This window comes from Lethenteron reissneri, chromosome 25 (assembly GCF_015708825.2).
Source record: "Lethenteron reissneri isolate LAM-NWPU_2019-01 chromosome 25, ASM1570882v1, whole genome shotgun sequence".
Lineage (NCBI taxonomy): Eukaryota > Metazoa > Chordata > Hyperoartia > Petromyzontiformes > Petromyzontidae > Lethenteron > Lethenteron reissneri.
Window position 1 is genome coordinate 863,473 of NC_083803.1, and position 129,479 is coordinate 992,951.

Sequence of the window (129,479 nt, forward strand, 5' to 3'; positions counted from 1 at the left end):
GGCCTGCAGGTGACGCACGTCGACCCCGATCGCGCTGCAGTGCGCTGCGCTCACGAGCGAGGCCACCGCCCCCGTGTCCAGCAGGATTCGGGTACGCACTCTGTTAACCTCCCCTTCCACCAGCGACGTGGCCCCCGTGATCCCCGCCACCAGCTCCCGTAGCCAGTCGCCAGGAGTCACCGTTTCCGTGGGCGTTGTTGCTGGAACCTGTGTGGAGATCACTCGCTCGCCATTATTCTCAATATCGTCTATTTGTATCGGGACCGCGTCGAATGCACCCCTAGTTGGTCCGCTTTCTAGGGGGCGTTGGCGTTTAACCCCCGCATCTGCCTAGCTCAGGTGATTTCAGGACAGTCTCTCACTAAATGCCCTCGGCGATCGCACATATAACATGCCCGAGGAGGGGGGGCGGCTCCGTAGTGGGCCCCCTGCCCACTCCCTCCCCCCCATTACGCCGCTGTCCACCCTCCGCCTCTAGTCGGGCTACCCTTCCAGATAACCCCCCTACCGTGGCGCGTAGGTCCCCCATTTCGGATCGGATGGTCTCAACGGAGGATTGCAGTTTGGTCATATTTTTATTCGTTTCCTCGCGTACTTGGTGTACCTGGCCAGCAATATCTCCCATGCCGGTCTGTAACCCGGCTACCCACCCCGGGGTAGTCTCGCTGGGTCTCTGGGGCTCCCTTGCCCGTCCCCTTCCTGCGATGGCGAGCTCCTCCTCCTCGTCCTGAGAGTAGGCTCGCTACAGCGCACTCTCGTCCCCTCCCTCGAGGCTGCGCGCGCTCACCAGAGAGCTTCTCGCATTTGCGCGCGCGCTCGACAAGTGCGTTAAAGGAGAGGCGTGCACCGTCTATATTTGGCTGCCACCACGGGGTGCGTGCCAAATATCGCTGGACCTTCCCGGCGGCGAGGCTCTCAATTACTTTCGCCTCGTGCTCCGGGTACGCGAGCTGGGTCAACATGCGTACGTCCTCGGCGTAATCTCGCAGATCCTCGCCGGGCTGACGGCGGCGTGCCTCTAAGGCCCGCCTGCGCCTCCTCCTCGTCATAGGTGCCGAAGCGCCGTTCGAGTTCGTACATTAATTTTTCCCACTGAGTTTGTGCGCTTGCGGGCAAAGCTTCCACAAAGTCAGCTGCTCGCCCATCTAAATGTATCTCTAACTGCTGCAACGCCTCCTCATCCGACCACCCATTAACTTTTTTAGCCCCCCTGATGCTGCGGGCAAACGATTTCCATGATGGAATTCCTTTGCCCGTAAATGTGCATTTGATTTTAACCTGGGTTGGGGGGCCTCTTTCCCTTGGGGGTGCGGGGGATCGTCCCGTTTCTGACACCAATATGTCGGGGTCGCTAGCCCCCGAGATCCCTCCCTCGATAATGCCAACGGCCGGGCTAACATCATCGATCGCCCCCCCGCTGCTAAGCGAACCGCTGCTAGGCTCCTCACCCATGGGGTGGGAGCCGTCGCCCGAGGATTCCCCTCCACCGCGGGTCCGCGTAGTAGGCATGGCTAGATACCGCGCAGTATTATGTCCCCTTTACGCTACCACGATACCTCCCTTTCTTAATCGCGTACCTGCGACCCACACGGAGCGAACGTACGCACACACACACACACCGCTTCGTGCACTCCAACTCCACACTGACTACTCAAGCTGCGATCGCGCACCTGTATCACACACGGAGTGACCACACACGACACCCACTCTCGCACCGCTCTGCGCAGCGCTCCCCCGAGGCGAGCCGCAGCACCACAGAATCACTGCGTACACACGCACACCCACACGCTCACACTGCACGACAAGATCACGCGAGACCACGCTTCGCTACTAATGATTTATTATATGCTACCTGCGAATTGATGTTGAATCAGTGAGTCGACGAGGCTGTACTATTCCACCCAAACCTGTACCTATTCCATATTTATTGGCTTACGCTACCCTACTTCACCTTCCCACTCACTGTTTGGTGCCCGCGGAGGTTCGCTGCTCTCTGCGCTAACAGCGCACCTCGATGCGTCGCACGGACGTCCGGGTCGCTGGCTGGAGCTGCTGCTGGTCCACTGGCCTGGAGAGAAGAGCGCGATTTCCCCTTTGCGCCCCCCTATTTATCCTCCCTACCTCAAAGGGATGCTGCGCTGAACAAGTGGCTCGTGCACCTCGAGCCCGCGCACGGCGGTTCCGGGTGCTTTTGATCTGCTAATCAGTGAGCGGCGTTGGCGGCGTACATCCTAATTAATCCCTTACCCTTCCTAACAATGGGGTCTGCGCGCTCAAGCGTAATGTTCCCAACCCTCCATGACTATCCGCCAGAGTCCATGCGGTCCCGCTGTTCATGCTGTCCCCTCCCTCCTCCGCCTGTCTCGTCGATCCGTGGGGGTGTGTGTGGGGGGAAAATGCGCCTCCACCTCGGTGGCCGAATGCCCCAAGCCGCGACCACACCATATTAAGGCTGGTCGCAGCGCCGCGGCGCAACGTAGCACGGGGGAGGTCGTCCAATTCCCTGATCGCCGGAAACCGTGAGAGTTAACCCCGATAAGGGTTTCTCGGATAAAAACCGGTCGGCCAGGTGACCTCCCCTTCCAGCTCTATGGGTGGGGGAAAATGCGTGCGGGTGTGTTCATGTGAGGTGAGGTGAGGGAGACGCGGGGTTGGCTCCGTTGCTTGGTAGTGGCGAGGTCGGGGATTTGGGCGCCTGCCGAACGGCTTCGTGGCGGCGGCATCACAGAGTCAACCTTTTTTTAGTACAGTATTCATTTTCGGACACCCTGTATATGTTACATATGTTGCGTGGTAGAAAAGGACGCTGAAGCCGGTCGTGTAGGGGCTGTCGCCAAACTGTTTATTTAGGGCTTACGCCTAACTCGGGGGAAGGGGTTAACACAATGGTTATTAACTAATCTCCCCAGGGGAAGGGTACTGGGAGCTCCCTACACCCCACCAGGCTATCGGGCTCTTCCCACAGCACTGACCGAGGGTTCAGCCAACTCGGCCAGCCGGGTAAAGCAGCCCTTTAGCCTGGATCTCTACCCTCTATCCCGGAGCCCCCTACTCCCCTAGCACTCTCTCGATTCCCGGCGAAGACCCCGTCCACGTCACGGGTCTTCCCTCAAATACCCCGGGGGGCATGACGTCACTTTACCCTGACGGCATTCCCCCGAGGCGAGTGTAACCTGACGTCAGCACTCCACTCCTCAACACATATAAACATGTAAACCACTTTGATGTCATGTAGCCAAGATGACTGCGAAGTATAGTCAAAGAAACCTCCATTGACTGAGATAGCCCAGGGAGGGCTTCATCCAGCAGTTGATTGACACAGCGCAATCAATTGCCTTTATTTGTTAACCCACATTCGTGGCACATTTACAGTGTTTTTAAGACCATTAAAGGGACCTTGTTTACAAAGGGAGTGCCCCTTTATACTGTAGATACACAATGAGAACTGCCAACACGAACGATTTAATTATCTTTTTGGCAGTTGCCATTTTTTGGTAAAATGTAAAAGTCTGTCCCTGTGGATGACTCTATGATCTCGCGACTGTGCACTTGAGCCATTTAAATAACTGCAAAGCTGCAACAATCCTGAGCTTTAGGTCTACCAGACAATTTCACTTCTCTCCATGGATTACGTCTAATCCACGTACAGTATTTTTTTATCTATGCGTCCGCCAATAATGCACATAGCCTCTGCCACCGGCTTGTGGAATGCGTCGCGCTGTCGATTCTGATGGACGTCGCCTGGGCTGCTTGTGCCTCTCCTATTATTTCTCATTGCTGGGGGGTGGGTGGGGGAGGGTCACTCATCAGTTTCACTGAGCAACATCCCGAGGTAACATCATATACCAGCTTGTGTTGCCACCTCTCCTGGTATTCCCAGGATCATTGTTTCTTTTGGGTGGCTGTCCTGGGAAATCTGTGAAGTGTTTTCGGAACATAAGCAGTCCCGATTTTTGTAAGTCACGTTTTAATAATAACAAACCACTCAATGCGAAATGTTCTACTTTCCGTGATACATTCCAGATGTTATACTTCAGAGGTGGCAACCGTACTGGCAGCTCTGTTTATTTTCACTGCCATTTTCATGCCTTGTTATTGTTATCTCGTCGGGCCAATGTGGCTTATCTGGGCCTTCGGTTAGAAAAACCAAAGTCTTTTTGACAACAACAAAACATATATTAAGTTACCACATAGGCTTTGGCGGTTGTGCTGTACAGCTCTGATGTGTTGTCGGGTTATGCGGTACCGTGGTGTCGTTCGGCACAATGACTTGGCCGTTATACTCACTATGCTGGAAGCTTATTCAGGAGCTGAATGTCAATTGAATATCAAACACGCAGTACAACCTGAAAACACGCCAGAGAGCTATCAGATCCAACTGTGGCCATTGACATTCTGGTAGAAGCATTTCGGCACATTAATAATAACCTGAAGCGTAATTAATGTGGGGAGTCAGCAAGCACCTGATTGTGCCAATTAAGATGATTGCAATACAAATTTGCCATTTATCCTCGTCACCCTTCAATGGGTTTACATGACATTTTCTGTCCCGTGCGTAGGGTGTATATATGCCCAACACAACTTTTGTTGCTGTAGCATCTTCACCACCACCACCATAATAATTACATCTGAACAGAAACATTCGTAAACTTAGCAGCTCTGAATTGAAGATTTTGTGTTAATTTTCTTTTTTTACAAAATTTGTTAACTGAAGCAGTGACCCATGATCAGCATCGCTGGGATTTTAATACGCCCTATTTGGCGAGGATTATCATCCCAGCGGCGTAGTTTTGTATACTTCGTAAAAGCTTGCAGTGACCTGACGTTATTGTAATACGCGTTCACATTCTTGGCCACTGATCTGCGCGCAATTTAAAACGTGTTTACGTTGTTATTTGAAGCGCGCTTTTGTTTATCTGACGTAATTGCACGGCCCTGCATTCCACGTCACCCCCACCACGTGTGCCCAGGGGGAATATATATAACCACTGCTGAGCAGGTGTTTAACAACAACAACAACCACCACCAAACACTTCATTTTGTTAAGATAATATAAATCAAGTGCTACATTGAACTACATTTGTTGATTTCCCCCATTGTCTGTACGACTAAGGCTGACTGCTCGGTGGCATCTCGAGTCCAAATACTGACAGACACCTGCAGGGCACTTGCCAGCATATTTGCGCAATTGATTCACTCGCCAAAGTAAAAGGCATGCATTGTGTGGTCAGGTTCACCTTGCAATAATGTGAATATAACACGTGGGGCATGCGATTGCCAGTCGATACCGCCACAACCCTCCCAAAGCACCTACGATTAGCGCGGTTGGCTGCGTATGGTGCGAAAGAAGTTCAACATCCATCCTTAGATACAACTCGATGAATTACTGGGTCGTGATTTGATGTCAAGGATCGAGTGTTCTCTTTGTTGCTTTGGCGTCTCGTTTAGCGCCGTCAGTCTCACAACAGGCGCATCATGCGGCACCGTCCGTCTCTACGCGTGGCCTCTTCTCAATTTATTTTCATTTTGTGTAACTGCGTGGCTCGCATCGTTCGTCTTCTCTCTCGCATTTGTATTGCGTCTCGTTAGTACTCTCTTGTAGGTCTCAGTTGTGAGCTACGACTCACTTGTACAATGCCGTGCTGCACTGCCCCTCTCGCTGGTATTGATTGGTTCGGTCTCATATCGTTCGTTTCATTTTGTATCGTCTCGTTTGCTTTGTCCGTCTCGTTTGTCCATGCCGTCAGACAACGCTTGTATGGGTTGACCACCACCATGCCCGACAGGTTAAAGGTGACTGCGGGGCTACACGGTGTCATTAGAATGCAGTGCAACACAATCCATGGATGAACTGGGTGGTGCACCATTGGTTCAAATAACCCCCACTGATCAACACGGCGTGGGGAGGCCCTCATCCAGCAGTGGATTGACAACAATGGGCCGTGTGGCAGGTTTTACCGGACAATATTTTGGCGTCAAATCTTTATAAGGTTCATGTTTTGTCCTCGACTGTTTTTTTATACATTTTAACGCTTTGGTTGCGATACAGGACACGGAAACCGAGCCCTGATGTACATCTTGGCTTGGTTTTGCTGCATCAGAGGTGCTGCTGTCAATGCTTTAATGTAAAAAAAAACTTTTGCAAAATCGCAGCGTATCACGTGTGCGACATGTCACCTTGTTTTGTCATATTGGCCACAGCGGCTTGGAATACGAGTCATGATGTCACAAATATAAATGATTGTTATCACCGACCCAGCTGCAGTCTCCATCCGGGCCACTTGATTTTATCGTTTCTGTGTGCGGTCATTACCGGGGATTTTTTATATTTGCTTTTAAGTATTATCCACGCTTTTACACAACACTAGCACACTGCAGTTAATATTTTGGCTGATACAAATATCAGTTTCATGTAGTTCTACAGCTTGTGGAACTATTGTCTTTCAGGACAATACATTACTGTACACGTTCACATACACAATTACACGAGCATGTTTTGACAGTAATGGCATTGCGTGAGTTGTATACACGTGTAGGGCTTGAGTATAGCGCGCCACGCATCCCCCGCCTCTGTTGCTATGCAAGCAAGCACAGCACAGTGGGGTGATGTGAGGTAATGGTTGTTGTTGTGACTTTAAGCGAAGTGGGTCGTTAAGGGTTGAAACATGTGTCAGGGTAGCCGGGAGGACACAGGCCAGTGATTGGCTGGAAAGGTAATTGGGCATTAGCTGGCGTCGCTCCGGCGGCGAAAACAAGGCCACGTGACACGGGGGGGGGGCCAGGGGGCGAGCGATAAGCGGGGGGGGGGGGGGGGTAGAGATAATTAGGGAGATTAATTGGTGTGGGGATATAAGCCAGAGTGCAACGGAGAGAAGGGAGTCCTGTACGAGTCAGCGTCGTGGATGGTGCTGCAGTAATGGTGCCCGGAGAGTCGCAGAGCAAGTGATAGTAAAGCACGGAGAGACAGTGGTAGCGAGAACGCAGTGAGTAACCAGGGTAGCCATGCATCGGAAGGATGCAGAGTAGGAGAAACCGTAGAGACGACAAGCGTAGCGATAGTGAGGTAGAGGGCACGGAGAGACGCGGAGCGGTGGCGCAGCAGAGAGGCGCGGAGCGGAGCGAGGCCGCGCCGAGATGCGGAGCGGTGGCGCGGCGAAGGTGGACTCTAAGAGGAAAATAAAGAGGAGAGAAAGACAACCCTTGTACGAGTCCTACACACGTGTAAATATGTACAATGTATTACAGAATTTGTGCAATATGTACACACGAGGTATATGGCGGTATAGCAAACGGAATATGGCTTTGCATGTAAGACGCAAAGCCACTGGAATGTTTATGCGTAATGTTTTCGCGTTTGTGCTCCATAGTGTTCGTCGCGTTTTGTTCGGCACGATGTCCGACGCTTCGCTCCACGTGTCAGGAGCTTCGTTGTGCCGAACAACGCACGGTCTAGCTCGAACAAAAACACAACGCATAGCCGAAATGCTTCTTCCAGTCCCTGGTGGACGACTGCGAGTCGGCAGATGTCTTCTTAGTAAGATGCCCTCCACAAGGTGAAGTGCTCGCGTTCCTGTGATTTACTCTCACTCGGCCCATGGCTAGAACGCACAAGACTGTCACAACGTAGAGCGAATGGTCTGCAAAGAGGAATGACTGTTTCACCTTCACAAACTACAGTTCTGGAACGTCCTCCAGAAAGCCAGATATCTTCCATTGTGTACGGGGGTACCCAGAACTTGTTGATGTGCGAGGTGGCCAGAAGCAAAGGGATAATAAAGCAAGTAGATTCCCGAAGTCTTTAGCAGTATCATGTCATGCATACGTTATTAATGCTTATGATAGTTATTTCCCTATGCGAAAAAAAACTAATCTAACTGGAAAAATATGACCAATGTGACACAAATCCTTGCCAGTTTTATCATACAAATTTTGAGGCAAACTGCAAAGTAGTTTAGAAATGCCTAAATACATATCAGTGTTCCTGGCTTGTTTTATTAAAGCACTGTGACGGAGGTGACAGTGGTGAAGGAGGGCTGGCTCTACAAGCGTGCTGCAGGCATATGACTCGGACGATGAGAAATCAGGTGCACAGGCCGACAAGATGGAACTGCAGACCACGCTCCGCTCGCTGTCCTCCAAGCTCGATGATATGAGCACATCCAACGACCTGATCAGCAAGCACGGAGCCGCCCTCCAACACTCGCTCAACAACCTGGAAACCCTTAAGCTGCCGCCCGAGTGCAGCGAGAAGCTAAAGGCCGTCAATGAGCACGCCACCCTCTTCTGCTTCACCTCCAATGCTATGGATCAATAGTGATCTCCTCTTGTTCTGATGACACATGGAGGGCGGTCCTCTTCTCCAAAAACTTAAGCACACGGGCGAGAAGCCGTGCATGTGTGATGAGTGCGGCAAGACGTTTCTCGCGCTCGGTCTACAAGTATTTGTTTCGCGTGTGTGTTAAACTGCGTGTACCTTTGATATATTAAAGATGGCAGTTCTCCTGCTGTGTATCCTACTGTAATGCGAGCAACGACAGGGTCACGTGAGTGTGGGTGGAGTCAGGGTCACGTGCGGAGGAGGAGTCAGGGTCACGTGAGGGTGAGGATATAAAGGGAGAACCGGAAGGGGATCGGGAGTGGAGACAGAATAGAGAAGGGAGAGGCCACGAGGAGTGCTGACGAGGAGTGGCGCGATTGCCACGAGGCAGGAGTCCCGGCACCGTCAGCCAGCGGTGTTCGTGGAGCAGCGGGGATGTCTGCAGAGTGTGCGGGAGCACACGGAGCAGCAGGGTGGCTGCTGGGTGTGCGGAGTCACACGGAGCAGCAAGGGGGCTGCGGAGTGTGCGGAGCACACGAGCAGCGGGGTGGCTGCAGAGAGAGAGCGGGAGCGGAGGACTCAGACGACGTGCGGAGGCACGAGGCGGAGAAGGTGCGGGTCGGAGCGGAGACATCCCAGGGTGCGAGTAAGAACCCAATAACGGACACGGAGAACAACATCGGCTGAGAGTCCTTTATTACACTACTGCTGTCCCTCCCGGCCATATCGAATGCCACACTCAACTCTACCACTGGCAACCCTCGTTATTTCTCGTCCATACTTGTTGCTCAATTTGCCACTACACCTGCTAATGAAACAGCTTATAGACACTTCTACACTCCATCATTGTATCCTTTTAAACCCTATCTCTGTCCCATTACTTCACCAGCACTCCTTCCAAACTTCATTCTATTAAAAATCGCCATCTGCGAGCTGCTGCTATTCATCCAAGGTTCGCCGCTCTTCATCCTTTCACAGAAAATACCTGTGCAAACTATTAATTCTACTTTTATTATTTCTGGGAGGTATTGAGCTTCATCCTGGCCCAAATTTAAAGAATTCATATAATTCTGTAGATGTTTCTGGCAGAAAAGATGTTGGTGTTCTACGTGTCAACATCAGAGGACTTGTGATTAAATTAAGTCAACTAAAACTAGAAGTGGCACATCTGGACCCGGGGACATGTTTTGCCTGACACTAACATTTCTCACTCCTGCCGTAAATGACTTGCAGATTACGATTGACAACTATAACCTGTTTCGGCTTGACCGAGGGTGGAATTGCCATCTATGTTCGTAGTACTATTGTATGTTCACCATATCACTCCTTGTTTAAAAAAATGTTGTTTTGAAGGTCTGGCTCTCAGAATAACTCTTCCAAATAATCAACAGATATTAGTAGTGTGCTGCTGGTAAGGATGTTGAAGCTTGCGTCTGCACTGAGATAGCTTCTTGGGGGCCTCCCTAAAGATGAAATAGTTTTAATGGGTGATCTGAATTGGAATTGGCTAAACACTTCTACATCACGGCCAATTAATAAATGTCCCCACAAGACCCAACCTAAAAAATCCGGGACAGCCATCTCTGCTTGACGTCCCTATTGACTAATGCCCCTCACAATTTCACACTTACAGGTGTTCTGGGTAATAACCTTAGTGATCACTCCTTCATATTTGGGGTGAGATCATCAGCCAGACCCAAAGCCCCCCTAAATTGGTTGATAAGCACTCAATGAGACACTTCAGCATACAGGCATCTACTAATGATGTGCTTCACTCGGATATTGACAAGGTCTGTGATATCCCCAACCTGACTATGACTTGGGGGGAGACCTTCAGGTACACGTTTCTCCAAATTTTTAACAAACATGCTCCGTTAGATTTAAAATTAAAGGCAACTGCCCACAATGGTTTGATCCTTTAATTACTAAGCTCATGAAAACTAGGGACAAGGCTTGGGCATGTGCTCAGAAAAGTAATTTGGTCAATGACTGGCTAGAATACAGGATTTTAAGGAATAGATGCGTCAAAAATACGGCAGGCAAAAAATGCTTACTTTTCCTGGAATCAAATGGCAATGCCTGGATCTTCTGGAAAACAATCAAATGTATCGAAAAGGCATCTAACACAGATAATCTGCCCGTTGCTCTTAACCGAAATGGGGACTATTTTTCAGAGCCCCAAAAAATAGTCGACAATTTTAACCTTCAATTTTATGAAGCTGGTAACCTTTTGATAATGTATTGGGAGTCACCCCTGCTCATACAATTTCTTACACCCCTGTCCAAACATTAAACGAATTTAGTTTCCAGCCTATCCACGAAAGTAATGTTCTGAAACAACTGTCCTACCTCAAAGGGTCCTCCTCTACCGGAGCGGATAGTATTCCTGTCGTTTCTCTGCTAACTGTTGGTCATCTAATATACAAACCTAGCCCATATTTTCAACCTGTCCATCAAAAAAGCATCAGTACCTCCAGAATGGAAACATTCCTATGTTCGTACACTTCACAAAGATGATCCAAATAACTACCCACCTATCTTAATTTTGTCCCCGTTGATGAAAATTTCTGAAAAATTATTGAACTACCAAATTAGCAGTTTCCTGTCCGACAACAATCTTAAACAAATCTGGGTTCTGAAAAAAGAAAAAGCACCACATCTGCTGCAGTATACTCTCTAAATCACATTTACAGTAGCCTTGATAATAAGCAGTACTGCGCCAGTCTTTTGCTTGACTTGTCGAAGGCCTTTGATAAAGTCGACCACAACACCCTGCCTAGTAAACTAAGTTGCCTCTATTTCTCCAAACACACAGTATAATGGTGAAAAAATTACGTCTCTTCTGGCACCCAAACTGTATTCATAGATGGTTGGAGATAACAAAAGGGGTTCCACAGGGTTCCATCCTCAGACCCCTCTTGTTCTCTCTTTATGTCAATGATTTGGGCACTGACCTGGATCGTTCCAGGGTAAATCTTTTTGCAGATGACACGATACTGATTACTGCTGGCCGCTCTCCAGATGACGTGATTGCTAAGCTCCAGGGTGATTTCAACAAACTACAACATCAGCTAGTTGCTCTTGAACTAGTCCTGAATATCTACACTATGGGGACCTCATTTGCCAGTAAAAATATGATAATTGGTTCTTTACCCTTCTATCTGGCAACAAAACTGACACCTTTTTGCAAGGAGTCATGTTTGCATAGACCGCAATACCTGCAGTCATAAATACAAACAAAAGACATAACTCTGATAATGTGCACTGTCCTTGAAGTTGATTGGTCCACACCCGAGACAGCTTTCCTTCGAGCCTAGTCTCATATGGGTTGGACCAGATGACGCCAAAAGGCGCACCTTTTGGCGTCATCACATCTACATTGGGTCAAACTTAACATCTCTCAACGGTCGACGGCTTGTGCATCAGAACTTATTTATCCATGATGTACTTACAAAAAATCAGCAGACTACCTGCTGGATCTCCTCACTGTTTCGAAGAACAAATGTGACCTAAGGTCTTCGCTCATTTACCAGCTTCACATTCCTTATTGCCGTACAAATACTGGAGGAAGGGCCTTTTCTATTGATGCCCCCAGGGTCTGGAATGCTATCGCCAATAAACTGCAACTTGGATCACTACCTGTGAGATCTTCATTCAAAACTGCTCTTGAGGAGTTGTACACCCCTAGCTGCCACTGCTATTCAGAATGACCTGAAATCAAATGTATCGTTCCGGATGACCGCTGCAAAGTATGATCTTGAGTTTTGATTATAGTGTGCTGGTCTTTAAGGGTGCATTGACCATTTTTGATACTGCTGATACTCCTACTGTTACGGAGTGACTCATGCAGCCAGCTATGGCTGCGAAGCTTGGTCGTACATGTTATGTATATCGTTTATTGTTAAATTTGAATCAGAGTTCCTATATCGCTTTATTTTGGTGATTTTGAAAACGTTTTGGTTTAGCCATGTTTGTTTGTTGTAGCAGAGTTAGCCTGATAACTTTAATCTAAATTGTCTTATGGTTGTTATTGTTTGACTTGCATCCCACTCGGATTTTTGCACACAGCGTTGAAATATGGTGTTTTTTCTGGAAGACTTTTGCTGTTTTTTCCTGGATTCTTCTGTTGCGTGTAGTCACTTCAAGATGTTTCTTGTTCATGTTTTTGTTTTGTTGCGGTTGCACATGAGTCAAGAGCCGCATGGCTCAGGGTTATACCTAATAAATGAAACTGAAATGAAACTGAAAACTGTACAATGAAAACGTCAGTAAGTAACACTGAGGTGGTTTGTTAAATGTTTCATGATTATTTCATAAGTACGTGACTCAAACCACCCTTGTTGCATTTCTGCACAACCCCATCTGAATATTCTGCGTTTCATATTTTTATCTAGTGTCAACCTCAGATCTGGGGGTCGATGTCCATGACAGATGCTTTCCATCGTTCTCAATCTTTCGTCTCTCATGCAGTCCCGTTAAACTGTCTCACTGTTCCAACTGCACCGCTTCTTTCCTCACTTCCCTTCACAATCATCCTCGTCACATCTCCAGCTGTGAGCCTCTTAGGATATGTCCAGCATATGCCACCTTCCTTCTCGTTAGACTTCTCAGTAATTATTGCTTGTGGCCATTCTCTCTCGGCACATCTTCGTTCTTCATCTGACTCATTCCATGCTTCTGTCATGCCACATCCCAAAACGCATTTACTCTTTTCATCTCATCCTTCAGCATCATCCATGTTTCACTGACTAATCCTACTACACTCTCTACGTTTCTAATGAACAAACATTAAACCCAGCACTCATCTCTAGATGCATAATTTCTTTCCACGTCGAAAGCTTCTTTAGACAATTCAGTGTACATGAATTGTTTAATTATGCTGAATGCCACGTGTCTTCATAAAAAACACTGTTTTTTTTTAATTTCAAATCAAATTAGGTGTTAATACCAAAATTAGCGTTGCATTATGATTATATTAGAAAAATGATTACTTGGTAGCACACAAGAGCACCAAGTAGGTGATGATGTATATTGATTAATCAATGACAATACTTTCAAGCTCATTATACTACGATCACACCAAATGATGCATGCAGGAATTGATCATTTCCAAAATAGCAAATGGCTCACAAACCCTACAATCATCAGAGCTGCTAAATGCACAACGTAAAGAAATAAAGCCACCCCGAGTCAAATCACGACTCCGAACCTTGTGGGGGGAGGGGAGGAAATCGTGACAAGCCTAATGATGTCCATTCAGTGACCGGACGCTGGCACTCAACGAAAACTACAAATATATCTGCTGGATCTACTTCAGGGCGTGGTGGCTTACCCTGTCCCACTCCCAGTCCACACTGACCCAGCACGTAGCACCCAAGGGCTATGCCTGGCCATAGTTAGGTTCCACTATTTTGTAACTGGGAGAAAGCATCAAAGCATGTGTTGAGTGAGGCTACACGGATTGGCACAGCAATGTTCTAGGGACATCAATGGTGGAGCCACAAGCGTATGGTCTGTTCAACTGCTGCAGTGGTTCTAGAGGTACAACGTATGCAATACATTCCCGATTAATAATCATGGAACGTGCAACAAAGTATGCAGCTTAAGTGCTTTATGAAATGCGTCGAGTACCGGAAACGGCTCTGCACACCACGTGGGTTGCCACGGCACGTGAATTCACTACGGTCGATCATATCACGACATGTACAAACGCCAGTCATTGTCAACCCACCTCACTGCATTTTTAACAACAAATACAGACGCACCGTTACCCAAGACGCACAACAGTCCTGGGAAACGCGATGGCCTGTGCGGACATGGGGGAGAGATGTGACAATGCAACTTGATAATTAAAGCCAACCAGCCAGGGATCCGATGAGCGACAATCTCAACGCACAATCTGCAGGGTGGCAAATTTGCGCTAAGTTGACAACAGTGGTAACGAGGACGCTGCGGCGATACCGTGGTTCCAAACGCGATCGCACAGACGCCTAAATAAAGGTATTGCAACCTGTATCTTTGTTTTCGCATAACAAATTAAACTGCCGATTACTATACGGACATGAATCCGGACATTTTTCAAACGCATCATGCATTTACATTGTAACGCTACATACATTCATAACAAAGGATTTTTGGTTAGATCGCGTAAGTATGTGTCGTAACCCTCCACCTCCCGACAGTCAATTAGTCAGGGATTTGTCACTTCAACAAAGCGCCAATTAGTTATTTCAGCCCACCGGTGTGTTAGAGTAAATCCACAACATTTACAATTTGAGTAGCACGACGTTTCGCTGGTAATTACATCCATCTGGCAAATTGATTCTGGCAAATCGCCCGATGATGCTGGATGCAATTACTAGCGAAACGTCGTGCTACTCAAATTGTAAATGTTGTGGATTTACTCTCCAACACACCGGTAGGCTGAATTAATAATCGGCGTTTTAATTACGTGATAAATCCCTTACTAATTGCCTGTCGGGTAGTGGAGGATTACGACATTTATACTTACGCGATCTAACCCAAAAACCTTTATGAATATTGGTCGCGAAAGCCGACGCGATAAGCTACATAGTTTTGGAAAATGTTAATTATAAACTATTCTCCATATATGTGAAAAGTGAAAATGCAGCGGATCCATCCTGGATTATTAAGTGATCTCGGTGTGTAGTACATGAGCTTGATTACAGTACAGTATAGCCATTGGTATGTGTCTAACGCAGATGATAATTGTGTGTAAGTCAAATTGTCTGCCCCCACACATGCGTGGTGTGCCGCAGTTGTGGTACGCGGTGTGCCGGCAGGGTACATCACCGACGCTTGCGTGTGCAATACTATCCCGTGTGATTGATTGTGCATTTTCAAAGACATTCCTCAAACACGTGACACTATACATTTGTATAACGAATTGTGCTGTGAATATCTCAACATGAAACCCAGACGTCCTAAGCCCTAAGGTTTTATGGGTACAGAGTGTTAGCCAACAGCGTAGGCAAGAAAACACTCGCGCCTCCTTACACACGATCATCCGTCTGATCTGCCACGGCTCCCGAGTCCCACTGGGTTTGTCACGAGTCGTCGTGACGAGCGAACAGCGCCTCTGCATGGGCGAGCGGTGTACATGGCAACTGCATGTCAGCCCCACGCAACATCATGAGAACGCAGTTGGCATCTTTAAACCACCGACACAAACTCGGGCCTCATCGTGGAAACATTGGGTATAAACTAGTGGATTCCTGTAGACTGCACTCCCAGTTCTATACACAATTGTACATGTGCAGAGTTTAAAATGAAAAGAGGTCATCCATAACTGTGCTACAGTACTGTGAAGTTTTATTTCTTAAACATTTGACTACCAATCTGCACACTTGTGGTAGCATTCGATAATAAAACCTTACCGTAGTAATTGTGTATTATGGCTGTGCAGTGTTTTTCCTGTATGGTAAATGTGTTGATGCATTCACATACCAGTCTGTACCAGTACTGTATTGTGCCACATATGCTCTCCGGTTTAAATACGTGCCAGAATTCAAGAGACCCATATACAAACAAAAATAACCACCCAGAAAAGTGAATACCTTCGACATTAGTGTACGATTTCACTGCCATGCAATCTGCACCACCCAGCATACTCCATCAAAGTTTGAGTTACGCAATCCGTATCGCATTCTACTTAACAGCACGAGTTGAGGTTCACATTATCGCAACGAAATTATACAATGGTAAAAGACAGATCAAGAAGGGAGCGGGGCGGCATGCTGCAGTAGAGGCCAAACCAGCATGCATGTCGCGAATCTATTTGACCGAGAAGGGAAAAGTGCGCAGTGGACTCCAATAACGGCCTCAACTTCTCATTTGGGAGTCGTTTTTTGCCAAAGTTCACGGTTCATCGTTCAAAGCGAGGTGGGGGGGGTCCTTTCTCGCCAGACACGTTCCCTTAAGCTCCACAAGTTGATTGTAAATGTAATCCTGAATGGGGGTTCAGACCGAAACTAAATGTAGATGAGGGTACAGTGGATGCTTACCAACGTGAACGTGACGAAATGGGTGGCAAGGTGAAGTAAATGTGTCGAGAAGAACGGTTGGTCCGAGGACAAGCTGGTAATAGTGGACGAATGGCCTGGTGAGTAAATGTGGAGTGAGCAAATAGTGAATGAAAGGGTGAACGGGGGGGGGGGGGGGGAGTAATTATCAGAAGAGTGCTTCGATGGGCCGTGATTGGGGAGCAGAAGTTGAGTGAATGAATAACATGGTGATGTGAGGGAAAACACCATTAAGGGCCACGGTGCAAATGTTGCCGATGTGAAAGTTCCCTCAACGCCACACCGGCCAACAGGTAATGGGGAAGCAGATGAAGTCTCTCACCAGCCCGTGCAATGAGACCACTTGAATGTGGAGGCCATTGCCAATGTGTCTCAATAAGTTGCATCACTTGCATGACAGTGGTGTTTCTTTCCAGCGCCCCCCCCCCCCCCCCCCACTGCTGCCACAAACTGATATTCAGCATTATTGCACAAGGCAATCACAGCTTGTACGTGAGGGCTGCATATTGTGGCGACCACCAATCCAAAGAACACATGGCACTAATTCATACCTTGTGTCGACTAAATTCAGATTTTAAGTATTGCAGCTCACCCCGCGCAATTGGACAATTGCCTCGAGGCAAACTGTGCGAGTGGTTCCAAAACACCGCCAAATGTTACCACCAATTAGAAAGTGTGCCTTATCACCTTGTTTTGGGAATTCAAACTTACATTAGAACCCACATCTCTTCTACAATTGTTTGTCTTCAATGTTTTGGTTACAATGCATTTACATATTTCAAATGAATAACCGTTAACTTATTGAATTGTTTTTACCAAAGGTGTGTATGTTGGTCATGGTATTAGGGCACGTGATGATTTATATTACCATAAACACAATTGAAACATTAATCAAGGCCAACTTGTATTATGCTTTATTGTCTATTAACCAGTGGCATGTAAACATACAACCTTCTATAGTGGTTTTAAGTTTTGCCAAGGAGTGTATATATGGACTAGGGTCTTGGTTACATGATGCACTGATAAATATATACTAGAATGTGTACTGTTGAATCATTTAATAGCGGTAGTTCAAACAAGACTCAAAACTGATTTGGAAGGGTGGGTAGCCAGTACTGATGGCCCATAACTGAAAATAAACACAGCAATCACTTAAGACGTTAACATCTATTCACAAAAATGCATGACAGGAAGTTTAAACCAATATTCTATATAAAGAGTAAACAACGTCGTCCCTGCAACAGTATAAAGGGCTACCGTAACCAGCATAACAGCCAAGCAAAAAACTGCATGCATAACTCTTCCACCAGATAGTATACATTTTGACGGACGTCTTATAATTGCTTCCTTCCCCCAGGAGTTGTCTGCTTGATGAGCTAAAAAGGATTAAGTATGCATGTCATCAGTTACAGTGAACTCCCTGCAGCAGTAGCAGGTTTTATATTGCTTCTGCTGCTCGCCTGTGTAAACATTTGCTGCGATCCCTCACGATGGGAGTGGGGAAGAGTGGGGAGAGAGGGGAGGTCCGATGCCGCGCCCACAATGCGGCATCAGCCGCGTGCCCCGCGTCTACTACGCCCGCTGCATTTCAAGCAGAGCCTCGACACACACGGATTCTCCATACAACATGAGCGCAGAATTTAATCTAAAAAAAGGCACAACACCGACGACTGTTTCATTCAAGGCAATGCAATCAAACCCTCATAGCCAACATAAAAACCAGGCCTCCATCGCAGTCGTGTTTCCCAACACATTAACATCTTTAATTAAAAACCGACAGGTCATATAAGGAGCTTGGGAGAAATAGGAAATTGACATTGCTCAGTGTGCAGACAATGAGTTGTCTGCAATGGGGGAGAACCGAAAGCCCAAAGTTGACCCGAAGAAGCAACCAACCAGCCATTTACTCCACTCCAACCAAAACAAATTTGACAAAGTATGAATTTGGGCCTCGTACTGATAACATCCACAGTTAGCACTGCATATCTAAATTTCAAAACATTTTAAAACCAGGAATGCAATACTCCCACACCGCCACTGTGTACAAATCAGCAACACACACAGAGCAAAGTTAACAGGAGCAACTGAACAGTATACACTTTATTTGTTTCTGAAATGATTTGCACAAGAATGAGCGAGAAAGAGCAACAACAGCATGAAACCTTGCGCAATATGCATTTAAAGGCCAGAATGGTGCAGTGAGAATGGGTGCACGGCTGGCATAGTTTGTCCGTCACACACGTTCATTCCCAGTTAATCACCACCACTACCACCCACCACCTCCAAACAGCTGCACCAGCAGTCGGGTTGCGTAGCCTGTCTAGATGTGTGACTGCAGCGGTGTAGACTCGATTCTCCCATGAGACACGTGTTTGGGCTCGGGAAGGTTGGGGAGGAGGGGCACACACTGCGTTGTGGGGGCACTCATAAGCGTGGCTTGGCCGCAGCAGGCAGTTTTATTTACACTTGATAAACAAACGAAAACACCACTTCCAGTCATTGGCGAGCCCAGACAAAACGAGGCAAGCCAGCAGGGTTACAGACAAGACAGGTGAGTGTCTCCAACAGCAGACAAGCCATGGTTTAACTTCTTCTGGGGGTAATCTATGTTATACAAGGGGAAATGTTCTTTACAGCGCTCTAAACTAATCAAATACAGAATACATTGTGTGCAATACACTAGTATTCAATTACTGGTTTACAACCGCTAACAAATTAGAGCCTTTAGATTTATTAACTTTTTTATTCTTTCCCGCAAAGCAAAACATTCCTAGGGACATTGTTACCTTGAATAAAATCAGCGACCGTACTGAAAAATCACAACCAGATCTAACATGTTTTGGTCTAATTTATTCATTAAATACACAAGACAAAAAAATTCAATCAACAGCCTTCAGGTTAACTTCATTTTCAGGCAGTGCGAGGAGACAAATCTGCATGACAGTAACATCTGGCACCAAAGGGCAGCCGATTTGAAACTAGTGTGTGGCCACGATCGCAGTTTAGAGGCTCGGGTGGGAGGACAGAGAGCAAGTGCAACCTCATAAAAGCTGACTTTTAAGAGAAGAGAAAGCCAGAAAATGAAGTTAATCCAAATCAAGCCATAATCGACACTACAAACCATCCGGGACGAGGTGGAGACGTGAGTGTCCGCGGAGCGACCCGTCCAACGCCCTCCCCAAGAGCCCGTCCACCACTTGCCACTCTCCATGGGGAGGCACGTGCCGGGCCATGTGGTCATCTTGTTGGGTCAGGGCCGGGAGTGGAGAGAGAAGGAGGGGTTTGAGGGGGGGAGTCTCACACCACCTCTAGCAGCAGCCCCCACCTCCTGTCTTGACGGGAGTGCTCTCGATTTTGACGTTGGACTTTCCAGCGCCAGGCCTGTGTGGCCCCGGGCCCCATGCGCTTCTTGATCTCTGCTGCCATGGTCATGAACGCCTGCTCCACGTTGGTGGCATTCTTGGCACTCGTCTCCAGGAAAGGAATCTCCAGCGAATCCGCAAACTCCTGCAGCCACCGGCGGGGAAGGAGGCACGCACAACAGCAACAAGTTACACAAAATACTCCACGCAAAGACGGTTATAAACACGCTGCAGCCACCCTCGCCAGCTTCTACTGCCACACGCGTGCTCGTGTTGGCAAGTAGGAAATCACAAGCCCTCATGAAGTTGAGCTACAAGTAAATGTTTACTCAATATAAAATGGGGAAGTTGACGTACAAAAATTTAATTAACGAACACTTAAACCTGTAGCAACTGAACAAACACTGAAAGACTTCAGGAAACAACTTGAAACACATGTAGACACCACCAAATAAAATAATTCTCCTCGGAAATTTTAAAAGACACCAATATATGCCGTGCATGGGTACAAGTAAAAGTGAGCAGAAACATTTTGGGGACCGACTGAGACATTCTAAATGTCCCAGTTTCAATTAATAAGTGTCCACAGTTGACAGATCAATGACTTGATCATAAAAATACAGCACAGTACTATTTTCACATTCAACTGATAATGCCAGCCAAGTATTTTTAAGCAACTGTGTACACATTTAAAACCCTTTATTTGCACATGTACATGTTAATTAGATAATGAACAAAAAATAATAAATCAAGAGCTTACATAAGTCACAGAGAGAACATCAAGATTTTTTATATCGGTGTTGCCACCCACTGGATACTTCTGGTTATCGGACCTTATAACATTCTTGACTGGACATAAACCCTTGTAATTCAAGATGTGCCATAGAACTCCTGTGGCAAATGATAATACTGGCTTTGAAGAATGCTCATTAATTCACAACACTGCTTGAAGGTGGACCAATGGAGTATATCTTGAATTCACTCAATTGTTTTACTCTATGATGAACTAGACTAATCCATTAAACAATTACTTTAAATAGTGTTATCATTGCTTTCTACCCTCTTTAAACGGTGAGGTATGGCATTTTGACATTCATGTGGTTATCAACCACACCGTTTTCATAGCCGCACCATTCTTGAAAGAGACCAAGGTGTCAATGGGTTCTCTCGCACCTTGTTCTGAGATTCTGTCTGCAATGGCTGGCACAGACACAGTGCGCAAATGATTAAATAAATCTCTGTGCTTTCACTCGGCTAGTATTATAATGGCAGAGAATATCTATTTTACCTAGTTAAACAAGGTTAAATCAAGCTCAATTCCCTCCAGGATTTATTTTTTTAAAGGTACCACTTTGTGGAAAAGTCAAAAAGTGGTAGTTGGTGGACTGGTCCATGCCACAAACTTTTAATTTCAAACACTGGCTCAAGATCACAAATGGAGACGAGTGCTTCCCAATCATCAATTCAGAATTGATTAAAAATAAATGCACAAGATGAAGCACAAACATATCAATACAACGGCAGCAAGTAGCAGTCCAATAACTTTACTTCTCTTGATGTTTCGCAACGGAACAGGTGTGTGCACAGCAAATTTGACTCGAGCAAAGTAAAACACACTTTGCCTCGGGGTAAGCAATTTATGAAAATCTGTGGCCTGTTGCAATAAAGAACTTGAGCGTTATTCTTACCCTAACCTGTACCGCTCTATGACCAAGATAAGTTTCCCTTAGTGCGTTTATGCAGCCAACCACTCGCCCATTAGGATGAGGTGTTTCCAGTTAAAGTGCTCATGTAAGCTTCACTCAATGCTGCCACAATTAGAAAATAAATCCGCTTCACGCTTTCCAACCAAAGCAGACTACTTGCCAAGAAAGAGGAAAATGTTTAAGTTTATACAATTTGATTGTATCACAAGATGGGGGACAACAGATTCCTGGAGGAAGATGGAGGTGGAAAGGTGGTCAGTGTTTTGTACAACGTGGTGTGGGGGGTTACAGTAGACAGGGTGGGCAGAGGACGTACATTAACAAGGATGCTCTAAATAGTATTCAAACTGGCCACTGCAGGTGCAATCACCTTTTCGCAAGCAAATAAAAGAACCACCCAAATGTGGCTGCAGCATACCATAACAAAGTGGAACACATTGTGAACTCGTGTGCACTGCAAACGTTCTTAGTTCTCTAATGCCAGCAGCTGGATGCACAGCTTGGACATCGATTTAGAGTTGCCACTTAATTCATATCCATTTGAAAGAACAAGTACAGACAGATAAATCTAAAGATTGATCAACCGATTCCACATTGTGCAACACAGAAAGGATAAAGAGGGCAAAGAGGTGGAGGGGGGGTTGTGGAGCAGTACGGATAGGGGGAGGAAAAGGGAGAGGCCATGAAGAAACCACAAAGGAGTGGCGACCCCACCCTCTACAACGCGAATGTTCGTACGTGTGCATTCGCTTCACGTGCGGTTCTGCACATGGGCATGTGTGTGTGTACATGTCTTTGTGAATCTTATTTTAGGTGTTTGTGTTTGGTGCACTGCAAACATAACAGGGCAGACAAAGTCAATGAACTAGGTGCTGGACACCCCCCCCCCCCCCCGTGCATGACGTTAGACAGAGAAGGTGCTGGGTAAAAGCACCTGTCCTGACCGTCAGCATATGGCTGACTTCAGATCTTGGCATACACAGCACGTTAGCTTAATGCCTCTCAGACATTTTATTACCAACACAACTTGTGAAATGTATGTTTTGTGTGTGCGTACTTTTGAAATGAAATAACGTATGGTTGTTTAAATGCGTGCACGTTCATTTGTGGGGGGTTTTGTACATGTTAAAACAAGGATTACAAAAATCCACCATTTTGGAATTCAGACATTGTAACTTATTTGCACCGATATAGGACGTGGGGGTGCTATTACACACGCATGTTTATCCGCAGGTAAGCAGAAACACTTGGCACGTGTATAATAGAAGAGGATAAACTAAGTCTGCATTTACCTGAAGCTTGGTTTCCCAGGCAGCCATTAGCATGTTCCACACTCCCTATTTGCCCACTTGGATAAGGACATTGTTGGTAAATAGTGGTTTGTTGCACTTGTTCCATTCATTCAGGGTGTGTAAGAGATAGTTTAGTGGTTAAGCTTTGCAATAATCAACGGGTATCCAGTGTGGAAAGTCACGTGAATTGCGAGTCGTGTTGCCCCCTCCCCCACATAAGCGATGGATTTTAATGTTAGAGACTTCTGATATGCTGTGCATAGAACCGCATTCAAGATGTGGAACATACCAACAGCTGCTGCATATAAAAAGGAGTTTCACTGTATTGGGAAAATGTGCGGGTTTCATATTGTAATACTCAAATTGAAAGTGAAAATTTGGAACTTTCCTCATTTCCAGTTAAATCCCTGTAGTTCAATGTTTGTTGTTTTTGTTTTGTAATCACTCATGCTTATTTTTTTAATATTTTGAAATATTTGCCGAGCAGGATCACAGTAAATTATTAACTAAATAGGTAACACTGACAGGGCCCAGTTGACAGGAGTGACACTTACCATCTTTTCAATTCAAAGTAGTTTTTAGGGGCCCTCTTGGAAACAGTATTATTGGCAGTTTCTTTACAGCCAAAGAACAAAAAATGCAAGGAATGTGCTCTTAAAGGCCTGGAGCTATGCATGGCAAGCCAAACCTGCTCTCCCAAGCTGGCCTGCTGAACATAACCTTTCATACCTCTTGTGATTTGAAAGTTCAATTAAGATAAGGGATCGAGGATTTTTATCCTGGATAAATTAACTTACGAGTTTCATTTTAGTGGCACAAAGTTTGAATTTTGTTGTAAAAACAGACACTTAGACCCAGTTTAGTGTGCTATAAATTACAGAATTCTCCAGCCCTAGTTTGAAAGAAAGCTTATACAGTATTGCTTTCAGTCAGTAAAGTAAGTTATATTGGCTATGCACAACCCTACAGAAGATAGTAATAGTTCACGATGTAAGAAACATTTTTATGAAGGTATAAACCAATGAAACAGATACCAGAATACCGAGGATAATTAACAGAGAAAGGCCACTTTTTATCATACACCAATTCATGACAGTAGATTTCACCTTAAGATTTTAATGGTTGATGACTGCATTAAACCTGTTGAGTTACAAGAATTGTTTAATTCCTCACAAATGCCTGGGGGGGCTTGTTAACTTTTGGAGATAGGAAGACAGCTATTTTGAACACATATCGTTGGGAAACCTGGAAAGAATTTGCTTTATCTTCAAACTAAATGTCATCACATCACATGGTAAAGGACAGGGCACTTTGTTTATGGGCCCCAAATCTCAATTTTAAGTGCCCATAAACATGTTTTTGCGTGTCATTCAGAAACCGTTCAAAATATAACATTGCGTTATTTTCGTTTCATAGAGCGTTAAACATAAAATAGAATTAAAATGAGAACCACTGTTGTATCTTTTATTATTTTTCAGATATTAAGGTTTCAAGCGGTTTGAACAAAAAAAATGCATTTTATGATGTTCAAATCTCAAGAATTAGAAAACGGGTAAAATATAGGAGCTTCCCCTAAGAGTATTAAGTGGACACATTTTTGTTCTTTCTAAAAAAAAAAATCTTTATATTGAGCGGTTTCCGATGGGTACGTCTTTAAATATAACAAGGAGAATCAAATCGTCTCCAACTTCTCCAAAATAATAATTTTCTACACATTTTGGAGTATATATATATATATACACACACATTTTGGAAGTGTCTGATCTTTGATACAAAGTGTTAAAAATCATTCTTTGGGTCTTTCGGTAAAGTCACGTAGATAGGTTAAAGAAAAATAACAAAACTATGACGTTTCGATCACAACACAAGCGTTCGTCATCAGGAAGAAAATAGAGGGATAAAACTGCTGAAGCAGACTGTTTTAGCAGCTTTCCCCCTCTTTTTCTTCCTGATGACGAACGCTTGTGTTGCGATCGAAATGTCTTAGTTTTTGTTATTTTCTTTGAACCTATCGACGTGACTTTACCGAAAAACCCAAAGAATATGAATTCCTGCAGTCACGAAAGCTTTAAGTCAAGAGTTAAAAATCATATCAGGTTTTATCTAATAAGCTGAACACATCCTAATATACAGAGGACTGCAGAGCCTGGGCAATTTGCTATTGCTGGCTCACCACCTGGCTGCCTTCCAGCTTGTCAGTAGTTCCTCAAAGATTGCCATGTAGAACACGAACACTTTTTTTATGCATCTACATGTAAAGGTGACCCAGGTATAGGCAAGCTCTCACAAAAAGGGCTAAGGCACATGTCTATTCACATAGTATATTTAATGTTACTCATAGTCAAAGTTAAAATTGTTTCCTTATTCGCCGATGTAAAGCTACATACAGCAATTACATTGGGGAAACAAAACGACATGTCTCGGACCGTGTTCGCGAACACAAGGCAGAATTGAAACACGGCAGAACCAATATCTCTGGCGTGGCTGATCATTATTATAACGCAGTGGGTTCGCGCGATATTGTTTTTTCCAAGACCAAGGTACTCTGCAAACCTTCGGGCTACCATCAAAGATTTGTCCATGAAGCCATCCAGATATATAAACAGACAATTTCAACCGAGACTATGGGTATAAGCGGAGCAATCATTGGAAGGACGTTATTAACCAAGCAAAGTCCTAACTTGCTGTGGTGCTTCCATTCTTTCCTGCCGTTTGGCTGTTATCTCCGACTCTCTGAGTTGCATTGCCCTGTTAGGTGCCTCTGCATTAACGGGCTCGGGTGTCTCACTAACATGCCACCTCTGCTCCCTTAGCCTCGATGTATCGATGGTTCTGGCTGTGCGTCTCACTGGCGAGACCACTGTTGCGGTGGTTCTCTTGCATGGACGTGCTTGCCTCTCACAGCACAATTGGCAGCACCGCAGCTTGTGTTACACAGACATGACACTAACTTGGTGGTACACGTTATGTACATCGTTTATTGTTCAATTTGAATAACAGTTCCTATGATCACTGTTACATTGTTTTTATAGCTTTATTTTGGTGATTTTGAAAACGTTTTGTTGTAGTACAGATTTAGCCTGATAACTGTAATCTATTCTTTGGTTTTTTCGGTAAAGTCACGTATAAAAATAAAATAATAAATTAAATAATAGCATACGACGTTTCGATTGCAACACAAGCAATCATCATCAGGTATAATGAAATAGCGACATAGAATATAACCAGAAAACTATAGACAGACATATAAGCAGACAGATATCACCAAGATACATAGAGAGAGCAACCCAGGTACAGAGAGGTGATCGTCTCTGTGGGGTGGCCTTAAATAGACAGAGGGGGGCGGAGGCAGAGAGAGGGAGGGGGTAGGGAAAACATTTACATGTCAATGAGTACGAAGGGAGGGGAGTAAGGTAAGCAGGCTTAGAGGGAGACAGAACACACTAAATTAAATAACCTAGCAAAGTATCGAAATGTTATGTAAAACGACACAGAGAGTCGGTTTTACATAACATTTCGATACTTTGCTAGGTTATTTAATTTAGTGTGTTCTGTCTCCCTCTAAGCCTGCTTACCTTACTCCCCTCCCTTCGTACTCATTGACATGTAAATGTTTTCCCTACCCCCTCCCTCTCTCTGCCTCCGCCCCCTCTCTGTCTATTTAAGGCCACCCCACAGAGACGATCACCTCTCTCTGTACCTGGGTTGCTCTCTCTATGTATCTTGGTGATATCTGTCTGCTTATATGTCTGTCTATAGTTTTCTGGTTATATTCTATGTCGCTATTTCATTATACCTGATGATGATTGCTTGTGTTGCAATCGAAACGTCGTATGCTATTATTTAATTTATTATTTTATTTTTATACGTGACTTTACCGAAAAAACCAAAGAATAATTCCTGCAGTCACGAAAGCTCCAAAATTAAAACTGTAATCTACATTGTCTTATGGTTATTGTTTGACTTGCATCCCACACGGATTTTTGCACACAGTATTGAAATACGGTGTTTTTTCTGGAAGAGGTTGTGGTTTTTTCCAGGATTTTTCTGTTGCATGTAGTCACTTGAAGATGTTTTTGCTTTGTTGCGGTTGCACCCATGTCAAGAGCTGCATGGCTCACAGGGTTATACCTAATAAATGGAACAGAACTGAACTTGCTAATCCCCCTAATCTATCTGCCTATTCTCTCCCATCAACAGTTCTAATCTCCCATTAAAACTGCTGTTGTGCGCATATGCGGGGACGATACTCTTATGCGGCGAAGCTAATTTCATGCTAATCTCTCCCTAATCTCCCCCATTAACACAACTGACGTGCTTGCATCCGGGGATAGAATTCCTTTCCAGCTCAGACCCCACCTGTTTGCCCTTTGCCACATATATAATCTCTTGTTGTAACAGCTCTCTCTCACTGGTTCAGCAGTTCCACTGCTGGATTATTTTTTTCCGCCTGAGGACCGCTTGTGTTGCGATCGAAAAGTCGTGATATTTTTTTACTAAATGTTTCTACCTACGTGACTTTACCAAAAGAACCAAAGAGTAAAGCTACATACCATAACATTCCAGAAAAAAAATTGCTAAGAATTTTGGAATGGGCAAAGATCCACAAAACCAACTGACCAAAATAAAAATGGGACATGTTCTGGTGACTTAATATGCACATTCTATTGCAGGACCAGCCCAAAAGTGTCCCTGGTGTTTTATATAAAAGTCACCAAAGACTGCAACAACTTTGGCCAACCGGCCACTATTTTAAAGGAGCACAACATTTAAATGTCCTGGAACCACAATTGAAATGCTTATTTTCAGTTAAAGAGGCCTATTGCAGTTAGTGTTAAACAGGCTAATAAGATGCAACCTCAGTGCAGATGTAGTCATTGGTGGCAAACATTTGTTACAAAGGTTGAGCCATATAATGGTAGCACACTGGGCCAAGGGGCATCGGCTGCGGAACCATGGCTAAAATGTGTCAAAAGGCACGCAAATTCTGTTCCACACTATTTTAAAAGTGAAGTGAACATCTTAATAACATTAACATACATTTTTTTCTATATGGGTTCTATTATAACACATTTGAGGTAATTTATAGCTAAAAATCTTTCCATTGATCAATGTGCCTTGGAATATAGGCATTATAAAACTCGGTTTCAGTATTTATTTGCGTCTTATATCGCAAAATGTACTCTAATTTAAATTGCGGTGGATGCTGTGATGTTCTACACCAACTTCCATCGTGCTAACAACATATAGAACACACTTTAAGGATTCGGCTATGAATATACTGCTAATAGTTTGTACATGACCGGGTGAAAACCAAACAATGGAATACTGATTTATCTCAATAACTGTTGAAATTGGAAGAGTGAAGATGAGGGGCTGTGAGAAACAAAGCATTACCACACCTTGGCAGTCGTATAGTCCACCACTTTCTTGGTGGTGAGGTCGCATTTGTTGCCAACAAGCAACTTGTTGACGTTCTCGCTGGCGTAGCGATCAATCTCCTGCAGCCACTGCTTCACATTGTTGAAGGACTCCTACACCAAGCAACGGAATGCGACTGTCAGTAAAACATTGCGTTGCATTTGTATCGGTAAATTATGCACTACAGAACCCAAACAGCATAGACATCAGGAACTGTATTATACTATATATTGATTGCTAACTAAAATACAAAACTACATGGTAATCAAGGTCTAAAATAGTATAAAGTACAGCTCTTACATCAATCCACTAGTGGATGAAGCCATCCTCACAACATGTTTGCTGTAGGGGTTATTTGAACATACTTCACCATACTGGTCAGTGCAGCTTGAAGGCAGGTGGGAGAGCACTGGTTCAGATATCACTTGCCACTGCTGTTAGCCATGCAGTGCAATGCAAACAATGTCATGGCTAATCAGAACAAGGTTAGAGTAGGGTATGAAAGTGAACAGACGGCACCAGAGTTCTGGGGTTAAAGGCATTCACAGTGCACAGAATGAGAGATGCAATTACATTTCAAAATCGAGCGTGGTTACATGTGTACCTGATCCGTGACGTCGTACACCACAATGATGCCGTGGGCGCCCCGATAATAGCTGGAGGTGATCGTGCGGAAACGTTCTTGTCCTGCCGTGTCCCACTGCACACATATACACAACTTGTTAAGGCACTACCGGGTGATGTTTAGCACGTTGTAATATCAATTTAACAAACATATGGGAGCTGGAACAGACTATTGTCACAAAGTAATTTGGATGGTTCGATTCCAAAAGCAAAACAGTAGCTTATGATGTCTGTCATGAAGTGGATAGGTAATTGGAGCCTGACATTAAGTGCATTCATCCATTATATACTGCTACCAAGCTTAAAATTTACCCAAGGAAACTTTGCAAATAAAGAAATATGTTAAACTTGTAGGCTTTCGCAACCAATATTATTCATAATAAAGATTTTTTTAGGATAGAGTTAAAATAACGCCATATTTATATTTACGCGATCTAACCAAAAAACCTTTATTATGAAGTATTTCAGAGCACTAAGTTAATTGAAATATTTTACCTGGAAAATCCTTTGAGATGGAACATGTTGTACTTTTTACATTATATGTATTCATGTGTAGTTATAAATAATCCTGATAGCACTACTTAAAATGAGGACAATTTGTCACAATATAAACTGTAAAGTCAGTTCTCCTATAAGGTGGTAGTTGTTCCTGAAGAACACGCGTTATGGAAAAATCAAGTGAAAATAACCGTTGAGTCAATGGGAATTAAGATGTTAAGGGCTCGGTTTCATAAACACCAACATGACTGAAATTTTTCATGATAATTTGTCCTATTGTTGATTTTAAGTGTTCTTTTATAATGACCATGTTTAAGTTTGATAACATAATTTATGGATCAAATAAAAAACATTAAAATGAGTGAAATATGCATGTTAGTGTTAATCGCTAAGCAATAGAAAACGTAGCCGTGGAGGGTGAAGAAAAAACGATGAAGGGTGTTAAGTGACTCGCTTAACAGATTTTAATAATATTCTATGGGTCTTTCGGTAAAGCCACGTAGATAAAAAAATATCACGATGTTTTGATCGTAACAAGCAATCGTCTTCAGGTGATGGACGATTGCTTGCGTTGCGATCGAAACGTCTTGATATTTTTATAATTTTTCTATCTACGTGGCTTTACCAAAATACCCATATAATGTATTCCTGCAGTCACAAAAGCTTTAAGTCAAGATTTAGATTTTAATACAATCTTTTAAAATAAAAAATGTATAACCATAACAAATATTTATGAAATGTAAATAAACTCATTGTTTTTAACACTTACCACAAGATAAGATGGCTGCTTAAGACGAGTAGGCTAAAGCACAGTCCGCGATAATGTGAGATGCGTATGCAGGCCGAACAAAGACTGAGGTGCATGGGTAGAATCTAGTAGTATTCCGCCTTGTGTGATGCGACAAAGGCAGTCGCACAACCGCTTATTCCTAGTCGCGCGACGTAGTTCTATTCACTCAATCACGTTGTCCAATTCTCATCCGTATTAAAAAAAACGTGTTCCCCAATAAATTCAGCGTGTTGTATCCAATTGGCGTTATGAAAACACACGTTGTCGCAGAACCCACTGTATAACCATGACAGCCGCTTGATGACATGCGAGAACAATGGATGACAAAATGATGAGCATTGCATACATGGGGAGACAGTAATACTCACTATCTGGAGCTTTATGGTCTTTCCATCCAGCTCTATTGTTCTGATCTTGAAGTCCACACCGATTGTGCTGATGTAACTTTCTGTGTAGGTGTCATCCTGTGGGGGAAAACAGTGGTCAGGGAGCACTTCCGAGTCACTCGGTGTATGTACATTATACCTGGGCGTTGAGGCCTGGAGAAAGGCTGTAAAATTATGAGATCAACCACAGCACTTACTGAGGCAATAGAAAAAGCAAACGTTGTAGAGATTGGCTCTGTGGCAAGATTTCACCAAATTAATGAACGTTTGACTCATGCGTTAACTACATGCATACGAGGGTGTTTCAATAAGAGACAATAGTTATTTCCAAAGAACATGTGTTACTGAATACGCCAGAAAATGTATCCACGAAGTAATCCTCTCCCAAAATGTACTTGTCCCAGCAGCCCTCCAGCTTCCTACTCAGAGCAGCACAACTGTTATGGTTGGTCCCCAAGTCATGCCGGCAATACGGTCAAACCACATTCCACATAGTTTCCTTCAGGGAGGTCCAAAGAGCCTTGCATACATCGTTAACACAACCATGATTCAGTGTTGCAATCATATTGAAGCATCATTCTTCAATAGATTTCTCTCGCCCTTACATCCTCAAGAGGACAATAAATAACAGCTTGCTGCTATTGAAATGTGCAAAGGTCCTGCCATCTTTGATTACGTGATACCAGGTACATAGCCAATTGACGAAGAAATTTAAATTGGGGAAAAACGCTTTACTTTTTACAACACCCTCATTAAAAAAACAAATTTAGAATAACTCCCTCTACCTGTGATAACAATGTACTAATGAACAAGATTACGTCTTCAAAAACAATATTATATTTGACAGATGGATCACTTGGGTGTGGACTCAATAAGACCAATGTGTCTTCATATCGTGCTGTTGGGAATTAAAATTCTGCCAAAGGAGTGTAGGCCTGTGCCCTCATCGAATTAGTTTTAAGCACAGCTAACCATGTTTGGGCAGCATGCGTCATTGCTACAACTGTAGTACTTAGAATTCTCAAATTGTACAGTGGTTTGACTTGATTGTTTGTCTACCATTTGTCAAGAATGCCGTTTATGTTACAACTAGTTATGTTCGAGATAACTTCCTTTTGTATTCGATCTGTCATTTGTGCAGGCCAAATAAGGGATTAACGGAGTAATGTAGCAATTTGACTCCCTCACGATGAGATGAATCGTTGTGATTCGGAGTAGAAATATGATTTCAGAATAATGTATTGACATTGTAGTCAATGTAGCACATGTAGTGGCTGCAGGGTCTATACAAAGAAATGAGATACAACATAAGGGTAAAAAACCCAACAATCTTGCATACATAATTATACACGTATTGTGAGCATGATAATGTATTGCTTACTAGCAGGTATACCCGATCTTCGCACGGAAATAGTTTAGTCCATCACAGATGTGACGTCACCGCTCACTTGCTGTGCAATCGATTTCCATTATTGCACCCCCCCCCCCCCCAAAATACAAAAGTCTATTTTTTTATACTTTTTGCATTGTGTACAGTCTGGAAGCTACCCACATGCCAAATTTCAAGTTTGTTGCATGTTGGGAAGTATGCTAAACATTTCGAACAGACACATTCACAAATTTCCCTTTTATATAATAGATTTACATGTCTGGACCTCAATGAATACTAAAACCTTAACCTACAATGAAAATACATTACAAATGAAAGATATCAAAAGCATTCATGTTTTGCATCAGTGATTCATGATAGTGAAACAAATTCTAATCGCCAACTAAACAAAGAGAATTTTTACTTTACTTACGCTACAAAAACACATCTAAACCATGCATTGCTACTAAAGCGTTCATTCCCATGCAAGTCAAAACATGGCAAACCTGCACACCAATCATTGCTCTCACTACTTTGAGAGTTTTTGGAAAACTACCTTAATTTGGCAGAATTTTGGAAATCTCCACTTAACTATATACAGTATTATAAAGCAGCATAAGTATTGGTCATTCCATCTTCAGAGCTTCCACTGAATACTACAAAACACATGTTTTCAAAAGAAAGCCGTCTCTGGTGTAGACCAATCAGTTTCAAGGACAATGCATATATTATCAGTGTTTTTTGTTTGCATTTTGACCACAAGTATGCACACATGATTCCTTGGAAAAAGGTTTCAGTTTTGTTGCCAGAAAAAAGGGGAAAACCCCTATTATATTTTGGTACTGGCAAAATAGGTCTAATGATGTACATGTTTCCAAGTTTAGCTTTAAATACTGGGAGTTTCCATGAAACCCTAAGAATATTGTTTTAAGTAAATATCTGCGTGCCTAAAGCATTTAACTGAACCTTGTTTCCCCCAAAACCTATGAAGCCTTATTATACAGTTATGTACACTTTCATATGTCCGTTATGAAAATGTAATTTGTCAATTGGTATACAAGAAAATCAGTAACATGCTGCAATGTATGTAATCCAGTGAACTTACACAGGACCATCAACGAATGCTTTGTGCGACAATCTTATTAATCCGGACGAGCATATGAACTACATCTAAAGGTTACCTAAACATATAGAAATGTAAGGTATACACACTTGTAAGCTAATTCATGAGTGTGAATTGGTGCAACACATGCTGCACCACCAATCCACTTGCTATGATGCAAAATATTGAAGTCCCCTTCCCATGAAAGAGTTTTGAAAGTGATGAAGAGGTGATTACTTCATTGAAATCCCGGTTTCAGAGGCAAAAAACACATTACTTGGTGGCAGGAAACTCACCCACCGCTGGGTAATGTATGTGACGCTGGTTGGAAACTACACAGACAAGGAATAAACATCTTTGCCAACTTTGCTAGCACAGGTCGATTCCCCTGTGGTGCGGGGGAAATGTTTTGATCTTCCCTCATGCTTCAGCTCATAAGCTATTTTGGTGGAAGGCTTAATGAAAGACGTGACATCACTAAGATGAGCAAGTGGACAAACACTATATTTTACAAGAATAGACGTCAGCCGATAAGCAGTCCTGGCTAATCAATAAAATGAAAACAAAGGTGTAACAGATCAACATAGAGAGAGGGTAGTTGGGGGTGGCACAAGCCAGTGTCATGCAGTACCACACTACCGTATACGTGGATCAGCCAAAGGCACCATGTGGGGTACACACCTTGGTAACCTCTGCCTGAATGCTGCTCGCAGTGTGGAATGGACTTTGATCGGAGAAACACCACGTTTCCAGTCCAAAACGTCTAAAACACGGACTGCATCTTTTCAAACATTACTATATTAAAACTAAACATGACGAATGTTAGTCTGCTGTTGCTGATGCAGCAGATAAAAAAAACATTGTATAGTTAGTCTTTCAATAAATAACTACGCTAAAATTGACCAGTCCTTGTCCTTTTAGGCACATATCTAGGGTGGTTAGAACTCCATTCTTTCACCTTAGAAATATTGCCTGGCTGCATCGATTCCTGACACCTCATTACTTTGAGAGATTGGTTCATGCTTGTGTTCGCCCAACTTGATTACTACAACGCATTACTGTTCGGGATTCCGAGTGAGGTCCTGGGTTCGACTCCACCTCGTTCAGAATGCAACTGCGAGAGTGCTTACGAATACACCGTTTCACGAGCACACATTCTCTTGTCTATGCACTGGCTACCAGTCAAGTAGTAAATTATAATATACTGCTGCTGACCTACAAGGCTCTGAATGAATTCGCTCCACAATGTTTATATTCAAAATATGCTCCTGAGATATTCGGATCACCTTCTCAGTACCTCGACATCAAGACTCTGTTCCTGAGCTGATTGGGCTTTTGCCAGTGGAGCTCACAGACCACGGAACACTGTACCTTTGGTAATAATACAAATGTAGTCAGTCGAGCTATTCATGTCCTTCTTGAAAACTCACCTTTTAAATTGGCTTTCACTTATTAGTTCAGGCCATTTACCCTGGTTCTGTTTACATCCTGCCATCCACACCTATTTGCATGGTTCGCTACGTATGGTGCGAAGGAAGTTCACCATACATACATACACGCACATGGTGTATTGAAATCTATGGAAGAAATTCGCCTTTTACATGTCAATTATTAATATTATGACGTACTGGGTGATCACAATTTACATGGCTTACATTCCGACAGTGGATGGTAGTGCGATGGGTTGAGGGAGAAGCGTTACGACTCCACCTGCATTTTTTTCTATAACCACCTTCAGTCTGAAATTTATCCCCCTTTCCCCAATTTGGGGCATTAGGGCAGAGGCCTAATGAGCCTTCGAATACATGCCGACTTGAACTGTGGCCTACATCATTGAGTCTAATAAGTATACAGACCACGTCTTATTTGAGGATCCTGAGGGTGTTAACTGGTTATCCAGGTCAGGATTTTTAGTCAGCAGGTCAATACATATGGGTAGGAGTAAGTAATTATCAGTGAGCCTCAGGGGCTCCGACGTCAGAAATTAGGGTCAGCTGGCACGCACCACCAATCACTGTGGATGGGCGCTTCAGCCTGCACCAACACGCTAGCCTTACAGCCCTTGAGACTCTTCATTCTCTTAAATGTAGGGCAGCAATATAGTTGCAGCAGTCAGCCAAATCATGCCCCATATGGAGATAGAAAAAAGGTGTGGCCATGCCTTTCCTCAAAGGGACCTTGTAATTCTCGAATGGTCGGTTTCATAGGGGAGTGGCCTGTTTGGGCAATGACATGAGAAATGGCAGGGAAATAATTAACCACAGGAAAAGTGCTTAGACCATGAAAAGTGATGCACAACCCGAGACATGCTTAAACATCAAAATCCCCCAGTTTGAGAGCCCTAGGGATAAAGAGAAGGGAGCCCATGCCATACATTTACCTCACGTTAACCGGGACTCATAGGGTACACCACAGTGGAGAGAAGTATTGAATTATAGCTCTATTATCTATCGAACAAAATGTATATAGGTCAACTCCACGAACATGCTATGCATGACAGCAAAACTAATAGAACTTAATTTTGATACATTTAAAAGAATAATCACAATTGCGTTGATGCTGTTGCAATAAAAGTTACAAAAAAAAACAATCTTGTAAATGGTGAATATGGTCAAATGCATTTGTAAAAAGTGAATTGCATGGAAAAAAGTCAAGACTACAACAATCTCCAGACGTACATCTTCTCCACTGCAGAAGCGAGCCGGGTGAAACCGAGAGCAACATCATCCCAAAAGAATGAGGACGTAGGACCGTTGCCAGCGCAGCCGATTCGTGGATATGGACTGTACCAGATCACCTGTGGGGCTCCGGTGAGAGGGCTCCTCCCACTGACAAAAGGTATCGGCCCACTCTCACAAACAGGTCATTAAGGTTAAAATGCAAAACTTTGAATACGGTCAAATACGAGATCTGGCTTCAGCTGCTAGTGGGACGTATGCTCCATATTCCAGAAAGGGCACGAAAGGGATTGGGAATTCGTTGAAGAAATTAGAGCCTATATACGATGTGTAAACATCAGAACTGAAAAGGACAGGTGGCCATTGCGTGGGGTCGTTGCCACACCACCATCGTGTATAGTATATACGCTAATATGAAAGTTAACGCATGTGTTTATGTATATTTATGAATGTTTGTGTTTATGTACTGTATTGTAGATGTGCATGTGCGCGCTAGTGTATGCATTAGATGTGCAACTATTCATCTCCCCCACCACCACGTTTCGAAGAATAGTGGAATTCAAGACGAGAATCGATTATTTTAAATGGAGAATTCATTACTGGCTGCAGGATTCAACATAAATCAATCGAAACGCACCAATGCTTGCACATGTAGCACACGCTTATGAGTCAATATTAAGGAATCGATCCACCATTACATCTCTTAGGATTTATGTACACGTGTCACGTATGCACATGTAAGTACATGTTCACGTTTGTAATTTTATACGAGTATGTATTTATTGTACCGTATGTTGTATACATGAAGCACAGTGCATATTGATTGCCGCGTATATAGAGGCGGAAGAGAAATTAGGGTGGTGGTTGGCTGAGAGTGGAATAATGCACATTGATTGCAGTCATTACTATTCACAGGCACTCTGAAGATTATGCCTAAGGAGTGGCATGCAAGTCTGATGTATATATGCAGAACTTCTTTAGTACTGCACGAGCCAACCGTGCTAATCGGAAGGATGTGGGAGATGCCACAAAATGACAATGCAGTCCCGACTTGTAAAGTCAAAATGAGCTCATTTATGTGGGCAAAACATTTCAAGATGGCCTGCTTGTTTTTATGTACAACTATGTATGTTTACAAAAATTTCCAATACATACTGTGTTTACTAATACAGTATTCATGTTTTTCGCCTTGTAATAAGACAATCACCCATAATATACCTGATCTTGGTAAGCTATGCAGGGTTAAACGTGGATACTGCTTGGATGAGCGTGCATCGTGGTTAAAAACAAGCCTTGCAGAATGACATTTGGCTTTGTCAGAACACTAACATCTATGCTACTCATCTTCACCAACCTGCAATGACAAGCTTGGTGAAGTATGGTCAAATAACTCTCACAGCAGTGCATTGACAAAAAGGATGTGCCTCTACACAAAATATAAAATGTCACTGAAAATGCTGTCGAGTAATCTCCGAGCAACACATGCTATCGAGATGGAAAATACATCTCAAAATTCCTACACAAGTTGACAGAACATACTTGTGCACAACAGCCAATTACCCATGCAAACATTCATAACATCATTCCAAATGCAACGAGGTAAGATTCCAATGGTTTGTCATAATGCTGCGTTGTCTAAATATTAGATCATCCTGGCATGTTATTTTAAATTGTGCATTATTTACACATTTTCCCATTTTGTGACAATTCCTTTTGAACGTAGTTGTGCATTGTAACGACCAATAAGTTAAATTTGCATTGTTTCAGCCACACACTTTATTCAACCAAGTAAAAACATTGATAACATTTTGAGTGACGAATTATGTCAGTGGAAGCAAAGCACAATCACTTCCTGTGACGTAATCTCCCGTAGTGCCAGAATGCATGTATATCTTGTGGGGACTCAAACCCCGACATAACAACCTTATTTATAATGATTGGCTTAATGACAAGGTCCTGCACACCCATGCTTGTATCACTATCACCTTGAATAGAGGGGCACGACCCTATAAACAGCAAAAACAGGGAGGCTTGAGTGAGGTTTCATGAACTGCACTGACAGGTCGACATTATTACATGTCCTTGTCCTACAGAAAGTGCCTTGCAAATTACCACTTAGGCAGTCTTTTCTAAATAAAAAAACTGATATACCAATGAATCAGAAAACCAGACAGACAAGTGTAAGAGAACATGTGTACAATAGAATGTGCGGCATACGTGTCACATTCATTTTCAAGTGAACACTCGAGAGTCCCAAGTTATTGACAGGCAGTCTGAATCAGTTATGATGCTTACATTTAGACCAAGGCTGTGGCTAAAGCACTTGTTACGAAAATTATTAATGTTTATCAATAACCAAAGCTGTCACACATTAAGGTACCCTTTAAATAATTTAAATTTGTCATCAATAACCAAGGCATTCTAAAGAAGCGATACAGCAGATTTAAAACTCCTGGCGATCATTTTGATGTGGCTTCAATGCAAGACGTTCAGAGGACACATAAGGAATGATTCAGATTCATTTCTTCCAATATGCTACAATTGCAATTGTGTTGCCCAATTCAAAACACATTGAACGCTACAATAAATGCTTACACCACCAAAAAAAACATCAAACTAAAATTGTTATGAGTTTGAGGTTCTCTAATTATATCTCAATTAACCTCAACATACATTCCCAATTTCAACTCATATTTAATTTAGAACTACCTACAGAAAGCAGACAACAATCACACGCGACTGTCCACTTGTCTTCAGTTTAACATTTAGGCTTTCCCAAACAATGTCTTCACTCTGGCCATACAGATATTTTACTTGCAAATAATGATCCTCCACAAAACGATACAGATTCTCTTTTTATATAATACTTAATATAAATATTAATGTATTCCTTCTAGAGATGTCTGCATTCATTTACAACTGGGCTGGGGGGGGGGGGGTATACAAGTTAGTTTGGGCCTTCACAGGGCCTAGGTTTACAGTTCAAACCCAGCGGATAAAGTAGAGAACCGCAATATGCTTCAAAATGGATGTTTCGGCTCCCGTGACACCAATCGCATGAGCAGCCATTGTGTACCAGAGTCATTGCCCAAATGAGCAAATATAAAAAAATTACCCGGAAATTAATTTAAATAGAAAGACTGCACGACGCAACCATCACATTTTCAAGACCCTCCGGAAACAGGGTCACGAGGCTCAGTGAGTCTTTCCTGGGTAAAAAAAGCTAAATACAAATCTATTGTGCCCAAGCCCAAACTCCTTAAAACTTCTCCACAGACATGGGTAGATTAAACATTATATCAGCTAACGGGGAGGAGTATTGTACAATTACTTGGCAATTCATGCCAAGTAACCAAAGAGCACAATTAAACTATCACTCATGAAGTATAGACTTGGGTGACTAGTTCCGTGGACAACATGCACACACGTCTGCCTTCCTGTGTAAGTAATTACAAATATAGGGATTTGCACTGTGACAAGGGGTTACGAAGCAACCTGATGAGTAGTCAGGTACATGTGATTTCCTCAACGCGAACATTCTGTTTTAAAGTTATTGTTCAGAGCTATGTATCTGTATATGTAAACGTATGGTAAATTACGTAACATTACATTTGATGAATGGGCCTGGAGGTTAACGCACCTACAAGAGCTCTAGTTCCCAAAACATCGTGGTAAAACTTGCAGTTGCCTGTTATTTTCTGCAGTGCGTGCCCTGCTATAAATCATGCACAAATACGCTGGCATCTTCTGCAGCATTGATGTTGTGGCCCAAATAATTATTTCGTATATACTACTCTTATCTTAACTATAGCACAAAAACAGCAATCCATCTTGAACTACCATTTCCTGATGAAGTATCTATGAGAACATTTTAACAAAGTACAAATTATAATAGCCACCACTGTATAACTCACATTTTTTTCTTGCAAATATTATGTATCAAAATAATGCCATGTGCATATAAAACCATATTTGGATTTTAAAGCAAGATGGCATTGAAATGTTTACGGACTGCAATGCCTTAAATTCTAAACGTGCATCTTTTTGGATTCACCACCACCACCACACAGAAATGGTTATGCTAAAGAAATGTGGAACATTACGTAAGAAGCTTGACCAACTGGTTTTTTAAATAGGTTGCGAAAGGAACAATTTCTAAAATCACTGCACTTTCTACCTTCAAGCATCCTTATCTGGATTTCTGAGGTAATAAATGTGGAAATCTCACTCTCCTGAAAGACAAATGTTTGTACTATACACATTCGACTTTACTAATGGTAGAATAATTACATTCAAATTAGCATGACACCCACATCTCAAGAGTTTCCAAAATTTCACTCTGCAAAGCAATACACCATAACCCAAACATATGACTCCACGGATGTATGACGGTTCATAAAATACTTGACAATCGTTTGGTTAACACATTTTGAAGGCCACAGGACTTATACGGAAGTATACCCAACACAAAACATGCATGTTGCCACTACAAGTGTTGTATGCTTGAAGGACAGCGGTTTGCCGTGTCCACATGACATCTCAAACGGTAGGATTCAAAGAAAAACATGTACCATCTTGAAAACACATTATTTATCGCAATGGTTTGTCTATAAAAGCTAATGGTTTTGAATATTATATAACTTGGCTTGCCTCTAAAGACACTACACGGATAGGCAAAGTGAATACTGTTCTGTTGTGGATGTTGACCACTCGTCACTTCCTCTCGTCAGCTGACTGGCACACTGCATGACTTACTAAACATTCCTCACCTAAGCAGCCACCAGCGCAAGATGTACACGAGTGTCCTAGCTTAAGAGGTTAATAAACGTTTCACTTCAGTAACACAGCGCAACACCGATGCTCCTCAGAAATACATACATCTGCATATTGAAAACTAACAAAATAGGGAGCATAAACTCCACTATACACAGGTACTTAGACTGCCATCGATGCAGAGCTTATTTTTGGCATTAGTCACCTGTACGCACTCCTTTAATATCCTATTTAAACCAGTATTAATGGTGAAATTTCGAACGAGATCAATAACATGCATATGGTGACCAACATTTGGTTAGGAATTATATAAAGCGGAACGGTAAGCCACGTTGAAAAACATTACAAACTTGCTTTAAAAAAATGAAATATAATCTCGTAAAACAAGTACTGTATAGCGCGTTCACATTACGCGAGCTCTGAGAAGTTGGTGACGTGTGCGTCTTAAACGCATTGGCAGGTGGCGTAAGCGTTCATTGAAACGATAACAGTTGTAGGTCAGCACCCATAAAAACGTGCCCCAGTGGGATTGGGGGGGTAGAATGCGTTCACTTGTCTTAATTGGGCCGATATAACGAGAAGGAGCGCCAGCGGCACGGGACGAGAGGGGTCTCACCGCGAACCGCAGGAGCAGACACGACTTGCCAACGCCGGAGTCGCCGATGAGGAGGAGTTTGAACAGGTAGTCACTGCCGAGAGAGCGCGTTCAGTGGTTAAACACGAGGGCACTCGTTATACTCGCCGGTAAACATGCCCCGTCACCCACACGCCGCCGGTCGCCGTCAGGTGAACCGAGTGCAACGCGATCTGTTTACTGGGCGAGGAAGAACGGCCACACGGCAGGTGACACCGATGCTGCGGCGACCCCCACAGCTCGGCCAAGAAAATTACCTCTCTAACGCAAAACCCTTTAAAGAGGCGCCCTGGGCCCGACAGCGCTGACGCCCATCGGGCCCGGCACACAAGGGCAGCGAGCAAGTCGAGGTTGGACCATGTCAGCTCGAATGTCATGCTGGTCTCGGCGAAACGCGACTGCGCGTCCCCGCTCGGCAACACTTTCACCGCCTCGACAAGAGCCGAGCGAAGCGACCTCGCCTCGCTGCCAGTAGAAACAAAGGCGGCCGCGTCACCCCGCCGGCTACGAGCGCAGCACCCGGTGCAGGCCCCGCCCGGGCCCAGACACTCCCCAACCTAAGAGGGCTTTTCCCTCGTATCTCTCCCGTTTCTCTCCGCCCGCCCGCCCGCCCGCCGCCGTCTCGTCTGCCTCTCTCGCTCCGGGCCCCGGGTGAAGCATCGCCCACGACGACCCGGTCACCCCCCACCACCACCACCCTCAGCCGACCAGACTCCGCACTCGCGTCGCCGCCGTCGTCGCCGCCGCCGCTTACTATTCGGGGTTCATGGTTGACATCGCTGGGAGAAAGGCCTGTGCAGCAGAGTGTCGTAGCGCGGCGTGACGGAGCGCGCTGCGGGAATGAGGAGCCTGTGGGGTGCCAGTGGAGAGGACGAGGACGCGGCTCTCTCGCTGTCTCTGCGCCTCCGCACGTCGCTGGCTCCGCACAAGATGGCGCCGGGCAGGGCAGGAAATGGCCGAGCCTTCCGCTCCGGCAGCGCCTTTACATTCCCCAGTGCGCACGCGCGCCCCGGACGCGCGGCGCGGCCTCCCATTGGCTCGCGCCCGAGCGGCCCGCCAATCGGGCGTCGGCTCGCCGGCGGCGCGTGCGACCCCCCCCCGACCAATCGCGACGCGTTCCGGCCCGCCGCGGCGCCTATGCGCTGTGGCAAATTAAATGGGATCGCCCGCGCCGACGTCATCGGGAGACGTGGCATCACATGACTGCGGCGTGCGGGGCGGGGCCGCGGTGGGGGGTGGGGGGGGTGCGCGGATCACGTGACGCGAGGCGGCAGGGGCGCGGAAGTGGAGCCTGGGGTCTGTGACGTGGAGACGTCGGTGGCTGGCCACGGACGAGGTGTGTGGGCGTCGCCGCGAGCGGTGGACGAGTGGCAATGGGCGTGGCCACGGCCAGGTGAACGTGGCCCGGGCGCGTGGGCGTGGCCTCTGGTGCGTGGGCGTGGCCTCTGGTGCGTGGGCGTGGCCTCTGGTGCGTGGGCGTGGCCTCTGGTGTGTGGGCGTGGTCTCGAATGGGCGTGGTCTCGGCTGCGTGGGCGTGGCCTCTCGTAGGGGCGTGCTCGCTAGATAGATACGAACCGACTGGACGCGTTTTATACATTTTGCAAAGCGGTAGAGCATATTCTTTTGGTCTTTCGGTAAAGTCACGTAGATAGGTGCATGTTACAATTGCCAGTTTCCTCTATGATTACTCCGGAAAGATTCGAGTCACTGTTATTGACATGGCGTATTTTAAAAGGTGGCCGAGTGGCGAGAGAGCCACACCGATTGAACTTAGGCTCTCAAGGGTCGTGAGTTCTCAGCCCGGGCACCAATCATTGCACAGACTCTCATCCGATTTCGTTTAATTTGTAGAAAAAAACTACATTCTGCATATCCAGCTCTTCGAATCAAAAGCCACTTGGCAGGCCAGTCTAATCATACTTCTTTCCATTGCACAACCGAGCCATGTCGGCGCCCTATCAAGCCCGGCACGGCTCGGGAGGCGTCTGGTTGTTTTCCACTGCTTCATGTCACCGTAACCATTTTCAAATGGCTTTCGTTGTTGTGAATTTCCTTTGAATAAATAATTTCTCCTTACATGACGCCGCTTCTGATTTGTATTTTGTGAGTTTATTCGTGTAATCGCGTTGTATATGGATGATTCCTATATCTTTTCTTTTTATCAAGGTCTTGATTTGTGAGAGCTTTAATTACCACGTAAATGCGTACTGCTTGCATTACTTGACGGTCTCCAAAAGTAAAATAATCCAGTATCAGTACTGGACAATAATGGAATGTCCTTTATTAGTAGAAATATAGACATTACACTAGAGGGCAGGCTGTCTTACTGGTTGGGTGACGTGACAATAATCACTTGACCACACAAGATACCACATTCCCCTGTGTAGCCTTATAGAGTGTAGGAGCAAGTGCTGTTAGCGAGCACCTGTAAAGGCCAGCACCACGCTCGGCCGCCTTTGTCTCCCTCGTGGCCATGAGCGGTAATCGAACTCGGGTCGCCGGGTTCGTAACGCTGCGCGTTGACCGCTCCCACAGTAACTCATCAATCACGACACCATTCAACGTCACCGTGTCAGTATTATGGGATGAGGGTTATGTAAATTAAAAACATAGCAGTGAAGATCCCATTAATTTACCATATCTCCAACATATGAGCTCGTTAGACATTGCATGTCTGGCCCAGTGTCCATGCCACGTGTATAGATTCTCTCCATAGTACGATCCTGCATTGTATTGTGAGATTTCACCCCCAGTATACCGTGCATTGCTAATCCAGCCGTCCAGGATGTTTTTCACATTATAAAATTGTCACCATTCTGTTCAATCATGATATAAAAGTTTAGGGTCCATGAAAACAATGTTGTGCAGAATACATTTGAAAAAAACTGAGGACAACACGTAGCTCTATGCATCACTTTTATTGCTTTTTTTTGTTCAAGCACTTACAACCCTTAACAAGGTCCATCCTTATATTTCAATCAACCACCGTCCGACTCAACGTTCCAGAGCACAGTCCATGCAAATGTCTTGTATGTTTGTTGATGCCTACATTTTGTCTATATGTAATAGTATATTAGCTGATTAGTATAAAAGCAAATCATACGATAAATATACAATCCATCATGCAGCACCAAAATGAATCAGTTTTAAAACCATAAACCTGCTGCTGAAATTCAAATACATTTCCTTCCCTTCAGCAATTACGTAAATATATGCATCAGCGAGTAATTGTTGGGCAAAGCAACACGTCTACATGCCCAAACATTAGTTTGTGTACCGACAGGGCAGAAAAGGCAACACACAATGATACCTCATCCTCATGAATACGGTGTTCTCCTATAACGCGTGTTGTTTTCATGACGCGAATTGGTTACAACGCGACGATGAATGTACGAGGACACATTTTTTTATAACGCGAATGCTAATTGGACATAACGCGATCGAGTGAACGGAACTGACGTCCCGCAGAGTCGGAATAAGCGGTCGTAGCATCGCACACGAGACGGGATGCTGCTGGATGCTTCTGGATGCTTCGAGATGCGACTCACGCGCATCCGTCTTTGTTCGGCATACGCATCGCGGACTGTGCTTTACGCTGTTATTTATTATAACGCGGTTTTCCATAGCGCGGTGTTCTTTAGGAACGCAACTACTACCACGTTATAGGAGAACTGTCTCCTTCATGTGTTTCGGTAGCCTGGAACCCTGCAACCTGACAGGTTCCCAAACTAGTCAGATTACAACAACCTATTAGTGATGTTAACACAATGTTTATTTTGCATAGTTATTTATAATTACTTAACAATAATGAAGCAGTCAACACTCTACTTCATATCACATTCTTATCGAGTGTGTAATTTTACTGTTGAATAAAATTTGTAACAGCATAACATGACCGTTAAAATAGGACGTTTGTCCAAATAAAATGCTGCCGGGAACTTTAATGTCTCCGAAATGAAGCTTAAAACATTGGTTGCCGACTGGTTCACTGTAAGCTGGCATCATGTACGGTACCATACAACTTGCTCAGTGGCAATGCATGCCAAGCGAGTGGTCGGGAAAGCAGGTCGCAGGCCATTACTTTTCCAGCCCTAGGCACCACAAACACAGCAAGTTAAAATCATGGTTCTATCTACCGCCAGAATGAAAACCACATCTACACTTCGTTGTATAAGCACTGGACACATCTAAGAAAACATATTGCTTTTAGTCATTGACGTGTTATTGCTAATACTTAATGCTTGCATATATTGTTCTATTTCAATAAGGGGGAGATGGCCGGGTGGCTGCCGCATCCTTTGCGCAGGACACTTAACAGGACAGGAATAGCACTCATGGTTATTACTCTACCCGCAACTCCACATTTTCAGAGAAAAGCTCAAAAGTGGACAAAGGATGAACTATCGCAGTTGCCCCACTATGTAGAACAACATTTTAAGCACATTTTATGTTAACATTTTAATAAAACGCAACTACGAAACCCATAGCGAATGGAATAACTTTCAAAGGTAAGCTTAAAATGTTTTGACTGACGTTGTAGAATGTACTTATTTGCAATGCTGTTTTATAATGGCATGCTTCCATCTAATGTACCCACTGACCTTTAAAATTACATTGTTGCCACCTTTTCATTCATCTGAAATTATGTGCATTGCAAAACAGTTGACGATTTGGCTCTTGAAGAACAGGAAATTTTGTAAAGATAAAATACTTTACTGCAACACACGCTGGTATTTAATTGCTGTCATATTTTATGCGTGGCTCCTTCCAATTGATTGGACGTTTGCCGCACATCAATTAATGGCGTAGACAAATTTGGCAAATGTTTCTTGTGAAGTAGCTCAGTTGTACATAAGACGAGCATTCTTGCTTATGCTGCAGAGTGTGACAAGCTTTTCACAGAATCAGTTTGCATTGGCTCTTAAGATGCATGGATATAAGGTAAGTCAAGCATGCCCATATGCAAAACATGAGATCCAGGAGTGAAATAGCCATAACAGTACCTTCCCCCACAGCAGCCTCCACACCCACACAATCCTGCAAGCCTATCATTATTACTGGTTTTATGCATGCATAAAAGTGTAAAACAACACAGCAGCATGCAGAAACCCATTGTGTTCACACTACAGGATACAAGGTTACTCGATTATGTCTCAAGTTCCAATATATGCGATTACGAATTATGTGCAGATTTAATAATGCATGCATAGCATATTCCATAGGCGTACTGGCACAGTGGTGCCTTATTATTAGTAACGATGTATGTACATACTGGCTACGGCAGCACACTACCTATTTACTATGCGGCCTTAGCCAAAAATGCTTCCCTATAAGGTTAAAGGTATAACATGCAGTACATAATGTTTTCTTCATCTTGCTCAACAAAATTCATTACAATGGAAGACGTTGGTGATTTTGTTGTTTGTTTTTGAACTCTGCAAGTTCAGACGCCGATAACGGCTATTGCACCATCCCTCTAGCCTCACGTAAACAGCGGCTAAACGAAAGTTTACTTACTACAAGAGCTACTGTGAGTTAGCACTACAACTGCTTTGATTACACTGCTAGTTACTAAATGCCACATACACAGTGAAACATTTTTATAACGTCACCAGAACATAAAAAAACCATTTAGCGTTCCGCTTAATTCATATTTAAATGCTTAAAATCTATTAATAAGTGGGCTGTCACTGGCGATTTTGTTTATTACGTGACAAAAAATAATCGTTGACGCACACATTAGTTACTTTTTTAACATTATGCATGACGAGTAGCCGTGGTCTTGACCCCCTTTATCCTATCGCTCGTTAAGTCACAAGTCAAACCTGCACCCAGGCAGGGTTCTGAACCCGTCACACGACCGCACATCGAGCCCAGTCTTTAATGTCACCCTGTCAGTGTTGCCAGATGTCAAACCCTTCCCCTGACAATTCAAGCCGGGTGTCAACCGTGTACCCATATCACTTGAGCTCTGCGTCAAATCCATCAAATTATTCAGGTTAGGTAGTGGACCTGTCATCATGGTTGCTATGACATTTAGAGTGAATTTTACTCAGCCACTGCACTATTACATCAGACAATGAATCACTGTCCATTAACCGGTATGGGTAAATACATGGAATGGACAAACTCTTATTTATCCAGAAAAAATCGATTGTGACAGCCATATCATATAAAACAAAATAATATGAAAACTTACATCAGTGTAGGAAATTGAAAATGACAAAAAAAACATACTGGGTCTTGATGCACGTGTTAAGATTATGGAACGTTTACACTGACGTCATCCATTAACGCCCAAAATAAAATGTGAAATGTGATTTTAATTGAACATCGCTATAAGAAGGTTTCACTGCTGCCAGAGCAACTCATGAAAATGTAAAACAGTACTCAATGGTAAACCCCACAAGTGTCAGGAGCAAGCCCTTTTGTGAACACGCTATGCAGTGTATAATACAATTGTGTATTACGTTGCATGCAATACTGTAAGCAAACCCCAGTGAAATTGTCTGCATATTTCATTGTACTGAAAATAAATCTGCAGCATTGCCACTTTGATAGCTGCCAAGAGTAGTTTTCTGCATTGGTAAATTTTCTAATTCTATAAACAATAAAGACAAATTGCAGACAGCTGCAGAAGGCTGCCTGGTATAGACTTCCATCAGAATTGTAAATCCATGCATAATACAGCAGAACACAGCATACCTTTACATCATTGCTTTGGAGGTAAAATGTTTAACTAAGTACCCTAGAAAATGTCTGCTCAACATTACTGTAATAACTTTTTACTGTATTCCTATTACCCGTTTTGGGAATTATCCATGGCATTAGTAAACCTTTGTTCTGCTTTCTGTATGTATTGATAAGCTGGATAATTTTCAATATACGGTACCTTGATTTAGGGTAATAATTAACAATGGGGCAGATATCTAATGCTGATTCATGTATGGGTGTACATTACCTTAACTTGCAGAATCAATTGTCCTGCTTTGGTAACAGTGAAATCGCATTGTTCTTTAGGTGGCATTTGAAACATGGAAATAAACCTTGGTTACACATGTGTTCATTGCGTTCAATGTGCAGCATTTAGCACAACACCAATCAATATTTGGGCACTATCTTGAGACTTTGGCAATTAGGATTGGAAGAACGAATTTCCAGTACTCAAATTGAAGTTGTGATTAATATATCACCACCAACATACATTTTCTCTCAGTCAATTCACGAGGCAAAGAACGACTCATTCCAATAACTTCTTGCAGATACTACTTTGGTCACCTCAGATATCAGCGGTCTAAAAAACAAATTTCAGCTCCCAGTAAGGTGGTTTTGTGCTTATATATCAACAGATATACAAACTTTGATCTCGAAGCTGAACTAGGTTGCATTTATGTAATGACTGACAATTTTCTTAGTCTCTTGCTCAGTTAATTCTCATTAAAACCATGGAGATTATTTTACCAAATTAAGAACATCAATAGTTCTACAGCTATTTATGGCCCACATTGAAAGGTGTACATAACCCACACGTACGTTTCAGTCAAGTTGGTGATTTCCAAAATAACATGTTAGTTACTAAATATCGTTATAAGTGCCATGTTTTAGTTTTATAATTAAACAGTTAAGCAGACCATCCTGGTAGGCAAGCTGTGTGTCATCTCCCTTGCAAACAATTTAATAATAGCAACAAGTTAAGTATGTTCGTTGTGTGGTGAACTATCATATAAATCTTTCCACTCCTGCAAAGGGGGGCACATTAGAAGCTTTCTCCAACACCATTTTCATAATTCCAGAATTCCCTGCATAGTGAGGTCACACTTAAGTTTTAAATCTCCAATTTAGATATTCCCAATCGTACTCACACTATATTAAAAATGAAATATTATAGCATGCTCCCTGTGTGAATTCGTATTCCCTGGCATACACATCTGCAGGAGTGACGTCACAACGCAAATCTGTGTGATGACATCCGCATTACCACAGCGTTGAGCCGGGTTCGTGCGTGGTGACGTCACGCACCCCAGCCATGCATCCCACACAAAAGCGATCGAGGAGGGAGCCGAGGGAGATATAGCAGAGAGGAAGAGATGGAGAGGAATAGAGAGGAGAGGGGCGGGAGAGTGAATGGCCATGGTATGTAAAGGGAAGAGAGCAAAACGGAAAGAGCGAGAGAAAGCGACAAGCAGTGGGGGGATTAGGGAGAGGCAAGAAAGATTGAGACAGGAAAGGGAAAGGTGGGAATACAGAGAGAAAGGGTGATAGAGAACAGGGAGACAGGGGGGAGGGAAGTGGGTGAGATACAGTGGAGGGAGGAGAGGAATATAGAAGATATGGAAGTGTGGAAACAGGAATACAGATGCAGACAGAAGCAGAGACAAGGTGAAACATCTGGATAAATTGGGGAATAAAGTACACAAGGCAAGAGAAATGTGGAGAGAGGCAAGACTCTATATAAGATAAAAAGTTTTACTGGCTGGCTTGGAGAGACGGACACATCCAAAGGACCTGTGGGCAGATCCAAAGGACGTGTGGATTGCTAGTTATTTAAAACAAAAATAAGTGAAATCACTTTGTTTTAACAAAAAGAGCTACATTTTAAACGGTGCAGTCATAAACGATCTTCAAAAGGCATTAGCCCTGCAATATCTAATGATATGGAAATGCATTAATAGGATATGCCCAATCATATTAATGGTAAATTAGTTGGCAGAATGTAATCATAGAAGAGTCTTGTGAAGCTGAGGAGTAGTCTGGGCATTTTCCAACTTCGAAAAATGATAAGTTTGATGATGTCATTTTATTTCTGAGACTTTTGACCTTGCACGATCTATAATGCTTCCCATCAACTCCATGTGATCGAGTCAGACACAGGCAGGTGCTGCTGACCCAGTACCAACACAATCTAGAAAATGTCATTAGTTTTTGTGACGATAGAAAAACCAAGAATCCCTCATTTGTGCACCGTGGATCACTACCATCACGTGGATTTAGAGTGCGAACTTTTGCTGGTAAGGTGATGGCCTCAATTTTCCAGGAACCAGATGAAATCATAATGATTGATTAGAACGTGGAAGAACCATCCCAAGACAGTACAGTAAAAGGCAGACCTAATTTTAAAATTACAAAATGTAATAAAAGTGAAGTGGAAAGTTGACACTTGGGCAAAAAAATGTTTACACCTAACATGCTCGATTACATGTTTTGTGGAATTCATCAATGTACATTAATTGCTGCATTGATACATTCCTATAACAATCTTAAATATATGGGATGCGTTGGCAATGGCTCCATGAACACAAACCGAGAGATGTTGAAAGGTGATGTGACAACTTGGCCCTCTTGGCAGAGGAGCATGGCAGAAAATCTATAAAAGAGTTGACCACAAGCATCATAGCAACCCCATTTACAACACTGGACTGCCTACAAGGGAGAGCAGAGTTGATGCTGCTACATTTTAAAGTGGCACAATTGGGACATTTAAACTATTGATAAAAGCATACATCTCAGTCAATGCATTAAAGTATTCAATGTCAAGGACACATTGCTAACTCCAATTCCTATGTTGCATCATTCAGAGATTCATTTTGCTATTGGCCACCTAAATCTGTCTAGATTTAGAATGAGTACTGTTAAACACAATGAGTATCACTTGCTATTAATATCAAATGTGTATATTCTTTGGGTCTTTTGGTAAAGTCACGTAGATAGGTTAAAATAAAATAAAATAACAAAAAATATCAAAAAAGTACGACGTTTCGATCGCAACACAAGCGTTTGTCATCTCGTGACTTTACCAAAAGACCAAAGAATATAAATTCCTGCAGTCATGAAAGCTTTAAGTCAAGATCAAATGTGTAGTTTATTTTACCAACTGAAGAGCACTATCTTGTTTTATGTTTGAAATCACTTAAATACATTTTTCATCATTGTATTTCGTAATGGAAGAGCTATAGGTTTTCTTCGAATTCATAAATCTGAGCACATGGACTGGACTTAAATTGGGTACTGCTTCACTTAATAATTCAAATTGAACAAGTAAACATTGAAAATGCAAAACACAAATCCAAATGCCAATCTAACATGTAGCCATCATTGGTGTTTAACTATACATTTGAACAAAACACAGCAGGGATACTGCAGCCAATCCAATACTTGATTGTTGGGGGCATTTACAGGGAATTGTTCACACAGCACTCCACATGCCTCCAGATGAACTGCTTAAGTTGTTCGGGTCTTCAGGAATGGAGCAGGCGTTTCATGTGATGTTTAGCTTGTTGGATGCAGCATCTCTGTAAAGACATTAGACCAGAACCGGCAAATACAGGAGTAGAGTAACTTGGAAAATAAAAAAAACCAGTTTTTTCACATTTACACACAATTTTCATGTGTACTCATGCTGAAATAATTACTGAAAATAAATTAGGTAAGTAGAGCATGCTGTAAATATGTTTAAAATTAACTCTTTGTGGTGTTCTGTATATATTTTTTCATAAGTTCGACACTTTAAAATATGCGAACAAAATTAATAATGTTGAACAATGACAAAGACAAATAACCTATATACCAGCCTTACCCAAGAGAACAGGAATCACTTGCAAATTACATCATATGCAGTAGGGTTGTGAAAATGATTTAAATGAACCAATATCCATTTAAATGCAAATTTGTTTATGAAACTGAACTTTTATTTTGACCGATACATCAGAAATTTGGACCAAAGGAAGATGCAAGTACTAGTTTTAATTGTCCTGTTAAAGATGCATTTAGTCAAATGTCTTACTCAGACAGAGCAACTCACTGGCATTTGGGTACATACATGCCATGTTCACCAATGTAAAAAAAATACTTTTTTTTGTTTAAACAAGACCAATATCCATATGATAAAGGTCATTGTCCCTTTGTACAGTAAATAGGTAGAAGCACAATATGAATGGGTCATTGAGGAAGACTGGAAAGATATTTTATACAAATTGTATCCAAACTCCTAACATCATGTAAAGGCCATCCAAAATAATGTAAATACGATTTTAGCACATTGCAAATAACTATATTGATTGATGGTAATGTGGCCAATGACATTTGCTGTTGGTAAATAAAAAACTGCCATTTCACCGCTCAAATTCCAGCTGCAAGCTGCAGGAAAAAGTGTGCTGCCGAATGTATGTTTATGCAGTCCAGTCTGGCCGAGCATTAAGTGGTAAGACTGTGGAACTTACTATGTATTTGTAGGGTGCAGTAGTACCATTAATATGTATACGAGTCAAGAGAGTCATGATGTCCACTTGGACATCCCCCAATCCAAATGTTGCTCATGGTATAATACACTTAAGGCAGTCATAAACCAATTATTTGACTCACTGTAGGGTGATATGGTGGTGTGCCTGAAAGTCATGTTTTCAGCCAATACCCTTTTAATGGAGCAGAAAATTCGTGTTACAACTCAGCACACAGAACCAGTTTATTTAATCACAAAATAACTGCTATTTGATTTTCGGAGGGTTTGGTTTGTGTTTTTTACAAGACTAGGTTTTACAAAATGCTATGGAAGAAGCCCTCTTGAAGCAGAACAGCAGACTGTGCATCTGGTTTCTTACGTAGATCATCTTATTTTAGCTGCTTAAATCTACTTAAACTACAGAATCACCATTTACAGGAGCAAGGAGTTTAAAACTCTGCACACCACCAGCAGAATCTTAATTCTAAATCAACGTGGTTTCATTTTTTCAGTGATGGCCTATGGTATAGAGAAAGGGCAATAACATCTGGGAAATCAGGAAAATGTTAGTTTTTCACGCCTGCTGTTGATGAGCCCTGGAAGGGTAAAACTAGTGCAGAGTTTGTGTGCTTGAACACAAATGCTGCTAGGTACCATTAAGCTTGAAAGGCTATTCGGCTTACAGACTGAAATACCATTTGTATTTATGTGGAGATACCGAGCAACATGTGTAGTTGTTTTGTTACCTAGCATGCCCCACCACGATGCTCGTTGAGGACACATGAAGTCAGGGTGGAGTTGAGAAGGGAAGGAGCCTCCAACCCCCAGCCATACCCTTCCTGCATTCACAAGAGATTCAAGAAATTGTTCGTTACCTTACTGCCTTTTACCACACTTTACATCTTCACGCACATATCATCATCATCGTCAGCCGTGATCAATCCTGTTGGATGACCACTGCTGGTTCAAGGATCAAGGCCTCCCCAAACCGTTGCCGTCTCTCACGTTCCTGCAATGCAATAACCCACCGAGCACCTGGACACGAGCTGATTTCATCGCTCCACATTCGCAATCGACGTTCTCTCGGAATGTGTTTTTTTTATATCGTAAGTGTGCATTGAGGCCAATGCATAGTTACATGTATTCAGTAAAATCAAATCTAAGAACATACAAGCATAAGTACTTTTATAAGATACTAGCAGGAAGTACCCGGCGTTGCTTGGGTCTTAAAAATAATTCAAAACTACTCTTAAAAATCTAACAGCAGTGTTTACTAACTGTGGTGGTACCTGCTATGATTACAGCAGTGCATACTGTGGTGGTACCTGCTATGATTACAGCAGTGCATACTGTGGTGGTACCTGCTATAATTACAGCAGTGCATACCGACTGGTGGTGCCTGCTATGATTACAGCAGTGCATACCGACTGTGGTGGTACCTGCTATCACTACAGTAGTACATGCTGACTCTATAGCACAAAGTACTCACCTGACAGAGTGGCATGGTGAGGCCTAGTCCCATGCGGTGATACCTGCTATGATTACAGCAGTGAATACTGACTGTGGTGGTACCTGCTATGATTACAGCAGTGCATACCGACTGTGGTGGTACCTGCTATCACTACAGTAGTACATGCTGACTCTATAGCAGTATTTATCGACTATATAGCACAAAGTACTCGCCTGACAAAGTGGCGTGGTGAGGCCTAGTCCCGTGCAGAGCCTCCGGTCTCGCCTAGATTGTCCAGCCGGCCGAGGTGGCACCTTGGCAGGCTGGGGCTGGGATGCTACCCCTGACGCCCCCCCCCCCAGCCACGATCTCCCCAGCCGCTCTGCAGTAATATCTACAGCCTATAGTGGTAGAATCTAGTTACTGTATAGTAGTAATAACTGCACGCATCGGGGTGGGGGGGACATCACACAGTGAATAATTAACCTGAGCGTTTAGTGTATTTTATAGCATTTTTTATGTGAAAGAAAATGCCCCCCCCCCCCCCACCGAAGGCGTGCGACTTGGCATGGGCCGTCCCCCCCACTAAAGGCGCGTGAGTTGGTATGGTCGTGCACGCGTCATAAATAAATAAATACCAGTACAGATTGTCATAAGTCTGTTTTTATTGTGGAGGCATAACCAATTAAGTCACAATGCAAAACATATTAAAGGAACAATATCTACGTATACTAATTCATTTCATCTTTTGAGGTGAGGGAAGATTGAGAAATGTCTCTTTTATAAGAGATGTAGACTACCTGGACATGTTTGTCCTTTTGTGCTACTAACACATCAATATCCTGTTATTTACTTCTGTCAATTTTGGTGGATTAAGAATGTTTATTATTGCCCAAAAACAATATTGAATATTGTGTTCATTACAATAAATACAAGACAGAAACCCAGCCAAGTAAACCAATACTTGTTATGGGTTGGCAGCATGGAAGGAAAATTCAATACTGTAACTCAGACCAGTAGATCCCTACCTCATCCCTTCCGATGGCGAACCTTCCCAAGTGTAACATCTTTTCAATTTAACTGTACAAGAGGCAATATGGGGCTTGTTAGCTAAAGTGAAGAACCATGCTCAAACGTGACCATTGGCAATTTAGTGGGAAGCAGCTGAGCCAAATTAAATTGTGCTGGATTGGCCACATTAGTTTGTCATGCTTTGGCAAATTTCATGAAATTGTGCGAACAATGCAGTTGGCAAGCATATCGACGGAGGAAGCAACACCAAGAGCCATGGTTTATACTGAAATATAACTTTGATAATTACGAGTAAAGTACCATATTATGCATGTGACAAAAAAGTGTTACAATGCATAGTCAATGCAGATGTCCACCATTTTCAATAAAGAATGTCTTCCTCTTATCAATTCATGGCCATCAACAAATATAGCATACATAATACTGGATAAGTATGTGGAATGTGGACACCCTGTCTGGGATTAAAGGGGACATCACAGGAGATAATCTAAATTGTGGACAAGCAGAGTTTTCATCCTGGAAGGAAGATCTTCCTGCAATTTGGGGGTTTCTGTTCTTACAGATGAGAGGAATTGTAGAATAAACTAATACTTTTGGCATCATTGTATAAAATAGGTCACATGTACAGAGTTGTTTTTGTGGGTAACAAAATTGAGAAACTATCTTTTTCTACAATGTTGCTTATTCACAAGCTGTCTCCCCCACTTCACCACGAACAAGAGAGATGTCACTGCATAATTAATATAATGCATATATCTCTACTCTGTAGAAAGCCTGTCATCCGCAACCACATCGCACCAGTGCAATCTATTATTTATGAAGGCTAGGCTATCCAAAATGTATCCTATTTATGGACCTCAAAGATTTGTACGTTAGATCATCCAAAGGGTACAAGTTAATCTTCGCTGCGATATTGTGGACAAGATTCAGATTCCCCATTTTTGGAGTGGATTGTTTTTGTTTATGGATATATCAATGAAAAGTGTAGGACATACCTGCCTGTCACAAGGTTGCAGACATCTGCAAAATATATGAAATACACCAGCTTGCAATTGCAAGCTTTTTTCAACATGTATTCATTAAAATACACATGGCAGAAACAAATGCAAACACGTTGCATTATTTCAGAGCTTTGCCTGGGATGTTCCTTACTGTGCAAGTTTTACTGAGATTCATACACTTCAGAATCAGAATATTTATTTAGACTGGAGGAAGTTCTTTTTCACAAATATCTAGTAGGGGTGGTTCATTAGGTACACAGAATAGTTAATTTTGTTACACAATGAGTACAGGTTGAGCAGTGGCACATTTGTGAGACCATTGTACTTTGAACACAGGAAACTGAATTTGATTCCTAGCGATGGTCTACTATCGTCCTGACCAGCATGGTGAAGTATGGGGGGGGGGGAAGCCGATAACCAACATAGCATGAGGAGGACTTCATTGAACAGTGGATTGACCAAGGTCTGATGAATGAAGTCACATTGTTCTAGAGAGTATTATCTTGAAATGAAAACCACTGTAAACTAGCTAAATTACTGTAGTTCCAACTAAACTGATAATACTCGAAAGAAATTATATTTGGGTCGTTTAAAGGCAATCTTAAAATGTTTATTCATGTTATTAGTTTTATTATAGCGAATTTTGTTATTACTGTATAAGCACATTGGAAGTAAATATACAGTATCTCACCATCACGTTTCTCCTATGAGGCCGAACCGGAGAACACGTGGCAAGTCCTGCATTACTGCATATACAATCCTTGTTGCTGCATTTGGGCGTTAAACCTCCAGATTAACAATAGCCGTTACAGCAGGGGTCTCAGCATTCAGATATATGTCTGTGCTGTTTGACGACTGAGTCACGTCCCCTTGACTGAACTAGTTTTTTTTTACAATCTAGTTGAGCTATTTTTGCTCTATTCTATCGTTGTGGTAAAGTCACTTTACACAAAGGTGCTAATCGGCCTGAAACAAGAGATTGAAGTGAAATAAAACATCAGGATTTGCACAACTCATATTTTAAAACTGTTTATTGGAACTGAACATTATAGAACAGCTGTCTTTCACCTAATGTTCTGTGTTTAACACATAAAACAAACTTTAAATAAAGGTAAGGACAATCAAAGAATAAAGTATATTTCAACACGAGACTGTTTTGTGTAAGAGGGTGGGGTTCGTGACGTTGCGAATGTTCAGTTGTGTCTACAGGTGTGTCTACTTGCGCAAGGCTGGAGAGGATAGAGGGGAGGTGGCTCTGCTGATGGCGAAGTGTGGAATTGTGCGGGGTGGCTGATGAGTGTTGCGTGGGATGAAAGATGCCCTATGTGGTGATAAGAGGCATGCGTGTGAGCTCATTGCCCGAGTCATGTAGGTTGAATGGATGGTGTTGTGCTGAAACGAGGAATAGCATGATATGATAGGTGGCTGTTCTATTTTGAGAAAATATTATTTATCAGTTCAATAGATGGGTGTTTATGTTATTTTCAATTGTGAAGTGTCATAAGCTTAGTTACACACATAAGTGTAAAGTAGTATATGTAGGAAACTAGTGAGATTTGACTGTGGCGAGATGCCAAAAAAGGCACGTTTCTCGTTTGAGTGAGATGGAGCAGCCATTATAAAAATTATGAATGTGGGAATACAATTTGATAAGACAGATATGTCCAGAAGGCATGTTTCTCTAATGTGCGAGGGTACATTTAGGTGGAAGAATTGTGTGTTGTTTCACAGATTTCCTACTGGACAGATGTCCTACGGGATACAGGAACACCTTGCACTTCCGTCTGGTTAGGGACCAGAGCATGGACGAATGTCAAAAATGGACGAATGTAAAAGCAGAGCCGTTATTTAGTTTGCAAATGTAATTTGGCCGGCGAAAAACACATGCAAATAACTACAGTAAATATAAAAACGCGCATGCAACTACAGTAACTATATAACACATGTGTGCGAAACATAAATAAACAGAAAAAAAAGAAAAATAAACATAAGAATTGTACTGTTGTGCGAGGTACGCCTAGCTTGCGACTTACATCAGCATGGGACGTCTTGCTCATTAAGTTTGATTATGTCAAGCTTTTCTTGCAAATTGAGAACCTTATGGGTTCTTTTAGCTTTACTATCACCACACTAAGGACCCATTATGAATATATGAAAGCACAAAAAAAGTATTTTACAGTAATCACACAAATAATCACAGTATGAATACTGTACGCGTGTTTTATAATCACGAAAATAACTATAAACACTGTAGTATTATACTGTTATCACAAAATAACTATTGTGTACAGTATAATCACAGAAATAAGTACAGTATTAATAATACATGAATAAACACAAATATAAGAGATGCTGACTGAACGACTTCTATTCAAAGACTGAACGAAAAAGATGGTGCGTGACGCGGATGTCATGGAAGGTTTGGGATGAAATCGGACGAAAGAGGAAAACACGTGGACGAAATTTGAAATGGGGTTATAATTGAAAACGGCCAAAAGACCGAAGCGACGAAAGTCAAGGTATCACTGTATATGTGAAACTTAATAGACATCTGTGAAAAAAGAGCTTCATAGTTCATCGGATTCCTCCAGTCTACATTAAGATTATGATATGGTTTATGAATGTCATGGGCTCGGTGAAGTAGTAGAGGGTGTGAAGGTCCTGAAAGGAATAAAGGCCATCGTTTGACCAATTCCATTTTTCACTGCTTTCAGGTGGGATTTATTTTTGCATTATTCAGCCAAGTGTAGGTCATGGAAGTGCCTGAATTAAGATAATACAATGAAACTCATGTTACTCTGCATTTTTTGCATTTCCCCGTATTTATCATATACATTTTAGGTCTCATAAAGACGCAATAACAGCATGTAGAATTTTTCAATTCTACCGACCATACGTTTTCTGCCTCTCTAGTGAGTGTCAGGTCACTGCTGGTGGGATGTATGGAATTAAAGTAGGGAGATGGTTGGAGTAAAAGAAACAGACATGACCCGGAGTAAAAGAAACAGACATGACTTGGAGATATATTGAGAGGGAAAGAGATGTGGCGCGAAATTGCAACCCGAATAAAAAAATGTTTTACAATGTGCTATGATTAGCTTTGAAAATGTATATGCAGTACGTATAACGGATTCCATCTCGCAAGCTTTCCAGTTAATCCATACGTTTGACAAGTATGCAACTGTATTTTACAACTGAGGTATTGTTTATGTCAAATGCATAATATGGCACTTCACTTGTAATTATCAAATGGTATTTCAGCATAAACCATGGCTCTTCGGGTTGTTTTCTCCGTCGATATGCTTGCCAACTGCATTGTTCGCACAGTTTCATGCGATTTGCCAAAGCATGACAAACTAGTGCGGCAATTTCAGCACAATTTAATTAGGCTCAGCTGTTTGCCACTGAATTGTAAATGGTCACACGTGTAAGCATTGTTCTTCACTTTAGCTAAGAAGCTGAATATTTCCTCTTGTACAGTTGAATGAAGAAGATGACACACTTGTGAAGGTTGGTCGTGGGAAGGGATGAGGTAGGGATCTAATGGTCTGAGTTACAGTATTGAATTTGCCTTCAATGCTGCCAACCCATAGCAAGTATTGGTTGGCTGGGTTTCTGTCTTGTATTAATTGCAATGAACACAATATGCAGTATTGTTTGGGCAATGTTAAACATTCTTAATCCACCAAAACTGATGGAAGTAACAGGATTTGGTGTGTTTGTAGCACAAAAGGACAACATGTCCAGGTAGTGTTATACATCTCTTAGAAAAGAGACATCTATCAATCTTACCTCACCTTCTCAAAAGATGCAATGAAATTGTGTACGTAGATATTGTTCCTTTAATATGTTTTGCATTGTGACTTAATTGGTTATGCCTCCACAGTAAAAATAGACTTCTGACCACCTGTACTGAAGTATAGTGTAACAATCAATATAAGTGTCCTTGATAACATTTGAATGTTATATTTGTTGATGGGCCATGAATTGATCAGAGGAAAACATTGCATATGGTGGACCTTTGCATTGACTATACAGTATACTATGTGGGGGGAAAAAATACTGACTATAAATGTTGATGCCACTGTTCCAGGAGTGATCCAGCTTTATTGTTGGTGTAAGGAAATAAAATAAAATGGCCTTTTTTTCAAATGAAAACGTAAGTACAAGAACACTTATCTCAGCCTCTGGAATTGTTTTATTAAATTAGGCAACCTTTGAACGAGACATTGTTTTCAACTACAAGACAAATAATACCACACATCCGTGCATTTATTTTTTACTAGCTATAATATCTTCTAAAAGTACGTATTTACTGTATACATGTTTATCAACAAACTAAGGATTGCACATTAAAGGTGAACCACAGCAATTTGTATTCATGGCAAAATAACGCACACTTAAATATGTTCGTGGCTCTTTCAAATTGACCATATTAAAGAGGTAACCGAGTGGCTCAGAGGTTAGAACGTTTAACTGATACGGTTAAGGTCCTAGGTTCGAAACCATGCAGCAGCTCATGATTAAACCTCATTACTCTAGTCGAGTGAGTTGAGGTCTGTACTAAAAAAAAAACTAATTAATTTGTCATTACAACATTTCGCAGGGTCGGCGATCGAACCCACGACTCCTGCATACCAAGAAAGGTACTTAACATCTCACAAAGTCGGGGACTGAACCCACAAATTGTTGTATACCGGGCGAGGCAGTTAACATCTCGCAGGGTCGGCGATTGAACCGACGACCTCCTTGCATACTGTTAAAAATCTCTTCCACGGGGCATTATCTTATTTACGGGATGCACTGCTCTGTGAGGTTTCTTAATTTATTCGTTATTTAATTAAATGATGCTGGGGGAGGAGACCAAAGACATCTCTTAAAGAAAAAATCTCCATATAAAAGTTAAAAAGGGTAAATGTATGTATTGAGCTTATATGCAACCATGTAGTGTGCTCACTGTGCTAAAACGCAACTGCGTAAATAAGCCGTGTTTTTTTGTAAAGAACACGAAGGCTATATGGGTGGCCACATGCTGCTTAAGTCAAATTAAGTCAAGCATAGAATTACCTACGTTCACTGTAAGTTGGCGAAGAATCAAAATTCCCAACTAAAGAAACCCATCAACAATTCTAATAATACTGTAGTGAAAGGAATGTGGCCAACTGGTCTCTATAGTGGCTCATTTTGTGCAGACGCATGGCGACAAAGCAGGCGCTTTGTGAATGATGCGGGCAGGACTCTACTACACGGGATGAGCAGACACAAGGTAGACGCTTGCTGTCTGCATCACAATGTACAGCCAGGACTGTGCCATTCCATCAGCTTCAGAATAAAATAATAACATTAATAGGTCGGCTTGCTGGTCATGAACGATCATATACAGTGTTAAAATGTATGTGAATTTTACAGCGTTAAGATTAATTCTCCATTCGGTCTATTGAGCAGTAATTTTACGAGCCTGGCACCATGACGAACTCTAAACTTGAATTCCAACATACGCAACCACTTTTAATATTGCCGTTTCCGTTTTAATCTCCACAAAGTACCTTCTCAATAAATTATCTCGGTTACATATATCTTGTGGTTGACGAGGGGAGGGTTGTTAATGAAATGATAAATATATTAACATTTAGATTCTAATTATTTGCATCACACGTCGCATACCACATCACACGTGACGCCGTCTTGCCACACACCAATGCCTCCCATCAACACCACATCATGTACAATCACATTACTGCCAACAACCCCTTATCAGTGCCTACTTTATTACAGACCAAATTCAGACCTTATTGGTCAACCCGTGCCCTTGTAAATCTCAACATTAATTCTACAAAGTCTCATCACAAGGGTAGAAACACAAAGACCATTTTTGTTGCCCGTATTGAAACGGCTGTACGCCGTATGGACCTGAAAACTCGGCTATGCAATTACCTCACATCACACGCGAAGCCTTAAACCACTACACATCACAACATTACAGCCCAAGCAATACAGATTCTCTAATCACGCACAGCACACGAAGTCACGCACCACGTCTCAAAACCCATCACTTAGTACATCGCACACCGCACCATCATAATCGCACCCCCACATCTCACGCCGCAGACCCGACATCACAACCCCATCACGCGACATCTCAACCCCATCACAAGACATCACAACCCCATCACAAGACATCACAACCCCATCACAAGACATCACAAGACACCACAAGACATCACAACCCCATCACCAGACATCTCAACCCCATCACCAGACATCACAACCCCATCACAAGACATCACAACCCCATCACAAGACATCACAACCCCATCACCAGACATCACAACCCCATCACAAGACATCACAACCCCATCACAAGACATCACAACCCCATCACCAGACATCACAACCCCATCACCAGACATCACAACCCCATCACAAGACATCACAACCCCATCACAAGACATCACAACCCCATCACAAGACATCACAACCCCATCACCAGACATCACAACCACATCACGAGACATCTCAACCCACACGCCACCCTCCTACCATCGCTCGGCCTCCACCGCAGCGGGGATACACCACGGAGCGCCGTCGGAGATGCAGCCGCGGACCCCGTCGTTGGGACCCTGGGAGCCCCGAGGCCTGGGGGGGCTGCCCGGTTGTTCCCCGGGAGCCCAGAGGCTGGAGCTCCCCCAGAGGCTGGAGGGGGGAGCCCCCCCGGGGCTGCGAGGCGGGAGCTGCGAGGAGGCGCTCGGCCGCGCTGGCGCCTCCTGGGGCCGCGACTGCAGCAGGGCGCGATGGGAGCGGGAGGAGAGGGGAGCTAGGGACCGCGACGATTCACAGCGCCCCGGCGGTATGACCCCCCCCTCTCTCTTGCTGCAGCCGCGACACTGCGGGCGGGGGGGAGATCGCGTGCGAGTTTTTCCGAGCACTGAGGACGTTTGACGCGGTCTCTGCCGCGCTCAGAGAGCGGCCTCGGCAGCAGCAGCAGCTCCACGCTGGGCCGTCTGGGACGCGGCCCAGGCGGAGCTCGCTCCGGGGGCGTTCGTCGCGGGCATTGAGGGAACACCTCGGGGCAGTTCCACCATCAAAAATGAATGTGAGCCAATGTGATCAATTGGCGGCAGCGACGCGGTGATGGGACAATCGTGGGCCGGTTTCTGACTGGTTGGGACTCATCGGCACTGCGGAGTCTGCAACGGGAATGCGCCTTAGCCTCGGTGGCACGGCGGCGTGAGGGACGTGCCCAGAGCGACAGGCGCGGAAGAGAAACACAAAGACAGAGAAAACCGCACTGAGACAGAAAATCTTAACACATATAGAGCAACACAGCATGACGATGAGACAGAAAGACAGAGTCGAGAGACATTGACACACACACACAGACGCCAGGATACAACGAGATACTGAAACAGCGTCGGTGAGATCCACACAGATGCGTAAAGACTGCGATACAGAAAGACACAAGTCGAGACACCGAGACACACACGGTGATACAGGGACAAACTAAGATGATCAAGATACAATGATATGCATAGCTAGTCACAGCGACACATACGCAGACAACCACTCTCCCACCACCCCTGCCATGACCCTTTTCCCTGACTGGTGACCCATTGATTTTGCAATCGTGGTCCCACACAACCCAATTCCATACTTCATGCTCGCCCCTGGCCACTACACTACTGCACTATATCACTTCACTACCACTCCTGTACTTGCCTTTTAGACTTTACGCATGTCAGGATTTAAGGGGGAAATCACAATGGGTTGCGAGCCAAGTGAGATGACCAGCTGTTCCACCAGGCAGCTACAAAGTTGACTAAATGCAGACTGAATCCTTCCGTGACCTCTGAACCCAAATGAGATGAAGCTGATGTTCCAAGTCCACCTTAGACGGATATCTTGAGCAGCCTGAACACCCAGCTCCACCTTTAATCACACGCATTCTGTCAACATTACAGAGCATTGAGCCTCAACAATAAGTTAAATTCTGTGTGTGCCCAGCAGAGGGCTGTGCTGTAGTGATGGTTATGGTGTGGTTGGTGGTGACGGTGACTGTAATTTAGCAATGAAGATGGTAATGATGGTTTCGATGGTGGTAATGGTTCTAGTGGAGGTGTTGATGATGGTAATATGTATGTGGTCATATCCATTATAACGATTAATAGGATCGTGTTTTCTCATTCCTGAAATCCGTAAAGCGTGTCAGACTAGGGTGTATCTCCAAGCAGTGATTTGTGTTGTTGCATTATCACACAATTTCTGGACAGAAAAAGTCTAAATTTGTGAATGCTCTAATTTACATTTGGTTGTTTTTGCTCTCATTTATATGTCGCATTGTTGTACTTATTGCTTATGTAATTTTGGTCACCCAGGTCACCTTTACAAAGGAGACTCCCAAGCTCTCGGTTCTCTCGCCTGGTTCACGGTGGCTGCACCGGACGGCGCTGAGTGACGTGATGCATACACCTCACCTTTGTGACTCACGCGTTTCGTGAACGCGTGCGTCCCTGTACTCTGGCGGTGACGTCAATCTTCTAATCAGCAGTTCAACAGAATCCAGCTTTCACTTGAATTCTGTACTGTATGTTTTTTTAATATGCCGGCATTGTCAATATCACGATGACAAAGGTTGATCGTTCACCATGGTTTGATCCGAACATCTCTGAATTAATGAAAACTAAAAAAATACCTTGCAATAATGATAAAACACATAACCTTTCTAATGGGATTATCCATAGAACACTAAGAAATAGGTTTACTAGCCTAATAAGAAACGCTACATTTTCACACTATCATAAAACTATATAAATTCACAAATAACAAGACTTCTGGCAAGCATTCAATTCACTTGCAAACAAAGGAAAAAATGTTCTCCCAAAGAAAGCTGACTGAATGACAAAGAACTGTTCACAAAACAAGACATTGTCAATGGATTTAATTCTCATTTTGGATCAGCAGGACGTATCTGACAAAACACATCAAAGTACAATGTATCCAAATACACCACTATTCACATCACTCCTTCCTCTTCACACACCAACCATATGTTAGTGAAACTGTATGTACTGTAATAGCTCATGTCATTTAAGACCGTCATCCACGGGAGAACATGAGTTGCCTGCATTTGCACTTGTGACTGTGGCAGATCTAATATAGTAAACCCCTCACACATTTTAAACCTCTCACCGAAGGTGCATTTCCACTGGAGTGCTATTATTCTTACAATTTGTAAAAAATATATCCAAAGAAGACCCTAATAATTATAGATCAATCTCTATTCATTCAACAATTACTAAAATATTTAAAAAAATACTTAAATCACAAATAAACTGCCAACTAAAAAGTCACAATCTCCTGCATAGTAAATATTCTGCTTTTCGAGAGGATTACTGTACCACCACAGCAATAATGGACGTATTAAATGTTCTCTTCAGTAACCTGGATAAAGGTCACTGCTGCTGTGCACTATTCCTTGACTTGTCAAAAGCTTTTGACACTGTTGACCATGATATTCTACTCGCAAGACTTTGTCAAATAAAATTTTCAGCCAGTACAATAAAATGTTTTTTGAGTTACCTTTCAGACCGTTCTGAAAAGGTAAATAACGTCGTTCATATTAAAATAACAGGATGTTCTAGAAGGTTCCGTGCTGGGTCAAATTCTGTCCTTATATTTATACAATCTTGAACTCGATTAAAATCGTTCAGAATTAAATAGTTTTGCGAGTGGCACTGTTTTACGAGTGTAGTGAAATATCGCTGATTGTTGTACAGCAGCTGCAACTGCAGGTGGGCACTTAGCACACACGCCGCTGAGCATATACATTGGTGTGCCGGCAGGGTGGAGGAACTGCGTCAAGGGTCACGGTAGACCTTGTGGTGAAGCCCCTGGAACCCTCTGGTGGGTTCGAGAAGGGAGGTGTGGCTAGGGCGGAGCCAAGCCGCGCCGATGGGAATATAAGCAGCTGAGAGCGAGAGCTCTGGGCTGCCGATTCTGGGATTGGACTCGTTTAGTCGTCACTGTCGTCGTCGCCGCCTTCGTTGCTGTCGCCTTCACCCGATAATTGCGCGGCCGAACAGTAGTTGGCTGTCCCGGTCGACGCTGTCGGTGCAACGTGGACAGGGACGTGTCTGGGACAGGTCGTGCGGCAGCGTGGTCGTGAGAGAGAGGGGGCCCGAGTGGTGGCGTGAACTCAACAATAAAAGGAGGGGAGGACGGTGCCTCCTGCGACCACCTCGTCTCCGACTAAGTGTGTGTGCGATGCACGCCACCCGCACGCACACACAAGCCTCGAGCAAGAGAACGAAGAGGAGACACACGACACTACACTAGTATTGGGTATATCTCCAAACGAAGTCAAACAGAATCTCCAACACGATTTCGACTTAAATATAAATTGTAATCACTAAAATTGCTCCTAAATGCACAAAAATATGCAGTTTTTTCGTACAAAATTATTTTAATTCCCTTGACCTATTACGGATATGAGAAAAGATGTAATACTTGGGTTTACTGATTGATTCAAAGCTTACATTCCAATCCCATATTGATCATATCTCAAAGAAAAAATATGGTTTTTAAACAAAGATTATATTCCCATTCTCTTGTGCCTATAAATTGTTAAAGCTATCATTAAAGCTATCTATAATACATTTTTTTTGGGTGAAAATTCTACCACTTTTTGAATACTGTGACGCTCCTTACAGATCAGCTCATCCACAATTTGCAAACCCAAGAAACCTAAGGCGTCCAATCAAATTGCCGCTTAAATATACTGTACCTATAACTAGATTTTGAATAGGTGAGAAAGACTTTGATGTTTCAAATTATATCCTGAAGCAGAATATTAGTGCTGGATATGTGATTTGTAATTTGAAGCCTTACCCGTGTAGTATCGATAGTTCAATGTTAACGTGCCATATTATTGAGATTTTTGTGTGCTGTTATCTTGGTATGGTCTGGGACTGTTTTTGTTGTTATTTTTGCATTCCTATCATTGTTTGCTTGCTATTGTAACTTGCTGACCTGCCCGTACTGGACATCTGTAAAAAAGATAATAGATAATCGGATACCTCCATTCTAAATAAAGATTCTGATGATACTGTACTGAACTCTAGTGACATCATGAATGCCCGTTTTCAAGTTAAATATGTCCATTGTAAAATTATAGTTGTGAGATCGTTAAACCCGCCACCACCTGACAGCCAATTAGTAAGGTTTGTCACGTAAACAAAACGTGCCAATTAGTTACTAGCTCAGCACGAACCGGCTGCGTGTCGCAGAGTTAACCCACAACGACATTCGACGTTCCGACGGCGATTAGAACGCGAACACGCGGTAGGCGCTGTGACGTCACCACGCGGGGCGAGGGGGAGGGGTGAAGACGTCACGGGGGTGCCGTTTCCGCGCATGCGCGTTGCGGCCCGCACGCCGCTCTATTTAACTGCCCCCGCGCGGAACTCGGCGCGGCAGAGGGCGGCGAGAGACGCGCGAGAGGCACGTGAGGAGAGAGCGGTCCGGCGTCTACCCGCGCACTTCCACCGCTCCCATCACCTCCCGGCTGTCTCCTCGCCGACCTCTCGTTCAGCCGTCCGCGCGCCGCGATGGGATCGAAGGCGTCGTCGCTGCTGCAGGACGAAGAGATCGAGGAGATCAAGCGGGAGACCGGATGTGAGTGTCCCTTCAGGGGTCGCCGCGACAGGGCCCCCTGCGTTTGGTGTTGGTGCCGTTCTAGCGTGTGGGGGGGCTGGTTGTAGTGGTGGGTGGTTGTTGTTGGTGGTAGATGTTGTTGATGGTGAAGATGTTTGTGGTGTTGGTGCCGGCGGTTAGCGCGCCGCGCTGTGAACGCGGCGACCCGAGTTCGATTCCCCGCCATAGCCCGACACTTCAACTAAACCGGTTGTGTGTTGTTGGAGACTTGAGCCCACAACATTCGTGATTTACATTCGCAACCTTTACAATTCGGAGTCGAACTCTGGTCGCCGGGTTCGTAGCGCGGCGTGCGAACCGCAACGCCTCCAAATAATTAGCTCGTGTGGTGTGTAAACATCGCCACGAGGAAGTTTAATGCGGGTACGGTCGGGCGTGCTGTTGCCTTCATAGGTGCTCGCTAACAGCACTTGCCCCAAGAAGTCTGTGAAGGCTACACGGGGGAGGGTGTAGATGACGCTGATAGTTGTGGTGGTGGTTGTGGTCCAGTCAAGGTTGGAGGGTGGGCTGGGCTGTGGTTGTTGCGGTGTAGAGGGCAGGATCCGTGGCATGGGAAGGACTCTGGGTAAGCAAGGTTGATGTGGCACGGCCCATGATGGTGCCAGCCCTCTCTGGTGTTCAGTAGAGGGAGGGTGGGCTGTTGTGCCTTGGGTTACTGGGTTTATCTAGGGCCGAAGAGCAGAGTCCACGGGGGGCTTTATCACATTTGTCCGCTTAATTGCGCCTATTACCATCGTGGATGATATGAATGTACCAATATAACACTTGTCAAAAGCTCAGTGTTAAATATGTGCTATAAAGTGAGTTTTTTTTAAAATCATGTTTAACATGTACACCGAAGTGTCTAAATAGGCTGCAGGATTTTTTTTTTCAATAGGTCGGAGTGCTTTCTGCAACTTCTCGCCAGAAAGAGGCCCTTTGGCAGATTTTTTAACCACCTTTAAAGCCCCATCATTATAATATTACAGTTGAGACACAAGTAATAGCATACAGATAATATACTGTAATCCTAATAATCTGATTGCTTTGAGTAAATTAACAGAAGTGTATAATACAGTACTGTACTGCATTCCATTTCCATTTAATGGACTGTATAGGATGTCTTGTGGAGCTAACCTCTTCCCAAAGATGAGTTTTGAGTGTACGAATACTGTACAACATATATTTTCCATATGTAATGTCGATATGGTGTTCAATGAGAGTGAAAACTGAAAAGATTCACAATGCTGAATTGTGATTTCATTAAACTCAACAACTTTGTGATGGCATCTAGTGGGCCACATGGAGTGGTTTCCATCATGCATTTTTGTGGTTTCAAATGAATGCTAATCAACGTACATCAGGTATGTTTAATTTCATACTATGATGGTATGTTTATGGCAGAGCAAATTGCATCGGAATAAAACACTGTAAAATGTAGTTTGTGCAGCAGTATGCCGTTTTGTGTTTGTGTGGATTGGCCTCGTTAAATCTGTCCTGACCAGCGTCGCGAAGTATTGTAAAAACAACCTTTCGAATGATGTGGGGGAAGACCTTAATTAAGAAATGGACGGACAAACGGCTTTAAATTCTAGTGGTATATATTCCGTATCTGGGTTAACGTCTGGTGGCACCCAATAATAATTATTTATAGTAGAAATGCTTGAGCCTTGTAGATAAATTCCAGCAATGATTAACATTTTTAAGGGAGCCATTAGGCCACTAATGTGACGTTTTACGTCTGTTCATTCATGGCCACTTAAATGTTTTCACAAAAACGTATGAAACCACTAAACCATTTGCTTGGAAGCTTACATCCGATAAAACTACTCTTTCCCATGACCTGGCTGTGTAGAAAGGGGGTTGGATGAGGTTGGGTGCATAACATGTTTCATTTTATTAAAGGGGTGCAATAAGCAAGTTGGTAGCAATGAGGCACAACCCATTACCAGAAAGAATGTTATTCAAGAAAGTCTTCCCAAGTCTCAAGGCTTTTTAGAGGTCCTGCATTTGAATATTTTGACAACTTTTTAAAGGAACATTTTTGCATGGGGGGGGGGGGGGAGGAGAAATTAACGAATATTCACAGCCTTTTGTCAATCATCACTGCTTAAATGGAAGTGGCATACGTGGTATCCCAGGCATACGAGGGAAAACACTGAAATGTCCACAGATGGGGGTTCACAAACGACAAACCCAATTATTCTACTGAAAGCTGCTCGGTCAACTTGCACCCTTTCGAAATTAACATTTTCACGGATCAATAAAACAAATTTAATTACCCTTTTTCAAATAACTGCTGGATGAAGGCCTTTGCATCCCTTGTCGGCCATGGGGTTTGTTTATACTTCATTATTTTTGTAATTGTGAGTTTGTCAAAGAAGAGTTAATGACCTATTTTGATAATACTTGCCACTGCATGTTAGTCGTCTCCAGGAGAAAACTCGGGTACATTTATTACCACTTTTTTACATTTATATGAATGCTAACATACTTGCCGTTAAACCACTTTTACATCCCGAAGTGTTAAAGGTGTAAACAACAAAAAAATACTCCAATGAAAGCGATTCAAAGTGTCTTCTTTAGAAAGTAGTGTCGCCATTTCAACATAATGTAACAATCAACGTTTGCACAATCCTGCCTGATGGTGTTTGGTCACGCCAACTGCTTTAATGTGACGGCTGTGCACATGTTGTGTTATAGCTGGTGGATAGTATAAGCACTTTCAAAGTCACGGAAGGTTATGGATCATGCTATACTTTGAACAGGAAAGATTTGGCCATGATTTGATTATGCAAAAAGAATGTTGCATTCTTACACAATCCAAGTTAATAAAAAAAAAATTACGACGTTTTGGAGGCAACACAAGTCTTTGTCATCAGGTGGGACCGTCACAGCCAGATTTGCTGTATCAAGCGAGGCAGGGATTCCAAGATGCAAGTTCTTAAATACAAGTTAAGGGGGAGGAGAGGGGGGGAGCTTATCAGAATGTGGTAGCCAATGAATGGAACGTATTGGGAGGGGGGGGCGGGGCTAAAAGAGAGCACGAGGTGTACGTGGACATGTTTGTGCACAAGCACCTGTTGGTGCACATGATGGAAGAGAACGAAAATGCCCATGTTGTTTTTACCAGTGTTGGCTGACAATCAAATACGAAAAAGGAGAGTACTGTTAAACGCTGGGGATGTTAACACTCGGTAAAGTAAAATAGTGCCTGTCGGATAAGATGGTTCAAAAATGTGTAGTTAAATCTTTTTTGCATGGTTAATAACATCTTTCCAATGATTACTAAGTTTGTACCCATCATCACGGTTGAAATTATGTCTGTGTTTGTATATCTTAATGGCTTCGTGTACAAACCTTTGATGGTAGCCAGAGGGTTTGCAGAGCACCTTGGTCTCGGAAAAAAACAATATCATGAGAGCCCACCGTGTTGTAGCAATGATCGGCAACGGCGGAAGACTCAATTTTGCCGTGTTTCTAATCTGACTTGTGCTCGCGGACACGATCAGAGACATGATGTTTCGTTTCCCCAATGTAACAATCACCACAGCTGCAACTCAGTTTATAGACTCCAGGTTATTGCAAGTCAGGGATGACATCCTTCACAGATGGACTTGGATCACGGATTTTATGTACTGTACTGAATCGGACTTGGATCTTATGTTTGTTTAGAATTTTGGAGATCTTTTTGGTCACGCCTGCTATGTATGGCAACGTGATAGTTTTGATCGGAGTTTCAAGTGGCTGTTTCTGTATGGTGGGAGAAACAGCTTGAGTATCCGTTCATCCCGAGGGCCCGATGTAAATGTCTTAATTCACTGGCCAGGTGGTGTTGGTCAGAAATGCCATGAGCTCTGTGGTATAGCGTTTTGATGAGAGAATTCTTTTGAGATAGGCGGTGGTGGGAATCAGGTTTCAAGTAGGAATCTGTGTGGGTGGCTTTCCTGTAGACAGAATGTCCCAAGGATCCGTCAGGTCTCCTCTCAAACAGAATATCCAAGAATGGTAGTTTGCCATCTTTCTCCAATTCCATGGTGAATCTGATGGATGGGTGTCTGGAATTGATGTGGTCCAAGAAGTGTTTCAATGCTGGGAGGCCTGACTTGACGTCATCTGCCTCCATTTAATAATTTTATTTCGGTCCACCTTCAATAAGTGTTCTGAGTTACATACCGTGTGCTTTGTAGTTATGCCTTCTTAGAGATGTTTTAAGTTGCCACGTTAACTTAGAAATGTCGTCTTTTTTCTACTTTTTATCCTCAATCCCACTTTGCAGCCTTCCCTAAGGTGCCCTCCATTTCCTACAGTTCTTTGCTGTCCGATATGATATTGACTCATTAGCAAACCTGGGATTGTTAATATTTCTCCCAGATTTTACAGCACAGTATTTTTTGCCTTTTGGTTCTTGAATCCAGTTTCTGTTAAACATTCTCATGCCACTTGAAATCACTTGACAAAATAACGTCACTTTTTCTGACCACTCTTGATATGAATTTGGTACCTTTGGCAATGTCAGTGTAGCTGTGCATATTTTTAAATTTGGATTTCTTATTTATAAATGTTATTAATGCAAGCCTTGGTTTTTGAGTGCTCGGATTTCTGCATCAATGTCCACCAAATCAGATGCCTCCTTTTTAGTCTTCAAATATGTAATGATTTTTGATGGTTATTAGTCTTTTCCAGAATCTGATTGCATGTATGTAGTCATTGCTCCTGTGGGGTTGGTTGTCCTCTACATTTCCTGTTTGTTTGTTTGTTATTCTGTTCCCAATGCTATTCACGAATAACAAATGTACACAATAAGAGACTAATGGATCTGTGTGTGGGATCTAAAAGTGGTTTATACGGGCAAATATTACCTACAAATAATAATTTGGTGAGGTCCATTTAATTGTGCGTATTTCCATCCGTTTGTGCAGTTACGACGAGCCAAATAACACGCCTCTACAGCCGCTTCACCAGCCTGGACAAGGGGGAGAATGGTACCCTCAGGTGAGACCCCCCCCCCCCCCCCCAACTACTCGGCGTGCCTCTACTCAGGTTAGCGGCTCTGATGTGTGACCCTAATGAGCCTGCTGTACCTACAAAACTGGTTTTTCTCGTTTTTATTAATGCCTCCTGATGCCATAACCATTCGAAATTGGATTCTGCCATACCAGGAACAGCTGTGGAATGGCCCAAGTGTAACAGCATCACCCCCAGGTCCCCTTGTGAGATGTAATGATTCACCCTGCCCCCCATATTTGTTGTTGAAGTACATTGACATTATTTTCGTGTTTATTTTTTAAATATATTTTTGTTTATCTTGCACTGTCTAGTTTTGTTTTGTTCTATTAGCATAGAGATGAGCCATGTAATTTGCTTAATTTTCATAAGTTGTAAATAATCGATTTCTAAGAGGAATTTATTGATGCAAGTGTCCTGAGCCACAATAATCCAATGTTAATCATTGGTTCCATACCGACTTTAGGCATTGAGATCCTGTTTTCTCAGACCCTCATTTGATCCCATTTCATCCCACCAACCGCTCACTCTCCACCTTCCCACATCTTTCCTTTCTCCCAAACATGACCAAGTAACGAGGAATCCAGGCGAGGTCGTGATTTATTAATTCACAACTGTAGCTGCTTATAGCGGCTATTTTAGCTGAGCGAAGTCCTCGATGCCATGGTCTGTAGCTTTCCTTCTGACTGTGACATCAAATTTCTGGGGTCGTTTCCACAAACCTTACCGACAACCTTGGCTAAGCAAGCTCGACCTTCTGTGGTGGGTTGGCACAACTTTGTGCCCACGACCGGGGCATGGCGTTGCTCAGGCCTCAACATTGCTGAGCACAAGGAGAGTTGCATCCCCAACATAATACAGTGGTCTCATCCCTTACATTTTGCTACACCGCTACTCTGCGTGCTTTACACTCCCCCCCCCCCCCCCCCACTGTCTCTACCATCTGTGAACGAGTGTCCAACCCCCAGGAGGAAGCACCTTTCCTGTGTAGGAAACTGGGTGATGTCCAAGTGGGTGGTTATTGGGAAGTAATGCTTTTTTAAAATCTTTCTTTTATCCAAAGTTTCATGTAATTGTGGGTCATCTTAGGCTGTATTGGGTGACACTGCACCTTGGTGCTGTGCTGACCCAGTGACATCACAACACGTTTCTGTGAAATCTCCAACTGGTCATTCTCCTTGCACCAATTCCCACTTTAAAGGGGTAACTTCTTAATGTATTAATGTGATATATTCTATTGTAAGGCAGTGTTAACAGCGAAGTTGGTGAATTTTATTTTTGCAGTTAATGATGGTTAAATAACAAGGTGTAGTTGAAGTTCCTTGTTCAAAACTGTGGGCTTTAGCACCATTGCAAAACACAGGACTGTTGCGCCAGTACAATATGGCTTACAATGTTGCCTTGAAAGGAAGTGATGAGAACTAATTTGGTTATTACAAAGGACGTTTAAATGCCATTTTATATTTTTCCTTCATCGCAAATGCGTTGCAATTAAAATTGAAGTCAATAAAAATGGAGAGTAAAAAATGAGAACCTGCAAAAATATAGAGTCTGAAAATCAAAATATAGGACGATTGAAACATTTTGCAATGATGTTGGGTAAATGCGGTGACTGTGGATCTGCTTGCTCATGGTGTGAATTCTTAGCTAGCTTCCACCAGAGATTCAAACAGGAGTGGCAATGCACACATCCAGACTGAACTTGGGATGTTGGAACTCATGTGTAACAAGGTTCCTGTAGGATTTGCTGGATAATGTAGGCTTCTCGAGAGCTACTAATTTACTACATTTTTGTAAATGAAGTCAATGGTTAGCCAGGGACATTTGGTGAAACTAGCTTACCATTTGAAGTCTGTGTAGTCTCGTACAATAAGTGTTGTTTTATGACTGCAAATGCTTTTTTGATGGTAGTAAAAGGTTTACTGGTAATGCCATTCTTTAATGATTATGTTCGTTTAAAAAGTCACTTTGAATATAAAATGCCTTTTCTCTGGTCGTTGTGTGCACAATTGCATGGCGATGTCGCATTTGTAAAAAAATGGTATGCGTTGAGTTGTAATTACACTATAGACGGTTATGACCTTGAGAGGTTCCGGATCAAGTGAATAGGATCTGTTCTTTACCATTTGCCAACAAACATTTAGGGTACAATGTGTTTTTTCCACTCGTTTTACTAACATTGTTAATATCTGTTATTGACAAGTTGCCAATAACAAACAATAAACACACTAAAATACTACGGTAGATGATAAATTATAGCATTTTTTTTGTTATATAGTATCCCTCGTAAACACTGGTACATTGTTACAGCCCTATTTGACAATCCACTGCTAGAGCCTCATGGCCGTGCGAGTCATGGAGTTATTCGACCAAACTTCACGCTGGTCAGTGCGAGTTGGTGAAGCCAGGGAATAATAGATGTTGCCCTTCTGGCCTGTGCTGTACCCTGTAGCCTTGGGGCTACAGAACATTACACACTGAACATTAGAGGCATAATTGAGTATAACAAATATTCCTCAATGAGGCTCTGGTGAGTGACTCGTAGCAGTTGTCGGGTTGGGAATTAATCCTGGTTAGGGGGTTGACTTGGCCCGTCATCCCTCTGGATCTGTTTCAAGATTTTCACTCCCAGTCTCAGTATGCTGCTTGGAATTACTCCTGCCTCTCGTATCTCATCCTCTGTGCTCCCCTCTACGCACACTGCTTCAGCAACCAAGGTTTTGTATTGATGCCAACAATCAACATTTGCTGCATGGGAGGTCGCTCACTTACCTGTGTGTCCCTTACAACCTGGAACTCGCTTATGCCAGTCGTCTGTGCTGTTGATTTCCTACCTCTGTTCATGTCCAGGCTCAAAAGACCATTTTTTCCCCTCTATCTAGCACTGTCTCATTATTTCAATAAAATAGGCGCATTTATTATTGAAAGTGTCTTCAGACGTAGTTACATTTAGATAAAATATAAATCCAAATTGTCTCGTATTTCTCTTTTAGTGCCTTTCTGACACTCCATTACGACACGAGAACCCACAAGTAACATCAACTTGATGTGTTTTAAACTTTCACACCTAAAAATGATGACCTGCAGTATAACTTTCACGTGGTGCAAATTAGTATTCAACTGGCACAGAATTTGGGATGTAAAATCGACGCCCTCTTCTTGGGCCAATGAGATTCAGAGTTTGTGGTTGTGGGCAGGAAGGCCACGAGTGTATTGCATAACTCATGCTTTGTTTTGTTTCGTGAACATAATATACAGTACTTGGAAAAAAGAGAATGTATAAGTCGAAGGTGTGGACAGATTAGGCTTCATCTATGCAAACGATTGTATGCATCCAGTTGCATAATGTGAGAGTAGGTATACACCCCACTGTAGTCTTTGTACCACAGCTGTTGCAGCTAAGCCTATGACTTGTCTGTCATACCACGCTATATTGACAATGTACAGCAATACAAATCCTCTGTATATTTGGCAGGCACAGGTTTCTATATTTATCCGGTATTTTTATACAGATACCAGAAATATGTTGCAATGACATGGCACATGTGAGCGTGTGGGTTAGATGTTATTATGCACACGTTACCTCGCTATTTATGGTTATTGCAGTTTGGTTAAGTGATTATTTAATTACTCGGTGTGAATGCACGCTGATTATGAGCTTCTTGGAGTAGAGGTGGGAAATGTATTTTTATCCCGCAGTTAGATGTATTCAAGCAGAACAATGTCCTTCCGTGTGTATTGTCATTGCTGGTGCTACTGATACACTTGGGCTACACTCATCTCCAAACCTCTATTAACAGTGTGAGAGACATTGTTCTTCCATACCAAGAAAACACCATTGCACGATTTCCTGGCACTAACAGAGCATACGATGCCCGACAATAACACATTTTCCTTTCGCAAGGCTAAGATGGGTACCACGTCAAGATTCCTCCAATTACAAAGCTGCAGGACAAAGACATCCTCACAAAACTGTCTCCTCTAAAAAAAACTTCTATTCCTTCGTGGTCATGGACAGAGGAGGAAACCACATTATGGGGCGCCAACCTCTTTCACCAGCATGTTATCAATTAGTATGCCAACATTGAGAGTGAGCGCCTTCTTTACATTCAACTTAATCAAAACTGCCTGCATGTGAGCAGTATGCTCATCTCTGGGACGCCATCAATGCCGAAGGAGATGCAAACGGTCACAATGTGGGCTGATTAGTTATTTTGTATTTATCCTTCACAGCTCCACGAAGATACAGGCATGAGAAGACTCGGGATGCCATAATGTGCATCAGCCAATATTCCACGCCCCATCTCTTCACCTTCACTTGCAATCCCAAATGAAAGGAGATCCAGGTTTACCTTTATCCAGACCAAAAGCCACCAGACAGACATGATATCTTAGCGAGGGTCTTAAAACTCAGTTTATGACCTCATGATGCTATGATGCATATTACGACCGATGAAGGCGGCGTCTTTGCATAAACAAGCAGTAACTCGCACACCATTGGGTGGCAAAAACGTTGTCTTCCTCATGCTCACATTTCGTTATGGATGAGGGAAACAATTCACGCAAGTCACATTGACACATTTTATCAGTGCTGAGCTGCCTCACCCCCATTAAGACCCTGCTCTTCTTCTATGTGGTCTGCAACCAAATGGTCCATGGCCCATGTGGCCAGTTCTATCCAAATGTTCCATGTATGCAAGACCACAGGTGTATACCTAGAGGTATCCATGGAACTACTTGAAAGACACTTAGTCGGCCCATTATGGCTATCCTCTATATCGTCACAGAAATACTGAGCATGGTGGATTTCAAACAACGCTCAGACCTGCCACTAACTCGCTAATAAAGGTTCACAACCGGTGGATCATTCCCTACTGCCCTCTTCTGTGCAAGATCTTACAGGCCCACTTTAATGTGAATCTGCTATTTAAAAAAAACCCATCAAATATGTTTGCTAATACATCAACAAAGGTTCTGACATGGCTGTCTTTGCCTTGCATAACAGAGGGGCAAAGTGTGCATGAGCTCAAACTCTTTTTCCAAGAAACATACATCAGCAACAATGAGGCAATTTGCTGAATTCCTGGCTTCCCCATCCATGACCGTTCCCCCACAGTCAATTTGGCACTTCACCTCCAAATTGGTCAACGCATCTACGTCACCAAAGGAAATGCCCAAGTGACCCATTTGCTGCCAACCTGCTCTACCCATTAAGTTCCCTCCTATACATGGACTGCTCTAGTATTTCCTGCAGTTTGTTTTCTCTCTCTGTCTCTCTCTGCTTGTGTCTGTCTTTGTGTGCCTTGTCTCTCTCTCAAAATTTCACACTTCTAATTTAGCAATCTTTGGAAGCACGTAATCAACCAGGCTATGCGTTAATTGTGTTGACCGACTCTCAGTGTTGCATTGCATTACATTTACACATTTTGCTAAGTTTGTTTTGATTAAGTGTTTTCTCTGTCCTCGTGTTGTAGTATTTCCTGCAGTCACGAAAGCTCCAAATCTCTAATTGACATGCTAATTTCTCTACCCCCCCCCCCTCTCTATTTAAGGCCCTCGACACAGAGGTGTTGTTTCTGTGTGCCTATGTATGTGTGTCTCTCTGTGTGTTTTTGTGTTATCTCTCTGCTTATGTGTCTGTGTCCTCCGTGTCTATGTTTTGTCTCTCTCTCAAATTTAGCAATCTTTGTAAGAACGTAATCAATCAGGTAGGGTGTTGACTGTTGTGTTAGCCAACTATCTGTTGTATTGCATTATATTTCTAAGTTCACTAGGTTTGTTTTCTCTTTCATTTTTGTACCTGATGATGATTGCTTGTGTTGCAATCAAAACGTCGTATGCTATTATTTAATGTAATTTTCTTTCTACGTGACTTTACCGAAAGAACCAAAGAGTAATTCCTGCAGTCACGAAAGCTCCAAATCACCTTTAAATTAGTAAAATTAGATATTTTTCTTTAATCATTTATTACGGCCATACCAACTCGCGCACTTTCGGTGGGTGGGACGGACCATGCCAAGTCACACGCGTTCGGTGTGGGTGAGGGGGAAATTTACTTTTGCCTTAGAAATGCTATACAAATACACAATGCTGAGGCAAATTCTTCAGTGTGATATCCTCTTATCCCCCCCACCCCAATGCATGCAGTTACTGCTATTAAGTGTTATTTGTATAGCACTTGGATACTATTGTAGCACGGCCGGGGGGATGGTGGGGGGGGGGTAGTGGCCCAGCCCCCAGCCTGCCAGCTGGGCAATCTAGGCAAGACCGGGGGCTCTGCATGGGACTAGGCCTCACCACGCCACTGTCAGGTTCGTGGTTTGTGCTACAGTTGATATATACTGCTATGTGATAGCAGGTACCACAACAGTCGGTATGCCCTGCTGTAGTGATTCCAGGTACCACCACAGTCTGTATGCACTGCTGTAGTGATAGCAGTGCATATCGTCGATGTGTATGTGTGTGTTAGGCAATGTGTGTATGTGGTGTGCGTGTATAGACAACTAATATTTAAAAATTAAGTTACTTATTTTCACAATAATAATGCGTGTGTCCAAGTCCATGTGCACGTGTGGGTCGATGTGCGTGTCTGCAGCGATGTGTGTGGAAATCGATGTGTCTGTGTGTGAGTCGCTGTGTGTACGTGGCTCCATGTCAGTCAGTGTAAGTCAATTTCTTTGCGTGTGTGTAGGTCCATGTGTGCGTGTGAGTCTGTGTGCTTTATTGACCTGATCAAGGCCTATGATACCATCAGTAGGCCTGGGCTCTGGGTTGTTCTTTGTGCTTTCGGAGTCCCTGACCCTTTGCTCACGATCATTATCGACCTTCATCATGGTGAGCGGCCCCGGGTAAAACTAAGTGGCCGGGAGTCGGAGCCATTCCCTGCACACCTTGGGGTGTGACAGGGATGTCCTCTGCCTCCCACATAATTTAACATATATTTTGACCACGTAATTCGTGAGGCCTTCAATGGCTGTACCGGAGGATTTTCCATCTGGTACAGATCCAATGGGAGGCTGATCGATGCCCGAGTGCGGTCAAGGGATGGCTCCCTATTGCTCAACCATGTTATGTATGCTGATGATCTGCTGATTGCTGCTCACTCAGAGGAGGAGTTTGAGGTGCTGCTGCTGAACCTGGAGCTTGCCACTAAGAGGTGGGGCGTTACCATCAGCCCCACCAATACCAAGCACCTGCCTGGGTATTTTGTACCATCGGACAATCCACCCCCACAACTCACAATTGGTGATGGGCCAGTTGTGGAAAGAGTGGAGAGTTTCGCATACCTGGGCAGTGTGCTCATGACCGGCTCCAGTTTAACAACAGAGGTCTCACTCCAAATCAGTCGAGCGGCATTATCTTTTCATCGGTTGCGTAACGCTGTGTGGAAGCTTACCTGGTCTCTTGTTCCACGCGAAGCTCCAGGTCTCCTCGGCTACGGTCATTCCCTCCCTTTTCTACGCTTGTGAAATGTGGACCCCCCTAATGGAACATCTTCGCCGGATAGAAAAATTTAGGCTGGCCTGCCTACCATCCATCCTCGGTTTAACCAGACTGGATTGTGTGAGAAGCTCACAAATCCTTGAAAGATCTGGACAAAGTCTCATCGGTGAGCTCCTACGGCAGGCAAGGCTGCGTTGGCTGGGCCATGTAGCCCGCATGTCCAGCCACCGCATGCCCAAACAGCTTTTGTTCGGCCGAATCGAGGGGGCTAAACGGGCGCGGCACGGGCTAGACGAGATGGAGTGATGTGGTACAGGAGGATGTGGAGCCGAGTGGACTTGCCGATGACTGGTACCAGCGGTGTCAAGATCGGCCTCTGTGGAGGAGGCTCGTGAAGGATGCTACTGGGCAGTTGGAGGCAGTCGTCCTCCAACAACAACGGAGGGCGGAGGAGCGACGCTCGAAACAACGAGCGGAGCGCCGTGTGGCTAAGCACAGCAAGTTGGAATAGTAGGGGGCACAGGTGGTGCATCAGCCAGTAATCTCAGTCAGTCGACCCGTGGCACCTGGGTCTGCCCCGTGACCTCCTGCCAGCGAGTGTTCCACACTTCACGTGGCCTCAATGTGCACATAGCCTGGCACAAGCGTCATGGTGACGTCAATGCCGCTTAGTGGCAAATGGCAGTTGTGTGTGTGTGTGTATACGTACATGTGTGTGTGTGTGCGTAAGTCCATGTGCGTGTCAGTCCATGTGTGTGTGGCTGCGTGTGTGAGTCTGTCAGTCGGTGTGTGTGAGAGTCCATGTGTATGTGTGCGTGTAAGTCGATGTGTTTCTATGTGTGTGGGTCAATGTCTGTGTGTAAGTCGATGTGTGTATCTGTCTTTTTCACCCGGGCAACGCCGGGGTACTTCCAGCTAGTTGCATATAAGAGTCTCAATGTTGTGTAAAAAGTTGCTTTGCCGATTTGCTCCTTTTTATAAGGTTACAAAGTAATTTCAGATTGAAATTATCGGTATTTACAGACAACCGCAACACTACACTTGCTAAGGCAGGTAGTAGCTTTGTCGAGTGAAGGTTGTATTTTGTACATCTGTGCCATTGGTTTGAAATTGTGCGTGTGTTTTTTTTATGTTTGTGCAGCCGAGAAGACTTCTTGCGGATTCCAGAGCTAGCCATAAACCCTCTTGGTGACAGGATCGTCAATGCCTTCTTTATATGCGGGTACGTATGTACAACATGTGACTGGATTTTACGTATGCCGTCTGAAAGTTTTCTCGTAAATCTTGTCACTGCATGTTATGGAAATATTTTTTTTATTTTACAACCTTGATCGAGAGTCGTATTATGCACAACACAAAATATCTATCTTAATTTTGGAGCTTTCGTGACTGCAGGAATTATTCTTTGGTTCTTTCGGTTAAGTCACGTCTAAAGATAAAATAATAAATTTAATAATAGCATATTACGATGTTTCGATTGCAACACAAGCAATCATCATCAGGCATAAAAGAAATGGCAACAAAAATCTAACTAGAAAACTATAGACAGACATACAAGCAGACAGACATCACAAGGACACACAGAGAGAGAACACATATCGGCACAAAGAGAGAGGTCGTTTCTGTGACGGGGCCTTAAATATAGAGGGGGGCGGGGGTGGAAAGAGGGAGGGGGCAGAGAAAAAATTAGCATATCAATGAGTGGACGGCAACGTGATACTGCAAGTAAGATGACGACGCGGCACGGCACGCAAGCTTGAAAATCAGGAGAAAGACACACTAAAATTAAATAACCTAGTAAAATATCGAAATGTAATGCATTTTCAAGCTTGCGTGCCGTGCCGCGTCGTCATCTTACTTGCAGCATCACGTTGCCGTCCACTCATTGATATGCTAATTTTTTCTCTGCCCCCTCCCTCTCTCCTCCCCTGCCCCCCTCTCTATATTTAAGGCCCCGTCACAGAAACGACCTCTCTCTTTGTGCTGATATGTGTTCTCTCTCTGTGTCCTTGTGATGTCTGTCTGCTTGTATGTCTGTCTATAGTTTTATAGTTAGATTTTTGTTGCTCTTTCTTTTATGCCTGATGATGATTGCTTGTGTTGCAATCGAAATGTCGTAATATGCTATTATTTAATTTATTGTTTTATCTTTAGACGTGACTTAACCGAAAAAACCAAAGAACAAAATATCTAATTTGTACATGCCCAGGAAGGAATATATATTAATTCCTTTATTGATTTCTAATACAGTTAAACCATTGTTGCTTTTGCCTAAGGAACAATTATAAATGCTATAAAACAATACATGCTTTTATCAGATTCCTATAGTTTTTAGACCTGACAATAATTTAAAATATTTAAATTGGAAACGTTCAAATATACCAGTAATGGCAGTACACTGGTGCAGCAGACCACACCGAATCTCATAAACAGTTCTATAATAATAATTTGAACTGACGTTCGTCTTCTGACTGTTTCGACGTCACGAGAACTGATTTTGACACTCACCCTGGAAGATTATATGACCAGGGTTGCGAATCGTGTGAAAATAAATAATAACGCTAAATATTAGATTTTTTTGTTATACCGCACGCCGGTGTACAGTCAATAATTCCAAATATGAACAATACCCACTCCCACCACCCCCACCTTTGAGTGCTAGTTGCAAGAGTAAGCCATAAAGCTGAGCACATAAGAGCTTCGTGTAACGGAGTAAACTGAAAACAAAATGTTGATTGAAACTCAAAGTTCAGACAACTTTTGAGGTCTGAGTCGCTCACTCTACCGAAGAGTCACGTCAAGGAATATTCGTTTACCACTATAACGGTATCCCACAACTAAAAATCGCATTAAATACTAACACTGCTTTGGCTAGAAAGTATAATAGTTGATGCGTATCACATTTTCCATGGCTTTTTGCTTCTGCAAAAGGAAGGGAGCGATCACGAGGTGTTAGCTTTGGCGGCATTGTTGGTGACCTCTTGACCTGTTTATTCAACAATGTTCACATTTTATAATAGTACAACCCTAGGTTCTGTTGCATTCCTGCTCCATAACATCTGTGGAAACATTTACCTATTTTACCTCTCCTTTGTTGACTCAGTCTAAAATGACCACCTGATGAGATATAAATACTGCACTGGGGAAACGTGCCTATATAGGCACCCTTTCATGCCTGCTAGTCTTTGTGGATCTGAGATCAGCACTCCTCTCCATGAGGCCCAAATGGAGGGGACCGTGGTCTTTTTATTGTCGATATACTCGTGAGTGAGTGGTAACAGTGGTTTTACCCGTTTACTGCTTCCATTTAAGATTGAGTAACCCACATCTGCATGGCGGTATAGGCTAATTGAGTCACAGACCACAGCAGATACAATACTCTTTGGAAGCTCCCACCTGCCTCCCCATTTAGAATTATTTTCAGCATATACATTTACAAAATTCTGCAATCATGCAAAACTGAATATATAGGTCAAGGATGTATGTAGAATTTGCGTCATGTGCATAAGGCATAATAATTGCAACCTTATTAATGGATTCCAAAGCGATTTGTGTATGTAACCAGGCAACTTTACTGATATCAAATCATGTTTAATTGCTTTTATTGTGACCTTAAATAGGCAGAAGCCATGAAAACTACAGCGGTGTACCAGTTTCACGCTTGTTGGTGATCATTGGCACGGCCAGTGTGATGTGGGTGTCCTCTTTACCTTGGTATGGGTATGGGTGCTGAAAGCAAGCATCGTCTCCACTCGGTGGTTAATGGTATTACGCAGGAGCTCACAAGGGGGCAGCACAGCCACGAGGCACTCCAATATCATAGCACCTCTTTATTCTCGAAACGAATGCTTATGTCAAACCATGAGCACAAAAAATACACGCATAAGGCCCATCCGTAGTCGTGAGACTACAAAAGCCAATTAAGTGTCGGATAGCAGCTGTTGTGGTTTATCAGAAGCATCTGTTTCACTTTTTTGGGCTGTCCCACTAATATTACCGATCGGCATGGCTGTGTAATGTGACATGTCAAAACCAAGATAAAGAGGTTTCAACATTTTTATTTTATCATAAATGTTCCAAGGCCACAAATTAATCATGGCGTTACGTACAGAAAATATGAATCTTAGTTTATCACAATGAACTCCTGTACATTCGAATTGTACACACTATAATTTGAACGTATATGAGTTTTATGTCTTTATTAGTGGAGTCATTTGTCGTGAAAAATGTATATTCGTGCAGTATTTTCATTGTTTAAGTTGTATGTATATAATGTACTCTGTAATATTTGACGCTTAAATCCAGCAGAGCTACTTTTTATTTGTCGCGCACATGGTGCCGAGTGCTGGACTGGTTCAGCATTTGGAGCAGTTTTGCCGGTTTGGCCGGATCGGCCCAAGACCACCGTATAATCGCGAGGTGCCGGATAATTATAATCCATGGTCAAATGTAGTCTTTCCAAAACTGTGTTCATTCAGTTCACAAATCCTCTTGGAATTTCCTCTTTAAAATATTGGTCATTACACATCTTAGGATCTGGAAAATGTGCTTCATTGAAAACGTTGTGCAATACTGGAATTGTGATTGACCTATCAGCTCTGGTGCTCAAACTTGAATTGTATTTATGGCTATGCACAATGGCGGAGCCAGGATTTTCAGGTTGGGGGGGGGGGGCAACCCTTCCAACAATGAAAAATGATAGAGGAGTTGTTAAGTAAGGCCTTGTCCCTTGCTTTTTATTCGACGCGTGTGTGGCGATGGCGCAGCCATCGATCGAGGGTCAAATTCGAACCACGTTGTGTGATCGGCATCGCGCTCGCTGAAGGTGAATGCCTTCAGGGAAGTCGTGTACTGTATACGCAACTGCGCACAATTCTGAGTCACTTATAACTGCTTTGCCGTTACTTATTGCCAATTATGGACTCAGACTATTGTCCTATCATCTCATAGAGTCCCTAGCACATAATAAATATGCTACACAGTGGCAGTGGGAGTCGCAAAATGCCGATTAATTACTAATAAACCCCATTGATCCCATCGAAATTAGGGATTTCTATCAGATCATTGGGGGGGGAGGGGCACATGCCACCCCACCCCCCTACTGGCTTCGCCAGTGGCTATGCATATGGTGGGATACCAGTCTGTCTTACGGTCTTTGAGGCAACAAGATACACTGGTAACATTCCAAAGGTTAGTTATGTGATGTGAATTCTGAAAAAATAACACCTCTAACTGGAATGGAATTATTACGTTTCATGAGCCAATCCTAATGTATCCAGGAATGTAGGATGCTTTATTTTTCAGTGATCCTGGGTTGGGTAATTATTACCAGTCTTTGCGTAGTGTTCCTTTGAATTTGTAGTTTTCTCGATAAGTTGCTCGTTTCTGGACATGTTATATGTCTTCATTATTTTCAATCTCGAGTTTCCCATGTAAAACATTTTTGACCTTTGTTTTGTACAGCGAACCTTGATCTAAGGGTCTTCAGGGGAGGACATTTTACATTGTAGCCAAAAAACCATCAAACACTGTAAAGGGCACGTGTTTCCTGCCGTCTGTTTCTCCATCTCTAATTCTTTTTCAGGCTTGCTCACACTTCCTTGGATTCTTTATCTCCCTGCAAAGTTTTTCTCACTCCACACCTTTGTCCTGTCTGCTTCTCAATACCATTCAACTTTGGCTTGACCATTGAAAATGTTATGTATATTGAACTTGTTTCGCACTGTACATAGCCAACCTCACTAAACGGAGGTGTATAGGAAGGACCACAAACGAAACAAAAAGCAGTTCTAAAGAAATACATTTTCAATCGGTGGCTTCCTAATGATGGAAGGAAGAGGATTTGCAAATCGGTATAGATTCTTATCTACATTTTAAAATAGACCTACAAAAAATGCATGCTTTTCTGCCCCTTATTACCAATCCTTTTACCATTATGCCAATTGTTTGAGGGTGACGGGGTATGTAGCTTTAAAACGGTCTACATCCCATTGTCTGTCTGTTTTGCAATAATAATTATAGCAATTAAAACTGACTTTATGTCCATAACCTCGTCACTACTTATGTTTTAAGGGAGGACCAGGTAAATTTCAGGAGGTTCATGGCCACGCTGGCACACTTCCGTCCCATGGATGGACAAAAGAATGTCGAGGCAAACGAAGCACTCAACAGCCGCTCCAATAAGCTGAAATGTGAGTCCTAAATCTCTTACCCTGCCCTCCCTCGATACAACCGTATACTCTGTCGCCAAACATATGGATTTTTATTTTTTATTACTTGTGAACACTCAACTTATTTGGCATTTTGAAAAGTTTCTTTATGCATATTTTTGTCAGCTTTAATAACTGATTTGTCTGGTGGGTGTTAACCGTATTTGTGTCTGTCTCAACAGTTGCTTTTAAACTCTATGACCTGGACAATGATGATAAGATATCCCGCCAGGAGCTGCTCCATGTAAGGGATGCATTGAGCATTGTTCCAAATGTGTTTTGCGTTGTAATTCTTCTCAACCTTTTCCTTTCTCGGCACCGTATACAATGTGTACCTTTTTAAAGGAGACGTCATAAGGATAAACCATAATGTATTGCAGCTTGTTCTACAATACACTGCAGAATACGTTTTTGCTTTTATTCCTTTATATTGGGCGAACGTATGGTCGTACATGTCTACATGTACATGTAGAAAGGGCCAGGCTCAAACATACTCTTATATATTTTTTTACCAATATAATAAAATTAGAAATTATCATCTGAAAAAGCAATTTGAGTATTAAATGTCATTAAAGCTTGTTGATAAGAGCACGGTAAACGATACACATGCTCGTGTAAATATGTGCAAAACCGCATGCATGAATTTATGTGACGTGTGCAGAATGTAAAGTGTGTGTATACACAGAAACCAACACAGACGTGCGTTTAAATGTGTCTAGGTGCTGCGAATGATGGTTGGGGTGAACATCTCTGATGAACAGCTGGGCAGCATTGCTGACAGGACCATCCAAGAGGCAGACCAGGATGGTGACAATGCCATTTCCTTCACCGAGTTCGAAAAGGTGAGGCTGGAGGTGATCAGAGTAGTGTGGTCATATACAGTTTCCTTGAAATCGCTGGTGAGGATGTATGGGACACTAATTCCTACTCGGTTCAAATGGACTTGCATCAAGTCAACCATTCCAATGTTATGCTGTGGCCTAGCCTGGAGGCCCTAGAGGCAGCTGTCCCTATAAGGTGCAAGGTTTACACAGCAGTGACCTGCAAGTGACCATGTGTCTGTCAGTATGGAACATTGGTATCTTTATGACAATTATAATATTGACAGGTCTTGCACGACGCATAGACACTTACTTTCATGTTATATTATGCTTTATACCTGGAAATTCTCAAACCTATCTCCCTGGAGTTGAACATGGGTTTTTTGTGGGTTCGATCCCGACCCTGACACCAGCTGTATATTTGAAGTTTGCATGTGTTCCCTGTGGTCACGTGGATTTTTCTCCAGGTCTTCCGATTTCCCCCTTCCACATTTAGAAACATACGTTTAGAGTCTTTGGCTGCTATAAATTTCCACGTGATGTGACACTTCATTTAGCTATCATATGTGGCCAGGTTTATTCTGAAAAAATTAAGCTCTAAAAACAAAGTTTTTCACTAAATCCTTTATATGCGTGGCGGCTAGAGTCCTCTCGTCCTCTGGCTTGAGATGGCTGCCACCTATGGATCAGATGATTGTCTGCCACCATTAAGCAATTGGTAATTAAATATTTATTTATTTTTCCCTAAACAGTGTAAAATTATGGAAATTTCACGAAAATTGTCACGCACAATGAGTCTGTGTGCAAAATGTCAGCTCGATTGGATCACGGGAAGTGGGTTAAAAAACGACCGAAAGATTTGCACGGTCGTAAGCAAGCACGCAAGCAAGCAAGTGAACTTAATATAAATGATTTAAAAAGAGCTACACAGCTCGGTGGCCCTTGTCTAGTAAAATAAAAGAAATAGTTAAGTTTTTCGTTTTTCTCCCTTGCATAATGGTGTGGTAACAGCGTTCATCCAGCCCTGTGGCAGCTGTTCATTACACCATAGTGTTGCACCACAGCAGGATATATTGGCTCCAGTCTAAACAAATTTTAATTTTGTTAATTGCCTATGCAACTTTTATATTCATGCCATACGTGTCGAGAGGGAAAATGGACGATGTTGAAAGAAATAGATCGCTTGGTGGATTGACTGAAAAATGTTTGTGCTGTGATTTACTTATTTGCAGGTCCTCGAGAAAGTGGATGTGGAACAGAAGATGAGTATTCGCTTCCTTCATTGACACTGGAGAATTGGGGTGGATGTAACTGCACTTCCAAGTTATGCTGCGTTGGAAGTGTGCGATTTTTCATCTTATCCCTGGCTCAATCTATTTGAAAATTTAATTGTTCTCTGGCACGCATCTTTTTGTAAGGACAATCTGCTGTAAATTGTTTGTAAGGCGTGTTTGCCTCACTTCCATGGCAAGCGTGGTTCGTGCTGGAATCTGGCTGAGCAGGACCCAGGTGAATTCCATCAGTCCCTCCAAGCCTCCCTAGGTGATCATGTGACCCGAGTTGAGGTTGCATCTGGACGCTATATAAACCAACATTTTATTGTTTCACTAGTCTCAATCAAATTAAGCTGTTTTGGTCGAAAAATACATGAAAGTATACAGTCAATTATCCCCAAGGCTCTTGTAATATACCCGTTTCTAAATAAAAAATACTGTACGTTTTTTTGCCACCCTATGTAATGGCCAGCAAACTCCCCTACATTGTTAAATGCCTGCCCAGCTAAAGATGCACACTCGCAGGGTCCCTCTGCCTTCGTGGAGTCGAGCGGATGGGTCACTGGGGTGTGGTGGGAGGGGGGAGTGGAGGGACTAAGGCTCTGTAGTCTGAGTGAGCATGGCTACGGACTGGCTGTGGAAATGTGGTTTATACTTCTTTTTTGTGCTGTTCCAAAAAAAACACTGTTGGATTAAGATTGCCTTTAATGCCATAGCACTCATATATTAGTGTCTTGTTTTATTTTATATGGCGTTCAGGGATGTTGAGGATTAAGTCATTTTATCTTAAATCCTATTTTAGAAGCGTAACTAATATGTTACTACTGATTGTACACTGGCATGAATCATTTATAATTATGTATGCACACTAAGTCTATGCACTCTTTGCAGCATCAAGTTTGCTAAATCTACAAATTCTCATTACAGATGGGAGGGGGGTGTATACCTAGTTGTAAACACACTTGGTACCCTAAACACACGCAACATTGAGGGGTAAGCAAGAGCACAATGGCAACTGAAGTCTGCAAAGCGATTTTGCTTGGTGAAACTTGCTTGGTGAAACACTCGCAAAGGTGTGACAATTGCCTACTTTTTTTGTTGTTTAACGCCTGCGGTGTTTTCTCTAGGAACTGTCTATCACCCTCGTGTTTGCAGGCAACTCATCCCCAATAACGAAGCTGCTTTTTAAAAGGGTGTGCTAGGCCAATGACCAAATAATGAAGAATGCACCCAATCTCGTCAGATTTCGTCACTTAAGCAGCATTCAGCTCTGTGTTTACCCTTGGATGGGCGACTTATAAATAACAGGAAGTGGGTTGAGGTTGTAGGCCACCTGTGGGGCTGGGTGGTGGATGGTAGAGGACCGTCCAGTAAAGTCCGCTGTAGATTACAGCGTTCCCTCGTTATTCACGATGGATATGTACCCGAGATGCTTGTGAATAGAAAATTTCGTGGACAATGATATTGGCCAACGAAAACCTCATTTCATCACTTTCTCGCTCGATGCAGTTGTGTACACTTCCAGATGCGATTCACAGAGAACAAATGGTGAATATCAAGTTTGTGAATAATGAGGGAATTACTCTTTGATTCTTTCGGTAAAGTCACGTAGAAAGAAAATTAATTAAATAATAGAATACGATTTTTCTATTGCAACACAAGCAATCGTCATCAGGTAGAAAACAAACCTAGTGAACTTAGAAATATAATGCAATACAACACAGAGAATCGGCGAACACAACAGTCAGTACCTTACCTGGTTGATTATGTTCTTCCAAAGATTGCTAAATTTGAGAGAGACAAAACACAGACATGGAGACACATAGACAGACATATGAGTAGAGAGAGACAACACAGACATAGAGAGTGAGGGAATACTGTACACTATAGTGATACCCTGGTTTACATCTGGGATGCTTTCCTGAAATGTGCAACCACAAATATCGAAACGACGTCAAAGCTATTTACAGGGTAGGTGGTGGAGGTGAATGCCGAGAGGCGGTAGATATGCGAGAAAGGGCGGACGATGTTGTCGGCGATATAAGTGTGGGTTGAGGTGACGCAAATCGGGTAGTGGTATTCGTAAAGTGACGACGTATTTGTAAAACTCCGTAAAAGGAGCGAGGCGTAAATTGGGGGGAGTTACTCTTTCAATCTTGTCACCACTCTTCAACGTGCGCTGACCATCGTGGTGAAGTATATATTCACAAACATGCACACGTGATTTCACTTGGTTCAAAAGTGCAATTTAAAACGTTTATGCAGAATCGGATTAAGAAAAACGCTGGATGAACACTTCACCACTCGATTGGCAATTATGTATATAGTAACCATGGTTTTAAGTGGAAATTAGATTTTGCTAATTACATAATAGCGTTACCATTTGGTGCGCTTGACCATTCTGTAATGGGTACAAATGCCGCAGATTGGCATACATGGGATTGTGCATTGCACCTGCAAAACGTCAAATAAAACTGCATTGGCTACATGGGCAGTGATGTATATTGTACAATGGACTGAAAACCCTTGACCACTCATCATTAACACTGCCTTCACTCAAAGTACTGCATAGCAATAACCGATGTTTTGGTCATAAGAAGAGCCATATATTAAATAATCCATATGGTACTTTAAATTCCTTAGCATAGCACTCTTCGAAGAACACGTGTAATACTGCATGTATTTGTTGTCCTTCCTCCGTATAGCACGGTTGGCTATGTACGGTTCAAAAGAAGTTCAAGTATGTATATGCGTTCAAATGGTAACATTTCCAGGACATGTATGGTATATGCAATAGTTTGAGCGTTTATTAGATGCGATAGTTGGGTGCACTGACAGACTAAATACACAAAGCTGTAATCCAGATTGACTTTATGCCTACGAATTTTATAACCTGTGTAGTAAGTATATATGGAGGCTTCGACGACAGGATCGGAGGCACACTTATTTATTACACCAACACAGTCATTACAGGTCACTTGGCTACAGGGATTTCTCGACAGCTAACCCCTCTAACCTATACCAACTCCTCCACTACGGGACTAGGGGAGGCTATCTGTCCCAGCTTGGTTAAGCTGGGATCCCGGCTCCCTGAGTCACCAGACCAGCTTCGTCTGGGCTCTCGGGGCCACGCCACCGGCTTGCCCTGGTCGGCCCTTAGAAGGACAGCGAGCCAGGGGAGCTCCGGGGCCTATACTAGCAGGTCTTCGTTCTTCTCTGGTTAAAGCTGAGTCCCGACCTCGAGCCCTCGAGCTCATCACCTTTTATAGGACTCGCCCCCGAGGGGGGGCCCGTGGGGGATACACATGCGGACGTCGGTGCGAGCGCCACCCTTGTGTACGGCCGTAACCCCGCCCCTTGTGTTTGTTGGCCATCCGTGGCCATGCATAATCACACCTCAACATTCGTAGCCATGCGCAATTACACCTCTACACCTGTATAGCCTTTAACAATGCATATCAATCTACAATAAGCACATTAAAAAATGTGTGAAATGCAAACAATATTTAGTTTGCCCCCTTTATAAATGTTGTCACCATGTCTTAGGCTGATTTCTTCTCTTGGACACTTGCTAATCACTATTTGAAGCCATTAGCTTGGCTTGCTGATTCAAGGAAGCATTGTTTTGCAAAAATATTATTGCTACACCAGTGATTGTGTTGTATTACATGTCAATGCAAAGTTATAAACTCAAGTCAAATCTTCCCTGCTTATTTGAGCAATCGCATTGGGGAGCCTCCATTGGTGGCCCTAAGCCAGTTATGGAAATTTCTCATTACTATGGTGGGGACCAGGCACAATCGCATGGTTCTGATCTCAGCTTCTAGTCAAGTCAAACACTAACCACGGCACCACCCAGCCAATTATTAATGAACAAAAATAGAATTCTAAATTGGGTATCGGGTTTTTTATGATTATGTAATGTACAGTCTGTTCTCGTATAACGCCGTGTTTTTCACAACGCGAATTGGATATAACGAGTTGAATGTACGAGGGAACACGTTTTTATAACGCGGTTGCGAATTGGATATAACGCGATTTTAGGTGAACAGAACTGTCACGCAGCTACCACGGCGTAGCATTGCAAGAGACTGAATGCTTCAAGATGCTAGCCACGTGCCTCAGTCTTTGTTTGGCCTCCATACGCATCTCACATGCTGTCGCAGACTGTGCTTTACTCTTATTAGAACGCGATTTTTCAAAAACGTGTTTTTCAGGAACGCAGCTACCGCGTTCTAGGAGAACAGACTTATTTTATTGAACCGACTATTGTCAATTGATACATGTTACAATGGAATATTTTTGTCCTGTTTGGCACTCACGACAATATTATTGACAGTATTTGCTCTTGAAATGTCAATTTGTGCTTAAATGGAACCAGAACCATTTCAATAGGATTCTGTATTCGACCCGGAGAGATTCCCTTGGAGACTCGTGCTTTGTGGCGGCAGACATCTGTCACAAATAAGCGGTGCGCAGTAGTTTGGCAAACCAGTCCTCGGGCCTCGCCTTCAATCCACACCGATCAGCATCACGTATGGTCAAACTCCACCAGTGACAGAAACGGCTTGGGTAAGCATATATCCAGTGGTGGACAAAGGCCAGGGATGTTTTATTTTGTTGATTGCCAACAGAGCCTTGCTGCCTCTCCTTGCATGCTTTCACATTGGACATGAGCCCAAAACGTAATCTCTCGTGCCAGGCCTGGCTGTTAACTGAGCACAAGTGGCAGACCATGCTGGCTGTAGCGTGACGGGTTCCTTCGTTGTACATTGCAACGTCTCTTTTGTGCCAGCTCCCACCTCGATGGAGCCACAAATGATGGTTGTGTTGACTCAAGTTATGCATCAGTAACACAGTTGTTGCCTGCCTCTTTAAACTGCAGCACATTGTTGGCGTCTTGGTTTCCTATGAAGTGCCGTATTGCAATATTCACTTTAATTTCTGCATGTAATTGACAAGATTGAGTAATGTCTGTCCAGGGTAGTTTTGGGCGTTGTGGAGTTGTCCATGACGTACGCTTCACGTGCTAATGCTGACTTTTGAACACCACGTGATGGTGCTTTTTGCATTTGCCTTCAAAATGTTTATTGTTATGCTTCAATAATGGGGCTGGTGAAATGCTTAAATATCTTTATATTGTTAATAAAGAGTCGATAACAATTGATGGGCATTACTTTTTTTTCTCATTGTCCTGTGCTTTTAGCTTGTTCTATTTTTACAGAATATGATTGTACAATAACAGCTGTGCCTGCTTATGCCACTATACATTGCCATCGCTTCTGCTGGAGCTTTCGGTTGATCTCCAAGATCTGCTCATGCTCCAGCGATACGACGATGTCACATGGTGTAAGATCCATGATAATCATTCAATTGTTTAAAATGTCTTAACAATCCTTCCTCATTTTAACTTTTTAAGTCTCTGGTCACATCCCCTGGGTGCCACTCAATGGCTCTCTAACCTGCACCCAACTGTCACGCATTCGGAGCAACCTCTTACGCCTAGCTAAATCTGCAACTCTTGCCAGATTCTGAGCTTTAAAGCCACTTAACCCTATGCTGCTGCAAAGTTTCTAACATCAGGCATGCAGAAGTATCTAAAGACCAGAAGGAGTCCAGAATAATATGCTCCTGTCTCCCACGGTCCCACCTGCCTGAGCATTATGTTAACCTTTAATATTTTAAAGGGGTTCGTATACAGTACTCCATAAAAACCTGTTCGTCATCAATCTATTGATGGCCTTAGACCCCTGGATGAAACCTATTCCTTCCTCAAATGCCTTCACGCTCTAAGTTCTGACTGAAACCTGGGGCAAAGATGCGAGAGCCCATCTCCATCGTCAACTCGAGTATCTTGCATCGTGGTCACAGTCATGCACATCTAAATTGCATTGGGGTGTAGAAGCTTTGTTAAAAAATATATTTAATCCCACCAATCGTCAACTTCATTCCAACTGCAAAGTCTGCAATGCCCCGGCCAAGATTTAAGCTGACAAACCTCCATTATTTGCAAATGTTTTATCTCCGGTGTAAATGATCCATCTTTGTGTATGCCCCCCCCCCACCCAATTCATTTCATTATTCACCGCTTTACGAAATATACCTACAACATATTCCTTAGCGATTTGCTTGCCTTGCGTGAAATGCTTGTATCATTTATTTCCACAACCATTTTTATTCTTGCAACACAACTCAAAGACGAAGCATTGTTAGCCTAAAATCAACCAACCATGCAGGTTCTCGTGTTCCCTGCTAATCTGTTCTGCTCTGAGCTATTAGTCTCCCCTATGGATTATGTTTGGTGGGGGGAGCTGCAGACCCTGGCAACTTGTTGCAATCGAGCGGTTCTGTACGACGATGAATGTGGCCTTTCAGACTTCCGTCACCATACGGCAAGTACACTCTCAAATCCCGGCAGCCTCAGCACCGTTCGCTATGCATTCAATCGCACACCTTGAAAGATGCGTCCCCGTCAGCCCATGCGATTCATTACTGCAGTGCGCCTACCTGTGGCGACAACGCACTGCACAAAGGCACTTTGTACACGAAGCACATTTTTGTCAGAATTATGGGCATTGATCGGTTTACGTCGCACGTGCATCGCCCAATCTTTAATAACAACGTGGTAATTGACATTTCATTCTCTCTTAATAAAACATCTCATCGGTAACAAGAAAACTACTAATATTCGGTCACCATTAACGGCACATTGGATTTGGTGTCGTGTTTCAAACGTTGACAAATGTCACTACGGGTATGTCCACAACGGAGGCACTTTCACTGTACGTTATTGCCTTAAACGATGCTGTACAACTCTAAGAATATCTTGTTAGGTTTCTCATCAGGCTCGGCCCAAATGTGACCCAACTCCATGGTTCCAGCCACCATCACCGCACAACCCCAACCGCCCCCTCTCATCACACTTGCCCCGGGTCTCCCTCTTTCAGCGCAGCTTGCCAAAGCGCTCAAGTGGCTTCAAAAAGCCCAACTCGTCCCATCCAAAAACCTTCCCTGTCGGTGGTGGCGGCTTTTGGCTGGCCATCAAAGACGGTCACAGCATCACGCGCTTTCGGATGCGCTTCTGCGGCCGTCTGGAACGCTCTTCCGTCCGATATTAGGAAGCCACTGAAGCTATGCACTTAAAAAAAATCTCGATTTATAACTAATTCCTTGAACTTATTTTAGTATTTAGTTTGTAGTCCTTCCCCCGCACCTCTGATTAGCACGGTTGGCTACGTGCGGTGCAAACGAAGTTCAACATTCATACGTATAACGGTGATGAGGGCTGATTGCTCACACCACTGCTTTTTCGCCACCATTGCTGACAGAATGAGCTCTATAGAGCCACTCGAGGCTCTCGAGGGCATTCTGGACAACTCTGTGACGCTGCGAATATCAACAATTTACCCCCACCGCTCGCGATCTACCGATCGGCTGACTTTGGTGGCATCTAACGCCATACCCGAGCATATAATTAATGCAAAAGTTGTGAAAATTGAGAGGGGAGTGCGAAGAGGGGAAATCGTTAAAATGGCAGGCCTACGCAGTTGTCAAAGTATTATGCAACACTGGGAGTTGATTGTTGTCATCAACGACGAACGGCAACACCCAAAAGCACTGTGGCTGCTCTTGGTATGCGGTTGCCATCGTAGCCTTTGGCTGACTTGGCTTAACTGGTCACACATTCCCCACACAATGTGCACCCATTCTTTGCAGCACCTTTCAGCGGTCTGCAATAACACTTGTGGCCAAAAAAATATCTTTTAGAGCTGTACATTAACGTGTGGGTGTTAAAATGTCCATTCGTGTTTTTATAGAAGTTATCCCCAGTGTTCCATTGTGATTTATAAATCCTTGCAATAATTACATGCACTTCAATAATTAATGTATAATTCACTTTCAAAGCCTTCATCGGTGACATATTTGACGATTGCGTGAACTTACACTTTCCGAGGCAACATTCATCAGCCTACACAAGTTAATTTAACATAAAAAAACGAATCATTTAAGTCTTCGAATTAGTCACAGCTTGCTTATAATACTGCTCTCTCATAGATGCGACATCTATTCGATTAGTTTCTGAAAAAGCGGAACACACAAACACACTGCACTGGGGATTGTTTTGTATTAGCGTATTATTATCCATAACTTAATACAGCATGAATTTGAGCAAAAGTCTCCTTCGAGAAAACTCGTAAAACAGCTCAGCAGTAATTACTTTCTCAACTCGTCCGAAGTGGATTATATTCAATCGAGCTGTGAGAGCGAGATGAGTTTTGACGCCCTGCTCAGGGACGTCGGGGAGTTTGGACCCTATCAGAAGCGCGTCTTCGTCATGCTCTGCTTGCCCTGCACCGTCTTCTCATTCCAGTACCTCGGCGTACTCTTCCTGGGGCAAGTGCCCCGCCACCGATGCAAGGACCCGCCAGAGACGCGGCAAGCGGTCACCCCCCACTGCGGCGTCAGCCCGGCAGCCGCGCGTGGCAACTGGAGCGAGACGCGCACCGCCGCTGCCCATGGGTTCGGATGGGACCTCCGCTGCAAGCGGCTCAACCTGACATCGTGGGTTGCAATCTTGAATTCCTCCTCTTCCTCTTCGTGCCAGCCGCCCGCGCTGGGGCTCAGAGCTGGGTGGCCACCCAACGCGTCCCTGTCCGACCACCTCGTGCCCTGTGACCTCGGCTGGGAATTTAACCGTGAGGAGGCGGAGTCGACGATCGTCACGGAGGTGAAGTCCACGAAATAGAGCGATTGTAGCTCGCGTGCTTCAATATTAAAACATTGCATTGACGGTTGTTGTAACAAACAAAAACGTATTTATGAATATAGGAAAAATTATATTTCACGGTGAGAATAATCTTTTTCAGTATATGAATATTGGAGCAGTTATATTTTACAGTTAGGATAATATTCTTAAGTATATATCTTGGACGTTGTCCTACCCCGCACCTCAGATTAACACAGTTGGCTACGTACGGTGCGAAAGAAGTTCAACATACATACATGCATATTTTTCTTGTACATGTTTCAATTGATGTATTGCTGTTTGTGTGCTGACGTCTTGTGCTGTGTGTGTGTGCTGACGTCTTGTACTTTGCTTGTGCTGTCTTGCAGTTCGGGCTCGTTTGTGAGAATGCTTGGCTTCTCGATTTCGCCCAGGCCCTTCTAAACCTGGGCTTTTTGCTTGGAGCCATCATCATGGGCTACATCTCTGACAGGTGCCCACGTCACGAACTTCAGTTCACTCTCAGAGATAGTTATAATGACCACATCGCCTCCAATTACCACGGTTGGCTAAGTTCGATGCGAAACATCAGAATCAGAATATGTATTAATACTCAAGGAATCCGATGAGCTATAAAGCACTTTTTCACAAATTTCTAGTAGGGGCGGGTTAGAACGCTACAACAACAAACAGTAAAAAATACGATAGGAGTGCAAAGTTTAGGAAAGGTAAACAAATCACTTAAAATATACAAATAAAACTAATCTATATTTATCATATCAGATAAAGCCCACTGAGGTATTAACTTATTTTTCAGAAGCAACCTGGCCATAAATGATAGCGCAACAAAGTGGCTTATCATGTGGACATTTATGGCAGCAAAATTATCTAAATAATCTCCATGCATGTTTCTAAATGTGGAGGAGAAAACCGGAGGACCCAGAGAAGAAATCCACGCGACCACCTCGAGAGAGACACGCAAACTCCAAATATACAGCAGGCGTCACGGTCGGGATAGAACCCACGACCTCCTGTATATCAGGCAAGGAAGATAACTTCACACCACCGTGGCGCCCCCTTAAATAAACAAAGTATATAAGTAAAAATCGCATAAACAATTCCCAAATTGAGAAAGACAGTAAAACAACAGCAAAAACAGTCCCAGACGAAACCAAGACAACACACACTCAGTCCCTCAATAAAATTGGCCATTTAAACTGAAGATCGATACATTGCTAACAATTACATTTACAGATCACGCTAATGTGGCTGTATCCAGCACTACTCTCTGCTTCAGAATATTTTTTTAAAGAAGATTTATTATTTTAAGGGAAGAAATAAGGTTCTTCCAAAACGTTGGTGCTGCAACGGCAAATGCTTCGTCATCTATTCCAATTCTTGCTCTTGGGATAGTTAAAAGGCAATTAGATGGACGTCTTAGATTTCTTAGATTTGACATTGGGGTTAATGAATTAGCTATGTAAAGCACATATTTGTCAATAAGGATGGTATGAATGAACAGGGCCCAATTTGGATTTCTTCTTGGATCAAGTGATTTGAGATTGGATTTAAGTAGAGGCCACAATGGTGGGTCCTGTATGGTAAAAGCATCATCCAATGCAAATCGAAGAGCAGAATGATGAAGTTGGTTTAGTCTGTTTAGTGATTCATTAGTAGCTGATCTGTAAGCACAGTCGTCAAAGAGTGGAAGAATGGTAGTTTCAAGAATTTGAAGGCGTATTCGAATGGGAAACTATTTTTGTTTCTGTTTAAAAGCCCTATTTCTGATTATATTTTCTTTGAAATGTGATAAATATGGAAGTTGGAATGTAAGTGTTGAATCATTTAGTACACCCAATTATTTTAAGCACCCTGTTTGTTTAATTAAGTTGTTTCTCATATCCGTAATAGGTGAAGAGAATTAAACTGGATCTTTTTTGAAGAAGAACTTCGTTTTTTTATGATTTAGGAGTAATTTTAGTAGTGACAATTGATATTGAATTAAATCGTCATCGTGTTGGAGATTCTGTTTGACTTCGTTTGGAGATGTACCCGATACGAGCATGACATAGTCATCCGCAAGTCCATTACATTTTGAGTGATTTACGTTTAGTCCAAAATTGTTGAAATATAATGAAAACAGAATTGGACCCAGCATACATATGTAATGAGCGACTTCTGACACACGTCTAGTAGAAGGCTTCTTTTTTATTAAGGGCACACGGGGCGATACCCTTCATAACGCGGCTACACCGAGGCTGTCCAAACACGCAGCCCATCTCCGTCCTGCGCTACGCTGGCTGCTCGACGAGCACAGCGGCAACGACGGAGCTGCTCTTGCAGAAGAACAGCCACGTGGTCGAAGAGATGACGACGAGCAGCGACGCAACCAGGACCTGGACCCCACACTAACAGCCCCAAACCTCTGGTTCGGTCCCCCTTACATCTGCCCGGCGTAACCAAGGTCCACCTTTGGCCACACCCCCTTTCCGGAACCTTCGGGTTGGTTCCCGGAGCTTCTCGACTGACTCTGCCCTTGACCTTTATCCCAGATACGCCCCTTCATAATAAGGCATTATGTAATGCAGCTATAACCGTAATTACCCCTACAGTTTGACAGGTGTCATCCTGTCATTACACATACACAAATACATACGTCAAAGGCCAATGGCACAAGATTTGCCATCAGTGTTGGGCAATATGTTTGCCGTTGTGTGTGTGGGGGGGGGGCGGTAGTGTAGCGGTTAGCACGCTGCGCTACAAACCTGGCGACCCTGGTTCGATTCCCACTCACGGCCAACACCAGTGACGATTATCTGAACCGGTTCTGAGCCTCCCCTAGGTCAACTCAGCCTCAAGTGAGTACCTGATGCGGTGTGTTAAAATCGTCACTGGGGAGACATTTAAGGCGGCCGGGCGTGGTATTGGCCACCCACCCTCTTGTGCCGTCCTTTAGAGGTGCTCGCTAACAGCACTTGCCCCAACAGTCTGTTAAGGCTACACGGGGGATCTTTGTGTGCGTCCAAATGACCGCCAGGTTCGGACGTCGCTGGAGCTTCCTGATCTCCATCGTGCTGCAGACCGTGTCCGGGGTGCTGGTGTCCCTCGCGCCCAACTACGCCACGTTCGTCGCCCTGCGTACCCTACAGGGGATATTCAACATGGGCAGCTGGACGACCGGCTTTGTGATTGGTACACTATTGTCTGGACTTTTCCAAAATTGCATCAATTACTCGCAGCAACAACAACAACAAAAGCCATTGTGCAAAGTCGCCTGTTCTTGGCAGACTTGTGCTATGTTTGCCTTGTGCTCCACATGGACAAAGCAATATTTAGACTTGTGAGTGCTGGAATTTAGCCAATTTGAGCGCAGAACCAAACGGAATGTTGTTCCTTTGTGCAATCATTGGTAACCGGACTGACACTATCAACTCACTGTACTTATTGCACGTTGGAATTGGGCAACAGGGCAATTATCAAAGGTAAAATAAGTAAGGATTTTTGATATTCATTGCTTTAAATGAACACTAGCATAAGTACCCGGCGTTGCCCGGGTGAAAAATATATTTCTTAATAACCTTACATATATACACATATGGGCTGCTACCCCTGCCCCCCCCCCCCCCAGCCACGATCTCCTCGGCCGCTGTGCAGTAATATGTACGGCCTATAGTGTGGTGGGGTGTCGAGGCCTAGTACCGTGCAGAGCCTCCGGCCTCGCCTAAATTGCCCACCCAGCTGAGGCTGGGTACGGGTGCCGTTCCCCCCCCCCCCCCCCCGCGCTACAATAATACTGTCTAATCGCTATAATTTTATTATCTACCGACCCTATAATAGTAATTGCACACATTGGGGTGGGGGGGGGGAGTGAAGAGGACGTGAAACTTTGATGAATTTACCTCAGAGTCGCGTGGTGGGTGTCGAGGCCTAGTACCGTGCAGAGCCTCCGGCCTCGCCTAAATTGCCCACCTGGCTGAGGCTGGGTACGGGTGCCGTCCCCCCCCCCCCCCCCCGTGCTACAATAATACTGTCTAATCGCTATAATTTTATAATCTACCGACCCTATAATAGTAATTGCACACATTGTGGTGGGGGGGAGTGAAGAGGACGTGAAACTTTGATGAATTTACCTCAGAGTCGCGTGTTAATGCGTGCGCATATTTTTAACGGGAATTAAAAATGGCGTCCACCCCGCAGCGAATGCGTCGCTACCCGTTGCCAGGGGCAACCGCCGGACCAATCGTGTCTCGCAAATCCCTCACATTTCGTCCAATGAAACTGCGTATGGTCCGGCGACACACAGACAAACAGACACACACACAGACACACACACAGACAGACAGATTTGAGATTTTATATATATAGATTCTTAAGTGCACATACGCTCATTTATCATTAATTAAACTGTTTGGAAGTTCAATTCTGTAAAATAATTTCAAAAGCTGCAATCATTGACAAATGAACAACGCATTTTTCCTGCGAGATACTGTATTCATCAAGTGAAGCTCCACACATATTGTCTTTATATGTTTAGGCCATTTCAGCAGCCTATTTAAATCGGATTTTGTCATTGAAGTGAAATAGATTGTGACCTATCGTGCAAATCAGCCACTTGCGAGGTGGATTCCAACTGGATATAGGCAGTCCTATGTTTACGCTACTACAATTCCCATCGCCAATGAATTTGAGAACGTAATTCGATTAAAAAATGCATCCATTCACTGCAACGCCGTTTTGAATTTTTGAAAAAAACAAACGCCGAGGTGTGGTGACGACCCACAGCGCCCCCTAGCGGACGGTCCGGCATCTGGGTTTACATCTCTGTTTACATCTCTTTGTTTACAAACATCGCAATGTTGGATACCCTAACTCCCATCTCTGTTTACAAACATCGCAATGTTGGGTACCCTAACTCCCATCTCTGTGTTTACAACATCGCAATGTTGGGTACCCTAACTCCCATCTCGAAAAATAAAGCAATCTCCGACGTTCATCTCTGGTGAGGAGTACTCAGTATTTACTTATTTTATAGCGTTAAAACTTGGTATAGTGTAATATATTTCTGGGAATCTTTTGTCAAGGAAAACCATGCAGCCGCTGTGCATCTTAAAAGCAAAACAGTGGCAAAGAATGACGTGCGAAATAGTAAAAAAGAATCCAGTTGGTGTCCCTTGCCGGAGAATATTTGCATAGAACGCTCACCGAGTTTTGCCTCAGAGCAATGGATTGCATGGTATGAAGTAACAACGGGAATTTATCTGCGGTGGCTTCAAATGAAAAATGTCAGCGTCGTTGCGAAAATCTGTGGGCAGAGTCCCTTCCCATGTAGTAGTCTGATCCAGTGGTGGAAGTTCCATGTTCTTCTGCAAAGAATTAGACCGTCTTGTTGCCTTCCCACAAAGAAGGTGCTCCACCAGCGCCCTCTCGTTTAACCGACCTTGGAGAGAGATGATGGGCACAGCTTGCCATGGCCCTAATTTCAACTTATAATCTCACGACTGGGTGCCAGTTACTCTACGAATCCAGCAAATTATGCCGTCGTTCAGTTTTAAATAGTGAGGATTAAATACAAAATGTGACCTGTGTGCACGTACACGGATAAAGGTTAACAGGTAAAACAATAGGTTCATCTAAATAATAGCAGGATTTCAACATTGTCACCAAGTGCATGTCAGCCAACTGGCTTTAAAGAAATATATTGGTGTTTGTAGAGGCAGTCTTCAATAACCTTGGGTGATGCATATTGTCAGATGATGGACTTGCTATGGTTCAGTGATTCATCAACATCGGAACATTAATTCCAAAGTGAATATTCAGATTCTCTCACTGAAATGTAGGGGTTTCTCTCTATGAGTACTTTACGGTCAGCAGGCCTATCTATCAGCTGGCGAAATGTGGCTGATTAAACCTGCTGTAATGAACGTGACTGTGAATGGGTCTATCGAACACATAAGCCACGGGTCGGTAAATGCTGGCTATGCATATTTGTGTCTGCCTTTAACCGCCTTCCCATATTTTTTCTGCGCGCAGTGACCGAGTTTGTGGGCTCCAGCCAGCGCAAAGTGGTGCACATGGTGCTGCAGATGTTCTTCAGCTTCGGAGTCATCATAACGCCTGGCATCGCTTACTACCTACGCACGTGGCGCTACCTGCAACTTGCGTTCACATTACCTAACGCCATCTTCATTACCTACTACTGGTAAGTGAAGGTGCTTCTGATGTGATGAGTGTGTTCAGCGCTCTGCCAAACCACTGTTCGTTGAGGTTCAGCCCCACATCATTCAGGTCATGGTAGTTTATTTGACCATACTTCACCACGCTGGCCAGTGCGGGTTGGTGAAGGTGGGGAGCATATACGTAGGAGCCGTAGTGCTAACCTTTATTATTTTTCTTTAATGGGTGACCACCATTCTGTGTGCAAAGCCCATGAGAGTAAAGCATCTCTTGATACAAGTGAAAAAATCACGAGGTAAGAAGAAACCCATATCGACGAGGACATTTGTACTATGCTTCTTCTTTCTAGCGTTGTTCCCGCTGTGGCGCAGGGTCCGCTTTTCGGCATTGTCTTCTCCATTTGGCTCGGTCCAGGGCATCTTCAGGGGATGCGTTGACCGTCTTTATGTCTTCCTTTATTCGATCCATCCATCGCTTCTTCGGACGTCCGCGTGGACGGCGGCCCTCTGGCTAAATACGCATGGCAGTCTTGGCCACTGATGACTCTTCACTTCGCATCACATGGCCGTACCACTGAAGCCTTGCCTCAAGCATCTTGTCCGCAATGGGGGCCACACCAAGTCGCTTCCGAACGTCTTCGTTCATGACACGATCCCATCGAGTGAGTCCGAGGCTCCATCTGAGCATCCTCATCTCCATGGTGTGGAGAGCTTGTTCGTGTACAGTTGTGGCTGGCCAGCACTCGGATCCATAGAGTGCCACCGGTCGGACGATGGTCTTGTAAATTTTTCCCTTCAGCCTATCCGGCATTTTCCAATCACAGAGGACTCCGGTGACTTGCCTCCACTTCATCCATGCCGCATTGACTCGTGACCTCACATCAGTCGTGATGCTACCATCTGAGCTGATGGTGGAGCCCAGGTACTTAAAGTCCGTCACTTTCTTCAGATCTTCTCCGTCAATGCTGATGGTGCCATCGGTTTGGGGGCCACACTCCATATACTCCGTCTTTTTGATGTTGAACCTCATCCCGTTTTCGTCCAAACGTTCCTTCCACAGGCGCGTTTGTCTTTCCACTTCTCCTCTCTCTTCATCTGAGAGGAGGACGTCATCCGCGTAGAGAATTGACCATGGCAGGGGCGTGTGCAGGTCGGCAGTGATCGTGTCCATGCACAGGATAAACAGGAGTGGTGACAGGGCCGATCCTTGGTGCACTCCAACGCTGATGGGAAATGGCGGTGATATGCCCACTGCACACCTGACTGCACTGGTGACGTTCTTGTATAGGAGTTGCACCCAATGCACGTAGGTTTCAGGGACTCCATGGGATCGAAACGAGTGCCAGATGAGGTCGTGGGGGACCCTGTCAAATGCCTTTTAATTTGTTAAAACAAACATTATTCAACATTTGTACTATGCAATGTTGAATAATGTTTGTTTTAACAAATGTATATATGTAAGGAATGAAGGCTGCCATTACTCTGTGTATACTAATTTATTGTCTTGTTCACGACTGCAGGTTGCTGCCTGAATCTCCGCGCTGGCTGCTCTCGCGGAATCGTAAGAAAGAAGTGGTGGCCGCTTTTGAGAAAATTGCACGAGGCAACAGGCGAGTTCTGTCCAGCTCCTTCCAAAAGGTGCGCCCCACAAATTATTTCCGCCCCCACCCCAACCCCAGCTAAGTAATATTTTCACTGGCTATAATTATCTATCATTCACGTCTGGTGAGGATGGGATTACACCAGGGACGTGCGGTCAGGAGAGGCGGGGGAGCCAGATCCTCAGCTGTCATACTCCAATGAAAATAGCTGTTACGAAAAGTACAAAAAATAAATAATAAAATAAATTTAATATTAAGATTTTTCCACTGATCTGTGTTATAAATATAATTTCTGTACGATTCCAATAATTTTTATAGTCAAAATCGCCAAATTTGCGGAGCTCCGCTGCAAATACAGGAAGAGACGAGAGGTGAGGCAGCGACGAGCTCAGCCTCCCCTCTGATTGCGCAACCCCTCAGTAACTGAGTGCGTGCCTGTTACTATCTCAGTATGTCACCAATGTAATGTTTGTAAACCCCTTAATTTCATGTCCTCGCCTTCCATACTCCAGGTAACCTATTTCACGTATGTGTATAAAGATATTTAGGCTCGCTGGTCTTGTCATGAAACTGCAATGAAAAAGTACCAGGGGAGGCAGTTATCACCACTGCCGCACTGAGGGGGACGTGTCTAACCCCCCTCAGTGAGGACACGCCTCCCTCAGTGAGGCCATGCAACCTCCGTGAGGCCACGCCCCCCTCAGTGTGTGAATCTGGCTCTGACACTAGCCAGTGCTTCCCCAGCCATTGACCTCACCGCACGTCACTGGATTACACTAATATGATAATTGTATCGTGGACATCTAACTTTCGTTTGTTCATTCGTATGTCAATCTGCTTGTCCTGGTGAGGGTCGTGGCAGCAGCATGTTGAGTAGGGCGGTCTATACTCTCGCTCTTCCTGGGGAATTCCCAGGCGTTCCCAGGCCAGCCGAGCGACGTAGTCCCACCAGCGTGTCCTGGGCTGGCCCTGTGGTCTTCGCCCAGGGAGACGTGCCCGGTAGTTTTCAAGGCGGAGTCTATTGGGCGGCATCCTTACCAGGTGCCCGAACTACCTCAACTGGCTCTTCCCGATCCGAAAGAGCAGCGGCTCTACTCTGAGGCTCTCCCAGATTATTGAGCTTCTCATCCGATCATGGAGAGTGAGCTTGGCAACCCTACAGAGAATCCTCATTTCAGCCCCTTGTACTCGTGATCTCATCCTTACGGTCATTACCCAAAGCTCATGACCATAGGTGAGGGTGGGAATGTAGATCAATCTGTAAACCAAGAGCTTTGTTCAAAATCGTTACTACTACGGAACGGTACAGTGCCCGCAACATTGTGGACGCCGCACCGATCCGCAAGATGATCTCCCGCTCCCACTTGCCATCACTCATGAAAGAGACCCTGAGGTACTTAAATTCCTCCACTAAGGGCAGCTGTTCCCCCCTCACCTGGAGAGAACAATCATATTCCACACCGCCCGCCCCCTACATCTCTTTTCTCTGGTTCCTCCCCCCTCTTACCTTATATAATCGCTTGTCACAAACAGCTCTCTTTGCCTACTACAGTAATTTTTTGTTTTTTACTGTGGTTGTCGCACCTGATGACGGAAGCTTGTGTTGCTTCCGAAACGTCGTGATTTAATTTGATTATTTCTATTATTATTTTTTCACCTACGTGACTTTACCGAAAGAACCAAAGAGTATGGATCCTTGCAGTCACGAAACCTTCAAATCTAGAATGTCCAGAACATACGGCCTTAGGTCCGATGATACAGCCCAAGGTGCTCTGGTACAAAGTACACTTACGAGTATCCCTGTGTTCGAACATGGTGTTTGTCATTGATATTCATTGACTAGTGCAGAATTCCAAAAACATCTCTCCATTCGGATTCAGATCAGGGGGGCCATTCCTCCCAATCATGCCTCTCCAGCTATCTCAATCATTTCCCACGTGAGCATTGAAGTCGCCCAGTAAGACTATAGAGTTGGTAGGCCGCAATCTGTCGAGCACTGCACCCACAGTCTCCAAGAAGGTCGAATACTCTGAACTGCATAAGCACAGACAATAGTCAGAGTTTTCTTTTCTGAGACCCGAAGTCTCGTTGAGGCGACCCTCTCATTCACTGGGACAAACTCCAACTGAACAGCACCCAGCCAGGGGCTTGTGAGCTGCTGCTCCCCGGGTCTGCCTGAGCTGCTACTCACTGGGACTGCTACTCACTGGACCTGCTACTCACTGGGCCTGCTTAAGCTGCTGCTCCTTGGGTCTGCCTGAGCTACTGATCCCTGGTTTGCTCAGAAATGCTCCTCATCAGCAAGGAGCCGAAGCTTCTGTAGGAAGCTCTTGACCGTCTTGACCAGCTCCTTGAGGTTTTTACCCTTCACCTGCTTGATCAGGTTATTGCCCTGTTCGCTAATATGTTCATTGAGAAAAAAAAGAGTGAAGTGTTAGGTCACATCCACGCTAGCGTAGAAGCCGTACATGTGCGACGAGTGTTTGGCAAGACATTTTCTCGCGTTCGGCCTACCTGTACGTTTTTCACTTGTGTGTTTAACTGTTGTGTACCTTTGTTATTTTAAAGATGGAAGTTCTGCTGTGTATCCGACTGCTGTCCCTCCCGGCCATATCTAGTGCCACACTCAACTCTACCACCGGCAACCCTCGTTATTTGTCGTCCGTACTTGATGCTCCATTTACCACAACACATCCTAGTGAAACAGCTTATAGCCACTTCTACACTCCATCATTGTATCCTTTTAAACCTATCTCTGTCCCATTACTTCACCAGCACTCCTTCCTAACTTTATTCTGCTCTTAGAAATGTCGCCATCTGTGAGCTCAGCTATTCGTCTAAGGTTCGCCACTCTTCATCCTTTCACACAAAATACCTGTGCAAACTATTAAATCTATTTTTCTTATTTATGGGAGGTATTGAGCTTCACCCTGGCCCAAATGTAAAGAACTCATATAATTATATAGATTTTTCTGGCAGAAAAGGTGTTGATGTTCTACATATCAACATCAGAGGGCTTGTGATTAAATTAAGTCAACTAAAACTAAAAGTAGGAAATCTGGACCCGGACATTTTCTGCCTTACAAAAACATTTCTCACTCCGGCCGTCAATGACTTGCAGATTACGATTGACAACTACAGCTTTTTTCGGCTTGACCTAGGGTCTAAAGGAGGTGGAATTGCCATATATGTGCGTAGTACTAGTGCATGTTCACCAGCTCATTCCTTGTTAACAGATATTGGTAATGTGCTGCTATAGACCACGTAGTGGTAAGGATGTTGAAGCTGGGACTGCAATGAGGGAACCTGTTAGGGGCCTCCCTAAAGGTGAAATAATTGTAATGGGTGGCCACAAATTTTGCAGATGAATTACACCTGTTTCAATTAATAAACGTCCCCACAAGACCCAACCTAAAAACATCTGGGACAGTCATCTCTGCTTGACGTCCTGTTGACTAATGCCCCTCATAATTTCCCACTTACTGGTGTTCTGGGTAATAACCTTAGTGATCACTCCTTCATATTTGGGGAGAGATCATCAGCCAGACCCAAAGCCCCCCCTAAATTGGTTGATAAGCACTCCATGAGGTACTTCAGCATACAGGCATTTACTAATGATGTGCTTCACTCGGATATTGACAAAGTCTGCAATATCCCCAACCTGACTACGACTTGGGAGACCTTCAGGTACACGTTTCTCCAAATTCTTAACAAACATGCTACGTTGGTTAGATTTAAAATTAAAGGCAACCGCCAACCATGGTTTTATCCTTTGATTACTAATCTCATGAAAACTAGGAACAAGACTTGGGCATGTGCTCAGAAAAGTAATTTGGTCAATGACTGGCTAGAATACGGGATTTTAAGGAATAGATGCGTCAAACAAATACGGCATGCAAAAATGCTTATGTTTCCTCCACTCTCCTGGAATCACATGGCAACGCCAGGATCTTCTGGAAAACAGTCAAATGTATCGAAAAGGCATCTAACACAGATAATCTGCCTGTTGTGCTTAACCCAAATGGGGACTATTTTTCAGAGCACCAAAAAATAGTCGATGACAATTTTAACCTTACATTTTCTGAAGCTGGTGACATTTTTGATAATGTATTGGGAGTCACCCCTGCTCATACAATTTCCTCCACCCCTGTCCAAACATTAAACGAATTTAGTTTCCAGCCTATCCACGAAAGTAATGTTCTGAAACGACTGTCCTACCTCAAAGGGTCCTCCTCTACCGGAGTGGATAGTATTCCCGTCGTTGCTCTGCTAACTGTTGGTCAGCTAATATACAAACCTATAGCCCATATTTTCAACCTGTCCATCAAAGAAGCATCAGTACTTCTATAATAGAAACATCCCTATGTTCGTCCATTTCACAAAGATGATCCAAATAACGACCGACCTAACTCAATTTTGTCCCCGTTGATGAAAAATTTTGAAAAATTATTGAACTACCAAATTAGCAGTTTCCTGTCCGACAACAATCTCTTACATCGAAACTAATCTGGGTTCCGAAAAAAATACAGCAACACATCTGCTGCAGTAGACTCTCTAAATCACATTTACAGTAGCCTTGATAATTGCAGTACTGCGCCAGTCGTTTTCTTGACTTGTCCAAAGCCTTTAATAAAGTCGACCACAACACCCTCCATTTCTCCAAACACACATTGGAATGGTTAAAAAATTACCTCTCTTCTCACACCCAAACTGTATTCATAGATGGTTGGAGGTCAAACAGTGTTAAGATAACAAAAGAGATTCCACAGGGTTCCATCCTCGGCCCTCTCTTGTTCTCTCTTTATGTCAATGACTTGAGCACTGACCTGGATCATTCCAGGGTAAATCTTTTTGCAGATGACACGATACTGATTACTGCTGGCCACTCTCCGCATGACGTGATTGCTAAGCTCCAGGGTGATTTCAACAAACTACAACATCAGCTAGTTGCTCTTAAACTTGTCCTGAAATACCTCCAAAACCAAGATGCTATGCTTCTCACCAGGACTAAAGCAGGAAGTTATTTTCCCCCAATTACATTCCTTAAATAATTATAATAGAGCAAGTCAAGAGCTATAAGTATATTGAGGTCATCTTTGATCAAAACTGAATTTTCAAGATCACATTTATTATATTGGTAAGAAGACAAAATTAATAATTTGTTTTCTGTATCGACAAGCACTGCTTCCCCCCTGTGTTCCGTTTGGAATTGATAAAAGCTACCATACTGCCTCTACTTGATTACTGTGACATCGTATATAAATCAGCCCCCAGTACTATACTGAAGAAACTTGACTCAATGTATCACTCGGCCTTAAGATTTGCATTGAACTGCCCATATAGGACCCACCACTGTGATCTCTACATTGGGTCAAACTTAACATCTCTTAATGATCGACACCTTGTGCATCAGATCTTATTTATTCACGATGTACTTACAAAAAAAAATCAGCAGACTACCTGCTGGATCTCCTCACTGTTTCGAAGAACAAATGTGACCTAAGGTCTTCGCTCATTTACCAGATTCACATTCCTTATTGCCGTACAAATACTGGAGGAAGAGCCTTTGCTACTGATGCCCCCAGGGTCAGGAATGCTATCGCCAATAAACTGCAACTTGGATCACTACCTATGAGATCTTCACTCAAAACTGCTCTAGAGGAGTTGTACACCCCTAGCTGCCACTGCTATTCAGAGTGGCCTGAAATCAAATGCATCGTTCCGGATGACCGCTGCAAAGTATGATCTTGAGTTTTGATTATAGTGTGCTGGTCTTTAAAGGTGCATTGAACATTTTTGAAACTCCTACTGATACTCCTGCTGTTATGGAGTGACTCATGCTGCCAGCTATGGCTGCAAAGTTTGGTCATACATGTTATGTATATCGTTTACTGTTATATTTGAGTCACAGTTCCTATGATCACTATTATATTGCTTTGAAAGCTTTATTTTGGTGATTTCGAAAACGCTTGATTTAGCCATGTTTGTTTGTTGAAGTACAGAGTTAGCCTGATAACTTTAATCTAAATTGTATTATGGTTGTTATTGTTTGACTTGCATCCCACTGGGATTTTTTCACATAGCGTTGAAATATGGTGTTTTTTCTGGAAGATTTTGCTGTTTTTTCCTGGATTTTTCTGTTGCGTGTAGTCACTTTAAGATGTTCTTTGTTCGTGCTTTTGTTTGTTGCGGTTGCACCCGAGTCAAGAGCCGCATGGCTCACAGAGCTATACCTAATCAATGAAACTGAAAAATGAAAACTGAGTATCCCCACACCCGCCCGGGACCTCTCACCAGGGGTTACTCTGGAATAGGAGACCACCTCCGATCGAGAAGTTTGGTTCCAGTGCCAATGCTGTGTGTGGAGGTGAGACCGACTGACTATATCTAGTCGGTACCTTTCCAGCTCCTCTACCAGCTCTGGCTCCTTTCCCCCCAGTGACGTGACATTCCATGTCCCAATAGCTCGTGTCCATCGCCAAGGTCCAGTCCGTCTGAGACCATCCCTCTCCCTGCCATACTGGCATCGCACCCGCCCCTCACCCTTCGTCCTGCGGATGGTGGGCTCACAGGATGGTGCCACATATACATTTCGGGCTGGGCCTGACCGGGTTACGAAGGACACCCAACCACCTGACACCTGCCGGAGAACACCACCCCCAGGCCTGGATCCAGGGGAGTGTCCCGGTGTACCTTGTCTAAGCGAGGTTCTTTGATCTTTGTATTTTTTGTACCATTCATGAGGGGCTTTTTTGAACCGTTATTTGTCTGGAACCTCCCCCCAGACCTGTTCGCCAAGGGAGATCCTACCAGGCGTATAAGACTCCAGGCGACATAGCTCTGAAGGTCATTGGAACACACAAACCCCACCACCATGATAAGGTTACGATCCTTAGGTGGGGCGTACACCTACCTGTGTTAAGATTATCAATACAATCTCTAATGTATGGGATTAATATGGTGATTGTACTCTGCATCCCTCTATCTGTTTTAGGGTTTTCAGGCGATAACAGCAGCTGACATGAAGTCCCCCAGCCCATCTCTTATGGACCTGCTGAGGTCCCCAAAGATTCGCAAGTACACCCTGGTGCTCATGTTCTACTGGTGGGTGACGTGCAACATATCAACACATCAATGTGCACTACATCAGTAGTACGTTAATACAAACATCGTCTCTCTTTACAATCTCGTATAACCTTGCCCAATTCAAGAAATATGTTGTTATCAACTTTGATAGTCCTGTTTGTTGCTGGCTGTTTAACGTGTTGAGCTTTTGGGCCTGTGTTTAGTAAGTGTATATAAAAAAAACACATTATGGCTTGCACAAGTGCACGCATTGTTTTTCTTCGTGGGACTGAAAAGATCTGGTCCAAGTTTCCAATATTTACACAATGTGCATTGCCAGAATAGGAAAAAGACAGCTATCTTCTCATAATGTCTTCTCAGCTGTGCTTAGTTTCAGCTGGAACTGTCTAGGGCTAAGCTCTAAGGGCTTGGGAGTTGGGGGGGAGGGGGGCGCGTAGAAATATACCATGAGAAATGAAGCTCTGATCTAAATGTGGAGTTAACATGTGATGGTCATGTGTAAGAGTAGTCCCAGTGATGTAGCTTGCTCAGTGTGCAGGCGGCACAGCTGCATAAAAGCCCACAGGCTGGCCGGGCTCATGCGCAGGAGTTTGTGAGTTCGATCCCAACCCTGAGGATGCGTCTATATTTAGAGTTTGCGTGTTCTCCCCCTGTGGGTGCATATATTTTATTTCCGGGTCCTCCGGTTTTGCCCACCATATTGAGAAACATGCGTTTCATGTATTTGGCTGCCATACATTTCCACATGATAAGCCATTTTGTTGAGCTATAATTTGTGGCCAGGCCACTTATGAATAAGAGCTATATAGCTAAGTGGGCCTTAGCTGGTAAAATAAAATAGTTTTATGTATGTGTGTTGAACTTGTTTCGCATCATACATAAGCCAACCGTGTTAATCAGAGGCAACGTCATAATAACTATCTCTGCATGTTCTGCCTCGTGGTCATGCGGATTTTAACTCCGGGTCCTCCGGTTTTTCCCTCCACATTTAGAAGCAAGCGTTTAGATTATTAGTCTGCCACTACAAATTCATATATATTATAATACAGTATAAGTCACTTTGATGAGCTATCACGTGTGGCCAGATCGCCTCTGAAAAAGAGCTAATAGTAATTTGGGCTTTACCTGGTAAAATAGAATAGTTTAAATAGTTTACATATGAAGAAGGGGGAAATTGGACTGGCTAGGCCCCCCCTCCACCTTTTCGTTCCTTCCACCGGGTTCCATGCCAACCGCGATTACATTTGCTGTATATGTACGCCACTGAGCAGTGCAATCGCTTGTGCGTGTTGCTTGCAGGTTCGTGGTAGCCGTGGTGTACCAGGGGCTGGCGCTGAGCACGGGGAACCTGGGAGGTAACCTGTACGTGGCGTTTCTGCTGGGTGGCGTGGCTGAGATCCCCGGAGCCCTGTTGGCGATTGCCCTCGTGGACCGCATCGGACGGCTGCCCCTCATGTCCGTGGGGCCCGTCCTCTCGGGCCTCTTCTGCCTCGCGTCCACTCTGGTGCCCGTCGGTATGCAGCTCCAGTCGATGAATATTGAACTAGATTTACAAATATATATTCACTAAAACTAAACTATTTTTATTTGACCAGGTAAGGCCCACTTGAGCTATCTAACTCTTTTTCCGAAGTGACCTGGCCACAAGTGATAGCTCAACAACGGGGCTTATTATGTGGAAACGTATAGCAGCCAACTACTCTAAACGCGTGATGTTGATTATAAAAATGTGGACAGAAACACCGTAGGACCCGGAGAAAAATCCACGTGACTACGGGGAGAACATGCAAAATCCAAATATAAAGCAGGCGTCAGGGTCGGGTTCGAGCCGACGACATCCTGTATACCAGGCGAAGCAGTTAACATATCGTCACTGATTCCTGAGCACAAGCCCGCAATACCAAGAGGACAGCAACAAACAGCACTTTTGAAGGTGTAACAGATAGGAGTTAATAGATTCCGTCAATTAAGCAAGGTGATGAGAACTTGAGGGAAAAGAGGCGAGGACAAAATTCCAAAGTTGAGCAGTGCGGGGAAAGAAGCAGCGAGGGAAGTGTCGTGACCTGGGAAGTGTCGTGACTTGTGGCGTGGTGGTTGAACACAGCGAGAGATGGGACGACACAGTCAGTCTGGGAAACCGGGTGGAGGAGTACATGAGTGAAAGTTCATGGTAACAGTCACCATGGTAGTAGCAATAGAAGAATGTCTTACATTGCGTTCTATCAAGTATAATGAGATATGACCTGGCTGCTGCACCCCTGCTATGGACACCGGCTCCAACTGTTGTCCAAATCCATACCAAAGCCAAATCTGTGCTTTTTTCGTCCTGCAGTAATAATCGTGGTGTCCAGCAGGGAGAGTGGTTGGGTTTTGCTGTAAATTAAGATTTTTTAAATTTTACCAGCTAAGGCCCACTGAGCTATTTAGTTATTTTTCAGAAGCATCCTGGCTATCACAAATGATAGCTCAACGAAGTGGCTTACCATGTGGAGATTTATAGCAGCCAAATACTATAAACGCATGTTTCGAAATGTAGAGAGAAAACCCGGACGATCAGATTAAAATCCACGTGATCGCAGGCAGAACATGCAAACTCCAAATATACAGGGTAGCGATCGAATGCACGACCACCCGTATACGAGGCAAGGGAATTAACATCACTCTACCGTGTGATTGATAACAACCACACAATAACTCCTTATTTACATGAGACAATGATCCCCCGTATAGCACTTAACAGACTATTGGGGCAAGTACTGTTAGTGAGCACCTATGAAGGCCAGAAAGTGGGTGGCCGGCACCACGCTAGCCCGCCTTTGTCTCCCTCGTGCCAATGTTTACACATCGCACCAGGTATTCATTTGAGTCCGAGACGATTTAGGAGAAGCATAGAACATGTTAAGGTATTGGCCATGAGTGGGAATCAAACTCGGGTTACCGGGTTCATAGTGCAGTGCGCTAACCATTATACTCCCCACACTGGCACACACTCACTCACGATTTTAGAGATGGAGTGGCTGTATGTGGCACTGGTCATGCTGGCCCGCCTCTGCATGACGATGGCCTACCAGATGGTGTGTCTGCTCAGCAACGAGCTGTACCCCACGTTCCTCAGGTGAGCGGACGTTTGTGTGGGAGAACACGGTGATCAAGGGGATGATAGCGAGCTGGTGGTTGGTGGAGCGCATTACGCAGGCAGAATAAAAAAAACATCGAGGTTGAAAACTCATTTATTTAGAACTGCTTTTTGTGTTTAGTTTGTTGTCCTTCCCCCACACCTCTGTTTCACGCGGTTGGTTACATACGGTGTAAAAGAAGCTAAATATACATGCATGCATGCCCGACCAAAATAATAGGGGAAATTAGCGAAGAAAAAAAGCCCACTACATTTTTATCTCAAAGCCTCTACATGGCTCCCACCAATATCAATAATACGTGTATTCAATATTTAAATAGAGTTTGAGGTCATTTGATTTGTTCCATGGATGATCCCATTTAGCCAGTTGCCTGGCTATTTTATAAGGGAGATTTATGGTGCGCGAGCATCGCAAAAAAAACAAATACACAAATATTAGTATTGCAGAGAACAAGTACAAGGATGTACAAGGTCACTACTCTTTGGTTCATTCGGTAAAGTCACATAGAAAATAATAATAATAGAATACGACGTTTCGGTTGCAACACAAGCAACCATCATCAAGTAAGAATGAATGATAAAACACAGACACGGGAACAGCATAGGCAGACAAACATGCAGAGAGAGACACACACAAAGACACACCGAGCGAAACACACACCAAGACAAACAGAAGGATAACGACTCTTTGCCAAAGCCTTAAATAGAGAGAGGGGGGAGGGGCCGGGGCAGAGAGAGGACTGGGGAGGCAGGACCAGCTGACGCACGAGGGGACAAGGAGGGAGCAGTGTGGAATTCCGGACCACAGTGGCCGGAGGAGAGACAATGGTTTATAGCAAGACAATCGAAAGTTTGAGAAAGCAAATTTAGTCAAATAAAGAAGTGTAATGCAATGCAACACAGAGGGTCGGTTAACACACAGTTAACGGATAGCCTGGTTGATTTATGTTCTCCAAAATAATGCTAAATTAGAAGTCACGTGTGAGTTGTGAGGAAACCCTCCCCGTCGAGGTGGTTCAAACTAGATTCGAAGCAATCACCAAAGCTTCAAATCTAGTTTTGTTTGTCTTGGTGTGTGTCTCGCTCGGTGTGTCTTTGTGTGTGTCTCTCTCTGCATGTTTGTTTGCCTATGCTGTTCCCGTGTCTGTGTTTTATCATTCATTCTTACCTGATGATGGTTGCTTGTGTAGTAGAGTTAACTACTCGATGTTCACAAACTGGGAGAGCAAATCGTTAACAAGGTTTTCCCGCTCAAACTAACGGTCAGGGTCAGGGTCTCACAAGCTATGAGAGCTGACCGTAAACAAGGTTTTCCCTCGCGACCAAACGGTCAGGGTCAGATAGGGTGAATTGGGATCCAAAAGCAGATTGGGAACGACCAATCACAGGGTTCCACAAGGTGGCCGGGGATTGGACAACCCGGCCACGAACAAGTATAAAGCCAGAGCGCTCAGAGCTCTGAGGGGGTTCGACTACACGAAGACCCAAGACGGCGGAAGAAGCCTAGGACCCTGGACCAAGCCCTCCAGCCCTTATAAGGGCTAGGGTTCAGTGTAACCAGTGGTCGGGGAGACATCCCCTAGGTCCAGTCAGAGGACATTGAAAGAGCGGGATATTAAGTAGCCTGTAGGGTGCGGAGGCTTGTACGTTCTGAGTGTAACGGGTGAGGGGACCGTATACTCCTCAGTGCATAGGGACTGTGTTCATAAGACGAATAAAAGTGTGTGCTACAAAAGACGTTGAAGAGTCCGTCCGTACAACACTACACTTGTGTTGCAATCGAAATGTCGTATCCTATTATTATTATTTTATTTTCTACGTGACTTTACCGAAAGAACCAAAGAGTAATTCCTGCAGTCATGAAAGCTTCGAATTTATGTACATATTCCTGAAGGAATATTGTAAAAATAGTGCAACTCTTTGGTCTCCTCTGTAAGATACAGCGCCATCGCTTTCACAATATCCGATCACCCATTGAGAAGATGGTAGTAAGGTGGCTCGATTAGAAAGTAGTGGGGCATCGATAACCCAGTAGTGGCGCATTCACCACTTGTGGCAGAGGTTCACGGTTCGAATACAGCGCCCGCCCTGGTTAATAATGCGATTGTGTGTATTACCGTGGACGTTGAAGATCCTGTGACGTCAATTCACCAGAGCAGGGCATTCATCGAGTTCCAGCGGCATGGTCCAAAATTCCCAAATTAAAAAAAATTCCTTCAAATGACTTAATTGGGAATCTAACACAGCAACAATAATCGCTGTCTACTGCGAAATCTTGGCAGGACCCTCATGATTAAGAGTCATGGGGCTTAGTGAGGCTTTCCTGGGTAAACAAGTGAAATAATTTTCGATTTAAAGCTTTCGTGACTGCAGGGATTCATCTTCTTGGTTCTTTCGGTAAAGTCACGTAGAAGGGAAATAATAAAATAATAAAAATAAAACATAGTAAAATAATTCTCACGACGTTTCGGCCACAATGCAAGCAGCCGTCCTCAGGTGAAGACCAGGTCTGTCTACGCTGTCTCCCCGACAGACCTTTATTATTTTATTATTTCCCTTCTACGTGACTTTACTGAAAGAACCAAGAAGAAGTGAAATAATAATGATTTTAATAAATGCATTATCCTGTGTCACCATAGCAAACCGATCAGTAGATTTTACAAGACAAACTCATAAAATAAGCCATTCATATTTGTCACATCAGAAGATGTTTTATTTCTTTTGGTTTGGTGTTTTTTTTTTATATGCTCACATTGAAGGGGCCATCTTTCATGGACCATGTACGATGAGTACGATCAGACTAATTGTGAACTCGCCAGAAAATGTTGTTTCTCCGCTGTTTTGTGCAGGAATTTTGCCGTGTCTATATGCTCATCACTGTCTGGCATTGGTGGGATAGCTGCGCCGTTTCTCCTCTACCGACTGTACAACATCTGGAAGCATCTTCCACTCATTATATTTGGTATGAATTGTACACACACAGACACATTGGTGCACTTGCACACATATACACGCAAATGTCTTGCTAGAGCCAAAAATCCATTACATTTGCAAATTGTGGACAACACAAACAGATATGAAAGTCTGTTATCTATTCTTTATGCAAAAGAGGAGCTATGTGGCACGCACCTATAATCCCTTCATTATTATGGATAATGGATCATGAATAACATGAGTTCCACTTCGTCAGAGAAATCGACGGTGGTTGTCCTATGAGCAGATTCGTTCCTGTCATTGGAATGAGGAATTCCCACCACTGGCTCAGGGTTGTAAACAGGAGATAATTGTCAATGCATCGATGCAAATTTGAGCAATACATCACTTTGACCTTTGACTTTGAATAGCAGGAGATAACTGACTATAAACTCTGCTTCTCTGTGATGTTGCGTATCCATGAATTGGCTCTATCCACTTCATCACAGATAACGGGAATTCCGCTCGTTTTTTTTCATATCATCATCTAGTGATACACAGGGCAGCTACACAGGATTGTGACAAACTAGAGTAGGCTGCATGCGTGTCAAACATAGATGCATCTTAACACGTAGTAGGTTTTCACGACTAATATTATCCATAATCGAGGTTTTTGTTGGGTTAGATTGCGTATATATATATAAATGTGTCATTAAACCCGCCACCACCCGACACAGCCAATTAGTAAGGTTTGTCACGTAATCAAAAGATGCCAGTTAGTTACTCGTTCAGCACACCGGTGTTTCGCTGGTAATTACAACCAGCCTCATTAGGTAACAGTTAGAATACTGGTGAAACGTTGTACTCGAATTGTAAATGTTGTGGGTCTACTCTGCAACATACCGATATATTATTTGGGTCTTTCGGTAACATAGATAGGTTCAAAGAAAATAATAAAAAACTGAGACGTTTCGATCACAACACAAGCGACCGTCATCAGGAAAAGGGAGGTTAGCTTCTAAAGACAACTGCTTATAAAGGTTTGAAATGGGCGTAGCCCAAATGTCAACAGCCAATGTTAATGTAAGTGGTGGGCAGTGACTGTGGCGGTGGTGGGTTTTCTACCAATCAAAGGGCTGCCAGGCAAAAATTTGCATGTTAATGTAAGATCACCGAGCATCCTCCACGGCGAATGTGCCAAGGTGGCTATGTCAGTGTGAGAGATGAGCATGTTACTGTAAAGAGATTAGCATGTTTACGTGAGAGATTAGCATGTTAATGGGAGATCGTGAAGCAGCAACCTCGAGGATGGCATGCGAGGTAGCTGTGTTAGTGAGAAATTTAATCTGTTAATGTAAAAAATCAGAGAGCCAAAAATAACAACTAACATTGGAAGGTGGTAGAATGGGAACATCACAGCCAGTTATGACTTAAACTGGTTAATAACGTCCTTCTAATGATTGCTCAGTTTCTACCCATCTTCTCAGTTGAAATTGTGTTTGTGTCTATTTATCTGGATGGCTTCATGAACGAATCTTTGTTGATAGCCAGTGGGTTTGCAAAGTACCTTCGTCTTAGAGAAATCAATTTCGTGTGAGCCCACTGCATTAAAACAATGATCAGCCACGGCCGAGGTATTGGTCCTACCGTGTTTCAGATCTGCCTTATGTTCACGAACACGGTCTGAGACATGTCGCTTAGTTTCCCCAATGTAACATACCGATATGTGGAACTAGTAACTAATCGGCATCTTTTGTTTATGTGACAACCCTTACTAACTGGCTGTGTCGGGTGGTGGCGGGTTTAATGACACATTTTTTACGCGATCTAACCCCAAAAAAACATTATGAAGGTGAATCTGTGCAGGCAGCACTTTGGTAGCTTGGCCCCAGCAACCCGTGATGCAGTGGCACAAGAAACGTGCGACCACTGTGAAGGCTGTGGTGGCAGGGAGAGGCCATCTATCAAGTGCCCGTAGGACGTCCCCCATTACGCGCTGGGAAGCAATCTTCTGTCAGGGGTTACCTTGCCCTTAGCCCTCCTCTAACCAAAGGCCGAGCCCCAAGGCAGGGTGCGGGAGCTGTTATCGCTGAGCATGGGAGCCATTGATAAGGTACGGCCAGCCGGGTCAGCTGGATCAACGGCTAGGGCAGTGGAGGGCACTACTTCTCGCTTGAAGAGGGGCACCACGATGGCGAGATGTTAACGACCTTGCCTGGTATACAGGTAGTCGTGGGTTCGATCCCGACCCTGATGCCTGCTGTATATTTGGAGTTTGCGTATTGTCCCCATGGTCGCGTGGATTTTTCTCTGGGGCCTCTAGTTTTTCCCTCCATATTTATAAACATGGGTTTCGAGTATTTGTCTGCTATAAATGTCCACATGATAAGCCACTTCGTTGAGCTATCATTTGTGGCCAGGTTGTTTTCTCAAACTTCCAATTTCCCTCCCCCTGCCGCTCTCTAAAATTTTACAAGGTTTGTCAAACTTCCAATTTCTCTCCCCCTGCCACTCTCATTGAAATGCTAATTTCTCTGCCCCCCCCCCCTCTCTCTATATATAATGCCTCGTCACAGAGGCGTTGTTTCTCTGTGTGTGTCTCTGTGTGTGTGTGTGTCTCTCTATGTGTCTCTCCCCCATGTGTGTGTCTCCCTCTCTCTGTGTCTCTCTGTGTGTTTGTCTCTCTCTCTGTGTGTCTCTTTCTGTGTATGTGTTTCTCTCCGTGTCTGTGTTTGTCTCTCTATGGAAATGTCTCTCTCTCCGAGCTTGCATTCATTCACACCTGATGACCGTTGCTTGTGTTGCAATCGAAACGTCGTATTCTGTTATTCATTTTATTTTATTTCTACGTGACTTTACCGACATAACCAAAAAGTAATCACGATCCTTCTAAAGTCCAGTAAATGGCATATACTGTAACAGTGTCCAGCATGCTGCCAACTTGTAATTGCAAATGCCCTTTAAGCGTGCACACACGCCTGTGTGTTTACAGGGATTCTAGCGATTGCTGAAGGATTTTTAATTCTGCTTCTGCCAGAAACAAAAGGCCTGCCTTTGCCTGAAACCATTCAAGATGCGGAGAACATCGGAAAGTACGTATCTAGAGCGTGTTTTTTGGTTAACATTTTAAACGTTATTTCATATTGCAGAACATCTTAGTACTTTGATGTCAACAGTTGTATGCAAGTATTTATTTAAAATCGCTGTAATGCCAACGCGTTATGGAAGTGTAGATGGTGCTTTAAAAAATGAAGTGCATATATTACAAATCTATTCTTTAAAAAAATGTGGTATGCTACAAATGTATTTGTCGATATGCAAACAATTGATATGTCAAGTATATAAGACCACAAAATGTGCAAAATGTCATCACGGAAAGTGAAAAAATCAACCTTCTCGCCAACCTGCCTTCAATGTCAATATTTTTTCTCCGCGGCGATTGTGTTTGTATGATGTACAGGATTCAAAAGGCAAAGCTGGCAAGCAGGTCGAACCCGCACAGAGACGCGATATATTCACTTGGGAAGGCAGCGAGCAACAACATGGAACTCGAGTGTATATAAGCGTCGGGTGAAAGGACCCTGTGCGAAACACGCGAAGATGAATGTTATCATTAGTTTACACTGATTTGTATTTTTGTGATTATTTGAATCATTTCTGTTCCCAGTAGTTGAAGTTAATGCATAAACTGTGAAAATCAAATGCTGAACTGATAACTTTGTATTAATTCGGTTACTCTGGTGTAACAGTCAACATAGAGAGTTACTTACACATTGATATCATGTAAATGAGATTAATATACGGTGTGAAGTATACACGGGAGTTTGAATGAATCTTTAACCCCTCCATCTATGTTATATGTGTGGGAGGCGGGAATAAAAAAACCCATTGCGTCATCTGCAGGTGGTTGGTCTAAGCGGCCCTTGTCTGGTGTGAGCTCACAACTGAGTTGTGCATTGCACTGCAAGTCCCCTGAGCGTATTACAGCAGGGTGGTGGCACGTGGTTGCCACCTCCAAGGTACAACAAAAACTGAGATATATCACGGAAAGAAGAATACAACCACAATACCGAAATATGTGAGAAATACGGTGAAATTCATTGACTTGATTGGTGTATTGACACAAAAAAAAGATTATGGGAAAACTCAGACAGGGTGGGTCATTTTAAGTGGCACCGTGAATAATGATAAAATAACCAAAGGCTGTTGAAACTTTAGTAGTTCTATATAATTCACAAACACGGGGAAGGATTTGCCTCTACTCGTGCCACACTGAGAGTCTGTGCTTGGTTTGGGGTAGGAGGACAAGTCTCTCGTGCCATGGCCTCGAGGTGTTTCACTCTCGCCCCACCATTTCTGCCGAGGCGGTGACATTACCGACCCAGTAGAGACATCATATGATCATCAGCCGTGAACAATCAACTCATTGATGAAGGCGTCCTCAAGTAATCGCCATCACTCACGGTTCTGCGAAGTGGATCCTCATCATGATGTGTACTGAGCGTGGCGACTCAGGGCCCCAAGTGTGTGATGCCGCCGCCACGAAGCCGTTCAGCAGGCGCCCCATCCCCGACCTCGCCACCACCAAGCAATGGAGCCAACCCCTTGTCCCCCTCACCTCACCTCACATGAACACACCCGCACGCATCCCCCCCCCCCCCCCCCCCCCCCATAGAGCTCCGAGGGGAGGTCACCTGGCCGACCGGTTTTTATCCGAGAAACCCTTATCGGGATTAACTCTCACGGTTTCCGGCGATCAGGGAATTGGATGACCTCCCCCGTGCTACGTTGCGCCGCGGCGCTGCGATCAGCCTTAATATGGTGTGGTCGCGGCGTGGGGCATTCGGCCACCGCGGTTGAGGCGCATTTCCCCCCACACACGCCAGTATCGACGGGGCAGGCAGAGGGAATAAGCATTGTGATGGAGGAGCATCATTAGAAAACACGCAGCGCATCTGAACTGCATAATCAGGCACCCCCGCACAGGCAGCGGAGGGACGGCCTAATTACGCTCGGGCACGCAGGCACCATTGTTAGGGGAGTTAAAGGATAAGGCTATTAGTATAAATAACCTGGAGAGCGGGGTCACGCGGGCAGCCGTGCACAAATTCCCACGGCGCACCTTTGTAATGGACGCCGCCGCATAATCTGCAATAACAAAGGCATGCGTGAGAAAGGAATTAACTTGCGGAACATCCGATTAGCATATCGAAGGCCCACGGTACGTGGGAAGGGGGTAGGGGCCTGAGTCCGGGGAATTAGGATAAAAGGGAGCGTAGCGAGGTAGAGCTCTCTCTTACTCCGAGAAGCCAGCGTCCAAGACGGCCCCCAGCTCTGCCCTCCGGACGTCCGTGCGACGTGTCGAGGCAAGCAGCGAGGAAAATCCACGGAACGTCGAGTGCCTCAAACCGGGAGTAAGGAGGTAAAAGTATTTCATGAAAGATACATCGGGAATAGGTATAAAGGTATCAGCGTAGGCCAGCCTCGTTGACTCACACTGATTTAACATCTAGTTCCAGGTAGCAGATAATAAATCATTAATAGCGAAGCGTGGCCTCGCGTGATCTTGTCGAGCAGTGTGAGCATGTGGGTGCGCGTGTGTGCACAGTGGTTCGCCACGTGAGTGAGCGCTGCGCAGAACTGAGCGCGCGGGTGAGCGTGTGTACGCAGTGGTTTTGTAGTGCTGCGGCTCGCCTCGGGGGAGCGCTGCGCAGAGCGGTGCGAGAGTGGGTGTCGCGTGTGTTCACCCCGTGGGTGATACAGGTGCGCGATCATAACGCGAGTATTCAGTGGTGAGTGAGTGCCGCGGGGAGCTGTGTGCGTGAGTGCGCATACGTTCGTTACGTGTCGGATACGGAGGCGCATTGGTAACATGGTTATTCGACGTGGAGGCGAGTGCCGCACAGGGCTATAGACGGGCACACGCTCGCAGTGTGCGAGAGCTGCACGTAGCGGTGTAAAGAGGGGGAGTGTGGCGTTTGATTGACGATACTGTGCGCACGTATGCTCGCAGCGTGGGAGCGCAGCGCGAGGCTGTAACAGTACGGGCATCGCGTTCGAATGCCGGCGAAACCGTAGCGGGTAATAGGGAGGTGGGGTAACGTAAACGGAATAGGGGATGCAGGCGGGAGGGACCCCTGGGGCCAACGGCCCCCACATATTGGTGTCAGAAACGGGACGATTCCCCGCGCCCCCAAGGGAGAGAGGCCCCCCAACCCAAGTTAAAGTAAAATGCACATTTACGGGCAAAGGGATTCCATCATGGAAATCGTTTGCATGCAGCATCAAGGGGGCTAAAAAGGTTAATGGGTGGTCAGATGAAGAGGCGTTGCAGCAGTTAGAGCTACATTTAGATGGGCGAGCAGCTGACTTTGTGGAAGCTTTGCCCGCAAGCGCACAAACTCAGTGGGAAAAATTAATGTTCCAACTCGAACGGCGCTTCGGCGCCTATGACGCGGAGGAGGCGCAGGTGGCCTTAGAGGCACGCCGCCGCCAGCCCGGCGAGGATCTGCGAGATTACGCCGAGGACGTATGCATGTTGACCCAGCTCGCGTACCCGGAGCACGAGGCGAAAGTAATTGAGAGCCTCGCCGCCGGGAAGGTCCAGCGATATTTGGCACGCACCCCGTGGTGGCAGCCAAATATAGACGGTGCACGCCTCTCCTTTAACACACTTGTCGAGCGTGCGCGTAAATGCGAGAAGCTCTCTGGTGAGCGCGCGCAGCCTCGAGGGAGGGGACGAGAGTGCGCCGTAGCGAGCCTACTCTCGGACGAGGAGGAGGAGCTCGCCATCGCAGGAAGGGGACGGGCAAGGGAGCCCCAGAGACCCAGCGAGACCACCCCGGGGTGGGTAGCCGGGTTACAGGCCGGGGTGGGAGATATGATAACCCAAGCACGCGAGGAAGCGAATCGAAATGTGAAGACCATCCAGTCTGAGATGGGTGAGCTACACTCCACAGTAGGGGGGCTGGCCGGGAAGGTATCCCAATTAGAGTCCGAGTTGGAACAACTGCGTACAGGGAGAGGGAGTGGGCAGGGGACCCACTACGGAGCGGCCACCCCTCCCCGGACGTGTTATGTGTGCGATCGGCGAGGGCATCTCAGGAGGGACTGTCCTCAGGTCGCCCGAGCTAGACAAGAGCTAAGGTCAAACTCTAAGGCCCCCCGAGAGAGGGGACCACCGGGGGGTGAAATCGACGTAGCCCCGACACAAACAAGCTGTGAGAATAATGGCGAGCGAGTGATCTCCACCCAGGTTCCAGCAACAACGCCCACAGAAACGGTGACTCCTGGCGACTGGCTACGGGAGCTAGTGGCGGGGATCACGGGGGCCACGTCGCTGGTGGAAGGGGAGGTAAACGGAGTGCGTACCCGAATCCTGTTGGACACGGGGGCGGTGGCCTCGCTCGTGAGCGCAGCGCACTGCAGCGCGATTGGGGTCGACGTGCGTTACCTGCAGGCCCTGGACCGCGCGCTGCACACGGCGAGCGGAGCCGGAATGGGGTTGCTGGGGAGAGCCACCCTAGAGGTCCGCATAGGCAGCCAGGTGTGCACCCAGGAGTTCTACGTGTCGAGTGCATTGTGTCACGAGTGTATTGCAGGTACCGACCTCTTAGAAAAGCTGGGACTCAACGTGCAACCCCGCCAGCGATGCGCCACCATGGAGAGCAACGGCGAGCGGATTCCATTCCTGGGACGAGAACCAACGCGCCCCCGCTTCGCACCTGTGGCCGGTATCCTGGCGACGGCAGTCACCATCGGGCCGCTCACCGAGATGCTGGTGCCAGTGGCAACATCCCCCACCGACCCCGCGCTCCGACCATCAGGGGAGGTAATGCTAACTCCTCACCCGGAGTTGGCAAAACGGTATGGGGTCGTGGGATCCGCCACGTTGGTAAACGCAGATGGGGACCGATTGTTTATGCGGATGTTTAACCCCCACAATACCCCAGCGATACTGCGACGGCGCACCCCGATAGCCACCGTACACCCCCTGCACGCACGCAACTCTAACGACTCGGTGTTCGCACTCTGGGCTGAGGACTCCGGTCGTCCTGAGGGTGACCAGGACCTGGCCTGGCGAGTCGGCCCGACTCCCCGAGCCGAGGTCGTCCCCCTGCTCGACGCGTTACATGTACCATGGGCGGATTTACCTAAGGGAGAGGCCGATCGGCTGCGCGAGTTACTGCGGGAGTATGCCGACGTGTTCAGCGAACACGACTCGGACGTGGGTCGGACCGACCTTGTTAAGCACCAAATTGACACCGGTGCAGCCCGACCCATCAAACTCCCTGCATACCGAGTGGGCGCACCCGAACGCGCCCAGATCAAAGAGGCGGTTGGGGACATGCTTCGCGATAACATAATTCAGCCCTCGGCGAGCCCCTGGTCAGCCCCGGTGGTACTAGTAACGAAAAAGGATGGGTCAACCCGGTTCTGCGTTGATTACCGTAAACTGAACGCAGTCACGCTCGGCGACGCCTTCCCCATACCCCGCATCGACGACACTTTTGACAGCCTCGCTGGAGCGCGATATTTTTCCACCCTCCAATCTCGCGTCCGGGTACTGGCAGGTGGAGATGGCGGAGGAGGATCGGCCAAAAACCGCATTCACCACCCCGATGGGGCTATTCGAGTTTCGAGTACTCCCGTTCGGACTCACCAATGCGCCCGCGACGTTCCAGCGGCTGATGGAGTTGGTGATGCGGGGCTTGCAATGGGAACAGTGCCTGATTTACTTGGACGATGTGAGAGTGTTCAGTAGATCTTTGTCTGAGCACTGGTCCAGGCTTCGAGAGGTGTTCCAGCGACTGCGACCGGCTCATCTCAAGCTCAAGCCACGTAAGTGTTACATCGCACAACGCGAGGTGGGGTACCTCGGGCATCGCGTCAGCGAGGCAGGCGTGCGCACCGATCCGGAGAAGGTACGCGCCGTAGTGGAGTGGCCACGGCCAAGGAATCTGACGGAGATCAGATCATTTTTGGGGCTCGCCACCTATTATCGTCGATTTGTAAAGGGATTCAGCGAGATCGCACGCCCTCTCACCCAACTCACCTCCCCTAAGCACTCCTATCAGTGGACGGGGGCCTGCCAGACGGCCTTCACCACTCTCAAAGATCACCTCACCAACGCCCCCACCCTCGCTTTCCCCGATTTTACCACCGATTTTATTTTGGACACCGACGCCTGCAGCAGCGGGCTGGGCGCGGTGTTGTCACAGGTACAGGATGGGACGGAACGAGTCATCGCGTACGCCAGCCGGACCTTGAGTGGGGCCGAGCTGAACTAATGCGTGACCCGCCAAGAGTTGTACGCCGTGATTTTCGCATGTAAACAGTTCCGGCCGTATTTGTACGGCAGGAGATGTCGCGTACACACTGACCATTATGCTCTACAGTTCCTTCTTACATTCAAGGAGCCGCGGGGGCAGATGGCCCGGTGGTTGGCGCAGTTGCAGGAGTACAACCTGCAAATCGAGTATCGGGCTGGCCGGACGCATGCAAATGCGGACGCCTTGTCGAGGCGGCCCACGGTGTACGCTGAGACAAGGGCGGAGGAGGCCTGCCCGTGTTTCACGGGGGGACGCTGCCGGCAGGCAACGGACCCCCGAGAGGCCGCGGCCACTGACCCCCCCCCCCCCCAGCGAGAGAGAGTGCAGTGTGCCCCACAGAGACCCTCACAGGTGGCACCGAGGATCCCGTCGACCGCCCGGAAAACGCGGGACCCGCGGCTCGGGACCCGATCGGACGGATCCAGGAGGACGTCGGCTGCGCCTTCCTGGGCCTAAACGACGAGCAGCTGAGACAGACCCAGCAGCGAGATCCGGATCTGGCGGCAGTGGAGGCGGCACTGTGGGAGGAAAAGAGCGCCCTACCAGGACCCTGGAGCGGTTTGTATGCCCGGTTGTGTGTGCAGAATGGAGTGGTACGGGAGTTAACCGAGGCCGGCCAGCCGGGGTGCATCTGTGTTCCTGCCCAGGTGCGACCCCAGCTGCTACGGGATCGATCTACAGGGGCCATTCCCGCGATCCCATCGAGGCAACCGGTATATCCTAGTCGCAGTAGAGTATTTCACCCGCTACCCCGTGGCAGTGGCCATCCCTGATAAAACGGCCTTGGTGGTGGCCCGGGCATTCGTGGAACATTACGTACTCAAGCACGGGATCCCAGAACGAGTCCTCACCGACCAGGGTAGCGAGTTCGAGGCCGAGCTGTTCCAGGCACTGTGCCGAGAATTCGGAATCCAGAAGGACCGAACCACAGCGTACCACCCCCAAGCGAACGGTATGGTAGAGCGAATGAATCAGACCCTAGCGGGGAAACTCAAACGTATGGCGGCCGCAAATCAACGGGATTGGGACGAACACCTCCCCTACGCCCTTTTCACCTACGCCACCACCGTGCACACGTCGACGGGACAAACCCCGTTTTTGATGATGTTCGGCCGTGAGTCTCGTTTACCCGCAGATCTGCTATTCGGCGTTCCTTCCCCCCAGCCGGAGGAGGGAAGCCGCCCCGTGGAACACCTGTTGGAGACCCTGCGAGAAGCCCGAGGCCGAGCATACCCGCAAGGGGAAGCCACGCATCGGTGGCAGGAACAGGGCACCCGACCCCGTATGGAACCCCCCTTATTCCTGACAGGCGCTAAGGTGTGGCTACACACCCCTCGCGTCGGGGCCGGGCAGGTGGGGAAACTGACGACCTACTGGCGGGGACCCTGGACCGTGGTGCGACAGATCTCCCCCTGGACGGTACTAATTTATGGCGGAGAGAGGGATCGAGAGACGGTGGTCAATGTCCGCCGCTTAAAACCGTGGAAAGCGGCCCCAGCGAGAGAGAACCCCATCACCCGAAGGCCCCGAAATCCCGGAGTACCCGCACCCCTCGTGCTGGGGGGCCTCGCACCCTACATGGGCCCCGCCGGGCCCCCGAGACGCCCCGACCCCGCCAGGGGACGGCGCGGACGACGGCCCCTAAACCCCTCCGCTTCTGAGTTTGTACCCCAGCCCGCAGGTACCGAGGGACAGGGAGAGCCGCGGGAGTGGAGGAGGAGGCCGCCGCAGGAGCTGCAGAGGTCGGAGCCACCCGCCCCGAGACCAGCCACGAGGTCCGGACGGACCCCCCGGACCCCGCAGCGTTTCCTCGTGGGCGCGGCTCAAGCAAGGTGCTCCAGTCAACCCGGGACGGGGACCAACACCTCGGGGGGCTATGTGATGCCGCCGCCACGAAGCCGTTCAGCAGGCGCCCCATCCCCGACCTCGCCACCACCAAGCAATGGAGCCAACCCCTTGTCCCCCTCACCTCACCTCACATGAACACACCCGCACGCATTCCCCCCCCCCCCCCCCCCCCCCATAGAGCTCCGAGGGAAGGTCACCTGGCCGACCGGTTTTTATCCGAGAAACCCTTATCGGGATTAACTCTCACGGTTTCCGGCGATCAGGGAATTGGATGACCTCCCCCGTGCTACGTTGCGCCGCGGCGCTGCGATCAGCCTTAATATGGTATGGTCGCGGCGTGGGGCATTCGGCCACCGCGGTTGAGGTGCATTTCCCCCCACACACGCCAGTATCGACGGGGCAGGCAGAGGGAATAAGCATTGTGATGGAGGAGCATCATTAGAAAACACGCAGCGCATTTGAACTGCATAATCAGGCACCCCCGCACAGGCAGCGGAGGGACGGCCTAATTACGCTCGGGCACGCAGGCAC

General features: G+C 44.6%; 3 protein-coding genes and 1 long non-coding RNA gene across 5 annotated transcripts; 2 read left to right on the plus strand and 2 right to left on the minus strand.

Moving 5' to 3' along the window:
• Positions 1-18,430: 18,430 nt before the first annotated feature.
• LOC133346966 (ras-related protein Rab-1A-like) lies at positions 18,431-41,969 on the minus strand. Its single transcript, XM_061558813.1, is given in 7 exon segments — positions 18,431-19,736; positions 19,738-19,866; positions 28,122-28,253; positions 28,745-28,840; positions 30,421-30,516; positions 40,977-41,049; positions 41,749-41,969. Coding segments are annotated over 7 exon segments (618 nt in total). The 5' UTR covers positions 41,772-41,969; the 3' UTR covers positions 18,431-19,667.
• Positions 41,970-43,897: 1,928 nt separating this feature from the next.
• LOC133346969 (uncharacterized) lies at positions 43,898-62,490 on the minus strand. Its single transcript, XR_009755677.1, has 3 exons — positions 62,233-62,490; positions 52,956-53,048; positions 43,898-51,283 (listed from the first exon to the last, which is right to left on the minus strand). It is a non-coding gene; the product is annotated as an uncharacterized LOC133346969 (long non-coding RNA).
• A 2,902-nt stretch (positions 62,491-65,392) lies between these two features.
• Positions 65,393-93,297, plus strand: LOC133346968 (calcineurin B homologous protein 1-like). The gene is given in 8 exon segments (XM_061558817.1): positions 65,393-67,182; positions 67,185-67,362; positions 72,303-72,375; positions 80,972-81,052; positions 85,903-86,021; positions 86,222-86,283; positions 86,759-86,881; positions 88,093-93,297. Coding segments are annotated over 8 exon segments (771 nt in total). The 5' UTR covers positions 65,393-67,101; the 3' UTR covers positions 88,147-93,297.
• Positions 93,298-93,457: 160 nt separating this feature from the next.
• LOC133346967 (solute carrier family 22 member 3-like) lies at positions 93,458-121,664 on the plus strand. 2 transcript variants are annotated; one of them, XM_061558816.1, is made up of 11 exons: positions 93,458-96,862; positions 97,249-97,352; positions 99,897-100,051; positions 102,890-103,058; positions 104,553-104,670; positions 111,628-111,737; positions 113,019-113,233; positions 114,726-114,834; positions 117,705-117,817; positions 120,806-120,860; positions 121,229-121,664. In XM_061558816.1, the coding sequence occupies exons 1-11, from the start codon at positions 96,404-96,406 to the stop codon at positions 121,329-121,331; spliced, it is 1,710 nt and encodes a 569-aa protein (XP_061414800.1). In that variant the 5' UTR covers positions 93,458-96,403; the 3' UTR covers positions 121,332-121,664. The 2 variants fall into 2 exon arrangements, with proteins under 2 accessions (XP_061414800.1, XP_061414799.1); XM_061558815.1 differs by having other exon boundaries at positions 93,472-96,862; positions 120,761-120,860.
• Positions 121,665-129,479: the final 7,815 nt, after the last annotated feature.

What these genes read in the sequence shown, in the direction of transcription:
- LOC133346967 (XM_061558815.1), top strand. Translation starts at nt 96,404, where the DNA reads ATGAGTTTTGACGCCCTGCTCAGGGACGTCGGGGAGTTTGGACCCTAT. An exon ending in ATGGGCTACATCTCTGACAG is followed by an intron (nt 97,353 to 99,896) that starts GTGCCCACGTCA and finishes AATGACCGCCAG; the next exon opens with GTTCGGACGTCGCTGGAGCT. An exon ending in GACGACCGGCTTTGTGATTG is followed by an intron (nt 100,052 to 102,889) that starts GTACACTATTGT and finishes TTCTGCGCGCAG; the next exon opens with TGACCGAGTTTGTGGGCTCC.